Source organism: Chlorocebus sabaeus, chromosome 10 (genome assembly GCF_047675955.1).
Source record: "Chlorocebus sabaeus isolate Y175 chromosome 10, mChlSab1.0.hap1, whole genome shotgun sequence".
Taxonomy (NCBI): domain Eukaryota; kingdom Metazoa; phylum Chordata; class Mammalia; order Primates; family Cercopithecidae; genus Chlorocebus; species Chlorocebus sabaeus.
Window position 1 is genome coordinate 33,025,169 of NC_132913.1, and position 144,179 is coordinate 33,169,347.

The 144,179-nt window shown below is 36.3% G+C and overlaps 1 pseudogene; it reads right to left on the bottom strand.

The window, feature by feature from the left end:
- Positions 1-88,815: 88,815 nt before the first annotated feature.
- LOC103217043 (methionine aminopeptidase 2-like) lies at positions 88,816-90,312 on the bottom strand (annotated as a pseudogene).
- Between the last annotated feature and the right edge of the window lie 53,867 nt (positions 90,313-144,179).

Genomic DNA, 144,179 nt, shown 5'->3' on the forward strand with positions numbered 1-144,179 from the left:
TTGGTGTTTCTTTCTCTCAGAAGTAGAAATTGCCAGAGATAAATTTATAGGTTTTCAATTTATTAACGAACCATAACAATTACTTCAGGCTATTAATTATTTGACCACAGTATAATTTGTATGACTTAGATTCAAAATCCAAAACAATATTTCTAAAGCATTAGTAAGTTTTTATTGTCAGTGAGTTTCTTGAGATCAGAGGCTGTATATTTTTCCCTTGTAAATTTCCGGGGCCTACCATGATATCCTGAACAATATAGAAAATGCAACATTTATGATTATTAAGTCAATGTATAGCAGTGACAACTTTTTCTACTGCAAAGTGTAATGGTATTTTGGAATTCAGCTTAAATCTAAAAGCAGCAATTAGTCATAGGAAAGACCTTATGTATACATTTAAGGTTCTTTCCAAAATAATTTCTTTTCTTTCCACGGTTTAATGTATATTTATTTTTTCTAGCTTGGTTTGAACTCAGAGCAATGGTTGTAGCTCTCACTGTTTTATTTTGCCCACAGTGAGTAATTTCTAATGCAGCATAACTTTGACAGAAGTGTAATGAGGATGAATATTAACAGGGACCTAAAGAATCCAGCTGAATGGAGAAGTCATTCCCATGAGAGGGCAGCTTCTTTCAGTTCCTCTTCATTTCCTTCCTCACTCCTGCCTGGGTATTTCCTTAGATGATACCTTTTATGTGTATCACAAACTCAAACTGGCCAGCCAAAAATTCATTTACTGCAATTATTTTGCCTTCTCAGGCAGCACCATAGAACAATAACAACAACAACAACAACCAAAAAAAGAAAAAGAAAAACACTTCTCTATCAGTTTTACGTGGCATGGAACATTTTTAAGAAAGAAAGAGGAAGGAAAATCCCAAGTAGTAAACGAATACAACATTAAAAACTACATTTTTTTTTTCTTTAGGGAAATCAAACCTGTGGAAGAACATCACTGAAACCTTCAAACAGAATGCCTCTGGTGCAGTTAGAAACAGTGAGAACTTCAAAATTCATTCATCTGTATCATATTTTTAAACTGATACAAAATCTAACACCAATTCTTATTGGATCTCTGACATCACAAGAAGGATAAATGATTTTTTAACAATAATTAAATGTAGACACCACTGTGTCTAGCATAGTGCTAAAAACAGAAGGTGGTATGTAAATTGCTATTGAATAAACAGATAAAGACCCAGCTTTGAAGAAGTTTATGGAGAGAAAAGAGAAGCAAACATGTTTATGATTTTAGGTCTCATTGGGAACATGAAAGAAAAGAAAATGTGTCAATCAAGATAAATCAGTACAGCATGAGTCTTTCTTCCTCATAGATTTCCCTTCTGTCTTTCCAAAACTTCTGTTTTAGTAACATGTTTAGAACTTTTGTCAACAGAATGTAAGGTGAGGACTGTCATGGTAGGAACAAGGTATGACAAAGTTTCTGAGAATGTGCCTTTTAGCATCACTTATTTGGGAAGTCTCCTCACTTTTTTCTCTAATATGTATACTTGGGAAATGCTCTTGAACTATGCTTCACATTGTAGGCTATTGATAACATAATTAATCATTCTTGTTTCTTTTCTTTTTTTTTTTTTTTTTTTTTTTTTTTTTGAGACAGAGTTTTGTTCTTGTTGCCCAGGATGGAGGGCAATGGTGCAATTTTGGCTTATCACAACCTCTGCCTCAAGCGATTCTCCTGTCTCAGCTTCCCAAGTAGCTGGGATTACCGGCACCTGCCACAATACCCAGCTCTGTATGTGTGTGTGTGTGTGTGTGTGTGTGTGTGTGTGTGTATTTTTAGCAAAGACAGGGTTTCACCATGTTGGCCAGGCTGGTCTCGAACTCCTGGCCTCAAGTGATCTGCCCGTCTCAGCCTCCCAAAGTGCTGGGATTACAGGCGTGAGCCACCATGCCTGGCCCGTAATTAATCATTCTTATCTGAGCATCTCAAATATTATTTTTGAAGATTCAGCCATGTCATTAACTAGTGCCTTCTTCCAAAATGAGAATCATACGGAACTCCAACCATTATATTTAGCTTTGTTGTACATTTCTTATCTCCCCTGGGAGCATGAAGAAATGGTGATTGCATGAGACGATCTGGTTCAGACTTTCCAGCACAGATTAAGCACTCTAGGAGAACATGACTCCTTGAATGAGAGCAGTTACTTAACTGCTCTCCCCATCCAGCAAGTGATGTACCACAAAATTGAAAAATAATGTAAGCTGACATCACAGAACGCTTATTGCGTATCAGGCTCTTTGCTAAATTCTTAGTGCAAATGTTCTCATTTAACCTCAAGAAACTCATACCACAACCTAAAAAGAATACACTAGCATTATCCTCATTTTACTCATGAGGACGCTGAGGCTAAGTAAGAGCTAGTAAGTTTCAGAGACAATTTCAAACACAGGCCTCCTGTGTGATTCCAGAGCATAAACTCTTCTAAATACTGTACCTTCTCTCTTATCTCTCCACCTACACCTCACAATGCTGCCACTCCATGAGATCCTGCAGTTTATTTTTCTTTTCCTTCATTATTACAAGTCTCCTAACTTGTTACTCTTCTCTGTCTCTCCTTTCTAGAACTAAGGCACTCTCCTTGATCTTCCTAAAATGCAAACACAGTCAATTCACTCTCCTCCTTAAAATCTCGTTATGAATCCCTATTGTCCACAGTCCACAGAGGAAATGTCAAACTCTTTATCATTCTATTCAAGGATGCTTGAGTCATACCATGGCTAGAATTTCTGAGCAATGCTGCTGCTTGTGGTTTCTTAACCCCAGCCTCTCATATTAGTGTTCTGAGTCTCTGATGAATATAGCTGTCTACAGGCAGGCACACACTTGAGCTTCAAATGGCCTGAGATCTCTAATACCTACAAGTACTGATGTTGCAGAGTATCCAGACAGATTATTTTTTCTCCTAAGTTGTAACATGAGAGACATGGAGATAGAGAGAGATGCAGACTGGTGAATGACACAGAAATCCAAAGACCTATATAGAAAGAATTGAGTAGAAGCCATGAAAGACAAGGGAGTATATCACAAATGAGGGCATCTATGAGTGGGAAGAATAATACAATCAGCAGTTTCTTGCTACAAGACAAAATGCAAAGGCATAGAGAAGTGGAATCCTAAAAGAATAGCAAGCTATAAAGTCAGCTCTCATATCTTGAATGTCGTTCAGTGACCCGTAGGTCCTGACATGCATCTGGGTGACATAGTTTTCCATGCTCTCTGATATCTCTTTGTGTCCATTTCTTTCTTTCTTTCTTTCTTTCTTTCTTTCTTTCTTTCTTTCTTTCTTTCTTTCTTTCTTTCTTTCTTTCTTTCTTTCTTTCTTTTTTTGTTTTTTGTTTTTTTGTTTGTTGTTGTTGTTGTTGTTGTTGTTTTTTGAGACAGAATCTCACTCTATCACCCAGGCTGGAGTGCAATGGCACAATCTCGGCTCACTGCAACATCTGCCTCCTGGTTCAAATAATTCTCCTGCCTCAGCTTCTCGAGTAGCTGGATTATAGGCACCAACCACCATGCCAGGCTAAATTTTTGTATTTTTAGTAGAGATGGGGTTTCACTATGTTAGCAAGGCTGGTCGTGAACTCCTACCTGGGTCTCTCAAAGTGCTGGAATTACAGGCATGAACCATCACACCCAGCCTATTAATGTATTCTTTTTTCTTTCTTTCCTTTTTTTTTTTTTTTTTTTGAGACGAAGTTTCCTTCTTGTTGCCAAGGCTGGTGTCCAATGGCGTGATCTCAGCTCACTGCAACCTCTGCCTCCCAGGTTCAAGCGATTCTCCTGTCTCAGCCTCCCAAATAGCTGGGATTACAGACGTGCACCATCACGCCTGGCTAATTTTGTATTTTTAGTAGAGACAGAATTTCTCCATGTTGGTCAGGCTGGTCTTGATCTCGCAACCTCAGGTGATCCACCCACCTTAGTGTCCCAAAGTGCTGGAATTACAGGTGTGGGCCACCCTGCCCGGCCCATGTATTCTTAATAGAAACTATAATTACCTAATACTTTTGCTGGGATTTGTATAATAAATAATTATGTTAATATATTGGACTTATGCCTAACTGTACAGACTTAACCATGGCTACTCTCCTCAGTCACCAATGTTCCACTTTTACCTTGAGAATTTGCGTGAACACACTATGCTGGCTTGTGATTTCTTTTGTTCAACTGTCCATTACACTCCATTCATCTTTGAAAAATTGTTCAAACATTTATTCCTCCTCTTGTCATCACCTGATATACTTAGGTGTTCTTCCTGTTGTGTTCCAGAAATACACCTGACATTGTCTCTGGACTGTGAACACTTCTGGAATAAGAACTATGTCTTCTTCATACATTTATATTTAGAAACCAATGCATTTCTTACATAATGGATGCTTAATCAATATTTGATGAAGGAAGGCAAGCAGGCAAACAAAGAAGAAGGAAGGAAAAGAGAAGGAAGGAAGAAATAAAGGCAGGCAGGCAAACAGAGAGAAAGGAAAGAAGGAAGGAGGGTAGAAGAGATTAAAGGAGGGAGAAAATGATATTAGGATATGCTACACAGTTATTCTATCTATGACACATAAAAATGCCTGAATCTCAGTTCTCCTGTCCTGTTTGATTAAGCTGAAGTAAAAGAAGCAGAGCCTTAAGTATGCTCAACTATATAAAAGTAAATAGAGTATATTATAAAAGTCAAGTAAACTTCTCAAACAAAGAGAAATAGAATTAAAAGTCAGGTGCATGCTGTTATGTTTTCTGAGTCCCGCTCTGATTTAAGTTTAATCTCTGGGCTCCTGAACAAAAAATTCTGGTAACTATCCACTTAAAATTTTTCTAAGGATCTAGACTTGCAGTAAAGATACTTACTTACATAGACGTACTCTATGAGACAATGCTATTAAAAGAAAATTTACTAGTAGTTTTATGTATGCCCGAAGAAATCAATTTGCTAATTTTAGGCCTTTGCCAGGTGGACTGATGCTGATTTCCAAGATTGTCTGGCCCTATGTCTTTCTTGACATACTAGAAAGGATATTTGATGTACATACTGTGAAATGTATAGGGAAGCCATAGCCCTTGCCCTGAAGTGACTTAGGAAATAAACTTGACTATCCCCACTGCCTTTGATCTTATTAAAAGTCATGGAGGCTTATTCCTAGCACTGAGAACATAGAAACAGGCATTTGATTATGTGCACATCACATGGTGATAATATGGCCTTGCCACGAACTGAAAGCATTCTGGTCAAATTAGAACATTGATTTCAATTTATCTTTGTAAACAAGAGTTACTGCTCAACTATTCTAAAATAAAAGATAATGTTGAAATGGCCAGTGGCAGGCAGGATTGTAGCCCCCACGGTCGTCTCCTCCTTGGTGTTTCACCTGTAAGTATGTTACTAAGGTTATATAGCAAACTGAAATTTGTTAAATGAGTTAAATTGATTGAAATTAAGGTAGGAAGATTATCCTGTATTATCCAGGTAGGAATCACATGAGCCTTCAATAGAAGAGAATGTTTCTTCACTGAAGTGAAAAAAAAAAAAAAAAAAAAAAGAGGTAAAGAGATGTGGCTGAAGAAGAGACAGAAGAGATTCAAAGCATGAAAGGAGCTCAACCTATTACTGCTGACTTGATAGTTATTGGGGACACATGCCAGGGAATGCAGGTAGGTTCTAGAAGCTGGAAACAAAATCTGTATATTTAACAAAGACACAAGGACCTCAGTCCTGCAACAGCATAGAATTGAATTCTGCCAATAATCCAAATGAGCCTGGAAATAGATTTTTCCCTAGAACCTCCAGGAAGAAAGGCAGTATTGCTGACACTTTGACTTTGGCTTTGTGGGACTGGAAGCAGAGAATCCCATAGGTCTAATGGACCTCTGAAAATAAACAGGTGGTGTTTTAAGCTGGAAGGTTTGCAGTAATTTATTATGGCATCCATGGAAAACACAAATAGGACTACATACATTTTAGTAAGTTATAGTCAATAGTCTGTTACCACAGGTCAAATCTACCAAATGCCCTACCAAATATCTTTTCCAATATTTTAAATTTAGAGGTTAAATGATCTATGCACATTTACACAAGTTTTGTTTTAAAATTTTGTTACTGTGTGTTGTTTCTAAATATCTAAGGCAGGCATTTGGTTACATGTGTTTGAAAAATTTTCCAAGTTCATATCACCATGGCCATGCTCTGTGGCTTAAAATTTAGTGATATAACTGCCCTCTGTACTCTATGTTTTCTTCTTTGAAGGAGAATCTTAGCTTTTTATAGAACCCATTCATGGTACATCTCCAAGTAGAGGTCATTGATCATCAATTCAGATACTTGTCATCATCAGACTCCTTATTTTCTCACACTGATACCAAAAACACTATCATCATGTATTCTTGATAAAGTGTATGTATCTGTCCATGATATGTAATTTAACAGTTGCCCTCCAAGTAACTTATGATAGAGAATTCCTTCAAATTTCTTGTGGATCAATAATTACAAAATGTGGAGTGAAGGAAATATTATCTGTCAAAAATCAGTTGATAGATACACAAATTATTCATTCTTCTGGATATTCCAAAAATCAATCTTTTGATTTATTCATTCATTAATCAATATGTTCTCTATTGAGCATCTATAATGAGGTCAAACACTGTTTTGAGCATTTGAGACTTGTCAATAAACAAAACACACAAATTTTTGCCCTCATGGAGTATACAATCTGGAAAATAAATGAGGTAAAAAGCAACATCAGTTAATGCTAAGTATTCTGGAAACCAATAAAACATGGTAAGAGAAAAAGCTGTTGTCAGGGGAGGTGAACACTCAATTATGGGCTTTCTGAAAACGTAGCTTTGGATCAGAGATCTATAGAGAAGTCATGATATTTTCTAGGGGAAGAATGTGCCACGTAGAGAGAATAATTAAGTGCAAAGGCCATGAGGTGACATTGTGCTTGGCATGTGCAAGAAACGGCAAAGAAGTCACCATTGCAATCACAAGATGAGCTTAGGGATAAGGTTGCAGAAAACAGGGAAGTCGCTATTACATAGGGCTATGTAAGCCATGGGGGAAAAAAGCCTGTTTTTTACTGAAAATTGAGTAAGAAGGCAAATGAAAGTTTTAGGAAAGGTAATGAAATGATCAGAGTTATTTACTAAATGAATCACCTTGACTAATAGGCAGAGAATAGATACAATGATTGAAAAGTAGAAATGTTCTTGAAGAGAGACAATGCTACCTCGGTCCCAGGATGTGACAATGACAGCAGTGAGAAGTGGTCCAATGTAAGACATCTTGAAGAAAGGGCTAACAGAAATTATCAATGTGCAATATGAAAAAAATGAGGCATAAAGGATAACTCTAAAGTTTGGGGACTTAATAACTGAAGTAATGGAGTTACAGTTTATTTGGAAAGGTGAGCTTGGGGAAGAAGCAGATTTGGGGGATAAAAGTATATTTTATTTTTGTTAAATTAAGTTTGAGATGTCTATTGAGCATCTCAATGGAAATGTTGAGTCTGGAGCTCAAGGGAGAAGCCTGTGATAGATACATTTTAGTGTCATCCATATAAAGATGATATTTAACATCTGCAGTCTGAATGAGACCACCAAAGGGATTAGAAAATAGAGAGGGGGAGTTTCAAGGGCTGAGTCCTTTGAAGAGTATCTAGCAATCAGTCCGAGAATGGAGTGATTATATCGTAAGCATGTTGAGACTATGTCGAGTTGTTCTTAGGAACTTGAGCTGGAGAATTATACTATTGGTGGACATTGGTTAAATTTTCTGCCCTTTTTTTGAGGCCTCATGAAAGAAAGTTCTTTCTCGTCCTAGAACTATGTATAATTATGTTCCTCCTGAAAAACTATTTTATTACATTATGACACTACAAATTTTAAAATAGTTTGTAACCTTTTTTTTACAGTGTTTCTGAGAGCGTGGAGTCTAATTGGTTAGACTAGCAAATGTAAAGTCCCTTAGGGAACAAGTTTTATGTACTAACCTCACCTGTGCCTCTTATCTTTCCTACTGTTATTTTACCTTTGTTCTATTCCCTAAACACACTTAATCTTTAATTTTACTTTATTATGTTGCAATTTTACATACTTATATAAGTTACTGTATCTCATTTCTGGAATTAATACAAGCATTAAGAGGTTTATAGACAGTAGAGGATAGACAGATGATAGATAATACATAGATTAGATAGATTGGTAGATAGATACATTGATTGATAAGCGATTGATAGTTTTAAACACAGTAAGAGTCACATATTTTGGTTTCAGTGGCATTTTGAAGGAAGTGTGCTGTTGGGCAGTGTCTTGTGATAGAATGTCAACAGGTCTGTATCTGACTGATAAAGAAACTCAGTTGGTCTCTATTCTGTGCATCTTATCAAGACAAATTCAAGTTACAGAACGTAGCCCTCTTTCCTACACTATTCTCCACTTGCATTTATTTTCCCTACACATATTGAAATCTGAAAACTAGGCTGAAATAAACATTAGAGAAGTTTCTATAGTGAGTTTAGCTTCCCTTGAGCCATGTGCAAATGAGCTTATTTTATACACATATATTTATATAAAATCTGCTCTCATAATACACATTGGTCAAAATGCCTTTGTCTGCTTTAAAAAAATAATGTGTGCACTCCACCAAAAAAGTTCTAACAGCTATTTTTCACTGTATGTTCAAACAAACAAAGGCGACAAAAAGAGAAACTAAAGATTATTTTTAATGATAACAAGTCAAAACTTCACCTCAGAATTACACATGCACATTGAATTCTGCACATGTCCAGTGGAAGCTCTCACTTAAAATCAAATTATTTTTCAAACTAATGCTATGAAGACTTAAACTGGGAGAATCTGAGATCTGGCCCCTTTTATAATACTTTGAAGTACAGCTGGGAAGTTAGGATTTCTAGAAACCTATCTTTGATTTCCACTAAGTTTATTGCATCACCGATTTCAATTTCACCTCCATTGTGCATCCATTAAACCATTAAAAAGTTCTTGCAAGGGGTGGGATTGGGAGAAGTGGGATTGGGATTATACCTAAGTCTTCACTGTGGGAAAATTCCTGAGTGCCTCATACGCTGTTGATATTCAAAGGTAGCTGTTGATCAGTTATCTGACAGGTAGAGAATAATGCAGATTGCCAAAAACTACAGTAACCTTTTCGGAAATGTCTTAAGGTTGAACATTTTTATTCCTTGGTCAGGTAAATAAGGTCACCATTACATTCATAGAGGATGCTTGAGTCTGGGCCTCCTGTTAAGGAGAAATAATATACTCTTAGGACAACTGCCACACTACACAAACCCCTTGCTATCTGCAAACAGCTTGGGGAAAATATTTCATTAGGTCTGACATGAACTAGGCACCTCTTTTATGATACTTTCTTGGCAGAGAGAACCAGCCTCAACAAACCAGCTTCTTTCCAGTCACACTGCATACACATCCACCACCTCTGGCCTTATTTTTAAACCCTATGATGATAATAATTTTAAGGACTGGGAATTATAAAGGCTTACTTGGCAGTCTTTTCCTATTGTGAATGATAAATCAAACTTGGGGTGCTTGCCAGCAAAAAGTTCTTTCTTATCTCAGTAAATAAGGGAGGGTGGACCTGATAAAGGCAAGGCAATTTGGTAAGAATATTGTGAGAGGGGCAACGGGTGGGCTTTGATACGGTTTTATTGCCTGCCTCATTTTAGTTTTTGGCTCACACACATTTGTCCACAAGCAGTGTCAGTTGGCTTTTTCCTTTCGCAGCAGATTTTCTTACCTTGTAAGTAGAAACCTATGTTAACCCTCTGCCAGTGAAAATAAGAGAAGCATTTTCTAAGCATATTTCTAATCAGCCATTCCTCTCAATAAGTGGATCTGTAAGACTGCAAACATAAAACAATGTTTTCTAGTCACCCCGATTTCCTAAGTGTGTAAATCCCCACGTCTCTTCCCCTTTACAGCGTGCTCTCACTAGCATGCTACTAGTTTGCATTCTAAAATGCCACCTGTTGAAAATAAAAGTCTCATGATATTTGCAAATTTTTGTTCATCCTGGTTTAACTTTACATAGCAGTCTAATTTCACCGTGCTTAGCAATTACTTTTATTAGTTACTCCACCCAACAATCATATGATGTCAGAAACCTCATCTGTTTCTGTCTTTATCTCTCCCTCTCATTCATTTCTTTCTCTTTCTCTTTTCATACTAACACGCAGGCACCCAGTTATTATCACTCATATTGTTTTAGTAGATCTCTACATGTGTCTCAAAATACTCCATATAACTCAGAATAGCAAGTATTTGACAAGATAGTTATCATCCCTCTGAACAGGCAAGAGCAGCTGAGACATAGAGATATTTCTCTGATTAGAGAGTTGTTGTTTTAGAAACAAGTTACATAAAAAGTCCGACTGCTTCTAGTTGTATCTGTGCAACTTTGAGCAACTCAGTTCCTTCATTGGTTAACATCAGGGCAGTGGATGAGGTCCACAGTGTCTGTCAGGGATATCGTTGTACAGTTCTATTTCCTTCAGGGCACATGTGAAATAAGTGAGGTATCTGCATGTAGACACAGCTTCTCAGTCCCAAAACAGTGTCCCTCCTGTAGATCACACATTTTCTGATAATAACCTGAGGGGAAGAGGTGCAAGGTTGCCTGTTTCCTGAAATCCTGCTTTGCATACTCAAGACACGTACTTTATTATAAAGTTAACTTTGCTCCCAAAAAAAATTTTCCCTAAGTTTTTCAAGATTGATTGTTTCCTGTTATTGTTGGAGGTTTGCCTTCTATGGTCATTTGGTAAATAAATAGCTTTATAGGGAAAAACAAATGGCCTTGTTTTGTTTTTCTACTGCAGGGTTTATGTGTTAAATTTCAGCTACATCGTGTACTCACAGCTTAGTGCTTCAGATAGTTATGGGGAACTAGGAATTCTTAAAGGGGTAGGACAGGATGTCCTTTTCTATCGCTCAGTGAGTCATGGAGGATGAATGCCGTTTCAGGGGTTCTGTAGTTGTGATTTCAGTCAAGTTCCAGTGGCTTTCAACCACTTCTCTAAAGCTGAATGAAGAAGCAGCCACAGGGACTGTGTGAATTATGCTAAGATGCATTCCCGTTAAGTGCTGAAGTGGCCTTTACAGTGAATCCTTAAACTTTACAATGCCAGCAAAACTTGGAGTATATAGGGACCAGACTATCTAGAGACAGGGCAGAACCCCTACATATACCCTCCTCCATACTCAGGCAGCAGTTTAAGACGTTTGCATTTAACTCCATTCGTCTTTCATTGAGCATCTCTGCCTCCTGGTCAGCAAAACTCTGTGTCTTTGGAAAGTCAGCCCTCACTCAGAGCATGCTCCCTTTTCAGGCATTGTGACAAGATTGTGTTTCGGTTCCAAAGGGTTAATCCCAAAGTGAATTCTTTGCATGTGTAATTCAATACTTCATAACTGCTGAAAATTGGAGTCCACATAATTTATTTTCTTTGGTCGGGCACATTTGCCTCATGCTTGGCCGGGGCTGACTTCAGAGAGACACACCTAAAACTCTCAAGTGTCCCAAGTGGCCCATGTCAGTTGTACAGAGAGATTGTGGTACTTGGATAGAGCCCAAGGATTAGGTGTTCCTGAGAAGGTTTTTTTGGCCCTACAAAGCCTTAGCATGTCATGGGAATAGGCTGCACTCCCTTTTCCCCCTTGAAGGCCACATATCAACGGGGTATCTAACCACTCAGAGACAGGCTCTACACAAAGGTATACATTAAAATAAATAGAACATGCAAGCAGAAAGAACTGAAAGAGAGGGAGGAATTGCTAAGTGGAGACAGGAAACAATTGCTTCATTGTTGAGGCAGTGATCTTAGAATTGCAGAGCACAGCTCCATCTACAGGACAGTTTGTAAATTTGGATCTTTTGGCTTAAAACCCGAGACAGAACTTTACATGCAGTTTTTAATCCAGCTCACTTTGCATGAGCTTCACCTCACTGACGAAAATCTTACAGTTTTACTAAAAAATAATTGTCCCTCTTTGATGAGAGGGATTCAGAGAGCGACACAGAGATAAGAAGTGAGGGGAATGCAGCTCAAGGGTGCTTTCATTTAGCTCCTTTTCTTATTTTGGCAGTAAATATTCTTGTCCTCGCAATACTCATTTAATCTCTTTCTTTCCTTTTCAACAACTTCCTCTCATTTGGTTTCCTCTCATTATTCCTTCATTTGGGAGGGGGTGTGTGTATTTTCACCATTCAAACAAAATAAAAAGCTGTGCTTGTTTGAACACCATTTTTGTGCTGGCTGGCAAGCATGCGACTTTAAAGAAGGTTCAGGTTTTTAGGTTGAAAGGAACTGAAAAACTTTAAAGTAATAATTAAAGCCAACTCTCTACGTGCACATTCCCTCCCCTCCTTTTATTTTAAAAACCTTGCCTGCCAACGCAGTGGCTGCTGTCTTAATGCTATTTCAACAGGAGACCTGGGTTTCAGGACAAGATCCAGGCCATAGGGGAGACTTGATGGCTCGGGGAATTAGTAATGGGATTTGGAGCCCTTCATTTCTAGGTCACTGGTTTGAATAGAGCCCAGGTCAGTAATGACTGAAAGTTGTTACCACCCGATGCCTGCTCTTCCCGAGCTGATCTGAGCTTGCCTGCCACTCCATCCCTGAGTGCCTGTGGCCCGTCTGCACTAATGGCATTCATTGACAAGTTGGCTAACTTAGGCCTTAAATGTGAGGCAGCCCGGTTTCTGCCATGTGCAGACACGGGGTCCACACTCTGCTTCAGCTGCCTCTTCAGGGAATAATGCAGAGAGAGACAGAGTTACAAAGCTATTTTGCCTTTCTGATTACTCTGGGACCTAGCTAACCTATCCCCACTCACCTTAGGTCTCTGAGGCATTATATCTTCAGCCATTTAAAGGTAAGATCCAGGGAGAAGAAGTCACAGGCCTCAGAAGATCAAGTTTTCAAATACTCCAAATGTATGCATTCTGAGAAGACTGATTTAAAAGATCTGAATTAGGAGCTGCTGCTCCTGCTGTTTCTAGTACCAGATAATCACGGCCCTTTTAAAATAATGCTTGCTGGACCCCAAACCTGTGCTTACAAAATTTAGAAAGAAAGCAGATGTTTCCAGAACTTATATTAGTAAAGTGTTTGAAAAAAATAATTACTGCTTTATTTCTTTTTGTTTGTTTGTTTATAAGAGGAGAAATGCTTGCTGTAAAAGGATGGAGATAGAGAAGGAAGGATTGTGGAAACTCAAGAACAATGTACTACATTGGCAGTTCCTGTGACCTGCTACGCACAGTCTCTATGTGCAGAGGCCAGTCTCTATGTGCAGAGTCGAACTTGCTCTGGAGCTGTGGTTAAAGAGGGGGAGGAGCTGGGGTGGGGACTAGGTGCCTCCGAAAAGGATCTGAGGTCTTTCACATAGCTGCCTGTCAGTCCCTGGGCCAGGGGCTGCAACCTACACATGCTTAGCTCTGTCTCTCTAGCAGTACCAACACTCCTTCCCTAAAGGCAGGTGAAGCCCCTTCCCAATAAAAAATTACATATATATCATCAATTAAGAAATACAATTATATAAAGACCCATTTGTATCAGTCTTATATTTAGATTTCCTTTTCAGGCAAGTGGGTTTTTAACAGAATTGATCTTCAGTAATAAACCAATTACAGGTGCTTACCACATTGCTAAGATACTGGATGAGAAGGTTTAACTATAGAGTTTGGTTAAAGTGGGTAATGGAAAACACAGCACTCTGCTTCCATTTGTTTCTGATTTACTGCTTCCAGCTCTACTTTCATTCCTCTTAGATATCTTGGATTTTTGTTTACTTGGTTTTTGTTTTCATTTTTGTGTTTTCATTTCATTTCTGAGACTATTTGTCTGCTTTTTACCTTTGCATTCTCTTATTTTGTTTAGGAAGCACAGTCTTCCGCATTTTTTTGCTGGAAATATGGAAAAGCACTATGGCTAATGGAAGGACTTGATGCCAGTGATCTGACCCTTCAGCTAAGCCATCAAGCTCCACTCTTCTCTCTGATGGCAGTGGACCCAGCCCACGGCACCGCCCCACTTCAGAAGGGACCCAGCCCATGGTATTGCCCCCACTTCCAGCATCACCTGCAGGGCCTGAGCCAGTGTTCTTTGTGTGCCATCCATTTTCTGCCTTTCCTTAGATGAATCCAAATAGTAATTGATTTTGTTATTCTGAGAATCCTAGAATCCTGGTGTTGGATGAAGGCTTACAGATCAGCCACTTCACAAATTTCTCCCATCATGAAGAACTGAGTATTGCTTGAACATGTTTTGAAGAAGCACTCTTTCCTCTTCTAGGCTTTCTATTCCATGTTTGTTTATTGTCTCACACCACTCAAGAAACGGGGCGACAGTGGTAAACAAAATTGCCGCTGCAGAGCTTGGAATTGAGTACAGAAGAAGAATTACCACATAATTGCAAAGATGTTAAAAGTTCATCAGCATTGTTCACTACCCTCTTTCCTAGGCTGAATCTGAATCAAACCCACATGTCGTGAACACCCACTCATGTCTTCATCTGCCTGCTGAAACTTCCAGGTGGTATTCTTTTATATGATGGCTCCTGGGCACAGTAATTGAGTTCTTGCCCATTTCAGGGGTTTTATTTCTTTAACTCCCACAGTCCTGAGACCTTGACGGGAGTTGACTACTCCATAAATGCCTCCTCCATCAGGAATGTCAGCTTTGGTCATTGTAGCTGGACTTTGGACCTAGCTGAAGTTGCAGAGGCTACTGGCACGCAGATTAGTCCTTTAATATGTTGAAGAATAGATGAGAGACATTTTGCAAGATTTCAAATGAGAAAAAAATAATGTGAACTACCTGCCACTATGACTGTTTCCGTATGAAAAACTTTAGTAAGGAACATGAGAGCTAAAAGTTGTAAACTTTATGATGGAATCGTTTTACATAATACTTTTGTTAACACTATGAAGGCACAAAAAATTACACCAAAACTCATAAAAGTGATTACAAATAGGGAGAAGAGGGGCCATAGGTAGAAAAAATAAAATTATAATGTGCAAATGTTATATTGCTTTTATTTTGTACCACTGAATGCATTAACTATTCACAATTCCATGAATTTTTTTAAATTATGTTGATTATCACCATATAAAATTGGTTTAAAAAAACAAAAATAGGAAAAATAACAAGAGAAAAAGATTTTTTTTTCAGTCTTGAATTTTGAGAGTCATGAAAATATCTGCCAAAGAGTTTAGCAGAAATTTTAAGCTTTGATTCTTGTATTCAACCCAAATCCCTCCCCTGGGCAAACAAAATTACACAGTTTGTAGCCAAAAAAAACCATAAAGAAAATAAAAATAAAAACAAAGCAAAATAGAAAAATTTCTGAGTCTGCAAGCGGAGACTTCAGGCTCCAGTGTCTTCAGACCTACTATCTTGAACTAAAGGCATAGCTCTTCCAAAGGAACAGGCTTATAGGGAAAAGATTTTGTACCAAAATCTTCATGTGTTCACCTTTGACTTGGCATAGAATTGAAGATCTAGAATTACAATTCTGCAAGACTTTTTTTTCAGTTTTTTTTAATAACATCAGATGTTCAGAGCTGAATGTGTGAGAAATGGAATATTCTGTACATATTGTAGAAGCTAATTAAAAGATGCTGATGTTACACAGTCCTGAGATCTATTCCTACCTTTGTCACATACAAAGCACTTCGCTTAACTTCTTTAAGCCTTAGTTTATTTATAAAATAAAGATGATAATACATATTAATATACCTGATATATACATATATACATATATATATATACACATATATATGTATATATCACGGTTTTTTGTTTGTTTGTTTGTTTTTGTTTGTTTGTTTTTTGACAGAGTTTTGCTATTGTTTTCCAGGCTGGAATGCAGCAGCGAGGTCTCGGCTTGCTGTAACCTCTGCCTCCCGGGTTCAAGTGATTCTCTTGCCTCAGCCTCCTGAGTAGCTGAGATTACAGGTGCCCATAACCACAGCTGGCTAATTTTTTGTATTTTTAGTATAGACAGGGTGTCATCATGTTGGCCAGGCTGGTCTCGAACTCTGGACTTCAGGTGATCCGCATGCATTGGCCTCCCAAAGTGCTGCAATTACATGGTTATTAAGTTAATAAAAATGACATATTTTAGGTTCTTAGCAAAGTGGTTATCACATACTGAGCGCTCAATACATGTTGGCTATTATTTTGAGGTTACTACTTAGAATCTAGTAGCAGTCTTGTTCTAATAGTTCTTGCTATCTCAGGTTATAACTCTTTTATGTAGTCAGGCTGTGTTCTTTTCCCCTGCTCAGTGTCTATTGCCTGGCTTGAAGTAGCAGCGTAACCATTCAACCACTCTCTGTATGTAGGATTCTGTGGTGTTGACCCCAACACCCTATTCCAGATGTGTCCTCCAAACCAGAACTGCCAAATTAGCATAGTCCAATCCTCTGACAATAATAATTAGGCCAAGGCTGAGCATCAGACCAAAGTCTGGCCAATAGGATTTAATTATATGGCTTTGCTTTTAGAACTTTTGTCTGTTTATGTTTTTATTGGACTTTCTATTGATTCTTAAAACTTTAAGTCTGATGTTGCTGGTTACCACCCAGTATTCCTCTTAGATGGGGGTTACTATTGTCCCCATCCAAGGCATACTCTTGCTCTCCTGCCATGCCCTTTCCTAAGGAGCAAAGGAGACATGACTACCAGAAGCACACCCCTGCCTTGGTTCGAAAATACTAGAATTTTCTGCCAAACAGTTGTCAGTTTCCAGGGCCCATATTTTTAAGGCTCCATATTCAGGGAGAGGGGAAGGACTTCAAGGCAGGCATCCCTATTTTAAGGCTCCATATTCAGGGAGAGGGGAAGGACTTCAAGGCAGGCATCCCTATTTTACGCAAGCCTAAAATACACATTTGCAAGCCTTGAAAGCGTTTGGAGAATGCTTAGGGCAACTATTTGCAGTCAGTGTGCCTACAAGTGAAACCAATGATCAGACAAGCAATCAAGGGACTGAGACAGAGTCTTGATGAATTTCTTGGAGTTCTAGATCCAGCTGTGTGAGAAGCAAGACTGACCCTTGGATTTTCGAGCTCCTGAGTCAATAGGTTAGTTTGAACATGTTTGCTCTCATTTGTAACTCAGAGAGTTATGTTTGAGACACTTTTCCTTATTACCCCATCCTGAATTGACCTTCCTTTATCTGTAATCATAGCACCACTTATAATATTCAGAACTGTATTATATTCTCTAAGTATTTAATGCAGGATCATTTTTCTTTCTCAAGATTTCCAAAATTTCCAAAGGATGTTTACAAACTGTGCAAAAGGATGGAGTTTGGACTCACTCTGATATGACTAAATGTGATATGACCTTGAATAAGTTAGTTAACTTCTCTGATAGTTTCTTCATCTTTAAAATGGAAATAAGGCTACTCAAAGTTGTAGGATGGCTTAAGGGATCTCATATAATCAGCCTTGTACACAATAGTCATTCAATAAACACCTTGATCATTTCCTTGAGGGCTATGGCTGTAGGAGGTAAGAAACCCAAATTAACTAATTTAAGTAAGGTGTATTTTTAATTTAAATATATATTTATTTTAAACATTTTTGTGGGTACATAGTAAGGTGTATAAAATATGATACAAAAAGGGTCTTCTAAAATATCATTAATATAATATCTCATGGAGAAAGACATAGATAGGCAAGGGTTAGCTGGTAGCAGGGACACAAAAACCAAACTATTTTTTTTTCAGCTCTCCTCCCTATTCCATGTTTGGCTTTGTCACATTCTCAGTATACAGTGAGGTACAAGGCTTCCAACAGACCCTAGGTTTGTTTGCATCTGCTTCATTCAAGAGTGCATCTAAACTGAGCTAGAAAGTTTTTATTCTTATATCAAATTTTTAGGAAGTAATCTGATTTCTTTAACTTGGACCAATAAAATGTGGCTAGGCAAGAGGCTAAAAATTGTATTAACTTGGTACCTTCAGCGGTAACAAAAGGTTGAAGTGAGGGGAGGAGAATTTCCAAAAGATACAGCACTGGTACCACAAAAAAGGGAGATTAGACTAGGAAAACATGTGACATTAGACTATAGCAATAGTTTTTAAGAAAATATTCTGATTTTCCTACATTTCTAACAAAATACTAAGTACATGTTAGTGTACCATAAACACATGACTAAATATTTTGTGTTTTGAAACTCAAAAATGAATGTACAGAGGGGCTGAGTGGTTTCTTCACCACCACACAGCAGGGGAAATAAATCAGCAATGAGACTTGACCTCTTAGTCCCTTAATATGATCCCAAGAATCTTTAATTCAAGTATTTATCAAGGCTTCTTCTTTTAAAGTGACCATGTCAATCTTTAGTAGATGGCTGTTATAAAGTTGATATGGACACATTATGTATGAAAAATGGTTAGCTCAACATTTGCAGTGACTGATTTCCATGCATTAATAATCTGACCACTTAATTAAAATATAATGCCCGAAGGTCCCAATCCACAACACACAATGACCTAGAGAATGTCCTGTCATTGAGAAGTGGGAAAGGGATAAGAGAGAAGTAACTCAGTGACAGATTGGTCACCTTTGTATCTTTGCATGACTTACTATAACTAAAGCCTAACTATGTCTGAGCCCAGAACTCCCACCTAGTGGGCTTTCTAGCTCTGTGTACGGTGTTTGGATTTTGTTCATTCCTTTGAGCTCCAAGACTGTGAGTGTACCACAATACAACAGAAACGTGCAAACTCCAGTGGAAGTCACTGCACTTCTTTGGCTCCTGAAAATACACCATCATTGTGATGTCCCAGAAACAGCCACACTCTGAAGGCTGTTTCCTTGGCCAGTGTAAGCCAGAGACTCTACTGCATAAGTGGGACATGCTAGCTCAGAAACTTATAATGTAAAGTTTTCATGTTCAGCTCACTCTTAGTTTACACAAACCCTTATCAAAAGAGCATTCTAAATTGGAATTAGTTAGTGATCCAGGTCTCTAAAGCCCAGGACTGGAAGAGAAGATTTCTTAATTACACCAGCAGGGGCTTGGTTTCTATTCTTAGTGCATCTGGGTAATGTGGTTATGTTCACGATGCGTCTAGTTTCTGCACTGCCAGGGATAGCCTTCAGTTCATTCTGTGTTAGGGTGCACAAATGGACGGTCTCTGAGTTTGCTCTTTTTCCTAGATAGAGGTAATTCAGGATTCCCAAAAGCAACATATCAATGTAGTTCTTATTGTGCTGTGTCTCAGGCCAATACTATTGAAGTTTATGTAAAACATAAAATTGTTAAAACAACAGATAATTTGATAGGAATTTTGAGTTATCTGCATTTCCTGTTCAGTGTATCTCACTACACAGCCCTCACTGAAAGTAGATAAGATTGAAACTTCCAGGCTACCTTGAGGGAGAAGTAAGGTTACTGTTCAGAGAGTATCTATGCTGCAGGTTTCTGCTAGTAGGCAATCTATGCAACGCAAAAGCTCGGGGTTTCTTTCTTTGTCAATAGAGCACCATCTATGTGCTTCTGTTTCCGAGAGGAAGACTAAGTGTCAGGAATCAGTTTCCAACAATCTCTCTTTCTCTGCCTGAAAGTTGAATTATTTGTTCTGAATTATGGTAAATTTTTATACCAACTTATGTCCTTGTGATATTGTTTGATTCATAACTTTTGGCTACCTTCAAAGTTCTGAAAAGTATAATAAAACACAGCTTAGGGAGAAAATACAGATTTCTTTTTAACAGAAATAGTTGGTGAATTAAATCAAGTGCCCAAATGCTTTTAATTGCTATACTTTTTATTTAAAATTATACAATAGTCTACCATGAGGTAAAAAATAAATAGCTTTGTGTCATAAAATTAATAGACACTACTCAGAAAGTTGGGTTTAATACCAAGGCGTTTATTTTCGATCATTAAAAATCTACTTCAGATGGCAACATTCTTTTGTACAAAAATTTAACAGAAAATCATTTACATTCTTCTCCGTTTTATGTTTATCGAGGAAAATGATGCCATAAGTTCTTATAAAACAGAACAAGCCAAAAACTTTTATTTTAACTAATCCTGATGAATTTTGTCAAAGTAAGATTTAAGGCAAGAAGTTTGCTTCTTGGCAGGAAAATTCTGGAAGGGAAAAGTGGCTGAAACTTTGCATGGTTGCATTTGTTTCTGGTCAAGCTGCCTTATCACAATTCAAACTTTCATGCTGGGAAACTGCTCTTTCTTTGGTACCTTTGCTGCCAGAATTCAACTCTAACAACAAAAGTTTATAAACAATGAAAATTCCAGCTGGTTGACATCAGCGTCACGAAGCTTTCTCTTCACACTGATACAAATATTTACCCTGAGCTCTGGCAAGGCTTTCCTTGCCCATGTCACCCTTAATCATACATTTTTCCTTGATTGAGTTATGCTTTCCAGTACGTGATTTGCTCTGGTTTACTTTTTAACACATCCCAGAGGCTTCGTCAAAATCAACTCTGGGCAGGCCATGTCATTTGGTAGCTGCCAAACATGTTATTGAGAAGAAACTTGGCAAATATCAAACCAGTCCTTTCTAACTGCTCTAATAAATGTGTTTGTTCTTTTTGACCACCATTTACTTTTTAGGTCCCTCATATCCATAAAGCTATGAGCCAAGAAAGTAAGCAGAGATGCACTCAATTCCCTTTAATCTATTCCCTTGAGATAACGCACCAATTTCTCTTCCAGGCACCTTATTGCAAAGAAGTTGAAAACTTAAAAGGTTTCATCAATGACTCTTCATTTCCTTCAAGAAGACACAAGGGTTATTTTCAAAAGGTTTAAACAACAGATTGATGTACTCTGTTACTGTAATGAAGTCCACTAAAACAAATATTTGCCACACCAAAGTGACTAGTGGAGGGATTAGCACAAAATATTGCAAATATTTCTACAAAGCTTCCCTTGCCAAAATAAAACATTAGGGTCTCTGCCCTAGGTGCTTGCAAAATCATTGTGAAGTGCATCAATAATGCAGAATTTGGGGAAATTTTTCTCTCAGTATTGAAATATTTGTCTAAACAGGTGATGATGTGCTACCTGTTAAAAATATAAATAAATATCTCAGTTGCACTAGTTTATACTTATATTGCATTTATGTTTTAGAAAAATCTGGTCATTATACAAAAGCTATATGGACCATATGTCATAGTACTAACTCTTTTGAAAATAACATGTAGTAAGCTTTGAGAGCTAAACAACTCTTTCTTTTGCCTATACTGGCTTAAAAATTAATCTCAAAAATGAAATGGAACTCCCACCTCCAAGGCATTCATCATTCTTGTTGTTATTGTTGTTGTTTCCCTTGTAGTCCTCAGGGAATGCATGTGAGCAAGCACACACACACACACATGCACACACACACACACATTCCTTATACATACAGTATACTTAGAGGGTCCTGTTCTTTCTCTTTGCCAATCTACAGGTTCATCTATGTTGAGATATGTACTTTCCAGAGCATATTGAAATGCAGTGATTTGTAACAAAACTTACCTTCTGTGATTATTAATACATAAACATATCTGAAGACCATAGTAAATAATTATTATAAACTAAGGTGTGGCCAACACATTTGAGAAAACAGGAATTTAGTAAGATATTCTCTTCAGTTCCATGGAAGAAGTTGTAGCAATTTTTTGTCAATGGAATCCCATTATTAGTTCTTTTGTATCATGAGAAGTAAATGTAGCATAGAGACGTGAAAGAAATAAGCTCTGAATAGACCTGAAGGAGTTAGAGCAGCTTTGCAAATTCCTAACCTGATCAGTTCCCAAGAAAGCAAGGAAAGAAATACCAAGTACCAGTCTTGACGCTAATTTTGTGGAAACCAGAGTGAATGGTAGAATTTATTAACCCTACTTTACAGGCCATGGGAAGAAGACCCTGGAAATTTCTCTAACTTGCTCCTGGTAATTTAACTGGTAAATGGAGATTAGAGGTTTGAACCTAGTTAGGTTTGACAAATAGACTTGTGTTTTTTACCTCATTTGGAGTGCCCCAATGGAGTGACCCAGAGGCCAGATTTGGCCAAGTGTGCACTCACCTGACCTAAGGCACTGGGGAATTTAACAAATGGGTAGCCAGTTAGGGACTAACCTCACATATCTATAGAGAATCATTATAATGCTCAAATTGTGGAAATTTTCTTGGAAATAAAGTTAAAAATGGGGTGCTCTTTGTTTTCCCTCTGTACCCTATGGGACTCCAGAGTTCTGCAGAGGGAGGTTAGGAGCTCCTACTGAGGCTAACACGTGGCCAAAGAGGTAGCACTGAGACCCCACCCCTACTATTGTAAAAAGGTCCACTCTTATCTTTTTGACACATTAGGATTTTATTTATATAGAGGTTTATATTATTAAAAAATAATGTTTTAAACCCCAAAATTTTTATGACTCAGATCTTTGAGCATATTAAAAATATTTGAGAAATAATTTGATCCAGACAATAATTTACATGAAGTTGCAATTTCTGCATGACATGCAAAGGCCCTTAAAGTCAAGACATCAAGTCACTGATGAGACTAGTGCTCAATATAACCTAATGTATGCTCAATTTTTCAAATAGTAAGAATGTATGAATTACTAATTATATACCTTTATGCTCCAGTTAATGTAATAGAAAATAACGTGTATAAGTTTGCTTTCATATACATCATTGAGATTGCTTATTCAAGGGGCTGTATTAATGATTCAAAGGGCAGGGCAGTCTTTTATTCATTTGAATTTTTCTAGATTATATGCAAGTTATAGCTGATAAGAGGGAAGTTCTTCATTTAATTTTAACCTAACAAAGTCTATCGTGAAGCAGAAAATACTGTTTTTGAGATTTCAGTTCTTTTCAGAATTGTTCAGGGCATTGCTTATATTATGAGACTATATCTGGTTAGAGCCATTGAACTAGAATTTCCAGGAGTAGGGAGCAGAAAACTGTACTGTAAAATCATGCCCAGGAGGTCTTGACTAATCAATCAGATTTGAAACCACTGATGTGCCCTATTTGATTTTCAGATGTGAAAGGCTTACTTCTTTCCAAGGAGATGATTTTATTTTTATATAAAGCTTCCTAATTTTTAAGGATATCATACCTTAGGTCCAGCTTGGTCATGATGTTTTCCAGACATAAAGTGAAGTGCAGCTGGGAGACAGAAGCAGGATCTGCGGCAGGCCTCCACTGACACAGAGCCCATATGAATGGCACGACAACCAGTCAGTCCGACATGTCTGGGGGCTCTCCTTCTCCTCTTACTCATCCTCACATGACGATGTCTCACTCATCTTTATATCCCCAGTCCTTAGCACAGTACCTGGCACATTTTAGATGTGTGTGTTGTTTATAAAAAATAATCAATGAGGACATCATTCAACTTCAGTGGTAAGAAACTCTCATCAAGAGTTCAGTTTTTGTTCCCTTTTTGTTTAACCCAACTGCTTCTTAATTTTCAGAAATTGTTTTATCTCTCTTTTTTTTTTAGGTTCCACAATAGCATTTGGCTTTATTTTCCTAACTCTAATTCAATATCTTCCTATAGTTTCCATTTCTCAGATTCCCTTTGTGATCTTCTCTCACAGGCACAGCCAATCAATCATCCATCCTCTCCTCAACCTTCCAGAAGACTGTGAGTCCTGAGGGCATAGAAGCTCTCCTGATGTTGCTCCCAGACCGTGACCCATGCTGGCAAAGCTTCTGCTCCCATGTGGCTGCATGTTTCATAAGGAGAGCTACTAAAATGCAGGAAAGCACAAAGTCTTAATTGCTTGCTAGTGGGCACTCAGCCAACACGCTGTTAGCAGAATGAAATCCAATCTTAGAGAAAAAGTGCTGAACCTCGGCTCTGGATCGCCCAAGCCCCATATGGATTGCGTGTGTTTTGGGAGAAGATTTGGATATGGCAGTCTTTTTTTTTTTTTTTTTTCCACTCTTTTGAATGGGAATGTCTATCTATGGGTTACTAGAACCTTTTATTATTAATGTAATAATCCCAGCTGCAAAACAACATTAAGAGGGAGCACTGCACCTCTTCCCCCCACTTATGACACGGACAATTAATACACTCATTTTTTGTGCTTCTCTGAAAATACTACTTTCAATGCAATTCCCAACCAAATTGTTACTTTGAAGAATTCCTACATAGTCATTCTGAAACTATCCCTACCTTGTTCTGTTGTTTGCTATTTGGTCTTTGATAATTAATCTCCCTAAACCTCAGTTGACTTATCTTTATAATGGGAAAAATAAAAATGCTTTCCTGACAGGAATGCTGTGAAGACTCAGTGAGATTCAAAGCTCTTGGCAGTGTGTGGCACAAACAAAAATGTTCAATATATGTTAACTCCTAATTTTATTGCTAAAAATAATAGTCTAATAACTTTCTCACTGTGAAAAATCTCAATATATAGCATAAAATATTTGGCCCCACACATTTTCGTGTTTGGGGTTTTGACAGGTTTTCTTTGATCTATCACATTCAGGATTATATTTTGATATATTTCTATAGTATTCATTTTTTCTAAAATGATTAAAAACCTCTCCTCACATAAACATTACATGAGACAAAAAAAACAAGCAAGCAATATGTAGAGAAATATCAGTTACTACATTTCTTCTGTAAATTTTAATATGAATGCCATGCACCAAAACATGAGCTCTGGATCTCTGTCTAAATCCTAGAATGCTGAAAATCTCCCATCAGAGTTAGATGATGATGACAGAGTTGAACATGAATTTAATTTGGTCCAAAGTACTTCAGAGAATGTGACTTTCAAACTAATTACTAAAACTTAAGGGTGTTAGGATAAGATTGCAACCTACTTTAAGAAAAAAAAAAAAACTTATTTGAGACAGAGTCTTGCTCTGGCACCCGGTCTGGAGTGCAGTGGAAGGATCGTGGCTCATTGCAACCTGGAAATCTTGGACTCATGGAATCCTCCCACCGCAGCCTACCAGTAGCTGGGATCACAGGCACGCACCACTAAGCCTCGCTAATTTTTTGCAGAGACAGGGTTTTTCCATATTGCCCAGGCTGGTCTTGAACTCCTGAGCTCAAGTGATCTGCCTGAGTCAGCCTCCCAAAGTGTCGGGATTACAGGTGGGAGCTGCCAGGCCCAGCCAAGTTTGCAACCTACTTTGAATAACAGTCCATCCCTGAAGTTTGTAATAATTATTTGTCACACTGTCTGTAAAGGATTGTTCCCAATGATATGGAGCCAAACTCATCAATACCAAACCTGTCAATCCTCTCTCCTAGAAGTTTTAGAATGTTATGCAAATGGGATATCTTTTGCCTCACCTTAATATCCCAGAATTCCCTAAGGAGCATGACGATTATCCTCTTCATGGGATATACTTTTTTATTTTTTATAATACTGAATTAAAACTCCAAAGAAGCAATGTCACTGGTTTCTGTGGTCAGTTTCTATAATATTAATCTGTTAGTTGATGTAGCAGTTTTTAGCACAGAGAGATCTCATCCCAGAACTCTCATTAATATCAGATACTCATTCACATAAGTACTACATCCAACATTAAAAATTACCTTTGTCATTTTCTTGGTAAACAATAAGAGCTAGATTTGATGAAAAAGACATCATCCATATGGTAATTTGATATCTTCAAAAATCAGGGTAGGCCATTTAAATTGCTAAGTTCAATAAAGTGCCATTAAAGACATCTTATTCCCCTGCTCCCCAACCAATTCTGCACCCCAGGAAAGGGTTACCAAGAAATCCTGAATGCTGTGTCTTGTTTAACTTTGAATCAGATATGGCTCCATTTATTTCTTCAAAAAAATGTAAGAATTAATTAATATTAATCTATAATCACATTGATGGAAAAATTAATGGAAATTTTAATAAAAATATAACCTTAACAGGATTTGAAGTTGTCCTTTAGAATATAAAGCTAACACTTTATCCACCAAGCAACGAATCCTCTGGTACCAGTTGATGAAATTGTAAAAATTAACTGCAGGATGGTTCTTCTTTTGTTCCCTATGTATCAAAAGTTTTGAGAATTACAAAGAAAAAGGCATTAAAAATTAAAGTAAATTTAGAAATTTACAATGCCTATTCCACATCTCTATTTCTTTAGAACATATATTTTTGGGGGGAGTTGATGTGGTTGTTTATTGAAACAGACTTTATTTTCTTTCTTAATCTATCAACACTTTGCTTTGTGTTTTTACACTTATAGTTTCAGAAAAGACTTGATAAACTTACATGAATAGGTCAATTTTTTTAAACTATTCAAGTCAGGAGAAATATACAATGACAAATAGGTATTTGGCACATTAAATGTTTTTGCTCAAGGAAAAATGTATATATGCAGAAAATTAGTGCAATATTAAAACCACAATTACCAATGTTAAGCATGCATTTTCTGAAATATCAATAGTCTCATTCCTTTTCTCTGTTCACTATATACTATGTAATATTTAGCAAGGCAACTTATGCATAGTGCTAGGAGCTTATAGAAAAATGAAAGTTTGATCTTTTAAAATATTTGTTGAATGTTTATAACATTACATACTATGCAAAGTACATAATTACATATACTATTATTTTTGTCATTGTACTTGTTTAGTGCTTATCAATATTTCAATGTCAGTATGGGATGTTGAAAGCTATTTTTCTTGGCATTATATTAACCAGAAATCCTTGTCAGAGGACACTTCTTCATAGCTATTCTTCATAACTATGGAATAAAGATAACTTAGCTTTATAGTGATAACCCTAAAGCAAACAAAATATTCTGAAATCCCTTTTAAATTATCAAAGTAAAAAAATTAAATAATATGAGAAAAAAATGTAGTACTAAGTAGACTTTTATTATATTCTACTAATTTGAAAATGGATAATTCATATATTTATGGTTACTCCTTGCAAAGCAGAATTTTTGATTAACTAAAACGATGAATCCCTGACTACACCTAATGACAGAATTGACGGTCTTAGCATGATAATTAGACCCACTGGTGGACACTCACAAAGATGAAGAAGCACGGATGCTGACTTCTTTTCTGTTTATTATTGCAATTCGAGTCATGTTTATAACCAGTGATGTGGTAAATAATCTTGTCCCTTTCTTTCTTCCAACTACTTGATTTCCTGGAACCAGCCTCTTTATTCCAAAAGGATAAGATGAGAAAAGTAACTTTAAAAAACACTGACACCAGGAGGGAGCAGCTTTTGTCATGAAGTACTCCTTAGTTGAGATACTTTTCTTTAACACTGGGCAAAAACTATCTCAAAGCTCAGACCTGCAGGAGCCTATGACCTAATGGGGACTTGCAGAAGCCAATTCCCCTCCTTAACAAAAGACTTGAGGTCTTTGTCTGAAATATGTCTCCTTATATCAGTATTATTTAACTCTTAATGTTTCCCATCTTATTTTCCTGCTGACTACATAAGATGTATAAAATAATATTGTAGATGCAAAATGCTTACCCACTATAGCTGTGCCAGCAAATTAAAACAAACATAAATGAAACACACGATGAGAAAAAATACATACCTTGTATCTGAAAATGAATACAAACTGATATATATAAGGACAAACAATAATTGGTTCAAAGAGTATGTGTACTTTCAAGACTTCATTCCTTTATAACAGTAATTCCCATTTGAAAGGTGTTTTTCTGTTGTCACAAATCTGAGAGGCAGGTACTAGCTCGTAGTCTGTAGAGGCTACTAATGCAGCAAAATATCCTGCAATGCACAGGACAGCCCCTGTAACAAAGAATGATCCACCATAGAAAGATCAATATTACTGAGGCCAAGAAATCCTGCTTCATATCCAGTGAAATTGGGCTAAATCCCGTTTAATGTGACTAATCTCCAATTCTCTGTTTAACTTATTTGTCTACTAAATTCAGATAAAAACATATGTATATATACATATATAAACACACAAAATACAACACATGTCTTCAAAAATGAAAGAGTTTATGTACTACTTATTTTGAGTGTAATATTGCTGTGCCTAAGAGCACACAAATACACCAGAAACAGTTGTTCCATGTTCTCCACTGTCAGCACTCTACCACAGATACCCCATCTGGTGCAGTCTGATATGGATAATAATGGTGGAGTGTTCTTGCTGTCTTGACTGTAGTCATTACTGTGATGTTATTTTAGGACTAAGTAGTGTTTGCCCATTGGACCATAAAAGTGTGTCATGTAAATACAGGTTTTAGAACACACAATAGTCTGTCCATGTGTAGAAATATGCAGAAAAAAAGCCTCATAAAATGCCTTTTAATAGTATTTGTTGAGCTTGTAAAGTAATTCCTTTTCAAAGTTAAATCACTTGGAAAAAAGGGGGCTTCTCTTTTCAAAGACCCCGTAAGTAATTATACTGCATTATACATCATTCATATGTCAATGTAAATTTTGTTGTTAAATGGAAGGAGTTTTGAATGACATGGTACCAAGCAAATGTCCGACATTAACCAAACCTTTTATTTATTTATTTACTCTCACCTGAGTTGCTCTTTGAAATTGAATTGGGGGTAGAGGGTTAGTATTTATGTAGCCAGCAACCGTATATTTGACACTTTATCCTAGAATTAAATTCTGAACAGCAAAATATCTCACGGAAAAGAAATTCCAAATGAAAATAACATTCACAAAAGACATCCTTAACAGTGAAGCCAGTTTCTCAGTAGATATTTTGTCTATATCGACAGCAAAAAATAAAATAAAATAAAACGGATACTATTAAAGGTCACAGCAGTATTTTAAAATCTTCTATACTTTGAATCCTACCTAGAAGTGTGTGATTATATTATAGGATGTTTGAAATCTATGTTTGATTGACTTTTTTTTTCATTACCTGTAATAATGATGAATATTTTCCCCAAATCAACTTCTGATAATCTCAGAGAATGAAATTTATAGTTACATATAAGGGAATTGTCCAAATTGGATGAAGCAACTTGATGCTACACAGAGCGATCAGAGTTACTAAAATGGTGAGTGGACTGTAGATGCTTAGATACTTCTCAAAACAAATCACCTTCACAGTCTGAATAAAAATCTCACAAAATGGACTTTATTTTCATCATAGTATTCAAAGACATTTTAAGATTGAGAAGCGACTCCAGATAATTACTGAAATTTTATTCTTTCAAAAATAAAGTGGCCAAATATTCTTAAATGTTCATTAAACTCAGCTATTATTTGATTCCGATATTTGAAGAAATGTGTGAAGATTTTAGATAGATAGAAATATTTTTTCTTTCCTTTTCAGATTTTTCTGCATCATTTAAAAGATAGCTGAATCCACTTCCGTAAGAGTCAAGTTTACATTTAACTTCATCAACCGATGTTTAGGTCAAATCAGCAACTACATCAAAATCATTACTCAATTTTATTCTGTAGGTGTTTAAATAGAAAAGAAAAATTGATTTGAATATGACTTTATCTGACTACAGTGACATAGTCCTAGTTACAAGAAATACTGGCCAGTTTCAAGAGCTTCTGTAATATGCATATTTTTTAAAAAATTTATGTTGTCACACAAGAAAAGATTGTGGAAGAAAATGTGACCAAATCATTTTTAGGGACCTACTCAACAATATGAGTGTTTACATGCCTCCAAATGGATCTTTTTGCATTAAAAAAAGTACCAATCAGTGAGAGCTGAGATTGTGGATTCTAAAACAAGACTGTCTAATTAAATTCCAGTCTACAACTTATTGCTGTGCATTTTTAGACAAGTTCAGTAACCATCTGTGATTTGATTTTCTCATCTCTGAAATGGTTATAATAATAGTACCTCCTTCATAGGGTGGTTGCAAGGATTAAATAAGTTAATATATATAAAGGCTTTCGAACAGTGCCTGGCATATAGCACCACTATATGAGTTCATTGTTTGAAAATATTCCTAACTTTTTTTCTTCATTTGGGGGAGAAATGCATAATCCTTGAATAGAAATGTAATTTGCTCATGTGTACTTGTTATGTGGACCAGAGTCAGTGACCATCAGCAATGTGGGATTTAGCTATAAATGTATTTCCTCTAAGTCAATGAAAACAAAAGCCTTTGCTAAGAGACCTGGATAATTAAATTTAATGCTCAAATCATAGTGAAGTTTTCCAAAATAAGCCTTAAGTAACCTTAAGTTTTACTTCCTAGGATTTCTATGTGATAGGTTTGGTTTGAACGTATAATAATATAAACAAGTGCAAGGGAACATAAGAGAAAAAAAACACAAATGATTTTCAGTTTACAAAGTTCCACTCAAGGTATAAGACCATACATGAATACTAGACTTGTATATATTTGTTTCTATGTGATTTAATATACCAAATACACTTTCTTTTCCATCAACACCTTTCCTTGTCTAATAGTGCTTTACCACAGATTAGATGTCAATTGGTCTGGCCATAAAATCATTTGAACAATATCGTCTCAATTTTGTCTGATGTGCCTGGGTAAGACCTAATACCTAATAATGAATGGATCTCTCATAACAGCTGAGATCCTTTTAGGATTTGATTAGAGTTAAGCTGCAAAATCTCTAGATATCAAATAGCATCCTAACAGTCAGAACCTAACAGACCCATCTTTAGCATGACCTACAACTTTATCTTAAGCCATTTCCTCTTTTTCTTTCTGTTCTCCAGCCACACTGGCCACTCTTTAGTTTCTCAAATGAACTAATTTCCTTCTTTCCACAGAGATTTAAAACAAATACCGTTTCAACTGCCTCGAACTTTTTTCCTCCATCTATTCAACCACTCAACATGTCTCCACTGGGACGTAGTTTGAGTTGCCTTTTTTTTTTTTTTTTTTTTTTTTTTTTACACTTTAAAAAAGATTGTCTTCTTACTACGTTGTCTTACGCTTTCCTATACTTTTTTGTGTAGCATTAATTCAATCTTGTAGTTTATCATTTCTTTCAAATCTTCTTCCCTAGCATATCCTAACTTCCATGGGGACCTAGACCTTTGTATTTCTCATTTCTGCATGCCATTGAAATAACACTGATGCGCTCACCTCAACAAAATGCGTATTGACATCCTTGTCTTCTCTTCTAAGTTCCTGACTGATTTCATATTGTCTGCTCAACAGTTCTACTGAACATGGCTCAGACTGAACTCTTGACCTGCTCAATCCCACCTAGTTTATCCTCTACTCTCCCTGTCTATTACAAAGGGTCCCTCCATCTACCTATTGATCAAACCAGAAACCATCTGGAAGCCATCTTTGATACCTCTCTTTTTCTCACCCTCCAATTCTAAACCATCACTAGGTCTTGTCTTCTTTATCATTAACTGTATGTAAGTATGTCCACATCTCTTTCCCTCCACAACTGCCACATGTATTATTCAGAGGCCTGCCAGGAAAGAGTAACCTGCTCAAAGTAAGCAATGTGAAGAGGGAGTTTAATAAAAACATATTTAAAAGATACGATTAGGTTTGAGGAAAACAAAAAGAAATACTTCAAGATCTTAGGGCTAGGAGCAACAGAGAACTGTAACAATTTAGGCTAAAGGGACAATGGAGGGGAACAGTTACTGGAAATTAGACAGGATAGCGTGATGGTAAGAACTGTCTGAGATAAGGCGTTGCCTTTGAGAGCCGGACTAGAAAAGTCGAAACGAGAAGGGAGCAGGGGGAATAAATACGCCAACTCATTCTACTGCCACTCTCCTTTCTTAGGCTGGTATCTCCTACTAGCTCAACAAAATTGGAAGTTGAAAGACAAAAGAGCAGTTTTTATGCCGTTCATGATTGTCAGCATTTTGGAGTCTGATTACCTTGACTACTGTAGTTGCCTCGTAACTGGATTTCCAGCTTTCTCTCTCACCAAAACCAATCCTTAAATCCATTCTGTACACAGTAGCCACAGTTCCCTTCTTAGGATGAAATCTGTCTTAAGCTCTTATGATTAAAGTGTCTCGATTATTATTTATTTCTGTATATTCCAAACACCCCGTTTTAAAATTGTAAAACTTTTATTGCAAAAATAAATTTTCTTAACTTTTTTCCTTACTAGACTGAGCTCTGTGAAGGCAGGCATCATCTATGATCATCTCTGAGTCCCCTATCAATGTGACTAGAACAAGTACTAAATAAATATTGGATGAATTAATGAATTTCAGAAGATAGATTTATAGTTTTAAAAGCTTCCCAGGTAATTCTAATGGCCTAGATTTTCAAAAGCGTTATTGGAATGATTAATCTTCAAATGCCCTAGATTATGGAAAAAAAAAAAAGAATTAAGATAATTAATCCTAAATCATAGAATTCAGTTATTGTATGTTAATTAAGAACTCAAGATGTGTTCATAAAATGTGTTGCTTTGCCCAAGGCTGACTGCGTCTTTTTTTTTTTTTTTGTCCCGAGTTTTTTAATCCTTTTAGATATCAAATTTAACCTTGATTAGGCCAACTAAGTATGTCTTCCTTTTTAAAGCTCAAACATGAACAACTTTATGGTGAACCTATTTACATCTAATCTTGCATTTGAGTAGAGGAAACATTTCCCAAGGAAGTGCTTTAATGCATTTTCATTATTGGATACTGTAGAAGAACAAATTCTTTTCTACAATTTAAACATTTACTATTTTATATATTTAAGCAATTCTATAGAAATGAGGTCATTTTCATTGAGTATTTTAAAGTTAAATTGCTTTTTCTTTGGCTCATAGGCCTTTGAGATTCCACATACCTGGCTCTGATCTTTCACTGTTTCATTTCTGATAAATTTTCTTTAATATCTTATCTCCATTTCATTTGAAATAAGGCCAATATTTTCTTATCTGTACTTAGATGTTTATATACATTTGATGTGCATCTGCCTGTTGCGGCACTGAAGTAATTCCATTTCTGTGACACATTCTTTTTTTTTTTCTTAACACCACTTTTGCCAAACAATTCTCCTATTTTAAAATCTCCTATTTTATAGATAAGTAATTAAACAATAATAAATTATTCAGCTAAATACTATACCATTTGGGGGCATAAATAACTCTTATGATCTCTTAAGTATTTTTGATGCAATTTTTCAATAAACTGATATGACAATTAAGAATATGTATATGTATGCATGTCTGTAAAGATATTTATGTATATGGATAAAGATAAAAATGACTATATCTTTATTTCATTCCTTCGTTTTAAAATAAAATGTCAGTATAATTTCTAATTTACTGAAAATGACTGGGTAAAAAGCAATTTGTTAGGGGAATTCCTCTTGAGCATATAATATTGAAAAGGCACTAGCTCTAACACGTAATCTACAGTATTTCCATGAGCAGGTTACCCTTCCTTGTGTTTGCTATGTATTAACATCCATCCTATATTAATCCTATGTATTAGCATTCATAATGCAATATTTCTATAATTGTTCTTGGCAAAGTTAAAGGTTACAAATCATAAGATGAATATGAAGCTGTAATAGCATGTCTCAGTAAATTTATAAAACCTGGGGTATTTCTCGACAGATTCTCCAATAAGTGAGTTCTATAATTAAATAAATGCCACCAAGGTTTTCAGAAAAGTTATAATTCCCAAATCTTGATTCCTAGTTATTCATTTTCTACCTCCTCCCAAATGCAACCAATATTGATTTCTGTTTCTGCCCCATTTATTTCACTGTCTTTATACTAAAGGTTTCTAATTGAGTTGAAGCATATCCACCTAGTTTTCCCAAAATGATTGAATTTTCCCACAAAGGCAAGGCAATGTCTTATGTCCTTTGCATCTTTCATAAATCCTGGCGTATTTCTAGATATGAATAAATATTCAATAATTATATGCTTTTTTACTCCAAATATTTAGCAATCTCAACTGATTATTAAGAAATATTACACAGTTAATTTAGCAATGCTGGAGTTGAAAAACTAAAAGCAAAACTCTGGCATTTCATTAAGGAAAAAATTTAAGAATCATTTATTTAGAAAAACTATTTTGCCAGGTCTTCACTTGGTGTTAGATGTGATCAACATATCCTGATTGCTAATGGGAGTAATAAGATTATTACCCTGACTTCAGAAATAAATGGAAGTAGAACCCTGAAGGCAGGTGCAGCAGGAAAGTTTGGGTAAAAGATAAGCACTCAATCTTGTCCTACCCACCAGTGGGGTGCAGGTAACGATGAAGGAGAAAGTCAATAGCCTCTAATAAAACACCAAAACTCTACCTTTACTTTCTTACCTTTACTTTCACTTGTGTTATCATAGACTTAATTATAATTTTAAATCAACAAATACACATTTATTAAGTATTGCTAAATTAGGACACTGTGCTAAAATTGTATGGGGTGTACATTTTCCCCTCAATTTTAGATCCTTTTGGATCTACAGATACTTGGAGAAGCAATTGCTTTTATCTTCAACTTGATCTTGATAATGACTGAGCAGTGGCAATTGATTATCTGAAGACATATCTATCTACATAGCCTTTCATTGTAAAATCCCCTTTGTAGTCTTAGGTAATCTGCTGTGTTTTAAAATGAATCTAAATATTAGGTCCTGGGGGAAGATCAACATTTAGAATAAAATGCTAAAATATAGTGGCTATGTTAATACTTATTAATACTCATTTATCTACAAATCTTAAAAAGAAAAGATTTTCCAATAATTATAAGATGTTATAGTGTTAATATACATTTCAATAAGATATTTAAAGGCAATGCTAGAACAGTCAAGGACCTGCTCTTAAGCTTGAGAGAAACCTACAAAGGAATGCTGACATGGGAGCATTATTTTATCAAGCAGTATTTTATTTTATGTGACGTGGAAGCATTATTTTATCAAGAAAATGTTATTATATTTTTAGACATTAGAGCACGTTTCATTGCAGATTCTCAGGAAGTTCCACAGATACTTGTAGTATGTGGTGGTAGAATATTACCTGTGTAAAATATCCTGAGTTATCAAATTAAGGAAGTGATTTAAATAAGCAAGGTTTCCTCTGTTTCTTTTTTCTGCTTGCTTCTATCTAGAAATCATAGCAAAGTCTGAAGCTTTGAATAACAGGCACTCATGTTTGAAAATTGCAAACTCAATGAAGAAATTGGAAGAAATTTAAAACTATATGCTCAATTATGTTTAGGTGCTTGTTAAAGATTTGTAGTCTGGGAGAGTCACACCTTAAGCAATCTCATGGATTTTACTGAACAGTCTTGGTGAAAGCACTACATTCCTTATTATGATATATTTCTGAAAATTAGAAAAATCTTTCTGAGTCAGCAAAGAATTAGTATTATCCAAGCAGCCTGGAATTCTACAAGTTTGGGCATAAATAAGTCAAGATAACCTTTAACTTCACCTGTTATTTTGCCTCCCTTCTTTTCTCCTATTATATTTCATATTATAATATTTCCCAAAGTGTAGCAAGCTCACTACTAATTGTTCATGTGATGAGTTTGGACAAGGCATGGGTAGATTTTATTATTTAAAATATTTAAATAGTTGCACATTTACTTTAACATGCATTATATGAAAATGAATCTATGCATGAAAATACCTCAAATATTGCTTGGGAATAAAGGGAATATATAGGTAATGCGGTGGTAAAAATGTGAAGACCGGACACGGATGTCTAAAATTTAGGAGACGCGGACCATGGTGCTCATCATCCTCATTCTTCTTACAGACATGTAATCCCATTCTGAGCGCAAGTAGACATATCACCCCTTGAAAGGTTCTAGTATTTCCATAAAGATATCGTCAACCATTTCCACATGATGCTGTATCCCAGTGACTTTTTACTACATCATCGGATCTGATGCAACTGCTATGTGGGAGTAGAAAATAACTCTAGTGAAATATTTTGTCTTTTATCCTTTTATTGGTGGAAAGTGTCACTTCTTTCTAAAGCATGTCTCTTTACCTATTTTATGTAGTTCTTCTTTTCTACCATCATCTTGAGCTTTCATTTTTCTATATTAATTAATCAAAAGTGCAAGACAGAGGGATTTTTTTATCATATTAATTTACATCCATCCATTTCTCCTATCACCTGCTGGATCTAATGAAGAACTTGCAGTGTCAGTGGGTAAATTTACCCTCTCCTATAACATGATACTTTTTGCTTGGAGAAACTCCTGTATGAAGAACTTACAGACTGTCTACTATCACCATAATGCCATGCAACAACTCCAGTGGAAAAAGCTATAAGGAACTGGGAATGCATAAAAGTACACACTTTCTAAAACCTAGGCTTTTGAAGTATTTTGATATACAAACCTGATATCAAGACTTATTCTGAATCTTCTTTCTTATTTCTCTAAAGTATAAGACATCACCTATCATGCTGTCAATTTCAAAAGCCTACTTTCCTCGATCTTGTGATGTTCTACCTTATTGATTTCCTTTTCGTTTTCTCAAAAATTGCATTCTTTTTTACTGATTCATCTGTCTCTTACTGTTTCTATGAATGACATTTGTACAAGTTAGCATAGTTGACCTATCTCTATTCTCTATCACATATTCATTAGCATGTAGTGAATATCAGCTCAACATTTGAGACAGGAGTATGAAGATAGTACCCAAATAGAGCTATTACCCACTGCAGAGTCTGCAAAACATAACATGTGACTAGCGTGACCTTTTCCACTAGCTTGGAGTACAGGATCACATTATATATTGTTTTCTGATTAATTATATGTGTTCATATATATGCATATTTAGTAGGAACTACAGTTAATGCATATCTTGGTTAACTGCCCTGCCAAACAGCAGGGAAAAGAGAGAGGAAAGAGTAGAAAGGGAAAGGAAGGGAAGGAAGGGGAGGGGAGAAGAGGAAAAGGAGAACTAAGGTTTTGCTTTTTAACGCTGTCTTAACATCAACATTCGATTTCAAACCACAGTAGCAGAGGTACTGTCACAAGCCCAGTCCCTACTTAGACCAATGTGTGCTGCTAAAGTTAAAATTAAAACTAATATTAGTTTATACTGAAAAATTAATCACACACTCAAAAGCATTATCACAAAGCAAGAGTCTCAAGGTTTTCTGCTTCATTCCCAATATGAAAAGCCATATTCTGTTTTTTAAGCCCAGGAGACCACTTTTGACTTTGACTTCTCATATGATTCTTTCTTCTCTAAGGACTTAGTATACTTTCCAAAAATGTGTAATTCAATTTGGAGTGTTATAGTTAATTAGAGAAGTTCAGCAAGCATTGGATCTCAACAAAAATGGGCTAGGGTATTCATTCATTCTCTCCCAAAATGTTCAGAGACCACTATGCAAATCTCCAAAAAAAAGTTTATGAATAGCACAGGAGATTGGTAGAGGCAAGCCATGCCACCATGAAGGATTCTACTAGCTACTCTTCTGAGATAATGGAAACCATCCAAATGTTGAGGGAAAAAGGTATCAAAGAATTGTTGTTCCAATGTAATGGCTCATGTTTGCTTAGTATCTCTTAGAAACTTCTTTTGGAAAAAAAAAAAAAAAAAAACAAGTCCCATTTACTGGGTACCCTATTAGAATTTCTACATTTAGTAAACAATGGTAGTCTAATAGGGTAAGTATTGTTATTTCAACCTCTTGTCCCAGAGATTTCTTCCATTGAGATAATAAACTTTGATTGAGAAAACATTTCACAAAACAACACTACAATAAACCAAGAAAACCAATAATAGATAAACTGCTCATTTGTAAATTTAAGATGGATTAGGGGATGAAGGTGGGAGGTGAAAGAAGACCAAGTTTGGGGAGAAGCAGAGTGAGCCATGCATCCTGGCAGGAGGGTAGAGCCTGTTGTAAGATGTTGCCAGTTTAGAGTCTCCAATCATGGAGGAAACTGGGTGATTTTAAGAACAGGAGTATCTAATTATTCAGCCTTAACTCGTTTGCAATTCTCTCACATAAATGCCCCCTGCAATCCTCATTCTTAAAGAAAAGCCTCCTAAGTCAGCATTTTGTGTCAATAGAATTTTGAAGAATAACTCAGTTTAGGTACTCCCTGAGGCAAAGCCCAAGTGGAAAAGTAACTTGTGTCCAGGTAGTTAATTTATTTTAGATAAATAAATTCTGATTCTAAGATGCAGAGAAAATTTTAAAAGGTAGGAGGAAAACAGAGGAAGGGTGAATCGTTGAGATCTCTACTGTATACACTAAGTCCTTCATTCCTTCATGGTCTCACAGAAATGTGCAGGATGGTACGAAAAGACAGGAGCCTGGAGCACTGTGCCCACAGGTTCCTGTTTCCCTTTGGTTGAGGGTCATCTTAGAAGTGTTAGCTCTTCTCTATTTATAGATGACACTTGTGTCCAGGTCAGTGAGCCCCCACATAGCCAAAGAAGATATTGCGACAGAATGCAGAAAGACACTGTGGGTGCCTAAGATGGGATGATCTTAGGTCTGGGGTGAAGCTGAATGGTCTACCATTCAGTGGCTAAAATCTGATGTGGACTCAGGACACGTGATGTGAACCACAGAAGTAAGCTAGAAAAAGTAGTCATTATCGTGTGATACGATATGGAATAAAAGTCTAGGGATCAGGTGATGAAATGAATTAGTTCAGAAAAGTCCAAAGCTCAAAGCCAGATGTGTCTAGAGGAAATGAGAACATCACCACAATACCCTAAAATCTATGGAGAGTTTCAGTGAGATACTGGGTCTTCCCTCCATGTCCAGCATGGTGAGTCATTGTAAATAGTATTTCCTAGGAGAGATTCAAGTAAAAATTCAGAGGAGACTCTTGTCAGACAACTCACACTTGAAAAAAAAGCAGTATTCTCTGCTTGAAACAGAAGAAAAGGTGAATTGGAACAATGATATTACTAAATTGATAACATCTCACTGATAAATCTGAGTTCTGTAAAGGTAAACTGAGGCTGGAGCCGAACCGGGAATGAAGACACAAGGCAAATGGCAGTGAGAATAGCCTTTATTAGGACTCATGGGCGGTTCCTCGGTCCAAAGGTGCGGCCGAGGAAGTCATGCTGAGGGAAAAGGGTAGGGACATTTTATAGCTTGAGCGATGGGGAAGTTGGTTGTGAAAACAAGTCCTGGAAGGTCTTGAAACTGCAATGTCACGAGGAAGGGGTCTTTGGAAACTGTTTAACTGAAACTGCTGTTTACGAACTTGTGAAATGCAGATGAGCTGCGGGTCATGGGGGTGTGTGGTTGCCCAACCAGAACTCTGACGCGTGTAAGTCTGCGGGTGTGTACAAGGGTGAAGGGAGTCTTCAACAAAAGACCTGCTACGCCGGGTAACGCCTCCATGTTGGGTCTAGATTCCTGCCTAACAAGTTCTAAGACCTTTTTTTGACTCTCCTCTTATACGACTGCCACTGCATAACTCATTAAGGCACAGTATAGGCAGTTCACACCTGACAGTTACTGTTTTTCTTAAATAATAATAAATAGCTATTACTGTGTATTTTACCAAGTGTTGTCACTCTTCTAAGTGCCTTGCATGAGTTAACTTCTCCCAGCAATCCTGAGGTTGGTACTGTTGTAACCACCTCATGGACACTTCCTGCCACTGCACAAATAAAGACCATGGCATTGCAGTAAAGAATTTAATTGACACGAGGCCACACAGGAGACGGAGTTATTACTCAAATTAATCTCATCAACAGCTTATAGGTTAGGAGTTTTTCAAAGATAGCTTGGGGAAAGGAGTGGGGGTGACTATGAAATGGGTACTTTCTTCTGATTGGTTGGGTTAGAGATGAAATCATTGAGGGTTAAAGCTGTCCTCTTGAGCCGAGTTGCTACTGGGGCTATCAGTGTTAGACATGCAAAAAAACCAGAAGAGATATCTCAAAAGTCCAATCTCCAATAGTGGTTATCTGTAGGAGTGATTGCAGAAGTTTCATATTTTATGACAGTTCTACTCCTTAAAAGAATTCATGCTCTTCTCCTCCCCCTAGCTTGGTGGTCTCTCATTAGCTTTATAAAAGCTGTTGAGTTTAGGGGAAGGGCTATTGTCATTTAAACTATAATCTAAATATCTTCCAAAGTTAGTTCCCGCTGTAAGCCCAGAAATAATTAAGGCAGCTTGAAAGCTAAAGGAAAGAATTGTGGTAGGTTAGACTGGATCTCCCCCACTGACAAAATTATCTCACTAATATAATTTTTGTGAAGGGAGTTTCACTGTTATTATTTCCATTTTTTTTAGATACACAAATTAAGGCAAATGAGGTTAAGAGTCTTCCCTAAATTCTCCAACCAGTAAGTGGCAAAGCTGGGATTCAGACCTAAATTCTGGGGTGCAATCAAACCTCTAAAACAAAGCACATTATGACACTTGGGAAAGCTCAGACACAAAGTTCTTAGAAATCAAGATCCAGAATACTGTCTACAATATTAGCTTATTATAGTGTTACCATGCTTTTAAAAGAAATACCTTCATAATTTTTGTTTCCTAGTCATAATATTGACCTTTAAAATGATCTACTATGTTCCATCAGAAATATATATGCAAAATCCACTTTATTTTAGATTTTATTCATTTTTTAAAAATTTAACAATACAAAAAATTAGGTCAGGCACCTTTGTTAATTAGCTCTGTTTCATTAAAATCATGACCTCTAGTTGAAAATGCCTTCACTCTTGTGTGTTAAATTTATATGGATGGCCCATAAACAGTCCCTAATTAGTCACATGTGTATTCAGATGTGGGCTCATGTGTTATAAACTAACACTGAAGTGTATAAGGAACTGTCAGTCAGATCAAAAGTCAACTGAAAATCATCCCGTTTGCAAAGCTGAGAGTCTGTCACAGTTAGTTAGTCATAAATGTTTAAAACAGCAACCAAACTTTTATTCTAATTGAGCATGAGTTGAAAGGCTACCCACTTTGATGTCTTTGCTTTTATCATTTGTATATAGCTAAAAAACTACTATTATGCCTTAAAAAAAAAAAAAAAAAAAAAAAAAAAAAAACCCTTGGAGTGGTAGACATTACTTGGTTCTGAAAATATACAGGTAGATCAATCTATAATTGCAGAGCCTTTGTACGGTTTCCAGTGATGCCTATAATCTTTCACGTGCAAGTGTTCAAAAGTAAGATTCTTTCCTCCTTTTTCTCTATTTGATCTCCTTCTCCACAGATTTGTGATTCAAGACATAAGGAACACATTTTTGTAATGATATTTTGGGAGCCATCATTTAAAGTATAGTATTCATCTTACCCTAGTTGTTCAACGTTGAAGAGGGATATATAATTTTATATTTTTAATTAATATTTCACAATTTATTAGTAAAATTCAGTTGTATTAAGGGTACCATTTGAAAGATTCATGTGTGGAGACTGGGAAATGAAGGAACTATGAAGGATCCTACAGCAATACCTCTGTCTATATGTCAGTGATCTCAAAGTACCAGTCCTGTACACATTTCTATTCACTTAATTTAGAATTTTCATGTAAGTCCCATATTCAGGACCATTACCTTATAATTTTCTCTCCAACAATATTATTAGTTAGGCTGGCTTATGCTCAAAACACTCCCTAGATTATCGGCAGAACCATAAAATGGGTGTCCTGCATTTTACTCCTCATGTTATAAAACCCCAAATGATTTATTATTTTTGTTCAAAGAATCCATTATTATTTAAAGATATTTAGATAATAAGAAAGGAATGTATATTTACTTATGTAGTTATCATTTCTAGTTCTGCTTCCTTTTTTGTGTAAATCTGGATTTTCATCTACTCTCATTTTCCTGAGTCTGAAGGATTTAATTTACTGTTTCTTGTAGGGCTGGTGATAAATTCCCTCAGGCATAAAAATAAAAATATGTTTTGCCTTCATTTTTGGAAAATATTTCTTGCCAGCTATAGAATCCTGGATTGACATTTTTTTTTGTCAAAAAACAAAGTAAGTTTTAGACAAGAAATCTAATATATATCTATATATATCTCTATTTATATAGAGATATATATATTAATCTTTGTTTCCTTGAACAGATCATGTCCTTTTCTTCTGGATTTTTTCAGGGTTGCTCCTAATACAGGTTTTGAGAAATTTTGTCATGATATACCTTAGTATAGTTTTTATTTTTTTTTATTTTTTATGGGTGTTTTGAGCTTCTTGAATTTGTGAGTTTATAGTTTTCATTAAATCTGGAGGTTTTGGGTGTGATTTCTTTAGATACATTTTCTTCAGAAACAACAATTACTCCTATGTTAGGGTCAATTGAAATTGTTCTGCTGCTCACTAATGATCTTTCTATCTCTTAAAATTACCTTTTATCTCCCTGTGTTTCATTTTAGATACTTTCTTGCTGCTAAGTCTTCAAGTTCACTAGTATTTCTCCTGCAATGTCCAGCCTTTTAAATCCCACTCAGTGTTTTTTGTTTGTTTGCTTGGTTTTGTTTTTCATATCAGACATTGTAGTTTCACCATTAGAGTTTCATTCTGGATCTTTTCATATTTTTCTCTGCTCTATAAACTCTTTGCACGTAAGAAATAGAGTTGTAATAACTGGATTTTTGTTCCCTTCCTTGTTTTGTAATAATTGTTTTTTTGTTTTTGTTTTTTTTAATGTCATTCCTATTATTTGTATCTGTGTTCATTCTGGGTCTGTTTCAATTGACTGATAATTTTCCTCATTACAGGTCACATTTTCTTGTCGTTTTGCATGCTTGTTAATCTTTCATTCAATGCCAAACATTGGGACTTTTGTCTCTTTGGATGCTATCTATTCTTCTTTCTTTTAAATCTTGAGCTTTGTTCTGGGATGCAATTTAGGCCCAGAAGTGTTCACTCAGGAATAATCATTCCTCAGTAATGAGGGAAGACCTTCCTGAGGACACTGTCCAATGCTCTGTGAATTAAGAGTCTTTCTGGTATATTTTGTAGGAACAAGCATCGTTCCTGGCCCTGTGTGCACACCAGGTTGTCTTTCCTCTAATCGTTTTGAATGATTCTCCAGCCTTCAGTAGTTTCCCACATGCATGTGCTGATTGGTACACTGCTGAATTCTGAAGGAAGACTGTGCATATGTGCAGGGTTCTCCTGTGCCACTTTCTCCTTCAGGTATTCTGTCTCATGATGTCTAATGGCCTTGGTTTCCCTGGGTTCCCAGCTCTATCTACTCAACTCAGCAATCTCTCTGGGCTCCATCTCAGTTCCCTCTCTTCGTGCTGTGGCCAGGTAACCACTGAGGCAATAACCTAGGGGCAAACTTAGGGCTCACCTTGTTTGTTTTCCACCTCTCAGGTATTCATAACATGATATTACCTTCATAACCTGATATCCTAAGTCTTGAAAGCTACTGTTTATTTTGTCTGAATTTTGTTGTCATTGCTTTTGTTATGTTTCCAGTGGGAAGATAATTCAGTTCCTGTTACTCCATCTTGGCCAGAGAGATTACTTTTTGAGAATGAAAAACATATAAATGTATTCAGCACCTACTACATCTTAGACACAAATTTAAATTCTTTACAAATATTATAACTTAATGCTAACCCACTGAATCCATAAAATAATTCTTGAAGTAAGTATTATTACTCCCTAGTGGCAGACATGGTTGGTTACCTGTCCAGTAGCATTACTATCTTTTTCATTGATAACAAAAACTCAGATTAGTTCCGAGGACATTCTGTCCCTGATGTATAAGTCTAAAGAAAGGACATCCACTCCTGATTAAATTTGTACCTTCACTCTTCTCCTAGAATCTCTACAGCACATATTTCAGTATCTTAGAAAAGACAGGATAATTCCTTCTAAGATTTTTTTTGTTGTTGGATGGAATAAAATTTCTAAGGAAGTAAATTTCAGGAAACAGAAATGGCTTTTGATGGTCTTTAAAGCAGTCTTTAACAGTAGTCCCATCAAAAACATTTCAATTATTTCTTAAGAATTGTCTGTGAATGACGTATACAAGTTGCTTTCTTTTTTCCTAACATACGTAATCAATTATTGCCTTCCTCTATTTTTTGTCTTTTAAAAATGTTTTATAAAACAATACTTGTTATCAAAAGATTATGTACTGGAGCTGTCCGAATAGGAACAGCTCCATTCTGAAGCTCCCAGCGTGATCAATGTAGAAGACAGGTGATTTCTGCATTTCTGACTGAGGTACTTGGTTAATCTCATTGGGACTGGTTGGAAAGTGGGTGCAGTCCATGGAGGGCGAGCTGAAGCAGGGCTGGGCATCACCTCACTCAGGAAGCACAAGAGGTAGGGGAATTTCCCTTTTCTAGCCAAGGGAAGCTGTGATAGACTGTACTAGGAAAATCGGGACACTGTCACCTAAACACTGCACTTTTCCAATGGTCTCAGAAAATGGCACACCAGGAGATTACATCCTGTGCCTGGGTCAGTGGGTCCCACGACCACGGAGCCTTGCTTACTGCTAGTCCAAGATTCAACTGCAAGGTGGCAAGGCTGGCTGGGGGAGGGCGTCTGCCATTGCTGAGGATTTAGTAGGTAAACAAAGCGGCCAGGATGCTCGAAATGAGTGGAGCCCACTGCAGCTCAGCAAGGCCCACCTGCCTCTGTAAACTCCACCTCTGGGGGCAGAGCATAGCTGAACAAAAGGCAGCAGAAGCTTCTGCAGACTTAAATGTCCCTGTCTGACAGCTCTGAAGAGAGCAGTGGTTCTCCCAGCATGGTGTTTGAGCTCTGAGAATGAACAGACATCCTCCTCAAGTGGGCCCCGGACCCCCATGTAGCCTAATTTGGAGACACCTCCCAGTAGGGACTGACTGACACTTCATACAGTCAGATGCCCTTCTGAGATGACCCTTCCAGAGGAAGGATCAGGCAACAATATTTGCTGTTCTGCAATATTTGTTGTTCTGCAGCCTCTGCTGGTGATACCCAGACAAACAGGGTCTGGAGTGGACTTCCAGCAAATGCCACCAGACCTGCAGCTGAGGGTCCTGACTGTTAGAAGGAAAACTAACAAACAGAAAGGAATAGCATCAACATCAACTAAAAGGACATCGACACCAAACCCCATTTGTATGTCACCATCATCAAAGACCAAAGGTAGATAAAACAAAAAAGATGGGGAGAAACCAGAGCAGAAAAGCTGAAAATTCTGAAAACCAGAGTGCCCCTTCTCCTCTAAAGGATTGTAGCTCCACACCACGAATGGAACAAAGCAGGACAGAGAATGACTTTGATGAGGTGACAGAAGTAGGCTTCAGAAATAACAAATAACAAAATTCTCCAAGCTAAAAGAGGATGCTTGAACCCATTGCAAGGAAGCTAAAAACCTTGAAAAAGGATTAAATAAATGACTAACTAGAATAAACAGTGTAGAGAAGACCTTAAATGACCTGAAGGAGCGGAAAACCATGGCACGAGAACTATGTGATGGATGCACAAGCTTCAGTTGCCAATTCGATCAAGTGGAAGAAAGCGTATCAGTGATTGAAAATCAAATGAATGAAATGAAGTGAGAAGAGAAGTTAAGAGGAAAAAAGTAAAAAGAAACTAACAAAGCCTCCAAGAAATATGAGACTCTGTGAAAAGACCAAATCTATGTTTGATTGGTGTACCTGAAAGTGATGGGGAGAATGGAATCAAGCTGAAAAACACTCTTCAGGATATTATCCAGGAGAACTTCCCCTGAGTAGCAAGGCAGGCCAACATTCAATTTCAGGAAATATAGAGAGTACCACAAAGATACTCCTTAGGAACAGCAACCCCAAGACATATAATTGTCAGATTCACCAAGGTTGAAATAAAGGGAAAAATGCTAAGGGCAGCCAGAAAGAAAGAGTGGGTTACCCACAAAGGGAAGCCAATCAGACTAACAGCAGATCTCTTGGCAGAAACACTACAAGCCAGAAGAGAGTGGGGGCCAATATTCAACATTGTTAAAGAAAAGCATTTTCAACCCAGAATTTCATATCCAGCCAAACTAAGCTTCATAAGTGAAGGAGAAATAAAATCCTTTACAGACAAGCAAATGTGGAGAGAGTTTGTCACCACCAGGCCTGCTCTACAAGAACTCCTGAAGGAAGCACTAAACATGGAAAGGAAAAACTGGTACCAGCAACCATAAAAACATGCCAAATTGTAAAGACCATCAATGCCAGGAAGAAACTGCATCAACTAACGAGCTAAATAACCAGTTAACACCATAATGACAGGATCAAGTTCACACATAACAATATTAACCTTAAATGTAAATGGACTAAATGCTTCAATTAAAAGGCACAGACTGGCACATCACATTTATTCCAAAATTGACCTTGTAGTCGGAAGTAAAGCACTCCTCAGAAAATGTAAAAGAACAAAAATCACAACAAACTGTCTCTCATATCACAGTGCAATCAAATTAGAATTCAGAATTAAGAAATTCACTCAAAACCATACAACTACATGGAAACTGAACAACCTGCTCCTAAATGACTACTGGGTAAATAATTAAATGGAGGCAGAAATAATGATGTTCTTTGAAACCAATGAGAAAAAAGACACAACATACCAGAATCTCTGGGACACATTTAAAGCATTGTGTAGAGGGAAATTTATAGCACTGAAAGCCCACAAGAGAAAGTAGGAAAGATCTAAAATCAACATCCTAACATCACAATTAAAAGAACTAGAGAAGCAAGAGCAAACACATTCAAAAACTAGCAGAAGGCAAGAAATAACTAAGATCAGAGCAGAACTGAAGGAGATAGAGACACAAAAAACCCTTCAAAAAATCAGTGAATCAAGGAGCTGGTTTTTTGAAAAGACCAACAAAATTGGTATACTACAAGCAAGACTAATAAGGAAGAAAAGAGAGAAGACTCAAATAGATGCAATAAAAATGATAAAGGGCATATCACCACCGATCCCACAGAAATACAAACTACCATCAGAGAATACTATAAACTCCTCTATGCAAATAATCCAGAAAACCTAGAAGAAATGGATAAATTCCTGGACACCTACACCCTCCCAAGACAAAACCAGGAAGAAGTTGAATCACTGAATAGTCCAATAACAGGCTCTGAAATTGAGGCAATAATAGCCTGCCAAACAAAAATATCCAGGACCAGATGGATTCTAAGCTGAATTCTACCAGAGGTACAAGGAGGAGCTGGTGCCATTCCTTCTGAAACTATTTCAATCAATAGCAAAAGAGGGAACCCTCCCTAACTCATTTTATGAGACCAGCATCATCCTGATACCAAAGCCTGGCAGAGACACAACAAAAAAAGAGAATTTGTGACCAATATCCCTGATGAACATCAATGCAAAAATCCTCAATAAAATACTGGCAAACAGAAATCAGCAGCATATCAAAAAGCTTACCAACCAAGATCAAGTTGGTTTCATCCCTGGGATGCAAGATTGGTTCAACAAATGCAAATCAATAAATGTAATCCATCACATAAACAGAAACAAAGACAAAACCCACAAGATTATCTCAATAGATGCGGAAAAGGCCTTCAACAAAATTCAGCAGCCCTTCATGCTAGAAACTCTCAATAAACTAGATATTGATGGGATGTATCTCAAAATAACAATGTGCTATGTATGACAAACCCACAGTGAATATCATACTGAATGGGCAAAAAGTGGAAGCATGCCCTCTGAAAACTGGCACATGACAGGGATGCCCTCTCTCAACACTCCTATTCCACATAGTGTTGGAAGTTCTGGCCAGGGCAATCAGGCAGGAGAAAGAAATAAAGGGTATTCAATTAGGAAAAGACGAAGTCAAATTGTCCCTGTTTGCAGATGACATCAGTGTATAGTTAGAAAACCCCAACGTCTCAGCCCAAAATCTCCTTAAGCTGATAAGCAACTTCAGCAAAGTCTCAGGATACAAAATCAATATGCAAAAATCACCAAAATTCTTATACACCAATAACAGACAAGCAGAGAGCCAAATCATGAGTGAACTCCCATTCACAATTGCTACAAAGAGAATAAAATACCTAGGAATCCAACTTACAAGGGATGTGAAGGACCTCTTCAAGGAGAACTACAAACCACTGCTCAATGAAATAAAAGAGGACACAAACAAATGGAAAAACATTCCATGCTCATGGATAGAAAGAATCAATATTGTGAAAATAACCATACTGCCCAAGGTAATTTATAGATTCAATGCCATCCCCATCAAGCTACCAAAGACTTTCTTCACAGAATTGGAAAAGTTCATATGGAACCATAAAAGAGCCCACATTGCCAGAACAATCCTAAGCCAAAAGAACAAAGCTGGAGGCATCAGGCTACCTGACTTCAAACTATACTACAAGGCTACAGTAACCAAAACAGCATGGTACTGGTACCAAAACAGATATATAGATGAATGGAACAGAACAGAGGCCTGAGAAGTAACACCACACATCTACAACCATCTGATATTTGACAAACCTGATAAAAATAGGAAATGGGGAAAGGATTCCCTATTTAATAAATGGTGCTGAGTAAACTGGCTAGTCATATGTAGAAAGCTGAAACTGGATCCCTTCCTTACACCTTATACAAAAATTAATTCAAGACAGATTAAAGACTTAAGTGTTAGACCTAAAACCATAAAAACCCTAGAAGAAAACCTAGGCAATACTGTTCAGGACACAGGCATGGGCAAGGACTTCATGACATCAAAAGCAATGGCAACAAAAGCCAAAATAGAGAAATGGGATCTAATTAAAATAAAGAGCTTCTACACAGCAAAAGAAACTACCATCAGAGTGAACAGGCAACCTACAGAATGGAGAAAATTTTTGTAATCTACCCATCTGACAAAGAGCTAATATCCAGAATCTACCAAGAGCTTAAACAAATTTACAAGAAAAAATGAAACAACCCCATCAAAAAGTGAGTGAAGAATATGAACAGACACTTTTCAAAAGAAGACATTTATGCAACCAACAGGCACATGAAATAATGCTCACCATCACTGGTCATCAGAGAAATGCAAATCAAAACCACAATGAGATATCATCTCACATTGGTTAGAACGGCAATCATTAAAAAGTCAGGAAAGAACAGGTGCTGGAGAGGATGTGGAGAAATAGGAATGCTTTTACCCTGTTGGTGGGAGTGCAAACTAGTTCAACCACTGTGGAAGACAGTGTGGTGATTCCTTAAGGATCTAGAACTAGAAATACCATTTGACCAAGTGTCCCATTACTGGATATATACCCAAAGGATTATAAATCATGCTACTATAAAGACACATGCACACGTATGTTTATTGTCGCACTATTCACAATAGCAAAGACTTGGAACCAACCCAAATGTCCATCAATGATAGACTGGATTAAGAACATGTGGCACATATACACCATGGAATACTATGCAGCCGTAAAAAAGGGATGAGATCATATCCTTTGTAGTAACATGGATGAATTGGAAACCATTATTCTGAGCAAACTATCGCATGTTCTCACTCAGAGGTGGGAACTGAACAATGAGAACACTTGGACACAGGGCGGGGAACATCACACACTGTCATGGAGTGGAGGTATGGGGGAGGGATAGCATTAGGAGAAATACTTAATGTAAATGACATGTTAATAGGTGCAGCAAACGAACACGGCACATGTGTACATATGTAACAAACCTGCGCATTGTGCACAGGTACCCTAGAGCTTAAAGTATAATAACAAAGATATGTATTTTTTAAAAAGATGATGTATTGAGGGATTATAAAACATTAAAAAGGATAAGTAGCTTTAGAGAAGGAACTACTTCAGTTCTATAAAATCTCTTCCCAGCCAATCCCATACTTGATTAATATAACTCATAACTACACAAACTTTAAAATAATAGCAAATTATACCTTGAAACTTGCACCACCCCAATATCTATTAAAGAATAAAAGTGGAGAAACAGAGGCAGTAAGAAAATTATGAAAAATTACAGCTGTTTATGGTTGAGGATATTTTTCTGGTTTCCTCTTTGAAACACATCTATCACAAAGAAATCTAGAATAGACACAGAGCATCTAGAGGAAAAAAAAGACTGTGAAAAAATATATAAAAAGATAATTTGTTATGACAATTAAACTTATGGATAATGTTTCAACCAAAACCTTAAAGTCATAAAATGTAAGTAATAGTTTAAGAATGTTACTCACCAAAGTTTTTGCGTGATTTAAGTCCCCGGCATAAACATATTTGTTGAAAGCTTTAATACTAGGATTATATGTGTTGTATTTAAGTAAAATACACAGAGAAAATGATATATAATTCATGAAAAGAATTCATAACTGCAATTAAAATTGCCCCTAAAAGAAACTGTATTTTTAGAAGTTAAATTTTAGCTAGATACAGCACAGTTTTATTGCATTTGGGATTAAACTGAAAGACTATAGCCTGTGAAGTAATATAGAGGCAAACAATAAGATGAGAAAAATGAATAAATAAAGTTATTCATAGATTATTTATTATGAATCTATGATATTTATAAATGTTGGCCTCCACCCCTCTCCGTCTATACAATGGCGCACCATGATCTAGAGTGGTTTGGAGGTGACCACATTATTCCACTTTCCTCCAACTTCCAAAGGTGGTTGCATTACCTAAGCAAGATAAATCAATTTTCTTTCTAGAATGTTTAATTTTAGTGTCACTAGAGGAGAGAGATTCTCATGTGTCTCTCATTTACCAAAGTAGGATATATGTAGGGAGACTTGCACTTTTTTACTCTACAATTGTGTTATGGCTAATCGTCCTGTGGAAAGGATGAAATAATGTGGTAACAAAATGAAAAAGGAGAAAGGGAGAAAGAAGAAGAAAAATATCAGAACATAAATAATTTTAGCAGTATTGAATCTCTGGTTCCTGGTTCTGAGATTCTTAAGGTTTCCCCAGTGTTGTGTTTGATTTGGAGACCTGCCTCATCATTTCTACTTTATATGAGTAATTATTATTCATTCTTACTTTATTTGACTTAAACCAGCCTAGTGTAAGTTGAATCTCCATTACTTAAACTAAAGGAATTCTGGGAAAGGGAAAGCATTAGCTGAGTTGATTATTTTGTGATGCAATAGCATGAAACTTTCTACTTTACATTTAGGAATTAGAGTTTAATAGTAAGCTGTGTATGAAATCATACTATGGACCAAGTCAATTCCAAGTGCCTAAATTCTAACCTACTCATTTTATTTTACATATTCCTCTGAAATCTGAACATTGAGTGAAATATAAAATATTTGAAAAATAAAGGGATATGAGACGTAAGAAAAAAATGTTTAAAGAAAGAGTAAAAGAAAACTGTGTATCGATGTTGCAGAGTGTGATGGTTAGGATCAAGGACATACTTTTTGTGAAGATGATGAACTTAATTGTCTTAGTCTCCTACATAAACAGGTCAATTCTACTGCCCACGAGAGGCCCTATCAATCTATTTACATGGTCATAGGATTTAAACATTTTTCAGAATTAAGATATTTCGTCCTCATTATAATTAGTTAAAACTACCTGCATTTTCCACTTGTTTCCTTCATCATATCTCCTTTTATGTAGGCTGGTGTCAGAATGGCCACAGGACCATCAACATTTTTGGAATCTGACTAAGGATAAGTTGTGTCCCAGTTACACTTGTTTTGTATTTATTAGGTGTAGTGCTGTGACTTACAGCCACTGTTATGTACAGTTACATTATTGCTAGCTCTCTTGCTATGGGAATGCCTTCGCAGGATATTTCTGCCATCCACCTTATCAACACTCTCAGTATCATGACGTGGAACAGGAGAACCCAAGATTGTACTGCAACCTGAATGTGTCCTACAACACTGATCAACAGAGACATACGGGCGGGGGAGAGAAAATAGGGTTGAAATGCCTGGAGCCAAAAGGTGCTCTGTGGAAAACAAATGACAACAATCCTAAAATTTGATACAAAATAACAATAAGTTGTGAAGCTCAAAGTGAATTATAAAATTGTTATTAAAAATCAATTCTATCAACCATTCTTAAGGAAAGATCTAATTATCTTTTAATACTGGTATAGAACATATAAAATATTTAAAAAATTAAATATTTTGTTTCACTGGATTTTGTGGGTTTGTTTCATGCGTCAGGTTTTTGTTTTCTAATTTGTAATCTGTTAGACATTATTTTCTCATTCCAGCTAATTATCTACTTTCATAACTAATTTTGATTTGTAATTGGTATTCTGACCCTTAAAAGACTTGTCCAAATAATATAATCTTCAGGCCCCACAAAATCTTGTTTTTTTGCAGTCTCTACCCAAGTAGTGTCAGGACCTAAGATGGAGGTTGGCTTGTGGGTTCATGTGGACACTGAACAAAAGAAAAATGATCATGCTTAACTGTGGATAAATCTTGTGAGTGAAAAAGAAAGAAACAAACAAGCAAACAAACAAAAACTATTGTGAAAAGCAACTTTGAGGCCAACCAGGGCCAGTTCGTCTAGTAACGGGCAATAGTATTATACGCCAAAATGAGTAATGCCAGCGAGAATGACAAATGTGGAGAGCTGACTAGAGATCCAGAGATGCCTCCCTTCCCCTTGTTTTCTATAATAGCAAAAGCTCCAGACGCTTTTGTGACCTAACTTAAAAGGAACAACTGCTTCCCGAAAAAGAATGCTGTGAGATTTCTCACTGTCTTTGGAGATAGGGTATCAGTAAAGTATTTGATTTAAAAAAATAAAGAATAGTTGGAAAAAAGAAGAAGAAGAAGAAGAAGAAGAAGAAGAAGAAGAAGAAGAAGAAGAAGAAGAAGAAGAAGAAGAAGAAGAAGAAGAAGAAGAAGAAGACATTACTAAAATAGAAGAGATTGCCAGGCTCTGTTACAAATGCTTTAACAACAACAAAAAAATGAACATAAAGCATCAATAGGAAACGCATACATGTTAAAAGAGAACTAAAGAGGCAACCTTGGGAACTTTGAAATAATATTACATACGCTTCTCTCTTTTGTCCAACTAGTTATACAATATGAGCTCAATGCTAGTTGTCTTTTTTCCTACAGTATAAAACATCTTTCAAGCAATTTCTGTAATTAGAGTTTAATCCCCCAATTTTTATTATTCTTTGACTCTTAAATATAATAAATAGAACTTATATGTAATGTATAAATATATATATGTATTTTAAGTTCAGATGCTCAGAATTTACAAATTTCACTCACACCAATTTTTTATCTTCTAGTATAATACAAGCAACTCCTCTTTAAGTAAGCCAGATATTAGAAAATTGGGTTTATAATACATGTATATAAAATACAGACACAAGCAGAATTTTTTCTACACATTTAACATAAAAAACATTACCACATAAAGTCATACACAGGTGATTTAATCACATCTCAAAAACATTATTTCAAGGTGGCTCTTGTATTTGTTAACTTCGTCACAAATGAAATTCCATGTAACATATGAATTATGCTTCGTAATAATAATTACTTCTTTCTAAAGTGAAGTCAGTTTTATACTAGATAATTATTTTAAAACGTCAGCATGTGCTGTGGGTAGTTTATTCTGAAAATAATATATAATGGTTAAGAGAAGATCAAAGTCATGTGGTCAGTTATTTTATCTCTCTGTGCCTTGCTTTGGTGCTATGTAAAAGGGTGCTCTATAAATATTAGATATGGTAATGTATGTAACACTTGATGCATAATAATATCTCATCAAATGTTATTTTCTCTTCCTTATTCTACTACTATATACTAGAGTAGTCCCTATTGGAATATGGTAGTTGGTAGAGAACAAGAAGAGATGGTTGAAATAGAAATAGAAGTGTTATTGTCGAACTTTGTTTCTAAATGTTTTATATACTGAAGTTTTTCATAGTAATTTACTAATTAAAAAAATGAGTTCCTCTACTGAAACTGTATTTGAGAACCTCTCATTCTGGTCTGACGTTGCTTCACCTGTGAGATTCCCAGCTCTTACTCAAATCATCTGTCATGATAGAGACAGATTCTCTTAACTTCCCACTCAAGCCACTTTCTCATCATCAATTATAGTGCATCATAGGAATTAACCTTAAATGCCCTTTCTTAATCTTTCAACTGGCATATATAATATAACAAAGAAGTAACTCCCAAGAGGCACCCAAATATGTTCCAAGGACAATGGGTCAGTGTTAGAAGAGCGGGGAAATTTTTAGTCCTGTATGGGTTTGGGTATTGCTCACTCAGATTGTCCCCTGGCTCTGTTGGCCTCGTGCCTGGCTCCCAGGGAAGTAGGGGGAAGATTGCAAAGACTGACTAAAAGCTGAAAGAGCTCTTTCATTAGAATCTCTAAAAGATTTTGGAAGCCCAAGGCAATAGGACTTTGCAACCTCTGTCCTACTGAGATTAGGGGAACAGGGGTGAGTAGAAGGGTGGGGTCTCTATTCAGGCTTTCTATTGAGCATGAAAATGTCACAGTGTCTGAGAAGTGGATCAGCTGACAACTGGAATCCAGAAAAATTGGAAATAGTATTTCATTGTGGTCAGTCTTGGAGATTTCTTTGCAGCAATGATGATTTGGGATAAAATGGAGAGTATAGTTGGCAGATCAGGATGGGAGACCTTACAATGGTTTTGATATCACTGGAAAGATCCATACTGGGAGAAAATGGGAATGACAGTAACTGAGAGGACAACTTCCCGAGCACAGTACTGTGCTGTCTTACTGTGAGCACAGTAAGACAATCCTGGACCAGTTTTGGCAAGGTACTATGTTATAAAAAATCTGAGATTCACTAAAGGCCCCAGCAACTTGAACTATATAGGCACTGTGAGAAAAAGAATAAGATATCATGAATATTCAAAAGCAAAAGCTTTAGTAGATTTTCGCAGAGACTGGAGGGAGTTACAAGGATACTGGGTCTCTGGTAACTGTAAAGACCTCAGTTCAGTCATCTTCATAGTAGGGCTTCACAGTTTAAATTAGTGTCTACTTTCTAAAGAATTTCTTATTTCTATCACACTATTAAATAGTTTCTCTGATACAGTAGCTTATAGTTTGTTAAAAGCTCAGTCTTCTTATCAGACAAACTGGGGTTTGAGTCTTAGAACTTGGGCTAAGCACTTCACTTCTGTAAGCTTCTATTTCTTCTTTTCTACAGATAAAATAAAAATTTTACCTACCTCATAGGATTTTTGTAAAGATCAAATGAAGGAGAGGACATAGTCAGTACTCAATCAATGTCAGTTAAGAATAATTTTCTATCAGTACTTTGTAACTATATCTATGTTTAACCTGTGCTTCACTGGATCCTTTCTAATCCATTTGTGTTGTGATCTTTCCATTTGTTGCTTATTCATGAGTGCCATGATGATTATTTATGTATATATATGTATATTCATTTATGTGTGTATATATATGTATATTCATTTTGTACCTTTAAGAGAGATTCTGATTGGTCTGAATAATCTTTTTCGAGACTCAGTCACTTGTTTCTGAATCTGTTGGGTCATTTTCCTAAATTCATGTAATTAGATATAGGAGTGATTAAGCAAATATATTTATATATTATCATAGCTTACCTTTATGCTCAGCAAGACATCCAAATGACATATATATACTAGGTCCTTACTTTGTATTAAGAAAGATATTGAGTTCAAAAATTTAGCTCTGAGCATTAAATACAGAGTTTCATTCTCTAGACTCCCAGAACCATTTGGATGACATTTATTTTATTTTTATTTTTTAGTTTTTTTCAATACAAGGTCTTATTCTATGTCACCCAGACTGGAGTGCAGTTGTGTGATCATAGCTCACTGCAGCCTTGAACTCCTGGGCTCAAGTGAATCCCCTACCTCGGCCTACCAAAGTGCTGGGATTACAGGCGTGAGTTACTGTACCTGGCCTGGAAGAAATGTTTTTATGGACTACAGCTTCCATAGGTCAGGTGGGCATACATATATAAAAGTAACCTTTAGTGTTGTTATATTTATCTTATAACCCGCGGGCATCTATGGCCTGGGAAAACATGGGTTTCACTTTTTAAGACTGAGAAAGAGAGAATTTTAAAAAAAGAAAGCCTATGTTTGGAAGATCAACGTGGGAACGCAGAAAGACCTGGTTAAAACCTTTGCAGGAATGGGAACTTGTACCAAATGAGGCAGAAGACCTGTGGCTCTAGAGAAATCTTGCAATGAAATTGAAACTTGTGATGGATAAAGCTGCAGAATTGTGCTGCTACTTTGATGCATATAGAAAGTCTTTAAAACAGCTTTAGCGTCCAAGAAATAAGGAAAAGAATGTATTTTGTTATTTACTCCACCCTTCCTTCCCCTCAGGTAACCAGGGCCTTTCTACAACTTTCAGTTTGCCAGAATTAACCAGTGGAATTAACCATCCAGCCCTCCTGGTTACTCAAGCTCTCAACTTTCCCATCCATCCACTCTCCTCTGAAATATGACCACAGCAGGCACATTAGTTAACTTTCAGTTTGGAAATGATCTATAGACTTATTCCATTATAATGAGAATGATGAGTAAGATTGTTCTAAACTGGTACTGAATTTAAAGAGAAGAAAATAAATTATTTGAAGGAATGAAACCTTAATGGTATTATATTCTGAAATGGAGAGTGAGAAGGTTGAGAGATATTTATAGTGTTGCATGGACCTTACATATGGCACTTAAATCACAAGTAAGCCTTGCTCATTCTCCAATGTGTGAGAATGATTCTTAATTCTTTGTTTATTTAAGTACTGCACATTAAGCAGGAATATATCCCATTAGTTAGACCATGCATTATGGGTGGCGAAGCTATAGCCATACCACCCTAAAGAACAAAATTCAAGAACAAAGTTTTCATGCACTCTAAACGTATTTGCCAGATAATTAGAAAATGGTCCACTGCGTCAAAGACCTCCTATATAATACACAGTTAAGTGATTATCTTGGAGCTTACTTTGGAGTATTATTACCTTTGAGAAAGCATTGTTATTGGGCACTTTTTTCTAGCAGACATTAATGCGTATAATTAAAAACATACAATTTATAATTCAACCTCTCTGCAGGACATCTATGAAACCATTTATGGGTTGTTTTTTCTTGTCCTTCTAGGTGTTGCTGACTGTGGGTTCATAGTAATGAGAAGAAAGTTATTTTTAGGCTGGCATAAGTGTTTTGGTTGCTCTAAACTAAAAAGCCTTATTTAGAGTTTGTATACACTATTACGGTACATTGTGTTTTATACAAAGCTAATTGCTTTCCCAAGTTTTGCCATTATCCTTTTTTTTTCCCCCTCTAATAAGCCTTTTCCCACTAAAGAAATGAAAATGGAGTAGATTTATATTGCTGGTTGCAAAAAAACAAAATGTTCAAAGAGAAACAATATATTGAAAACATTTTTCCACCGCTGCCACCCCAGTTTAAAGGGATTTTGCATCTCATCTATTTAGAAAATAAGAGATAAAATATAGGTGTTCTATATATGCTCATATAATCAATGAAATGACCCAAATGATCATTATCTGCCACATATTTGCAGAGACAGTGGATGAGACAAATTTTAGTGTAACTCTTCTGCTCATAAGTATTCCAATATCCAAAATAATTGTTAAGTATTCTTATTAAGCACTTACCTATGCCCTCATCTCTGTTGGTTGTTGAACAAAGCAACATTAATACCCCATGAACATTGTACTTAGCAGCTTACTATCTAAAATAGTAAAATGAGAGGCCATCGGTTCAGTAGTTGCTTGAAGTCTTGCCATCAAGTTTCAAGCCCAATTTATCCTGACAAATGAATAATAAGTTGATTATAAAACCCAAACCACTGTCCCCAGGCCATTGAACATTTGATAGTATACGGAGATGTAGTTCTAAATAGCCAATTCAGGATATGATTGGACTAGCCATTCAGATCTGAATATGTGGTGATTTATTTGAACATGAAGCTTTCTTATGTTTGGCCATAAGAGGATGAGAACTATCTCAGTCATAAGTCAGGAACATAAATTTCTACTGGACTGAGTTCAAGCACTTTCGGGTGAGTGGAGGAGCCAAGCGCAGGCAATCAAGTGTGTGCATATGGGAAGAGGGGAGCAAACAAGATAAAAGGAGGATTAGGAAATGTGTTCCTGCTGCCCAACATTGGCCCTTCATCAATCTCCTGAGTACTAATTCATTTTGAAAGATTATTCATTATGTGGTTTTGGAGTTTCCTTTTAGGTCTGTAACTTCAAAATGATGAGCCAGATGTTAGAGTGAGTGAGGCTGGACCTGGAGAGAGGTAAAGTAGCCAGAGTGGGCCTTTGTAAACATATGCCCCCTCTCACCTCTTCCTCTCCATGGCTACTACACAGCCATGGGCAGGTAACTCTGTGCTGTCATTTCCTCCTGTCCGAGACTCTCATTGGGTACTTTGCCATGGTCTCCATCTCAGTCTGTACCTCAGGTAGTCCCAGGAGACTCCAGGGGTAATGACTAAGCCGGGTCAGTCCACCCACCCATGCTCCAAGACCAGTCATGCATTGCCTGCCAAAGTATCTTTATGCCTCCAGTAAGAAGAAAACAAGATTCTGTTTCCTGTCATCTCATCCCAGCCCTATCTGATACGCAGTAAAGTGCCTGGATTTAAATTATTAAAGAAAGGGAAGGGGGAGAGGCTCAAGGAAATTAGGAGAAAGTGTATTTGAAGGAAGGAAAGTAAGTCTCCACCTGCTTTACTATCTTTATAAAATATATTTTAAAGAACATAAGAGTATTCCACAAACATAATGATCAAGGACAAATGAGAGAACTAGCTGTGTGAGAGCTCTAGTACTTGAATCTTTTTACTCTTCAACCCACTCTTCTTTCCTAAGTTAATATGTACTATTTGTTCAGTTAAAATATATATATTTTTATTCAAACACCTAAATATGAGCCCAGTACCAGAAAAGCCCATTTATTTGCTCTTTACATATAGTAGTCCCTCCTTATCCAAGGGAATATATTCCAAGACCCCACAGTAGATGCTCGAATTTAATAACTAGTACAGAACACTACATATACTATGTGTTTGTCCTATGCATTCATATCTATGATAAAGATATCTATTTAATTTATAAATTAGGAACAATAAGAGATTAACAACAATAACTTTAATAAAATAGAACAATTATAAAAGTATACTATAAGAAAAAGGCAAAATAAAGGTTAGTGGAACTCAAGCATCAAGATACCATTAAGATCAGCCTGATCACTGAGTTGATGACTAAGTGACTAAGGGGCTAGGAGCATAGACACCTGGAATACATTGGACAGGAGGATGATTCACATCCTGGGCAGGACGGAGCAAGATGATATGAGATGTTATTATACTATTCAGGACAGTATTTAAAACTTATTTAAAACTTATGAATTGTTTATTTCTGAGATTTTCTATTTAATATTTTCAGACATTAGTTGGCTGAGGATGACTGGAACCATGGAAAGAGAAACTGCTGATAAGGGTGGAATAATGTATTTAGGGCACTGATCTTATTTCTTAAAATTATCAGTGCAAGAGAGTAGAAGGGAGTCTTGAGGGAAGAAGTTTTCACTTGATATTAGTGAAGGCAGAACTTTTGTCCCCATGATCTTTTCTCTCCTGGTTATGTCACACTATATGGAAAAATGACTTTTGCAGATGTAATTACAGTTACTAATCTGCTGATGTTAAGATAGGAATCTTTTCCAATGTGGGCCCAGTTTAATCACATAAGCCCTTAAAAGCAAAGAACTTTCTTTGGCTGGAGACAAGAGATATAGCAGAACAGAAAGTCAGAGACTCAAAACATTTATGACTCACCTTTGCTGTCTTGGGATGGAAAGGACAGCATGACAAGGAACACAGGTGGCTTTAAGGAGCTGAGAGATGCTGCTACAGCATAGCCAGCCAGGAAATGGGAACTGCAGCCTCCCAACCACTAGAAATTGTGTTGTACTTATCAGCGGATTCCTCCACCTCCTCCCCAACAGCCTCCAGATAAAAGACCAGGCAGGCTGACACTTTATCTTCGACCTGGTGAGATCTGAAACAAAGGAATCAGTGGAGCCCACTCAGGCTTGTGAGCTACAAGAACTGTGAAAAAGTAAATCTGTTATATTAAGCTTCAAAGTTTGCAGTAGTTTTTTATGTCACTGATAAGAAAGTAATAATACACACGTAATAAATCGTTTCTCCAGAAAACACACACATGTGCATGCACACACACACACACACACACAATGACTATGAATGCCACACCACTCTGCTGTTTATATTTTACAGTCAAGTGTTCACAATAAGAAAAATTAAGGTTTGGAGCGATAGCTCACACCTGTAATTCCAGCACTTTGGGAGAAAAAGGCAGGTGAATTGATTGAGCCCAGGAGTTCAAGGACAGACTATGCAATGTAGTGAGACCTTGTCTCTACAAAGAATACAAGAATTTGCCAGGTGTGGTGGCATTCCCCTATAGTCCCAGCTACCCATGAATCTGAGGTGTGAGGATTGCTTGAGCCCAGGAGGTGGAGGTTGCAGTGAGCCATGATTGCACCACTGCACTCCAGCCTGGGCTGAGACCCTGTCTCAGGAAAAAAAAAAAAAAAAAAAAAAAAAAAAAAGAAGAAAAAGAAAGAGCAGAAAAAACAAAATGAAAAGAAGAAAGAGAGAGAAAGAAAGAAAGAAAGAAAGAAAGAAAGAAAGAAAGAAAGAAAGAAAGAAAGAAAGAAAGAGAAAGAAAAAGGAAAATCAGAGGACAGCCTTTAAAAACTCATCTCACTTTTAATCTGAGCAGAGAAAGTAGTGGCAGCAAATTTCTTTTTTCCCCATCATTAAGTAGAGTAATAAAGTACACTTCTAAGCATTTTGTGAGAATTAAATGTAATTTTCTTAGCACATTTTCAATGCTCCATATGTGATAGTCTCTCTTCTCCTCCTTCCACTCCCCAACTGAGGCTGTCACTTGGTTTTATTGTACCTGTATATTTACAGGGCTATAAATCCAAAAAAAAAAAAACTCTTTAATATAAACCAGGAACTGGAAAACTTGGCAGTGAATCAGTATCCTCTGAGATGCTTGTTAAATATAGACTCTTCCAACCCACACCACACCTACTGAATGTGAATCTCCAGGGGTGGTCTTCCAGGTATGTGAGTTTCTAACATGTTCCCAAGGTGAGTCGCATGCAGGGCACACTGAAGAGTCATGCAGCTCGGATATGGCCAGACTTGATCGAGTGGAGTTATCAATGCTGAGTTATGTGAATCTGCCAGATGGGTAATGTGGCCCCACATCATGGCTGAGGGCAGAATCGTTGCTCCTTCTGGCAGCCAGGTAGGCTGCTCCATCTGCTCTTCATAGATTCCGCCAGTGAGCTAAAGGAAGACAAAGGAACTTTGTTCTTTCTACCTCTTAGTTTAGAAGGTTAGATAGGAGGGCATTACTATAAAAGAAGAAGAAGAAAAGATAGTGCCATGGTGGGACTATTCGAAATCATACCCAGAGCTGCTGAGTTGATAGCTGTCCTTGTAATTCAGCCGTGGTTGAAGTTGGAAAACCTGTCGGGTTTGTGGGAACCAGCCTCTGGTAGCAACTGTGACCGTTATTTTTCTCTTTTATGGTGTTTCCTTTTAAACTATGTTTGAGATCTTTGTTGTAGACGTATACCCTGTGGCACCAGCCTGGTGTGTGGAGACATCAGTGAGACACAGCACATAAAAGGATATAGTGTAAGTGTGACGAATCGTAATGACAAGGCTGAGTTGGAGGTAACTTGTGAATGATAAAGTGAATTGAAAACTCCCTTCCTGTGACAGTGCAAAGGGGAAATGGGGGCAACCTGAGGATTTGGACTGTGTTCTTTTCCCTGGAAAGTGTGGCCACACACACTATGTGCCACTGCGTCCTGATCAAACGTCCAAGGTCTGCATTCACTCTGTCCAAAATAAATATCATCTGCCATCAAGTGCACACATTATTAGCAACAGGCTACATGAGTTAATCATTCATGAAGGTGGGGAATTTGGCATTGATCCAACGTTGAGCAATGTGTGAGTAAGATGAAAGAGCCTTGCCTAGGTATTCAGAAGAAAGACCAGTGCAAACACGGCCATGCAATCAACAAAGCAATGCAGTTATTAAAGCCCTCCCATGGTGAATAAATACAAAATCACCAATGACAGCTTTGGAAAAAATACTTTCCCCTGTAGTGACCTCTTTGTACCCCTCCTGTGTTTGACTTAAGAAACAAAATTTTAGTTTATAAAAATAAAAGAAAAAAATCAAGTCATATCCCAAACATCAAACAAAACTAATTCAAGTAACACACTGACTTTTACTTCTGGCTTGTGCTTGACGTGAAGAAATGGTCGTGGCTGCTTTTTGGTATCTTTTCAACTGGCCTTCCTTAACGGGACTTCCAGGATGATGTTAATTCAGAAAAGAGTTACAAAAATAAAGGTGGTTTGAAGAAAAAAAGTAAGACCATGGTTCAAATACAATGGATTCTTCCACGATGTGCTTTGTTGTCACTGTCAGTTGTATCATTGTCTAGAGCATCGCTTATGAGTCAGGTACCAAGAACATGAACTAACTGACTGTATGACACAGTTAGTTCTTTTGTTTTACAGTTGGAAACATACTGCTGTATCCCTCTCCTTATCTTGTACAAATTTAACTTGATTGGTTCCTTTCTGCTACACAAATAAAAAGAGAAAAAGATTCTTTCAGAATTGTCAAACTTGCTGATAAAATATTTCAGAATAATGAAAAAATAGCATATTGAGCTATATTAGATGTACAGTGTTCATTGAGCCACAGAGGGCATTACAGTGTTCCACAATGATTGGAGAACAGTGGTGAGCACAGCCCTGGATCCCGCAGTCACCACAGTCAAGGTAGGAATCCTCCAGACTCTGGCACTCAGAAGTTGTATTTCCCTGTTATCTCTGATGCCTAGATGCTCTCTGATGTGATGATTTTCTCAGCTGGAACTCTGATGTTTTCTCAGTAGCTGGTGGTGACTTTGGTTGTAGTCAAGTATGGCATCAAGAACTACTTCTGAATGCCTGTTCAGGGGAAACTTGTCAATTCAGCACCATGCTACCCACCTTTTATTTTTTTTAAGACCACAGCATTGTTTGAATGTTGAATGAAATATCTCATGGAATGTATTGATCCTTTCGATTACTCTTTCCATTTGTAATGTTGGCCCCTATACCGCTCATATCAGTCAAAATTATACACACACACACACGTATACATATACAATATATACATACATAGATGTATGTTTGTATATATGTGTGTACACACACACACACACACACATATATATATATATATGTGGAGAGAGAGAGATTGATTTTTAAGTAATTGACTGATACGATTGTGGGGTGGCAAGTCAGGCAAGAGTTCATGTTGCAGTCTTGAGGAAGAATTTCCTTTTCTCTAGGAAACCTTGATTTTTGCTCTTAAGCTTCAACTAACTGGATGAGTCTACCCCATATTGTATAGGGTAATCTCCTTTATTTAAATAAATTGATAGTAGATGTTAACTATACCTACATATTATTTTCATAGCAACACTAGCTTAGTGTTTGATTAAGTCACTGGGTGTTACAGCCTAACCAAGTTGACACATTAAATTAATCATCACAGTCTCCATCTATGGAGAAAAAAGCTCCACCACTTTGGTCGAATTCTTAAGAAATCTGCTTTATAATCTTACCCAGCAATATGGATAGAACTATGAACCACTTTCTATCTTTAGCTCTCTTCTTTAGAGAGCATTCCTGATTGAGAGTAATGACTTTTAACTTTTTTCTTTTTCATGACTTCTCCTTTGAGAATTGTTGAAAACTATGGGGACTTCTTTAGGGGAAGAAAAAATTCACATATATAAATGTAATATTTCAAGTGTTTCCTTTAGTAGACCTTGTACCTCAGTTTACAAACCTTTGCTCTAGATTAAGGACTGGAGAAACAAAACAATTTCTACTTTATTTTGAAGTTGATTTTCTTTTCCTCCTCACTATGTACATGGCTCAATCACATATCCTTGCAAGTTGAATTAAAGTTAATTGAAAAATAAATAAGGTCAGTTGAAGCAACAAGAAAAGCTTATACTGTATCATTGTGGATAATTTAAGACATGAGGAAGTCAATTACTTTAAAAGAAAATACTGACTCGAAAAGTTATTTTTACCCCCAAGGCTCGTAGGAAACTTTTCTTAATAATTGTAACCTCAACAAACGAGAATCTTATTTTAATATACTGTAAGGAGTATATAATTTTAAAAAGGTTCCCTTTAAAATCCAGAACAGTAAGCTATATCTGGATTATGGAATCACCAGAAACTTCAGTTGGTCACCATGCTTTGCTTGAGAGTGCAGACATATTGCTATCAGTTGGGTTATTATGAATTATTTGCATTATTTGAATTATTATTGTGGAGATAAAATCAGTCTTTGCATGATACCTTTACAAACTCAATTTATAATGAATTAAAGATAAAATCTTAAGTATGTATTAGAGAATCTTCCACCTAAATTCAAGAGTGGTTTTATGTCAATAATAATGGTTTTAATAATTGTAGTGCCATTCACTGTAAGGTGCTTTAAGAAGAAAATATTGTTTTTAAAAGTTAACTTTGTGTAGACACTATATAAATACAATATTGTGTCTAATAGCTCTAGTCTTCCATCAGAAACATAGGAAATTTAATTAATTGACAGGTGGTAGTCTGTATTTTTGAATTATTTATTTATTAAGAGCTGTGTGTCAGAAAATTTAAAAACATTATGTCGTAAGTTCTTGTAAAGTAGGTACTCCTATTCCCATTTTAAAAAGTTATACTGAGACTTGGCAGACTTAAGAACCTATTTCGTGTCACTTCTATGATACAAAATTAAAGTAGAATTTGATTCCAGGTGTGTTTGACTTTTAGCCTCCTGCTTAAACCTCGCATTTGGTGTCAAGTTGTAGCAGATGATCCCTAGAGTCTATTTCAGTCCTATTACCCCGTGACTTTAGAAAGACTAGAACTGAGAAATGAATGGTTTCGAGTCTTTTTAGTTTTTGTTATAAAGTCAAAAAACCATCTGGTAAATAAGCAAGTAGCTCTTTGGTTTTGAAAATTGAGTGCTGAAAATGCTAAGGTTAACAAGAGGGAAGCTAGAAATGGGTCTCAATACAGAGGCTGAGAAAACTAGTATACGCATGTAAAGATTTCTTGGCAAATAACCTATACAGGCATTTAGAGTAAAGACAAAATATTCAAGTTACTTGAAAAGACAGAGGGTCAGTGAAGATATTCAGGGAACAGGATGAAGTAATTACAGCTGGGAAATAGAGAAATGAGCTCAGGCTCTTTCTTGTTTTAGATATAAGAAAAGAAGGGAAGCAGAGAATAGCAACAATTTCTGTGGTTCACATGGCCAATCCATTACTCTTCCCAACTTCGCTCCTAATTTCATTCACATTCTCATGATTTCTTCCAAACACTTGGCTGATTACAGTAGAAATGACACATATTTCTTTGAACTCTGAGCACACTCTTATTAAATATAGTCCCTTAACAATAATTGTTTTAGTTTTTGTTGGAAAAATTATAGCTATACAAGTTAGCCAATTACTATATCTGATAATAGTCAAGATTGACCAGCAGGTAAAAGTGCTAAACTACAGCCGTATTAAATATTTGGCTTCATATTTATTTGTTATACAAATTATAACATGGTTCCCAAAGCTTTGTTTAGACTAAGAGATACTAATTGGAGCTGATTGTTAGAGGCCTAAAAAATATTATAAACTTACCTGAACCTCCTGTTAATGCAATGTTTATTGGGCTTATACAATAAAATAAATTAATTTAGATGATAAAAATTTGGAATTTGAGGTAATCCACTCAGAGTCTGGACTAAGTGGATTTCATATGTATTAGGAAGGAGTGTGCTTTCTGAGTCAACTAATAAAGTGAATATTATATTGGGGAACATTAAAATATTCAATGCAGAATGAAAGCTATTTTCAAGCATCTTCTAGAACAGTATTTCTGTACCAGAAGATGGGAGTAATTTTGCCCCCAGGGGACATTTGAAAATGCTGGAAACATTTTTTTGGTTTTCACAAGTATTATATTTTTGGGGGGTGCTACTGGCATCCACTAGGTAGAAGCCAGAGATGCTGCTAAACATCCTATAACACACAGGATAACCCCTCGACACCAAAGTATTATTCAACCCAAAAAGCCATTAGTGCTGAGGCTGGGAAACCTCTGAAAGCACCCATTTATCTTATATCAGTATGTTTATTATAAACTATGCTTATCCAATCACTAAAGTAGACCCCCTAAAACTTCTGCTAGGAGGTTCTTTGTAGATCTCGATTAGTTATTGCCTTAGAAGTCATTAATGAATCTATCCATTATTCTTTTAGTATATTAAGACTCTAATGGAAGACGTGGGTGTTAGTTTATGGGAGCATACAGAAGTCATTCCCATATCATCAACTCTAACATGGCAACCAAAAATATGTAAGAATGACTAAGTAAATTATTTTGAAACACGTGTATTTTCACATAATTCACAAATTTAAACTTGTCTTTTCCTGCTTAGACTACATGTAATCTAAATGAAAATTTGATTCCTTTTTTTTTTTTTTTGATTTACACAAATATCTGTCTTGAATTTGAAATAGTTGCATATATTTGAGAAAACAACTTTTAATAAAATTGAATAGTCTTATAGTTGGGTTTAAAATAATTATATGTTATGTAGCATATACTATTAGAAAATGAATGCACCTTAATTATAGAACCACAGTTATTATGATCATTTTTGCTATTTATTATTTAGTAACCTGATTACATTGTCTAAACTCATCGTACACATTTCCAAAATGTACTTTGTGTTAAGTTACAAAATAAAAATTGAACAAAGAAAACAACATGTTTAGACAAAGGAGAAAAGAAGTCTGTAAGTAATTTTGTTAAGGCCTCCAAAAGCTGCTAGACCCTAGGACAGCTTTGCATTAATTAATATAGCTTTGCTTTAATGATATACATTTGTAATTATGCACTCTTAGGTATCTAAAAAATTTAATGTGTTTCAAATGAAAAAAATCCTGGCCTCACAACACTCTATATAAAATAATATTTACTTCTATTTATTATAAGTAAATATGAAAGCAAGCCAAGATAAGCATTCTAAAATCGGAGGGCAAATACAGCCTTTTACCCTTGCCTTTCAAAATTTTTTTCAAATGTCTCCTAGAAAGAAACAATTATTTTGTTACTATTAATGAAAGTTAAAAACAAACAAACAAAAAACAAAACAAAACAACAACAAAGAACCCACCACCAAGGCAAATTTTCTCCTACAGGGCAGAGCCAGTGATCAGAAGGCAAAACAGCAGCACAACCTAGGTTATCTAATCACTTCTACCACATAATCAGTGGCATTTTAGTCCCTACTAAAAACCCCTTCCTCCCCATGTGTTTGAATATCTAGAATGGATTTTTGTTTGTAAACTAAATTTAAGGTAATGAATGGAGATTACGAACTAGAACACCTAGTCGTTGATATATCTACCTTTGGTCTACAAAGAACCTTAAGACAGAGTAGGAAGACATAAAAGTAAACAAAAAGATAAAAATAATCAAGTTAAGATCAGTACTTAACCCTTCACAGCCTTTCTTCTGCATGCTCTTGCTCAGTATAATAATAAAACATAGGACTTTTTGACCTAATTCTGCTACTGGCTTTCTGAGTGAACTTAGAAAATCACTTAACTACTTACTACCAGTTTCCTGTGTGCAGTGATAGCATCTGTACCATATGTCTTGTTTCTTCAAAGTGGAACATCATTTATCAGCCAGAGAAAGATTAAGCAAACGGCACATTCAATGCTTGCCCAACATGCAGTACTGCATGTGGTTTTTCACAAACACCAAGCTGTGTTCTCTAGAGTTCTAATGAGTATAGCCATGTTCTGCCTTAGTCAAAATGACTATATGGCATATTTGGTTCTTATCTGAGGAATGTCAGCCAGATTTTGGAGTAGGTGAAATTTGTTGAATTTTGTGCAGCATGCTTTAGAGGTAGATACATGTACAAAATGGATGTCTTACCTGAGAACCTTACAAATAAATGATAGCTTTTCAAGTGAATTCATTAGCTGAACTCCTGAAATTCTTTGAACTTTACATGTCATTTATAATAACATTTACAAAACCATTATTTTCAGTTCTCCAAGTTTGTGACTTTTCTTTAGAGGTGCCTATCTTCTCACACACAGATGGCTACTGGCTTGCAATGTATCAGCAATATGAACTTAAGGAAAGTAAAAGGTTATCTCACTGGAAGTCCGTATCTGCTCAGGAGGATAATTAGAAGGACAGACAACAATAAAGTCTCACATTGCTCACCAAATTTGTATGAGTAGCATACTTAGCTTCATACCCACATTTGAGGATAATATATGACTTGAGAAGTCTCCTCTCATAACACTAGGGCTAAAACCAAGAAGGAAGTACCTTTAAAAAGAATAAACTTCAGTTTTCAATGTATTATCCTGTTTGTCTAAGTCTCTTCACAAAGTGCCTACCAATGTGGCCATATTTGTCTCCAAATTCTAAGGCTCTGGTTTCCATTTTCTCTGAATCCCAGCAAACACTCCTTCCTACTGAGCATCCCTACCAACTTGTGAGAGGTATGTAGTATAATAAAGAGTTTGATCTTGGTCCTGATTCCTACCATGGAGCTTCTAAAACTCTTGAAATTTCCCAAATGATAGAAATGTCTTTGGTATTCATGAACTTTCTTATTCATGATGACACTTGAGTAAGCTAATGAAGTGACTCATGTTGAGCCCTTAGGAAAATCAGATTTAGAGCAGGTCACCAGAAAGATCCATCATGCAATTCCAGAGGTGGGATTTTTTTGTTACCACAACCTCCTTAGAGGGGAGGGAGCCTGGATAGTAAGTTCAATCACGTGGCAATTTATTTAACCAGTCATGTCTCTGTAATAAAAACCCAAGACAAACTTTGGACATGGAAGCTCAGTGGTGCATTTTGATTGAATTTGTGAAGACATTCATATGCCAGGAGAGGGACGCACCCAGATTCCACAAAGAGAAGGCATGGAACCTCTGCATTCAGGCCCCTCCAAGATTTGCCCTATATGTCACTTCACTTGGTTATTCCTAAATTGTATCCTTTGCTGTGTTCTGTGAATCATTCTAGTGCATTGTAAAACTTGAGGGAGTCATGGGAACACCTAACTTGCCATCTGCAGTCTTGTGAAGGATGAGCCTATGGCTTATGGGGTCTGCGCTAACTCCAGATAGCTAGTGCCAGAATTGAATTGCAGTATACCAGTTGGGGTTACAACAGCATGAGTGCTCTTGGGATTGTCACATGAACATTAAGAATAGATGAATGACCTGGTACATCTCTTGTACTTCTTCAGCCTCTCCCCTCTCCCTACGGCTTCTGGTGCTAGGAACATTCCAAAGATACCGCCCTTCTTGGAGATGCTGAGCTGTGCTGCCTGTTTGGGTTTAAGGGAGGACATACTGCTCTCCCCTTTGCTACTCGGTCCCAAGAACAGAACAGGTTCTCTTTAACAATGCGGACTTTTCCGAATGCTTAAGACTGATGGAGGGGTAGTGCAAGCCAGAGGATCTAAGAATGTTCTTATCTTCTGGACTGTTACCTAATGGCAAGGCCAATGGAAATGCCCTCAAGCAAGCTTGCTCTTCCATTGATCAAGCTCCAATCCTATGAGGTTCCAGAAAGATAGGAAGATTTCCTGCACATTGCAGTATGAAGTTTGCCTCTCAAGTACTTATTTCTTACATGGATAGATCTTTTCTTAAAATGATTGGTAGTGGGACTCTTCACTCATTTCCTGCAGAGTGGTAAGGTGATACAGCCCCAGAAACATACAAAAAATTAGAATAGATATCTGGGTTCATCAGTCTAGATTTCCAAAGCAGAACATTCATTGCTCACTCAGGGCTGAACTGGGCCAATCTTAACCCAGATCTTTCTTTCCTATATCCTTCTTTCAGTTTCTGGTAAATTTCAGACCTTCAAGTTTCAAACAAGAATACAACAGAATAAGCAATATCCTATAGAATAAGCAATATCCTATAGGCTCAGATTAGTCTAAATTCAGAGCAAAGAAACATTTTAAAGTTACAAAGCCTGCAGAAGCTCTGCTAAACCTATATCCAATTCTCATTATCAAATAGAACGTTTACCTTCTTCAGATGAACATCTGTATTCGGTTCGGTGGTCACTTTAGGGTTTTTTCTCAAGGACAATGTGCTGGTATTCTCTTCTTAGTTGTGTAAGTAAAAGTTCCACTCAAGTGCTTTTCTCAGAACAAAATAATTCTTTCCCAAAGCTGAATTAAATTCTCACTCTGGGAAGTTTAAACTGCTTTCAGTATTGTTTAAATGATATTTGGTCTACTTGTTACATATATATTAATACAAACATGGTTCAATAAACTGTGATCTAAGGAACATATTATAAGGAGCAACAACCAAATTACTGAATATGTCATCAAAATACATTGTAATACATTGTGGTCATATGTATAAACATGATATATTTTACCCAATACAGCTGGATTATACCTAAATTTAAATATCCCTAGCCCCTTAGATATTCTGCTTCCTATGCAGAAAAAATTGTTCCCACGCTCCAGGCTCGAAAAAAAAAAAAAAAAAAAAAAAAAACACCACCATCTGGATTTAAGACCGTTAATGCAGAAATAAGAGTTTGTTTTAAAATTGATCTTACCTCACAAAAAGAATAAACTTTAAAATTGCTCAATTTCCCTTTATTTATAGGTAAAAAATGGACAACAATTTTACCTTTTAAACTCTCATATATTTTTATTAGTTGTTTATTTAACCAAGCACAGCAGCATTTCAATAACGTGCATCTAAAATTTTACTGTTCATTTGCTTGCAACTGCAGACCCTGGAGGTTCTACATACCTGGCCCTGATCTTTTTCCACTTCATTTCTGATAAATAATTCTCGTCTATCTTTTCTGCCATCTCATTTGAAGCAAGGCCAATATTTTCTTATCTGCTTTCAGATGTTTGTGTACATTTGATACGCATCTGCCTGTCCCTAGCATTAAAGTAATCGTATCTCTCCAGCATATTTTTTACCTAACGATAATCTCACCAAACAACATTAATATACACATTCTGATGTACAGATATTATTAATAAAAAATAACCTGCTAGTTCCTTTGTTCTTATTTGGTTAGGAACCAGGATATCTCCCATGCTATGAATTCCATGTAACTTCAGTGACTATTATTTCAAAAAATTGTTTTATTCTTCAGTGAGAAAATTAGCAACAATGTTCCTTCCTATCTGGGAAGGAAGTAACAAGATAGTATTTAGGCTTTGAGGGGAGAAATTTTTACTTCCTTTCCACCCACTTCCAAGTTCTCTTGTTCTCACGGTCAGACGGTGAGCCTGATTCTCAGTCAGAGTGGCAACATGGCTGATAGCAAAAGAATGTTTCTGTGATTCAGCAGTGGCTTACACTAGGCTACATCTGTGGCAGTGGTGGGGCCCTTGAGGGAAAGGAAGAATGACCGCTCATGGTGGGGCCAGTTCCACCTCAGGACACCTAAGTTGTCCCTGCCTTCAGGGTAAGGCTCTGCCTGGGTGAGTCTCAGGTGTACTGCACTTGGGCAGAGAGGGGAACATTTGCAACAAGTAGGGAGACCAAATATGTGATGCTACCATTGACAAGAGCCTGCTGTCCCTCCAGCCACACTGCCTTATCCTCCTCCCCCATAACAGTCCCCAACACAGGAGTCCACCAGGCTGATGGACCAGTCCTTATTGAAAATACTAACAGAGCCAAATGGAACGTGGGCACCTCTGCTCATTTTTAAAACAAGCTATTTTATGTCACTCACTATCTTTGGCAATAAGCCAGAAAAGAAAAAAAGTATTACAAAAGTACATGGAGTGTTTTTATTGTATTTGTGATTCAAACAAACTCATACAATTCTAAAAGTCCCTCAAGAAAAAAGAGTTCACCTCTTTAAGGGGTTCAACTAAGTTTAGAAAAGAATATGGTCTCATGATTTTTTCTGAAGAAAATATTCATCTCCTTTGAGTTCTATCAACTCTATCTGTGTATATATATACATAAATATAGATGTATATCTCTATTTATCTGTGTATATATATAAATATGGATGGGTACATATAATATATAAAAAGTATATATACATATATCTATTATATATTTTTATATTTCTCCTCAACTTATCAAAGTTTAGAAACCTGCATCCTTTTGCATCTTTCACTTTGAATAAATACATGCATACATGTTCCATACTAATGATTCTCCTTTCAATTGTCACACTATGGGATAATTGCTGGCTATTTTTTCTCTAAATTATCAGTGCAATTGCACTTTCTCCTTTCAGAGAACCTGTCAATAATTTCCTAAATGTATGTGATAGTTGTGTTTCCGTATGACATGATTTGCTGTGAGACAGGAAAGAAGAGCTGCAGCCCATCCCTTTTAGTCTTCGCCAAAATGATGAAAAGAACCGCTTTCAGTTTTGCCTTGGGTCCTTGAATTTTTGCAACTTCTCTAATCATTTCTTATAAGGATTTTCACGACTTCAGTGAGATTTGGGGCAAAATAACAATCCTGAAAGCTGTGCACAGTATCGGCCTCCCTTTGAAAATCCTAACTGCAAATGTCTCTGTCCAGCTAGTGAACCCCAGGAAGTATGAGGATATGAGGCAGCTTCTTATCAGAGAAATGAGTGGGAGAGCATTTCCTTCTAGTGGCTGTGACAGCAGTGGTAATTCTGGGCGAAAAGGCCATAATGATAACATCCACAAAATGGCACACTGTTCTCTGAAATGCAAAATGAACATTCCCAAAAATGAAAAGACAACCAGCTGCAAACACCACAAACAAAACATACGAATTCACAAAACCATGGAGTTGTTTTTTTACTTGTCTTTTTTTTTTTTTCCTCCAATGCTTGAAAGAACAGTGTCAGAAAGAAGAAACAGGCAGTTTAAATTATGTTTCTTTTCTTTCTCTTCCTTAACAATTCTGTGAGAGAGCTACAAGAGGAAAGGCAACTTCTATTGCACAAGCCCTGGTTTTGTAAGAGAGGAGAAGTTGATGAATTAGCAGATAAGATTCTAAAAAGCGAAAATCAAGAGGAATAATTGAGATCTAGCTAATCCAGAGGCCATGAACATAAGTACAGGGATGCAGACATCCAGATGTTTTCCGTGAGTGAGGGGAAGGAAAGACCTACAATAGTTTGAAGAAAACAAGAGAACATATAGGAAGGTTATGAAAGGTATGTCTATCCAGGAAGGAGCTAGGGAAGACACAGGAGAGTTCCTTGCAGTTGACTGATTCCAAATAAGCCACTCACACATGAAGCATCGTGTCCAGGTTTGCTTTCTACTTCTAGGTCAGCCATGACCAGCGGTGAACCATCAATCACTCCCACTCAGAAAATGAAGTGTGAGTGATTGATTGTTCAAGGCTGAATTAGCCCTGCCTGATTCACAGGAAATCTTAATGGAATTTGGGAGCCCTGAACTGGAAACTTGGGTTTTGGCCTGGAAACAGACCCTAAACCTTGGGGCTAAGTCCAGGTGTGCCCTAGTCAATCCAAATCCACAACTTTGGGAGGAAAGCATTTGGATACCGTTTCACATATTGTCTGTTTTATTTTATTTTGAACACTTTTAAGATTTTCTTTCTGAAAAATATGATATAAATAATATGGCCTTTTCTTGTTATTTCTGGAGCATATTCTATTAATATTTTCACTAAGAATGTATGTACTTCTCTACCCCAATCTTAATAATAATTAGTCTCTATTTTAAGTGTCTATTTTTAGAAAATAGTTCTATTCACAGAAATATGATATAGAAAAATACACTTTTCAACAAATACACATTGAGCTGTGATGAAGTGTTCAGCACTTTGCTAGATGTTTATGCAGTCAATCCTAATTCAAACATGCTGAGGACTTCTTGCTCATTGCCAGACATAAATTTTCTTACCTATTCACAAATAATGAAAACATTATTTCTCACCTTGAGAACATTAACATTGCATTGACAAGAATCAATAAAAGAAAATAGATGGGTTTATTCCTTTAAGTAGTAGGAAACGGAAACTCATATCTCATTTTCATATAACATTATATAATAGCCAACAGAATATTGAGTATCAAACATTATTTATGTGTGTTAGTCACGCAACCACACACACACGACCTAAAAGAATGAACAATCCCAGGGTAATAATATTATACCATACAGCTGGTATAAACAAGAATATTGTTATTTCTGATATGTTGCTTCAAAACTATTCAGACCTGCACTGCTGTGAGCAATCACCATCTGTATTTAAAAATGAAACTAGATCCTTTCTTGATTTTAATTATCTTATAATGCACAGGAGTACCTTTAATGTGCTGATATACCACAAGATAATAGACATTTCAACAGACTCCTTTTCCCCTCCTAGATGATTTCCACCTCTCTTTATTATTATTTTTAACTCTGAAGCACATTTATTTTTGCTGAAATAGTAAATAGTTTAAACACAAGTTTGGTTTTTCAGACTTGCTCTCTCAGTTAGGAAGAGGAAATGCTTGACATTTCTTAAACAGGACAATGGTGACAAGCTATATATGGCCTAAGCATGACAATCACTCCTCTCCTCTTGAACCTCTGACCCTTGAGGTTTACAGACCAGCTTGAGCTTGAATCTGAACTCTCTCAAGACCTGGTAAGAACATTTATTTTTAGTGGAGAGCCCCCTCATTCTTGGAATTCCTCCTTTCTCCAAGTCTAACAGAATCTCAGTTTAAGCCTCTGAGGAAATGGTCGGGAAATGTTTGAGAGCAGAATCTTAGTTGCTTGCGGGTTACACTCTTTTTATTAGCAGTGGAGGTCCCTCCTTTGGTATTCATTCTATTTAGGTATAACATTACATTCATTTTAGCACACACTTTAAACAGAGAAATAATAAAGTAATAGATGACAAGCAATTTATCTGATGCAGATTACAGTCTGCACAGACAGCAAGCCCAGTCCAAACTCTACAGCACTTAGGGTTAGCCCAAATTTGCCATGCCTCTAACTAGGTTGTCCGAGGTTGCTCCTTGAGGAGTCAAATCTGGGACTGAAGAAGTATGAAATGTTTCCCTATCAAGCAGACAGGCTTTGACACAGCCAAAACACAATAATAAGTCTCCCTTCTTCTTATTATTATTATTATTATTTTTGAGACGGAGTCTCGCTCTGTCACCCGGGTTGGAGTACAGTGGGGCGATCTCGGCTCACTGCAAGCTCCGCCTCCCTGGTTCACGCCATTCTACCTCAGTCTCCCGAGTAGCTGGGACTACAGGCGCCCGCCACCACGCCCGACTAATTTCTTTTTTTTTTTTTCTTTTTTTTTTTTGTATTTTTAGTAGAGACGGGGTTTCACCATGTTTCACCATGATGGTCTCGATCTCCTGACCTCGTGATCCGCCCGCCTCGGCCTCCCAAAGTACTGGGATTGCAGGTATGAGCTACCGCGCCCAGCCTCCCTTACTTCTAAGTATATTCAGCATTCATTTTGGTGCTTCATGAGGACAGTGTATTTAATAAAAAATAAGTTTGGGGACCAAATTACTAAGCATACATTGATGTGACAGGAAGCTTGTTTAGGAGAAATAATGTGCGTACGGAGTGCCTGAGCATGTCTTCAGGTCTGATTTAGTTGGAAAGAAAAGAAAGCCCTGTATTCCAGGAGTTGGCAGCTGCATGGGGCGTGATTTAAGGTTCCCTGAGCATCAAATCACTTGCATCTCTGCCTGGCTTTTCCACCTGAAATGCTTGCCATTTGTTTAATTAAAAGTTTCTTTATATATATTACAATACAGAGCTCTGAAGGAAGACAACATACTCACTTTGTTCTTCCATTCACCTTGATAATTTGAATTCATACTAACTAGCCAAGAGACCTGAGAGCGGGGTACCACAGTGAAGACTCAGAAGTCAAGTGCACGTTGTTGGTGGAAGGGTAAGGAAGTTTCACGGCATGTGCTTCTGTCAGAAAACACAGCAGTCATCATACCCAGAAGAAAGGTATTGAAATGTAAATGAAAGCAATAGGTAGAACAACTTTTTCTAGAACCATAAAATACCATATTTTAAAAATTTACACGTTAGATATGAAACTTAGACCAATTTTTTTTTTTTTTTTTTTTTTTTTTTGGCTAGGATCTAGTTATTCTCATTTTGTTTCTGTGATTATCACCTGGTCCAATTATCCCTATTTTGTTTCTCATTAAACCCCCAATTGCATGGTGAGACTACAGATGCAGGAACGATCTGTTTACCTATCACACTTCCGCTCAATGAGTCCACCGTATTTCTGTCCTAAATCCTATCCTAAAGATGATGTTTACCTTACGTTTTTCAGTGATATTCTCCTGTTCCACGGGTTGCCTCTGCGATTCACAGCGTAGGAGGTGATTGGGTGACATTTTTATAAAAAATAAATAGATAAGGCTGAGAAGGTTGTACAATTGTAGGACAAGCTAGAATATTTGGGAGCTGGAAAATGGTGATTTTAGAGACATCCCCCCACATTTATTTCTACTTTCACAGATTTTGTCTGCCAAATAATTATATTAATGTAAAGAACTGTGGAATGAGAGCAGAGATATAACTAGAAAACTAGTACCTTTGAAACAATTTAATTGTAAAGACAAGGAAGCTCACCAAAATAATGTCTATGGTGTCCAGTGAAGTACTGATACAGCATTTGTGATGAAAGACTTTCTGTTTCCAGGCAAAATATGATTATAAAGCATCTCTTTTAATTTTTATTTTTCAATGTTTGTGGAAGCTCAAGTCCAGATTTGAGAGTGACTTCATCTTGGGAACAGTTTCATCTGGGTTCATCAGTGATTAAGGACCAGTTAGTTTAAAAGTAGGGTCAGAAGCCGTGAATCCTAGGGAATATGAGGTGCAAACTTAGTAGAAAAGATGTTCTCTCTGAGCTATGTTTAAAATCATACAGTGGAAGACTGTGATGCCTGGATTATGAATAAATGTCAGAGAGAAAGAATCCTACCACAAACACCCTCAAACATATTTTGCTATATCAAATGCCAAAGTTAATGTCCCAAGACAGTATGCTAAATGAATTCTATCTGAACACTAGTGGTGTGGGTTCCTGACCCAGTATGAGAGAGAGAGAGAGAGAGAGAGAGAGAGAGAGAGAGAGAGAGAGAGAGAGAGAGAGAAAGAAGAAGGAGGAGGAAGAGAAGGAGAAAGATAAAGAGCAAAATAAGGAGAAAAGAGGAAATAAAATAGAGGCAGTTAGTACCTTTTAATTAAGAGATCAGATTTTCTGTGTCCATGTGTCACCACTTAAGAGCATACGATGACCATTTAAAAGAGTACTCAATTGTGATGAGACAGATGCAACAGGGATATGTGGCATGCACAAGACAGCATGGTGTCATGAAAATGAAAAAAATGGTGGCCGGTGTTGTGACTCATTCACATTATAAAAGGAATAAAACCCTTGGTGTATTAGCACCCTAGAGGCCATTTCACTTTTTCTTATTATTATGAGACAAGACCTTTATTTGTAGCTGGGCAGCAGCACCTCTTTGTGGTTACAGCACCGTGGACTTAATGGCATGCTTACAGAATTCTACTTTCAATCAGTTCTATAAATACAGCCATGGGTTGGAGTATATGTAGCTCTTATAAACACATATGTGATCATCTTTATTATCAATCCACATCTTATTTTCCCCTTTCTTTAGACTTTAGCTTGATGACAGTGATGGATATGAATTCCAAAGTGTTAGTTTCCTAATATTTTTTCTTAGCCTAAAATAAATATATCTTAAGTACTTTCCTCCTTAGGCAATGTGTTTCTCATTTGCTGTGACACTAAGTGTATAGGTATGGCTGACCGCTAACCTGACATGTGCCTGTCACCAGGGACTGCTGGTTCTTTCATCTTCTTAATGGACATTTCTCCACAGATGTCTGTGGCCTACCTGACTATAATCCTTTAAATTTTAATTCACTTTACATTTAGCCTGGTCATAAATACCATTTAGGTACCAATACTCTGCTTTATGGAATCCCTAAGGTAGTGCTTTTATTTTAATGAGGCCATTTGCAACTTAAGAGCAAAAAAAAATTCCATCTTTGATTGAATATATTTGTCAGTTTTATTCCCGATTGGCATTTTCATGGGAAAACTTGGATAAAACTAAGGGATGGCTGCTTACCAAGTGGGATAAAAGTTTCAGTATGTTTCTACTTTCAAAATTAACTGAATAAATAGTCTTTGAAATTCATTTTGAAAACATTAAAGTAAATCATGGCTATAATCAAAAGTAAAATTCAGAATTAAGTTAGGTTACAAATGAAATTTCCACTAGCATTTTCTTTTCTACTTGAAAGGAAAAAATAAAGTGAGACCCCAGTTAATAAACTATCCAGGTAACTAATGGGCCAGCAAAAAAATACGTGGAAGTGAATATAGTAGAATTCGTGCAAATCGTGGCTCATGATAAATTTTGTGATTTTATTGTCCCATTTTTACTTCAGTGCTAGTATTTTTACAAGTAGCACAGTATCCACGCCCCTCCCTCCCAAGCTCCACAGCATTTGGGAGCAGGTAAATTGCCACTGATTTTTTAGTTGATTTCCAGTTTGGTATGAAAGACATTTTTTTCAAAAATCTCTAAGGATGATATGCATAGTTTTCTCCGATCACGATTCTGACTCTCTGCTCTAGTCCACATGCTATCCTGAGTGTTATTTACAGATGCCCTCTATATTCATAGAAACTAATTTCTATGCATATGACATCATAAATATTGTATTAGAATTTTGCTCTGCATAAGTTAATGATAATTGTGTAGTTTTATTTGGGGATGGGGACAATAGACAAATGTTTAATTTGAAAAACAACAATATTGAAATATTTCCTCAATATGGAAATAAAACCCTGACCATTTAAAATGCTGTAATAAGTACATTATTTTTTGGTTATGAGTTTAATAACCCTTTTCTCGTTTGGAAAAATAAAAGTGCAGCTTGCTGCCAGTGATTATTTAATTTTACATAAACACATTCTTTGAGGCTGAAGTAAATCTGACTGATTTTCAACGTGAAAATAAAATATAAAAACTGTTTTGGAGTTGTTTCTAAACAGAACATCAGAATTATATGAATCATCACAATTCTCTATTTCGCAAAATTCGGATTTGTCAAATAAATCCTTGCCTAACAACTGTTCGAGAATGATGTTAACATCATGCATAGGAATGTCAAGACTTCTAGGCTTTGACATTTTCAGTGATTAAGAATTAGTATATTTTGTAAATGGAAATACTAACACTAAAAACAGAATACTATAAATAGAATGATGTATTTTGTTTCCAAAGTCGATATCCTAGAGCGATGCAAAGATAATAATAAAAGTGACATATTTCATGGCAAATTTATCTGAGGGTAAATGCTGCAACCCCAAGCACTGCCAGTGAGTGGCGAGTATTCTTGGTGCAAATGGGGAAAGGGTTTTAATTGTCAGATTTTGTTTTCCATCTATGGTTTACAATATTCCTTAGATATAATCATGGCAGTTATTTTCTTAAATAAGATGAATGGTAGTTCACCATTTAAAACAACAGAATAATGTTTTTACAAAGGGTTTCACTTTCTTCTTTGATTTAATCATTTCATCCAATTTTAAAACGTCGTAATTATTTGACAAATATAAAAACTAAGGTGAAGGAAGATTACATAAATTTTAAATATCACATAGTAAGATATGAAACTGGATTTGAAATCCATATAACCTAATACCATAAAAATCCTAGAGGAAAACCTAGGTAGTACCATTCAGGACATAGGCATGGGCAAAGACTTCATGTCTAAAACACCAAAAGCAACGGCAGCAAAAGCCAAAATTGACAAATGGGATCTCATTAAACTAAAGAGCTTCTGCACAGCAAAAGAAACTACCATCAGAGCGAACAGGCAACCTCCAGAATGGGAGAAAATTTTTGCAATCTACTCATCTGACAAAGGGCTAATATCCAGAACCTACAAAGAACTCAAACAAATTTACAAGAAAAAAACAAACAACCCCATCCAAAAGTGGGCAAAGGATATGAACAGACATTTCTCAAAAGAAGACATTCATACAGCCAACAGACACATGAAAAAATGCTCATCATCACTGGCCATCAGAGAAATGAAAATCAAAACCACAATGAGATACCATCTCACACCAGTTAGAATGGCGATCATTCAAAAGTCAGGAAACAACAGGTGCTGGAGAGGATGTGGAGAAATAGGAACACTTTTACACTGTTGGTGGGATTGTAAACTAGTTCAACCATTATGGAAAACAGTATGGCGATTCCTCAAGGATCTAGAACTAGATGTACCATATGACCCAGCCATCCCATTACTGGATATATACCCAAAGGATTATAAATTATGCTGCTATAAAGACACATGCACACGTATGTTTATTGCAGCACTATTCATAATAGCAAAGACTTGGAATCAACCCAAATGTCCATCAGTGACAGATTGGATTAAGAAAATGTGGCACATATACACCATGGAATACTATGCAGCCATAAAAAAGGATGAGTTTGTGTCCTTTGTAGGGACATGGATGCAGCTGGAAACCATCATTCTTAGCAAACTATCACAAGAACAGAAAACCAAACACCGCATGTTCTCACTCATAGGTGGGAACTGAACAATGAGATCACTTGGACTCGGGAAGGGGAACATCACACACCGGGGCCTATCATGGGGAGGGGGGAGGGGGGAGGGATTGCATTGGGAGTTATACCTGATGTAAATGACGAGTTGATGGGTGCAGCACACCAACATGGCACAAGTATACATATGTAACAAACCTGCACGTTATGCACATGTACCCTACAACTTAAAGTATAATAATAATAAATAAATTAAAAAAAAAGAAATCCATATAAATCAGAATTCTAACATTTTAAATTTAGTCGTATATACTGCCTCTGCACTGTCTGCAAAGTATATTTTTTGTTTTAGTTTTTTTAAAAAATATTTAAGATAAGCTAGTATCTTAATAGAACTAAGCCAAGACCAAGTGTGCAAGTTGACATTCTAACATATCCCTAGTAATCTTTTTTCCAAAGGCACTGTATCTTTCAGAGAAAACCTATACCAGATGAAGTTGAGAAACAAGAGTGAACATTTTAGCTATTGCCTATGCAATTTGTTTCCAGATTTGAATATTTTCATCCTTAAAAATCATTTGCATGAATGAAACTCAACAAAAAAAATGTGAATTGTTAGTCTAAATCATATTTTATACCAAAGTGGGCTTTTATAAAAGAAAATGGCATCACTATTGTCTTCTAATATACGGTGACACAAATGTTTCGACATTATGAGAAGAATCTTTAGTATTTTACTGTTTTATCAAGTAAGTAAAGTACTCAAGAGATTTTGCGTGCATTGAGAAATAAGTCAATTTGTCATGGTCATCCAGGATGTCAATTACAAGCTATACATGGTAAATTTATGAGGAGATAAAGAAAGTTCTATAAAAATAAACATATCCATAAGTTATTTTTAGATTTGGGAATACTGATACTCAAAAACCTATTTCCTATTCACTGTTACCTTCTTGCTTTTCCTTTCTTCTTCCTCTCCCTCGTTTCCTTTCCTCCATCCCTTCCTACCTCCCTCTCTCTCCCTCCCTTCCTCCCTCATCCCTTCGTTTACTTCCTTTCTTTTTTCCTTCTTACCTCCCTCCCTCCCTTCCTTCCTTCTTTCTTCCCTCCCTTCCCTCCTTCCTTCCCTCCCTTCCTTCCTTCTTTCCTCCCTTTCTTCCTCCCTTTCTTCCTTCTTTCTTCCCTTCCTTTTTTCCTCCCTTCCTTCTTTCCTTCCTTCCTTCCTTCTTTTCTTCCTTCGTTCCTTCTTTCCTACCTCCCTCCACTCTCTCCCTCCCTCCTATCTTCCTTCCTTCCTTTCTCCTTCCCTCCCTTCCCTTCTTCATTCCTTCCTTCCTTCCTCCATCCCCTCCTTCCCTTTCTTCTTTCATCCCTTCCTTCCTTCCTTCCTTTCTCCCTCTCTTTCCTTCTTTCTTCCTTCCCCCTCCTTCCTTTCTGCCTCCCTCCATCCCCTTCCTTCCTGCTTTCCTGCCTTCCTGCCTTCCTTCCTTTCATCATTCCGTCCTCCCTCCCTCCCTCCCTCCCTTCCCTCCTCCCTTCCTTTCTTTCTCCCTTCCTCCCTTTCTTCCTTGTGCTAGCAGTTAGGATTTAATCTAACTACCTCTAATGTTAGAAAAACAAACAAACAAGAAAGGGTGGTGCCAAGACTCTTTGAAAGGCTTATATTTTTAATGAGTAAAAATACAAGCAAATATTTTTTAAAGATCCAAGAGTCCTTTTCTTCTTAGAGTCTGAATAAAATCTTAGATCATAATTTTGTATAGTCAAAAGGCTTGGTTAATATATTGAAGACTCAGCATATTCTTAGATACCTTTAAAAATAAGTGTTCCTTTTTCTTAAATTAAAGGCAAAAGGTTTGATGTGTACTTATTTTCCACAAAATGTATAGTAAGAAGAATATTAAATATTTACTGAACGTATACTATTTGCCAAGCCTTGTGCTAAATGCTTTTTTTAAATTGTCTCATTGATGCCTTGCAACTGTCATGATTGACAATATTATTTCTACATCATGCTTAATGTAGATGCCTTATTATTAAGATATAGAGAAATTAAATTACAACAATTACCTGTGTTTCCATTAAATTGCAAAGCCAAGACTATATCTCATGTTTCTATGTCTTATTTCAATAGTCCAAACTCGTGTATAGTCATGACTCCATACAAATTTTCCTAAGTAAAAGGAAGTTCTGGGCTCTACTCTCACCATTGCCATACCTGCCTCTTGATATCTGTTAGTTACTCAGGAGAAACCAGGCATCAATTGATGTATTTCTTATTTCTTAGTAGATATCTCAAAAACAACATTTCCAACATTTTATGGATTAAACGCTAAGCTATTAATATGTGTGTGGTTTCAAAAAAAAAAAATCCTTTACTTCTCATTGTCTTTCCCATTCCAGTTGCTATGCAGAAACTCTTACACTTGGCTCTTCCTTCTCTTTTACACTATGTATCCAATCCATCAAGAAATACTGTTAACAGTACCTTTGAAACCCATGCATAACCCAGCTACTTTTCATCAACTAGACCACAGCCTGAGATCTAACACACCATCTTCTCTCACTCAAATGACTACAATCACTGCCTAAATCATTCTTGTTGCTCCTTGTCCCCTTCAATCTATTCATACAGCAGCCAGAAAGATTGTTTTGAAACCTGACACACCGTGCACTTCTCTTTTCAACATCTTCCCCTGCTTTCTGTATCACACAGAAAAAACCCTCATATCCTTACTCTGTTCTCGAGTCTCCACATCGCAGATGCCTGCTCACTTCTGCTCAATCCACTCTACCAACACTCTGGCCTATTGCTTGGTCTTTGTGGACACCAGACAAGCTCCTGCCTCAGGGCCTTTGCACTTTCTGCTTCCCCTGTCTGGAAAGCTCTTCCTCTGGGACCCATATGACTGGCTCTATTATTTTCTCTGTTGCGTTAGGTAAATGTCGCCATTTCAACGAGTCCTTCTTTACCCTCATCCCTGACTCTTTCTATCCTCTTTCCTTGATTTATTTCAGGAGTTGGCGAACTTTGACTAGCAGGCCAAATCTTGACTGCTGCCTATTTTTATAAATAAAGTTTTGTTGGAACACAGCCACTTTCATTTATTTACATTTAGTCTATGCTTGCTTCTGTGCTACAAAGACAGAGGTGAGTAGTTGTGACATGGACCGTGTAGCCCCCAAAGCCTAAAATATTTACTAGTTATTGCTATTGAAAATTTTGCCAACATCTGGATTTTTTATTGCTATGTAGCATATGGTGCATTTCATTTGTTTATCTCATTATTGTCTGTCTCTTTTTACTTGAATATAAACTCCTCCAGTACAGGAGTTTTCAACATTGTTTATTGTGGTACTCCCAGCACCTAGAACAATGTGTGGAGAGCATATAGGGTGTTCAATAAATATTTGTGAATGCAGGAAGACATTTGCTGACTGACATATTTTGACCTATACACTCATCTCATGTCTCTTAAAGATGTCAGTGTTCTCTATAGCAACTCTCTGAGACACCTTAATCTAAAAAAGAAAATTTCATCTTGCTAATGAGAATAATATTTATGGTGATGCAGTGATTGTCAGCTATCAGCTTTGGATTTAGTTTAGTTCATAAAGATAACATTACTCCACAGGAATCTGGGTTTTTAAAATTATACTCATGAACACATTTAATGAGAAAATGTGCTGTGTGTAACACTGTACAACAGTGAGGATAGAAGGTATGGGATATGTTCTTGCTGTATTAATTATTGAAAAAATATTTTGAAAGAGCTCGTGAGGTCTTTAAAAATTCCTAGTTGAAACATGCACCTGAAGTGTTATGGTTTATTCAGAGGAGTTCAGAATGTAAAATCAGAAGTAGGGTTAGAGCACTAGCTGTATCATGTACCAGCTATACAAACCTGAGGTGGAGATTCTGAAAATATCCATCTTACAGGGTTATTTTGAGCATTAAATGAGATTAATATAATTTAACCTATTGTACAATAAATATTCAGTAAATGTAAGCTTCATCTGGAAACTCTGAGCTAAGTTTATTAAAAAAACAACAAATGTTATAACCTTATGGGCTACCACTACCCCAGGAAAAAATACCTGACGTGTATAAAATTGACTTTGTGCCTTTCTCACCATTGGTTCAGTGTTTGTTTTTTCCTGCATATTTCTCAACCTGGTTTCATAGAAATTTGAGGTGAGCTGACTTAAATTGGCTCATATTTTCCACTGACTAGCTGTGTAGCCTTAAGCGAGCTATTTAATATCTTTGAGATTCAATTTCTCCTCATCCTCCTTACCTAAAATGAGGATGATAATAATACGTACCTAACAGTGCTCTTATGAGGATTAAAGGATTACGTATGTAAAGTACTTAGCAGGGCATCTAGCATATTTTAAGTTCTTAAATTCCAATTCATCAAGGTTCTCCTCTGTCTCTCTTTCTAAGCCTTGCTTTCTATGGTCAGTCAATCATGTAGGGTGTGGTTATGCTACATAATTTTCAGGTTTCCTTGAAAATTTATCAAAAAAATCTACTAAAGAATATTGCAGAATTTGTAATACTCTATGTCCAGGACATTTACATTTTGTTGGAGTTTTGAAATCACCTTCCTCCTCCTACACACACACACATACACGTACACACACACACACACACGAAAACTTAAAGAAATTTGTCTTTGGTAATAAGCTCAAGACTTCCTTTCCCCCCAAAAAAAACAACAAAAACAAACAAGGGCAGAAAATCTTTTTTTAATCTTTCAAATGATGCCATGTAGATACTATGTAATTATCCTAGTTTTGACATAGTTGTCCCCTTTGAATATATCTGTACTAACATCCTGTCTTGCCGCTAGTATCAATTCAGTCTATAGATTTTTTGGAAGGGAGGGGAGAAAAAATGTCTAGGTTTCTTTTGTTTTATTCTCTGAACTGGAAAAGTAGTTGTGTTACTGTAAAAATCTGACATGCAGCTCAAGAAGAAAAAGGTGTCCGTTCCCATAACTCTACTCTGAGCTCTTACAGTCAGTGTAAGTCTGCCTTTTTCAGCATTGAAATTCGCTTTTTTTTTTTCTATTTGTTTTCTTTGCTGCTGCTGTATACAGGCAGAGTGAGTAAAACTCTTCCCACACTGCATCTGAAAGTTCTTTCCTGCCATACCTAGCCACTTAAACAAGCACCACTTCTCTTTTTATTGGTTTATCACTTGCTCATTATTTTACCTTTATCTACATTCTTCTGCATTTCTTCGGTGTCTTTGATCAGGCTGTACTCTGACCTATTTCTAGCTTGAAAAAGTTTTATTCACGGACTTTTCCCACCTTTCCTAACCTTTCTCAGAGTCAGTTATTTTTCCAAAGGGTCAACAGCTACGGAATTCCCTATGCTAACGTCAAATAGTGACCTCTTTAAATAAACATTGCTAAAAGGAGTTGTTTGAAGACGATTGTGTGGTCTAAATAAAGCTGGGCTTAGTCAACCTTGTGAAGCAGTTGCAGTTTATCTTTCTCTTCCTTCTCTTCTATAAGAATATGACTATCCTATATTTCATTGTCCTAGGGCTTGGCTTTAGCTAGTTGACATCAATGCTTAAAAGTTGAGTTAATACGGGTCTTCATAGTCTTCATTCCCCACTCTCTCTCTCTCTCATTACTAGCATTTTCACTTACCTTATTTTAAGAATTGAAAAATATTTTTAAAAATATATCTTTGAAATTGAGATAAATCTTAGAGTTGATGAGATGCCACAGTTAAATTGGTAATATATTTTTTCTTTAACTGTACATATAATAGTGACAGGTTTTATAATTGATGACATCTCTTAGATTCAGTGAAGTCAGAAATAAGTAAGTCCTAGAAAGCACAAGACATTGATTGGTGGGAGTCAATCCCTAACAGTGGAATTTCAGGCACAATTGAATCATAATGGGAGTGTTAATTTTGGCCAGGGAGTAACAACCTTACTTTCTCCAGACTCTGTTCTGCAGGTGACGGCTGACTCCAGCTATAAACCAGCTGGCCCTAACTCCAAAAGAAGCAACTCAGAATTTAACTGATGCAAGCAGCTTGCATTGCAGGGATGGAAAGGCTGACATTATTTCCATAGGAAAAGTTTCTGCTATTTAGGAATATGCTAAAATAGTTTAAAGGAATGTAAATGAAGAGGAAGAATGAGTATAGAGTGTGTTCCAGGGGGACTCGCTTTGCTTAGTTTAGCAACAGGTCAGCAGGATTTGTAAAATCTTTTAAATGAAAAGCTATACAGAGCTTTTACACTTATTCCTAGCATTAATTCTTTCTTCCTTATGACTATTGCATGAAGTTTCTCTTCATAAAGCAGAAGTGTGACACTTTGTCAATGTAAATGGGATAAAATAACATGCACAATCTGTTCAGTTTTTTGTCATTAAACTACTTGATTTAATCATCATATAGCCTGTGTCCTCTATTTCTTTTGTAGTTATTCATTCATGACTTGGAAATCTAGGAGAAATATTTCCACTTGTGCAAAAATGACACTGCTATGTCTTGTATCTGACATGGGTTTAACTGACCATGTACCTTTAGAAATCGTTGGGCTCTAGGGAATACATGCTTGCAATAGGAAGAATTTGCCACTAGAGTGTAATCTTGCAAATTAGCAGCAGAACAGAAGCCCACTTCTCTTCCCAGTGAATTCTGTAGTAGGAAGACAAAAATAAAGTTATTTTTTTCTAAAATTATAACCATATATTTCTACCAAAATATAAGTAATTTATATTATCCTATTAGTCAATTATTGTATTGCTATAAAGAAATAACTGAGACTGGGTAATTTATAAAGAAAAGAGGTTTATTTGGCTCACAGTCCTGCTGGCTATACAGGAAGCATAGGACCAGCATCTGCATCTGGTGAGGGCCTCAGGAAGCTTCTAATTATGGCAGAAGGTGAAGGGGGGTACGGTTATGTCACATGGTGAGAGTGGGAGCAAGGGAGAGAAGAGGAAGTTCCAGGTCCTTATAAATAACCAGATCTCATGTGAACTCATAGAGTGAGAACACACTCATTTCCATGAGGACAGTAGCAAATTATTCATGAGGGATCCACCATCATGACCAAACACGTCCCACTAGGCCCCACCTCCAACATCGACAATCACATTTCAACATGAGATTTGGAGGGGACAAATATCTAAACCATATCAATTATTAAAGTTTAATTATTTAAAATCATGAATCAAAATTAGAATATTGGTTAAACTGTAGGCTGTTACTTTCCAGACAATGATAAAATATTTATGAATGCTATCTTAGAGAGGAGGTCAACATTCTCTGAATTTTTAAATCTTCTCCAATTATTTCTGCCGAGGTTGATTGATGGACCACATTTGGATATGATTAGACTTGATGATGTTTATGGTTCCTCTGATTTTTTTTCAGATCTGAAAATATCTTTATTTTTTTAGAAAATAGATTCCAGGCAGGTTAAAAAGTAACAATAAAGGGTATGAATGCAGAATTGTAGTCATTCAAAGCATTCGAGAAATATGGGAGTATAAATATCTGGAAACCATCTCTTAGTTTTCAAAACAAAAGGTGTAAGTCATTCCTAACTAATTTGAGCTTTATAGCATTTTCCCAGATATGAAGGGGAAAAGCAGTTAACATTTGAAAGTCCTGAAAGTTTTTTATTTGGTTCATTACATTAGACTGTTTACCTTTGATCAAATTCGTTCTTTTTTACTATTTTATTTTTATTTTTTTTGAAATGGAGTCTTGCTCTGTCAGCCAGGCTGTAGTTCAGTGGTGCAATCTTAGCTTTCTGCAACCTCTGCCTCCTGGGTTAAAGAGATACTCGTGCCTCAGTCTCCCGAGTAGCTGGGACTACAGGCGTATGCCATGACGTCCTGCTAATTTTTGTATTTTTAGTGGAGATGGGGTTTCGCCATGTTGACCAGGCTGGTCTCAAACACCTGACCTCAGGTGATCCACCTGACTTGGCCTCCCAAAGTGCTAGGATTACAGGTGTGAGCCACTGTGCATGGCCTAATTTCTTCTTTTTAAAACACAGATAAAAATATTATACAAGTCCAGTGTTAAAATAGACAACATGTTGCAAATTAATTCTGCTACGTATTCCAAAAAAGCTTAGAAAATAAAGGTGTTAAGGTTGCTTTGGAATATGTTTAATAGTCATCTCCTCTGCTGACAGCTTCTTTACATGTTGGATGCAACAGTATGGTATGTTCAAATTGCACTGTGTATGATCCTTCAGTGTCACACAATAGTAGATACAATTTCCAAGTCACAGATTCTTCGGAGCCATCAAGAATTTCCTTTCTCCCAAGCAATCCAGCCATCTGTGGCAGAGGGTGAGGGTGCCAAAATTTTCATTGATGACATTTGACAATTGTTTTGTTCTTGGAAACCTTATTGGTACATGTCCAACATCAAAATTTTTCATGTAATGTGAACATCCCATATCATCGTGAAATCTTTTCCTATACTATCAAAGGTTTCCATTGCACACACTTCCTTTCCTCCATTCTTGTTGCCTCTCCTCCTTTCGCAATGGACACTGTTTTCCTGGAATGTATTCTATATTTCCCAATTGAATGTCCATTTAGATTATGGATTGATTTCACTTGTTATGTCTTCCCATCTATTTCAACTTCATAGGACTCCACAACTTTTTGGATGGCCTCACCAACATCACACAGATGAACATCTATTCCAGCACACTTCATTCCAGTACTAGTAGCATCTTTTACAGATTTTAATAATGTATCATAATTGGGATTAAAAGTGACAGTAAGACCACAGTCAATAGTCAATATTCCTACCACTTATACCGATTCCAAAATCTATTTTACAGATGTCATCCTACTGTGTTAGTGTTGGGTCACCATCAATGGTAGTATAATGGTAAGCACAATTATTGAGAGAACATCCAGCAGGAAATGCCAGGCCTGCATTTAATCCATTCTCTTTTATTAGATTGTGTGAACAGTTTTCCAACTTTTCACAGATTTCTATCATCCCAGGCTTGATCCAGCTCATTACATATTTTCTAAGTTGTTGATGTGCTTCTGCAGCTTCTCAAAAATTATTCCAAATATCTTCACTAGCCTGATATAACACTTTCTTTTCTTCACTCATAATTCTCCATCCATCTTGTGTGGGTGGGTATTCACATTTTTGTCCTTTAGGAAATACACTATTAGGATACAGTCACATATTGGAACTGAGGGAGGGTCTGTTTGAATTTTGGTTCTCTCTTGTTCTCTTCTTCTTCTTCTTCTTCTTCTTCTTCTTCTTCTTCTTCTTCTTCTTCTTCTTCTTCTTCTTCTTCTTCTTCTTCTTCTTCCTCCTCCTCCTAGTTGCTCCATCTCCATTACCCTCTCCATCTTCATCATCATCATCTCTTTCTTTCTCTTCCAACGCTTGTCTTTCCAATTGTCTCATTCCTTCATCCACTGAGACTCTTAATACTTTATCAGTTTCCTGCTCCCCTGCTGCAGCCCCTTTACTCTTCCTTTTCTTCCATCTGTTTTTCTTGGCTGCTTCCTCAGCTGTAGAGGCAGCTTCCTCCTCCCTGTTGTCTGGATCCAGGTTGCCATTCAGGTGACTCCCAGAGTAGTCAGGTGGCTCCCGAAGGTTGCTGCCTCCTCCATGCCTGCCATGTTGCCTGAAAGGTTCCTCTGAATTTTAAGGGTAAATGTTTTCTAATCACTTGAATTTAATATTGTCTCTAAATGTATCCTCTATATTCTAAGATTTGATGCAATGTACAAAGAACCTCTTGCTTGAATCAGAAACATTCCAGTACCTTTCACTTAACTTTGAAAATCAATGTTAGCCTATTATGCAAGTTTTAGTGACAGTATATCTTTCTATGAACAAACCAGAACTTAACCCTTCTGTCTGTGAATTCGAAGTTATGGTTGTTCATGCTAAAGAAAAGCAAGGTGCTAGAATAACAATTTAAAACCCCCTTTTAGTTAAATTCTCTCTGTTTACTTAATATTTTTCTCTAACAACAGACTCACGGAACTAAATCCCTAAGTTGTTGTTGAAATCTTTTTTTTAAAAAAACACATAACACTTTGTATTAATCATAGTTACACAAACAGTATAGTATTTTCTACACATGCAGTCTAAACCTTAAGTTGATTGGACAAGACCTTTGAGAAACACTTAGCTGAGTCACAATTATTTACAGGAACCTAAACCTAAGAAGAGTTGAACCCATTTTTTAAAAATTTGTATTAGCATCACCAAATATTTCTTTCTGGGTGGTCCAGGATCACATTTTCTCCTCAGGTACGTTAGCTGTTCGACGTTGGCTAACACCAAAGAGCATCTAGGGCCAAGTGGAAGAATTAAGTAATACATAAAAGAAATAAGTGGTTTCCAAAATTTGCCAAAACCACCATCTATGCCTTGTCTTAACATATGTCTGTCTTCTCTGTGCACTACTGATTTCACCCACGCTTAAGGCTATTTTAATCTCTTGCCTTCTCAGACTACCATGGTCTTCACATTTGTAGCTTGTCCCCTCTCTTTTAGATTCCATTTGATCTTGTTGTGTAGGAAACCTAAGTTAGTAATGTAAACCAGAAGATTCAGGTAAAATCTCACTAGCTAGTCAGCCACTGCATTTAAAAAGTTTATGCTTTCAGTTATGGCATTCTGTTGCTTTCACTTACAAATTCTGCAACAATTCCTAGAGATTTTCAAATTTATCAAAAAAAATACCCAATGATTAGTCAACAGTGTGAATCATGAACAGCATTCTTTATTAAAACTAAAATGAGCCAGGTATGGTGGCTTATATCCATAATCCCAACACTTTGAAAGGCTGAGGTGAGCAGATCTCTTGAGCTCAGGAATTCAAGACAAGCCTGGAAAACATGGTGAAAATCCATCTCTACAAAAAATATAAAAATTAGCTGGGCATGGTGGCATGTGCCTGTAGTCCCAGCTACTCAGGATGCTGAGGTGGGAGGATCACGTGAGCTCAGGGAAAATAGCAGTGAGCTGAGATCGTACCACTGCACTCCAGTCTGGGTGATAAGAACCAGGATCTGATTCAAAATTAAAAATTAAAAAAAAAAACTAAATTTACAGAAATTACAGTTTAAGTGATATATATAGCACTATAAAGATAAAAAGAATTCATTTGAATGTCACCTTATGGGACTTATAAACTAATTCAATATATTTTTAAAAGAGTTCTCATATTCATTTGTATTTGATCACTAATTTCACAACATACAAAGAAGACTATTGATTCATCAAGAATCTAAGGCCTTTGGGCACAATTTTTAATTCTTCTCAAAATATTTTCTTCTCAAGTCTTAATGACATCCGGTTTCTGCTCCAGGATATGGCAAGCTAGAAGGAGTATTGCTTCTACACTTATGGAAACAAAAAGGCTAGAAAAATTGTAAACCCACAACTTTTCTTGGACCCATTCAAAAGTTGAGATTACAAAGCAATCAATTAACCAGAAAACTGGGGAGAGATGGGTGCCTATAGGGAGAGACAGGATATATGCATTTGCTTTGCTAAGGTGGATGTCACCTGGACACCACTAAGAGTTCAGAATAACTGATAAATTGGAGGCAGAGTGCCAAGTGCAGACTGGTAGAGAGGGTGAAGCCTCTGAGGTCCACAGATATGGGAGAAGGAGACTCCCACACACCAGCAGCCTTTTTATCCATGAAGCCCAGTAGGTGTTAACAGGAAGGTATGGGAGTGAGGGGATCAGAGAAGTGAATCTGGAGACAACTTCTTTTATGTAGGACTGGTGGACAGGAAGAACAGGCATGATAAATGAGCTGGAGGTATGGGGGTGAGAGGATCGGAAAGGTGAGTCAAGAGACAGCTTCTTTTATTTAGGACTGGTGGACAGGAAAAGCAGGCATGAAAAATGAGCTGGAGGTAATGATTCTGTATGGAACCAAAGCTTTAATCTACAGGAAAGACAATAAAACCCATTGGTCATAGGCCACTAATATAAGCCTATGGCACCTGACAAAGAGAACAAGAAAAACAAAAAGGAGCAGAAATATGTTCTTAGCAAGAACTATAGCTGGAAAAAGAGCAGTAACATTTTGAGGGCCAAATCACTGAGACCCAGGGATTTTTCCCAACTTAACTACCCACCACCAAGCTAAAAAGCACCAAGTAAGGTGATAATGGAATACTGCTTGTTAAGTTGCAAGTGACAGATAAACTCTGTGGTAAGCACGAAAGGGAAGGCTAATGGGGAAGGTGGAGTAGAGATTGAGAAAAAAGATTTTGGAAAGCCAGCCGCCATTCCAAGCACACAGTATATTGCTAGAGGAATTTGAAGACTGTGATCTACTAAAGACAAACATAGCAAGGACAATTTCAACACTGAACAACTCCTGGCTAGTTAACACAATCTTATATACGAAAAAGATATGCTTATTTAAAAGCCTAAACTCTAAGTACTTGAGTCTATGCTCTCCTATACAAAATACATGGTTTTCTACAAAAAAATTATGAAGAATACGGAAAATCAACACACGCACGCACACACACACACACCACAATGTAATCAACAGAACCACCAGATTCAGATATGGTACAGATGTTGAAACCATCTGACTGAGAATTTCAAATTACTATGATTAATATATTATACACTCTAAAGGAAAAGATGGACACATTTAATGTTATATAGCCAGTTTTATCAAAAAGAAGGAAAGCAAAAGGAAGAAACAAATGAAAATGGTAGAAATGCACAGCATAGTAATAAAGCATGTATTTGATTGACTTATTAGTAGACTTGACAGAGTGAAAAAAATATTCAGTGAACTTGAACATAGGTCAATAGGAATTGCTTCAACTGAAACACAGAAAAAAAGTGGGAAAAATAAACACAAACAATAAACAGAGAAAAAAGCATCCATGAGCTGTCAGACAAAATCAAGTAATCTAACAATTGCCTAACTAGGATTCTAGAAGGAGAATCAGGAGAGAATGGAGCAGAGAAACATTTGAAAAAAATAATGGGGCCGGGCGCGGTGGCCCACGCCTGTAATCCCAGCACTTTGGGAGGCTGAGGCAGGCGGATCACAAGGTCAGCAGATTGAGACCATCCTGGCTAACACGGTGACACCCCATTTCTACTAAAAAATACAAAAGCTTAGCCGGGCATGGTGGCGGGCGCCTGTAGTCCCAGCTATTCAGGAGGCTCAGTCAGCAGAATGGTGTGAACCCGGGAGGCGGAGCTTGCACTGAGCCGAGATCGCCACTGCACTCCAGCCTGGGCAACAGAGCAAGACTCCATCTCAAAAAAAAAAAAAAAAAAAAAGACCAAGAATTTCTGACATTAATAATAGACACCAAAGCATAGATGCAGGAAACTCAAAGAACATCAAACAGAGTAAATACTCCCCTTAAGGAATGAGACCTGGTGGGACAGGGTGGTGAACACACATATGTGTATCGTATTATATTAATGCTGCAAACAAAAGACAAAAAGAAAACCCTTAACACAACCTGAGAGGGAAAAAAGACAAATTACAGGGAAACGAATATATTATAGCTGATTTCTCATCAAACACTGGGAAAAAAAAATACTGTCTTTCCATAATTCTTTACCCAGTAAAAATATATTTTGAAAATGAAGTATAAATATGGGCTTTGTAAGACAAACAAAATCAGATAATTCGAGAAGATCTACACAGCAAGAAATGTTAAAAGAAATTCAACGGGCAGAAGGAATGCGATATCAGATTGAAATGTGAATCTTCTAAGAAAATGAAGAGTACTGGTAAAGAATAAATGAAAATAAATTAATTTTAAAATTTGCTCTAAAAGATAACTTAATGCCTAAAGAAAAATACAAGCAACATATTGTCTTTATGGAGTGTCTAAAAGAAAATGTATGATCTCAATAGCTCAAAGAATGGGGGAAGAATTGGATATACACAGTTATGAGGTCCTTAAACTACTTATCAAATAGTATATGATTTTATTTAAAATAAGATTCTGATTAATTGAAAGTATATATCAAAAGCACAGATCACTGGACTGTGAAAAAGTATAAATAATTTAATAATGGAGATAAAAATTGGTTATCATGAAATGTATTATTAACACAAGATAAATCAGAAAAAGAGGGAAAAAATAGCAAAAACAGATAGAACAAATAAAACACCATGTGGCAAAATGATAGATCCTTATCTCCTAGGATTTTTATTGTATTTTCCTCTGGAGTCACTCTGAAAAGTCTTAATTCATATATATAAATAGAATGATTTGTGAATAATCCTACTGGGAAGCAAGAGCATTTATAATATAGGTATGCTGTGTTTTCTCTGCAGGAAACTTATGGATTTTTTTATACAAAGCTTGTGGCTTTATCTTTACAAAAACAAATGCGTGAATACAATCATTAATTCATCAAGTATTCGTTGAGCATTTTATTTATTTATTTATTTATTTTTTTATTTATTTTCTGAGATGGAGTCTCGCTTTGTTGCCCAGGCTGGAGTACAGTGGTGCAATCTCGGCTCACTGCAACCTCTGCCTCCCAGGATCAAGCGATTCTCCTGCCTCAGCCTCCTGAATAGCTGGGATTACAGGTGCCCACAACCATGCCAAACTAAGTTTTGTTTTGTTTTTTTTTTTTAGTAAAGATAGGGTTTCACCAGTTCGGCCAGGCTGGCCTCAAACTCCTGACGTCAGATGATCCACCCTCCTTGGCCTCCCAAAGTGCTGGGATTACAGTCCTGAGCCACCGCGCCCAGCCGATCATCTTCTTTATGCTAAGGACTGTGGGTACAATGTTGAACAAAACAGGTACAGATCTAGTACTGTTCTTCTAGTACTGGCAAACTTACAAGTTCTTGATAGGTCAGTAGCTGTTCCCTAAATTGTCTTCAAAGATCTGTCATTTTAAACAGCTTCCTTGTGATACAATAAATACATTCCTCTTAGAATATTTTATTTTCATGCTTTTTGTACTTCTAAGAATAAAATCTTTGAAATATATCTGTAGGGAAAAAATATAATGGACAATTTCTATTGTCTACTCAACATTCATTGTCTCCTTACACCTTCCTAAGAGACCTGGGATGTTCTTCAGGAACTCAGTCCTCCTTCATACTACCTGTGTGATTCAGGGAAGACTGATTCTGTTTCTAACTCAGATACCACCCTTGATCAAACTAAATTATTAATAATAATCTAATCCCCATTCCACAGTCGATCAACCCAGTGATCGATTCAGGAACTCAAATTTAATCCAGTCAGCACAGAGCATTCCAGCCTTTGGTTATTTTTATTCTGTGAGTTGACCCAAGACATGATACAGCTCAAACACACTGGAAGAGAGGCGTTTTATTCCACAAATAGAAGAGTGGCTTTTCTTCTCTCCTACTGCATGAAGACTAGGAAACGGACTGTCCTGAAGGCTACTGAAAACCATGTTTTGGCCACAAGAGAGGCCAACTGGAGAACAAAGTTATATATATACAAGAGTTGACCTGGAAGAAGCACAGGGGAACTGAGTTGGAATCCTCATTTTAATTTTCTGTCTCAGGACTTCCAGTTATGTGAGAGTCACTTAACTCAATAAATATTTATTGAGCACCTACTTTGTGTCAGATATTCTTCTACTAGGAATACAGTATGAAGAGTAGAGCTGTGTTCACAGAGCTTATGTTCATGTGAGCACAGAAAATCAGTAAGAAAATAAACATGGAATAGGTCAGATGTTAAGAAATGCTATTATTTGTTATTTTTGATTGATACTCTATAACTTTTAGTGACTCCAAATAAACATATGGGGTCATTTCCTTTAGCCTCTTTTCTCAGGAATCCTGCCCCCAAATTGCCATCCATTTCACTTTAGCAGCCCTGGACTGCTAAATGTTACGGTGATCCTGATATTCAACACATATTTCTTTTCTCTTTAGGATTACCTTTTGTCCATTGTCCCATATCTAAAACCACTTGCCTCATGCATTTTTGGTTGCAGGAAAGTCCAGTACAAATCTCATGAGCAGGAATGTAAAGAGACCTGAGTTTTCATAGTGAATAGGAGTTTAGAAAGATGAATAATTCACATATAAGGAATCATCTGTATGTAGATATGGAAAAATGAAATATATATACACATATATATTTTTTAAGTTGGCATATAATATATAGTGATCAGATTAGGGTAATTAGCATATCAATAATCTCAAACATGTATCATTTCTTTGTGTTGAGGACATTCAATATCCTCCTTCAAGCTATTTGAGTCTATCTAATACCTTGTTAACTGTAGCCATCCTACAGTATTACAGAACACTAGAATTTATTCCTCCTAGCTGTAATTTTGAATCCTTTAACAAATATCTTCCTATTCCTCCTTTGCCCGACCCTTGATGTGAGATCAACGTTTATTTTTGCTTCCACATATGAGTGAGAACATGCAGTGTTTAACTTTCTTTTCCTGGTTCATTTCACTTAACATAATGTCCTCCAGTCCCACAGTCCCATCCATGTTGCTCCAAATGATAGGAATTTTTTTTTTTTTTTTTTTTTTTTTTTTTTTTTTTTTTTTTGAGAAGGGGTCTCACTCTGTTGCTCAGGCTGAGTGCAGTGGTGCAACCATAACTCACGGGAGCCTCAAACTCCCGGGCTCAAGTGATCCACTCACCTCAGCCTACTATGTAGCTGGAACCACCAGTGTATCACCAAATCTGGCTAATTTTTTAAATTTCTTGTAGAGATGGTGTCTCGCTTTGTTGCCCAGGCTGTTCTCAAACTCCTGGCCTCAAGTGTTTTTCCTGCCTTGGCCTCTCAAATTTCTGGGATTACAGGTGTGAGCCACCACACTCTGATCTGACCTTATCTTTTTATTTATTTATTTATTTTTTTATGACTGCATAGCATTTTACTGTGTATGTGTACCACATTTTCTTTATCCATTCATCTGTTATGGGACACCTAGTCTGATTCCGTATCTTGGCTATTGTGAAGAGTGCTGCAATACACATGGGAGTGCAGATGTCTCCCTGATATAATGATTTCCTTTTCTTTGGATAAATTCCTAGTGGTGGGATTGCTGGATCATATGGTAGTTCTGTTTGTGGTTTCTGAGGAACCTCCACACTATTCATAGTGGCTGTTTCAGTTTATATTCCCATCCAACGGTGTATAAGCGTTCCCTTTTTTTCTATATCCTCACTAGCATTGGCTAGTTTTTGTCATTTTGATAATAGCTACCCTAACTAGGGAGTTAAATGTGATTTGAAAAGGAGGACAGATTGTTTCCGAGGGTTATAACTAAATACAGATGTGTCTAGAGGGAAAGGCAAAAGTTACATCATGAAGGGAGGGATAGCTAAATAAACATGTTCTTCCATATCTTCCCTTTCCTAACTTTTCCCTTATTATACTCACAGTTTCTATGGATTATTTTCCATTGCATATCCCCACTATAATATAAGGTTGCTGAGAATGAGACCATAACTGACTTGCTCATTGTTACGTTTCCAGTTTCTGGATCATAGTAGGCACTCAAAAAATGTGTCAAATTGGCTATGTCTGTGTATGGTTGTGTATAGGTTAAATGTATTTGTGTGTGTGTGAGTGTGTGTATATATATGTGTGTGTTTGTGTGTGTGTATATACATATATATATATGTGGGGTTGTTTCATGCATTAAATAACATAAAACATTACTGACGGTATGAAGGTAAAACTTAGGAACTCTTATTAGGTGGTTTATTTATGAAAGTATATTTATTCTTTCAGGAAAATAATAGATTACTAAGTGTATTTATTTATTTCATTAAAAGTTTCAAATTTTGGCCTCCACATTAAAACTATCTTGGGGCAAAAGTTCAAATGAATTGTAATTAAGCCAAATAAAAACAAGCATAAATATCCAATATATGTTATATCAGTGCAACACCCATTTTAGAAAATAGCTAGTGTAACCCCCATGGTAAGTTAGCATCCTGGAGACCATCAAAAAATAACCTTGTGAAGAAATCATAGTTTGTGAAAACAAATAGCTATGGTATGTGAAAGAAGCTTCCATTGAAAAGTAATTTTCATAATTTTTGCCTGCCATTGAAAAATTATTGTTACTTCCCTAGACAAAATATGTGGTTTTGTCATGTGTTTTCAAGCACAATATGAATGTGTGAGGGATGTTTCAAAACAGCCACCTGGAACAAACATAGTAAAATGAGCAATCAGGAAACACAGAAGCTTCAATGGAAAAAATAATACATATTTTAATTCTCCCCAAGTTTGCATTTATAAATATTTGTCAGAGGTTTTATTCACCAAAATAAATAACCAAACTTCTAAGATATCCCAGCTCACTTGAATTTAAATATGTTGTGCACACAGTTAAATTTTTACCTAGCTTCTCCAAAGTAGCACTTATAGGTTCCCTGCTGTTTTTTATGTAAAAGTATGTAGGATATTGAAATGCAGTCACCTCTCAATCAATTGCATGTGAAATACTCTTCTTGTGAATTCTACATAGCACATTTAAATTGCATAAAACTTTATCTTCCACAAATATTTATGGTGCTTTTTACAGGTTGTAAGCACTAAATACAAATTTATTGAGTAAAGGCCTCTCCCATGTATTTTGTTAAAATAAACATTATTTTATATTTTGACACAAGAAAAGTCTTGGCAAGCATTTTTTTTTCCTGAGAATTTGAGGTAAATGTGTCAAAATCACATGGACAAAATAGCTTTCCATAATAAGTTAAACTGATGAGTTTCATTCCTTGTTCCTGTAACGATATTTTCACACTGTGAGGGGACAGAAAGCAGGTTTCCGGATAAAATAATTTAGGAAGACATATTAGAGTTAGAGGTCAGTGCATGCAAGTAAAATATAATAACTTTAGCTAAATTAAGTAGATATTTTAATGGGGATGTTGGTGAGGAATTACTTACTGGCACATATGGGAATTTTATAATGCAAAGATAAGAAATACATCAAGTCCCTTTAGAAAGACTAGAGTCCGGTGTATAGTAATACATAAAAACACCATCAGAATGTAGGAAATGTTTTGTTGTGCTCTATGACTTCTCTCTCTCTCTCTCTCTTTCTCTCTCTCTCTCTCTCTTTCTCTTTCTTATCTTTTTATCTTTCTTTTTCTGCAGATTGGTTGTCTCCGCTTCTTACTATGTGTGTTAAAGTACACTATACTATGATCTCAAATTTTTATATCTCCTCTGCGCAAGAGATCCACCCCAACTGAAACTAGAATTTCTTGGTTTAATTTATAAATTCTGGCAAAAAGAATCTGATTGGCTCCTCTTGAGGCAATTTTCCACCTACATTTTGACTCCTAATGTAATGATTAATTTTGAAGTATTCTATTTACTTGCCTTATATTTAGTGATTCTATAAGACTCAGTTATGAATAACTATTTTATTTACAATTATGACATGGTTCACTACATTGCTTGCATCATCTACAGCATATCACAAATGTGTCTATCATACAACAATGTTAACTAAAAATGTTTGAGAAACTGGTAATAAATTTATGTCAACAGAGCCATGAAAGCATGAACCTTTGAGAAAGGAAGGCCTGAGTTATTCTATCAAGCAAACATCCCAAATATCGAATGAGGACAAAGATAACATTAAGTTGGTAAGTAGAAGGAGAAAGGATAAATATCAACTCTAGCATAGTGACTGAAAAAAAATCGTGCACATTTTCTTCCTTCTTCCTTCAATTAAATTGCTCCTATTTTTTATGTATTAGTGAATGATAAAATTGCAATTTAATTTTTAGAATATATGACCAGATAAGATTGTGACTGAACTAGAAAAGAAATTGATATTGACCTGTGTAAAGTATGACAAACAAGGGAACTTCATATCATTCATTTTTGGAAGCAATGAGAACATTCCCATTTAGACAGTAGATAGTTTTAGCATATTAAGCAGAAGCAAAAATACTCTTATTATTTTGTGGTATGATAGTTAATTGTGCATAAAAGTGTGAAGTGGACATTTTGAAGCATATACCTTCTAATAGAAGGTATTGCCTTAAGAATGCGGAAGCAAAATCTCTTTCCATATTTTTGCTCCCATTTAGTGTGGCAGACACTTTAACTGTTTGTGTAGTTTTTTCTTCACTAAAACAAACAAACAAAAACAAACAAAAAAAAAAACCATGGTGTCTAGAGTCAAGGGAGCAGTCAAGCAGATGCTGACTCTAACGAAACAAACCTAAGGCAAATGAAATATAAAGAATGATGGTTCCAAAGAATGGAAAGACCCTGGTTATTTGATGAAAAAGTTGAGCCACTAGGCCAATCCTGGGAGAGTGTATTTCTAGACTTCTTAAGGGAGGTAATAAAGCACAAATTATTTCTGTTATTTTGGGTTAAGAATTTTGATTCTTGAGTCCAAACCTATTCTAAGTTATACAAATAATAATTCCCCACTCAAATTGGTTTCCACATTACACTTCTAATTGATAATTACCTTATTAGTGCAACCTTCCCTGACAACCCAATGTATTTAGGAAGCCTTACCTGACACTCTCCATAGAAGCTTTATTTATTAACAGTCAGAAACTAGAAAAAAAATTTAAAAAATCAAGTGTTTTGAATTACCCAAAATTCCCCTGCCAAAATCATTAACGCTCCTTAATTACAAAGGGAAAAGCAGTACTTTCACAGTGTCTAACAGGAGCAGCCCCTTAATCAAGTGATCAAATCCTGGGACCAGTGGGCATCACATGCTTCCTGGGAAGGGCATGCTATCATTCCTGTGGAGGTCCTGCCACAAATCATGGTTTGAATGTAACAATATGAAACATCAAAGGAATGTAAATTCAATTACAAATAAACTTTCTGTTCTTCTCAAAAAGATCAAGGTCAAGATAGAGACTGAGGGAAAGAGTCTGAAGAGATATGGCAACAAACTGCAACAAGTGATCCAGAGTAGACCCTGAGCTGTGGAAAACAACAAATGCAGCACATTTTTAGGATTATTGACGCAATTTGAATACAAATTGTGGATCAGATCATAGAACTGTATGATCCTGTGTGAAGGAATTAATACATTCAATGATATTAATGTAAATAGGCACCACATCTCCAAGTTATTGTCAAATGTTTCTGAACAAACTTTTTTGAAATTACATGAAAGTAAAAGTTAAAACACCACACACACATACGCACAGACATGCTTTAGCTCAAACACCATTTTTCTTTATCTCTCAGTCTGACATAGATGTTTTGTCTCCCAAAATACCTTGTACATGCCACTACCTTAGCATCTTTCATGCTATATGATAATCATTGATTTGTCTCTTTTCCTACGGGAAACAAAACTATTCAAGGGCAGAAACTGTCATATTTGATTTTGAATCTTAGGTTATGACACACAGCTTGTTATAGTTGTGAACCTAATAAGTGCTTATTGAGTAAGCATAAATAGATATATACATTTGCAGAAATATACATTCCATGTGAAGAAGGAACATTAATTTTTATTAATAAAATAATTTGCAAATCTGCAATATGCGTTTGTTAAATCATCTAACTATAATTTAAAGTGAACCTTTGACTAATTTTAGAAGACCCAATGTTCTAAGCTAAAATACTTTTAATATTCAGACTGTTATAAATAAAAATTTGCACACCAGTGATTCCTTAGATATGTTTGGAAACAGAAAAAATGTTGTAAACGAAACAAAAAGATGGTGTACAAATCTTAGGACAGCCCACCACTCAAATATCATTGCTTCAATATCAGTGCATCACTTAGTAGGAAGAGAAAATAATTGCTTTACCTTTCTGCCTCTTTTAAAGTTTATATCTGGTCCCATCTTTGTTTTGTTTTCTCTTGTCCAGCTTTAGGCACATTATACGTAGTCGTCTTGTCCCATTAACTAATTTCTGCCAGGTTTGTCTTGTAGGAAAAGTATACTGTGCTCAAATCTTTGTGTTTTTAAAAATTGTTTACTTTAGGTTTTATAGTTTAGGTCTCTTACCACAAGAAGCAGTATGTTAGAAGAAAATTATGATTCCCCATTCCTAATTTTATCTTCCATATAGAGGAAGAATGTCTCTCTATGCTTTTCCTCCCTTTACCCCAGAAGCAGGCACTTCTGTTGAGGATTAAAGTTAGCCTACTCTAGTAGGTTCCAAGCCTATTCCTCTTGGAAACTTTTTTCCCTTCGAGGAGAAACACAGACTATCTCTACCTCCTGTGGCTGACTTTTCTCTACCAACTTTATTCTGGCTGGCCCCAGGTGAGTAATTCAACCTAAATTCAATGGTCAGTAGGTAGGTTCAAATAACTGACTCTAAATAAAGGCCTCCCATCTGGTCTCCTAGTAGATAAGGTGATACTTTGACTTCCTCTCCATTCCTTTATTTCTCTATTAGTTTTAAGAACTCTGTTGCATGAGAGGGGTGATACTTACTGGATAAATCCTTAGACTCCAACACAAGAGAATGTGACAGATGTTGTACATTTTTAGCTCTAATAAAATTTGGTGATAGAATCATCCCGACTGATCTTCTATAACTTCTCTAAACAGTATATTCTGGGTTACTTGTTAAGAATGGGCTCCTTTATAGAAAAGGAAGCTAAAGAGAGGGATGTCAGTGTCAAGGCACATCCAAGTACTAGTGTGAAGCAAATCTACCCAGGTTCTACATAAAACTAACTTTATTATGGCATTGTCAGATATTATTCTTCTTGAGATCTATAGCTGAGAAATTCTTATTTTTATCAAGATGCAAATGAGATAAAAATCCCCGAGGAGAAGCTGTACTTCCAGGCCTTCTTCAGGATTCCTAGAACTATAATATCCCACAAATAGAGTTTTCCATGGTATATTCCCAGAAAGTTTAATATGGATCACATGAAAGTAGTTGGAATACTGAGAAATACTGGGTTATACAGTATAAATCAGGCTTATCTCTTACAAACTATTATTATATAACTGAATGCTGTTAATCTCTGAGGCATGAAGATGGTATGCACTGTTCCTGTTCACTTTAGAAGTTTCCTCCTAAGAGATTTGCCTCACTTATAATTACCAGGAGTAAAGAGAGAGGCTGACTGCCTTGCTGTTTCCGGCAGGAGCACATGGCATATATATAACTTTCACTGGAGGGACTTCAGAGCCAGGGTGTGGACCTTGGCTTTGCCTAGCTAGGAGTACTATTTTATCAGTTTTCCCAGGAATGGTCAGGCTCTAGAGGACTCATTAATGTTAAATAAACTTACAGGAAATAGATTTATAAACCAGAATGCCAATTTATTCACTTACACAGAACAACACGCTGCACTATGTAACAGAATACATGCATCAGCTGGCAAGTATATGCTCCTTCCCAGTAAAAAAAAAAAAAAAAAAAAAGGTCTTCTTGGGAAATCAAAATCAGATCAGATGGTTTTTGTAGATCAAATGGTTTTTGTGGTGAGTCAAGAGGTTAAACAAAGGGAGTTGGATGATATTAGGGAATATTATGTTCACGTAGTGGTAGATGAGGTGGCCTTCTGCATTTCAGGTTTATACCTGCCGAGCAGTGAAAAACAGTATCACCAAACTGGCTGACTACCCTTTGAGTTATTGCTAAATAAGCACGGACAGATTTTAGTATTTATTTAAAAAAGAAACAATGTTTCTTATCGCTTAACATAAGATTCTGTTATTTCAATGTAATGGTTATTTCACACAATTAATTACTTTCTAGCTTATCTATCATTACTTACATTCTTGATTACTGTCTCCCTTATAAAATATTGGAAAGAAAATTTCATGGCTCTCTTACTGAATTTTAGAAGACTTATTCATCTTATCAAGACATGTAAAGTCGCTTCTTAGAGAGGGTTGCTTCTATAAATGGCTAATCTCATCTGTGTTGTGTTGAATGAGATCAGCTTCAATATTCAATGTAATGAGTATTGAAGGGTTCTTTCTACTTAAGAAGCATGATATCAAATACACACTACATAACTAAAATAATCTCTTTATTCCTGCTGTTGAGATTTTACACCAAAAATGTTTTGTTTCTTTTTAAAGGGAGTATAGCTGAGGTATACTCAATTGCAAACTCAGACCTGTTTGAAAGATGGTCATATTCAATATAGAACATACTTATAAGGCGTCTTATATGTCCAGGCATTGTGGTTGGCATGGTGACTTAAAGGTGAATACAATTCAGAATGCAATTTCAAGGCTATATTTAAGGTATTAAATATGGATCGGAACTTATTCTAAGGTTGAATAAATGACCATATAGCCTATTATCCACTCATTTCAGAGGGTATGAGAAATAAATTGGTTTACTTTAAAAAAGTTTTCCTCATGACTGGTTGATTCTTCACTTCCTACCATTAATATCTTATCCTTTTATCGTACAATGTACTTTGTCTTGGGTGCAGATTTTCCTGAAAGAATTTACCCTGCTATGGGCTATGTGAAAGTTGAAACAAAGATAATAGAAAGTGAGATCCTTGACTCCACAAGACACAGACTACAGAAACGTTGCACTAAAAGTCATGAAACACAATATTTTCTGAACCTAGCTCTCTGCCGTGTCACCTTGGATGAGTCATTTATCCTGCGTGGATTTCAATTTCCTTATCTTAATAGGATGGTTATAAATTCAAATGACCATTACTGGAGGGTAGATATCCAAGTGATTGAACTGGGCTGAAGTTAAGAGATTAAAAAGTTATGGGGGATTCTCCCCAATATTTAACCATGGGTTCTTTTCTATTTCCCTAAGCATCTCAGCTGGTTTGAGAAATAAAGGGAAAGAGTACAAGAGAAAGAAATTCTAAAACTGGGTGTCCAGGGGAGACATCACACGTCAGCAGGTTCCGTGATGCTCCCTAAGCCGTAAAAGCAGCAAGTTTTTATTAGCGATTTTCAAAAGGGGAGAAAGTGCACGAATAGGGTGTGGGTCACAGAGATCACATGCTTCACAGGGTAATAGAATATCACAAAGCAAGTGGAGGCAGGGTGAGATCACATGACCACAGGATGGGGCAAAATTAAAATTGCTAATGAAGTTTCTGGCACACATTGTCATTGACAACATCTTATCAGGAGATAGGGTTTGAGAGCAGACAAACTGTCTGACCAAAATTTATTAGGCAGGAATTTCTTCATCCTAATAAGCCTGTGAGCACTACAGGAGACCGGGGCTTATTTCATCCCTTCAGCTTTGACCATAAAAGGCTGCTGCCTCAAGGGGGCCGTCTATAGACCTACCCTCAGGGCACATTCTCTTTCTCAGGGATGTTCCTTGCTGAGAAAAAGAATTCAGCGATATTTCTCCTATTTGCCTTTGAAAGAAGAGAACTATGGCTCTGTTCTGTCCGGCTCACCAACAGTCAGACTCCAAGTCTTATCTCCCTTGTTCCCTGAAGATTGCTGTTATCCTGTTCTTTTTTCAAGGTGCCCAGATTTCATATTGTTCGAACACACATGCTCTACAAACAATTTATGCAGTTAACGCAATCATCACAGGATCCTGAGGAGACATACATCCTCCTCAATTTACGAAGATGACGGGATTAAGAGATTAAAGTAAAGACAGGTATAGGAAATCACAAGGGTATTGATTGGGAAAGTGATAAGTGTCCATGAAATCTTCACAATTTATGATCAGAGACTGCTGTAAAGACAGGCATAAGAAATTATAAAAGTATTAATTTGGGGAGCTAATAAATGTCCATGAAGCCTTCACAATTTATGTTCTTCTGCCATGGCTTCAGCCGGTCCCTGCATTCGGGGTCCCTGACTTCCCCCAACTGTCGGTGGTTGACTTAGTTGTAACACTCATCTGGTATCATATTTAGTAACATTTTCTATACTCCTGGGAGTAGGTTGGTAGGTTAAGCATAATGATGTTGTGATGGTTAATTTTATGTATGAACTTGATTCGTCATGGTGTACCCAGATTAAACATTATTTCTGGGTGTGTCTGGGAGAGTGTTTCTGGATAAGATTAACATTTGAATTTGTGGACTCATTACAACAGATTGCGCTCCCCAATGTGGGTGGGCATCATCTGATCAATTCAGGACCTGAATGGAATTAAAAAGTGGAAGGAGTAACTTGATTCTTTTTTTCTGACTCACTGGTTGAGCTGGGATATCTCATCTCATCTTCTCCAGCCCTCAAAGTGGAATTTACACCGTCAAGTCCCCTGGTTCTCAGACATTCCAATTCCAGCTGAATCATACAACTGGCTTTCCTGGTTCTCCACCTCGCAGGGAGCAGATTGTGAGACTTCTAACCTCTATAATCACAAAAACCAATTTCTCATAATAAATATCCCTCTCTCTCTCTCTCTCTCTCTCTCTCTCTCCTGTTCTGTTTCTCTGAAGAACCCTGACTAATAAAAATGGGTACTCTATATGCTTTAGGACTTTGTCCAATATTACATGGTAAAATTGTGAGAGAAATGAGAAAGGGTTAGAGAACACAAAACCAGAGAAGTTTAGATCTCAAGATACTTTAGAGGTCAGAAAGTATTTTGCCTTACATTGTAGAAGGGAGAACTAAGGCCTAGAGTAAATTACTCACTAATTTAGGTTTCTTAATTCTGGTCTGGGTGGAGACCAACAGCCTAGACTCTTACTGGGTCTCTTTTTCCAACACTCTGCTATCTCCTGTTAAGACATGGATGTAGATAATTGTAGGAAATCTAATGATTGTCTAGTTCAATCTCTTCATTTTTTTAATATTACAGCTACCAATAGCCCAGCAACAGAGCTGTAGCTACAAACAAAGTATACTCAGAAGCAGCAGGTATTTATATTTCACATATTTGATACATTTTTGTTTTTTTACTGTATGTAAGAAATGACACAAATGAAAGCAATAGTCATCAAGTCTAAATATTCTGAACAACTGTAATTTAATTTTAAATGTTCCACATGTAATATAAACTCCCAATTATGAAATATTGTGTTTAGTATGTCCAAACATTCAAGATGTGGGATGAAGACTTTAATCTTGTTTCTTCTATTCAAATTCTGATTCTATCACTGAGAAGTAATCATTAGAAGAGGGCATGCTTATGTTATTATACAATTTCATCTCTTAATAAACACACATTTATTTCTCTATTTATATGTAAAAGCATATTATGTCAGCCATATACTTCTCTTAATTCTGCTGATAGAATATACATCAAAATTCTCATAAGTTTACTGGTTTTGAGAACAACACTAATTCTTGTATGCTGTGCAAGCCATTGCTATTTCAAGCTTTTTCCATTGGTGTCTCTATTTTTTGACAAATGTACAATTTGATCATTGTTAAATGTGCTAAAATTATTTCATGAAATCTTGTATAGCTACAGGTTGTTCAGAATAGGAGATAATAATCCTTTGTTCATCATGATGGAAAGGTTCTGTGATCATGGAGATAACTATCAATATTCACATTTGTCATGGAATTATTCACCTTTGAGAGGCTACCCAAATTTTTTTCATAAGGATGTAACTGCTAAAAATATAATAGAAAAGGACAGTGATTTGCTACCAGTGAGTACTTCTGAAAGGTAATATGAAGTCCAGATGGTCATCCACCTGTGGACATAAAACAACTAAGCAAACAAGCTCCTGAGTAGTCAATATAGTCATTTTACTGAAGTAAATAAACAAGTCCTATAAAGTCTATCTCAAAATGTAACATTTGCCTTTACTTGCGTATTTTCAGCCTAGATACAGGGGTTAAATTGTTAATGCTTTACTTTCACTTCCTTAAATTTTTTTTTTGATCAAACTTTGCTTTTTCTCTCCCTGGGGAACAACAAATGGACAGCTTTCCTCTCTTGTACTCCTCCTTCCATTACCATCACAGCAGAATGCATCTGAGACTGTAATAATTCAGTGATGAAATACAAAATGTCGCAATGCCATCTCTCTTAAAGTGAACTGAGATTTTGTTATGCCATTTTAGGTGCACTAATAGCAACTCAAGTCCCATGGAGTATCCTAATGTGAATTTAATGAGCTGATAGCATATAAATGACAGTACTGTGAGGGTGAAGGTGACATAACCTTTTTCTTCCTATTTGATGTTTGTCTTTGAAAAACTACAGATCTGTTCAAAATGCACTGCATTATTACTAAGTGGCACATCACTCACCAAAGAAGCTACTATTGTTTTAGCGTTTAAGAACATTTTTTTCTCTTACTGGAACAAGCACCGAGAGCAATTTTTTAATCATTAGGATAATAAAAATCTGAATAGTCTTTTCTCTGAACAAACACAAATTATGTAGTGTTCTGGTGTCTATTTTGCCATGGGCTGATGGTCTCCAGTGACAAATATTTGAACATCACAGTCAGTGATGTAGCACTACTAAATTGGACTTTAAAATAGTAAAACTATCCTTCATGATATGAGGTATTATTTGAGGATGTTATCAAGATAGTACTTACGGAACCTTTGCCAATTACAATTGATTCCTCAGTTTAGTTCAGACTTCCAGGATGGTCCTTTGGTTGTGAAAATCCAGGTAACCAAGTTAAATTGAAAGTACCATGATCTGTCCCAGGAACATACTGCAAATGGAACAAGGGGAAAGAGTTTCCACATTTTTTAAAATAGAAGAAAATAAAAATAACTGAATATCTCTGATGGTGATCAGTGAGCATGAATATAGAAATACTTTGTAAAAGTTCAGTGGAATTTATATTCTAGAAGTACTTGGTATATATCAGAGCATGCTGATGGGTTTTGAGATGGAATGTGGGTCAAAGATTGACAAATAATGAGTAAGAATGAAAGACCTGTATACCCATGTGTCTCTAGAATGAACATCGTTGATATCCCTCTCATTTAAAAAGAAAATATACACCTCAAATATTTTTTACAACTCTTTGAAATTCTTAAGTGCATTTCCTTAATTTATCAATGAAGGAAATGGGATCAAAGGTATTGCACTACTTTCTGAAGTCTCAAGACTAGTTTGAACAACAGAGCCAAGCAAGATTAGAACACTCAACTTCTGATTCTCTGCTCATTTTTCACGGCTCCTTCAAGACATGATAAAGACATGAAATATATGTGACTTTTAGTATTTGTCATTCATGCAGGTCTAAAAAAATAACATGGAATCTGATGTGAATTGAAGTTGACATGTTAAAACTATGAGGTTAAACATCTTTTAGCAAAATCTATCACAACTCAAGAAGTCTTATACAATTAGCTCTCCAAACAGAAATATACTATGGATTGTGTTTTATGAATATAAAAATTAAGCAGCTTAAGAGTCTCGAAAGTTTGGATTTTGGCAAAGTTCAAAAATCTTTTGGTTGCCAGGTGACAAAGCAAAACATATCACATATGCCTAACAACGAACATGTACATATTTTGTCTTTCCAAGGTTTCTAGGGCTGGTCAGGCATAGTGATGCATTACTGCTGAAGGAACTTCCAGCAGGGACAAATGTTTATCTGCTTCAAAAAGCATTTTCTTAATCCTTAACAAAAACAACCCAATATTTCTCATCGTTTAATGATTGAGTAAAGGTTGATGCTACCCAAGAGAGATTGTGTTCCACTTTATATTTGTACTGTCTCAAGAACAGTGTTTACTAAATGAGAATCACTAATTATAACATGGTGGCACGTAATTAAATATATGCAAGTATTTTTTTTTTAATTCCCCCACCATGGACTGTAAAAGCATTGTAATGTTGGGTGTATCTATTGCCATTAAAATATCAAATTATTTCTGTTATTTTTAGAAATAATATTAAAGTCTGAGTATTATGTTGCATTTTACATATATTTTAAATGTATTTTCTAAGCTTAAAAAATCTCTTTGAGGCAAAAGACCAGTCAAAACATCTTTTATTATATTTAATGCTTGGCAAAAATAAAAAGGTAGACTGACGTGTTACTCACAGGCAAATTCCAAAGAGGATATTAATTACAAAATAAATCTATGCTTACTGAAGAACAATTATAACCTCTGCTCACTTAAAAGTCAACAGCTGATTTATTGGTTACTCATGGCAATGCAATTTTAGGAAAAGTGAAACAAAAGTTATATTTGACTTTTTAAAAGCACCTAGGTTTAAATTTCTATTTTTTTAATATTTAGACCAAAATGGAATTAAAATGTAGTAATACAAAGAAAAGAGTAACCATTATAAAAGATTTGAAAAAAGAGCAACGCTGGCACTTTCTTGAGTCTTCTTTTTTTTCTTACAATTATTTTAAACTGTTTTCTGTAGATATGACATTTTTCTCATGGGCCATAGCACATTTCTAGGTTCATTCTACACTCAATATGAAAAATTATCTTTAATAATTTTATAGGACAATATTTTAACAACACTATATTGATTTCAAAAAATGAATTATTAAGTGTTAAAATTTGTAAGAGTAAGCATTCTGTTAATCCCTAATAGTAATGCTGAGTATTTTACAATAGATTAATGCCCTGAAAAATATGAATCAAACTGCTGATATTCCTTAAAATCCATGTTAAGTTGGTTCTCAAGGAGATTTTCCTGATAATTTGGACCAAATGTACTGTTATGGTGCTTTGTTAGATAGATTTTATTTAAATACTTTGAACAAATGCTTATTTTGTTTTCAGAATAAAACAAATAATCCAATGCAGAGAAATGTATTCTAAAAGGTAAACATCTTCCATAATTCTACCTCATGAAAAGACCCTTTGTCAACAAGTGTATGCATATTCCTTCAATTTTTATTTTTTCTGTATACATTAAAAATTTTCTAATTTTTATGTGAAATGAGATTATACTTTTCATATTGTTCTTCAATACACTTTTCTTCACATAGCAATGTATTCAATATATCTGACTTATTTCTTAAGATAAGCTTAAGAAATTAATATATCTACATATATTCATATATCATATCTATATGATGAATTACTTTAATCAGCCTCATTGATGGACATGGGTATTTAAAAATTGGTAATATAGCACATAAAAATGCAATACACTTTTATATATGTACATATATTGTGGAGGCATTTTTACAGAATAAATTCCTGGAAGAAGCAATGCCAGGTCAAAGCATATGTAGAGATTCAATTTTGGATTTATTGTCAAGTTTCTCTCCAAAAGAGTTGTAATCACTTGTTCTCCAAGTGACAGTTTATGAAAGCAACTACAATTACATCAACTCTGGATGTTTTCAAACTTTAAAATATTGTTAATCTGAAGTTTGTTAGAATAGCAGTTTTGAAAAATGTTCAATTTATTTGTTTATTACTGAGATGAGTTACTTTTCACCTGTGCCTTGTCTGTTCATAATATTTTTCAGTGAATTCCTATTGGTATTATGCAAATTAATTTTTTTGTTGGTCTGTAGTAGCTCTTTATATAAAATGGCTATATGAGTCTGGCAATTACATATAAAGCAATTATTTCGTCCCAATATATCATTTGGGTTGTAACTTTTTTTATGAGTTGAAAATTTCCAAAATTTTTGTTTAGTCAAATGTATCAATTTTTTTTATCATATTATATTTTTATTTATTCTCTTTGACATATCCTAACCATTTCTAAGTAACAGGGATTTCAGTAAAAATTCAAGTGAGGACTATCACAGGTCAGGACCAAAATCTCAAGTGGCTGAGATGAGTATGTGTTATAGGTAACATTTCTTATACTTTAATGGGGTGGATCTCTGTTAATGTTGTACTTCTTTAACCTAAATTTTCACAAAAATAAAATAAACCTTTGTTTTCAAGAGTCTGACGGCAACACACTCAGTGAACCTGGCTGACATTATTGATCACAGAGAAAATTTCTGTGAGGAACAAAGGCAGCCACTGGTGCTTTTAACTGGATATATATTCTGGGTACTGCAGGGTGGGGTTTTGTTTGTTTGTTTTAGTGTTAACTAAGTGGAAATCCTAGTTATTATTTCACCAATTGGCCCTTGTTGACAGTCGTCTGATACCTGACCTAGTGCTGACGGCTATAGATTTATTTCTTAAAAATACCTGTGCTGTTCTGCAGGAGGATTCTGCTGCCTTTGCAAATCCCATAGAATCTCAGGCAACTTTCAAAGTAGCTCAGGACTCTGAGGAAGACAGGGAATAAAGCTTGGTGGTTCTCAGTTCGAAAGGAGATAGATTTTAATTTAATTTTAGAACCTGTGGTTAAAGCGTGGTACAAAACCTAAGAAAAAAAATCGTTTTCCTCTTTTAGACTGGAAATAGAATGTCAAGAAGTGCAAGAAAAGTCCTTTCCCACTGCAACACAATATAAAAGTGTTATACCTCTTTTCACGTCTTCTAAACGATGTATTAAGTATCTACATTATTCAAGGGATTATGCCAAGCATCGTATAAAATACAAAGAATGCAATGAAGCAAGGATTATTAGTAGTAGCAGTATTTTTTCAAGGAGATTTTTATACAACTAAACATATGGGCAAAAATAAAATCAAAAACCAAAAGCAGCAGGTAATATAAAAAGAAGACAGGTAAAGTTTGATAGAAGTTTTTAGGAAGACCATAAAAATCCTAGAGGAAAACCTAGGTAGTACCATTCAGGACATAGGCATGGGCAAAGACTTCATGTCTAAAACACCAAAAGCAACGGCAGCAAAAGCCAAAATTGACAAATGGGATCTCATCAAACTAAAGAGCTTCTGCACAGCAAAAGAAACTACCATCAGAGTGAGCAGGCAACCTACAGAATGGGAGAAAATTTTTGCAATCTACTCATCTGACAAAGGGCTAATATCCAGAACCTACAAAGAACTCAAACAAATTTACAAGAAAAAAACAAACAACCCCATCCAAAAGTGGGCAAAGGATATGAACAGACATTTCTCAAAAGAAGACATTCATACAGCCAACAGACACATGAAAAAATGCTCATCATCACTGGCCATCAGAGAAATGCAAATCAAAACCACAATGAGATACCATCTCACACCAGTTAGAATGGCAATCATTAAAAAGTCAGGAAACAACAGGTGCTGGAGAGGATGTGGAGAAATAGGAACACTTTTACACTGTTGGTGGGATTGTAAACTAGTTCAACCATTATGGAAAACAGTATGGCGATTCCTCAAGGATCTAGAACTAGATGTACCATATGACCCAGCCATCCCATTACTGGGTATATACCCAAAGGATTATAAATTATGCTGCTATAAGGACACATGCACACGTATGTTTATTGCAGCACTATTCACAATAGCAAAGACTTGGAATCAACCCAAATGTCCATCAGTGACAGATTGGATTAAGAAAATGTGGCACATATACACCATGGAATACTATGCAGCCATAAAAAAGGATGAGTTTGTGTCCTTTGTAGGGACATGGATGCAGCTGGAAACCATCATTCTTAGCAAACTATCACAAGAACAGAAAACCAAACACCGCATGTTCTCACTCGTAGGTGGGAACTGAACAATGAGATCACTTGGACTCAGGAAGGGGAACATCACACACCGGGGCCTATCATGGGGAGGGGGGAAGGGGGAGGGATTGCATTGGGAGTTATACCTGATGTAAATGACGAGTTGATGGGTGCAGCACACCAACATGGCACAAGTATACATATGTAGCAAACCTGCACGTTGTGCACATGTACCCTACAACTTGAAGTTTAATAATAATAAATAAATTAAAAAATAAAAAAATAAAAAAATAATAAAAAAAAAAGAAAAAAAAAAAGAAGTTTTTAGGAAGAAAGTCTTATTCTTATTTGTAAACATCAAACCCTTGTGTGAAAGAAGTGACAATTTCACCAAGTCTTGATGAATAAGAGATTGTTAGGTGTGAAAATATATAAGAAACAGAATCACATGGAGAGGAAAGGGTTTGAGTTAAAATAAAAATAAAAATAAAAAAACAAAAACAGAAACAAAAATACAAACAAACAAAAAACTGCTCAGTGCCAGACTCCTTTGACCTCAGACAAAACAGCATCAATAGTTAAAAGTTCCTCACCATCAGAGTTGACACAATGTCTTAATATCATTAAATTGTTCTTATCTCTTCATTCATTCACACACACACACACACACCCAAAATTTATAAAAGTTTACATAAATATATATAGATAAATGTAGGGATATATTTTTATAAATAAATTGAAATAAGTACTTATATAAATGTACATTCACTCATATTTTTTCAACTCTTGGCTACAACCATGTGTACGAAAGTATTTGAGTAAATTTCTGAAATATGAATGAGAGCTAAACCAGTTGACTTATCTGTGATGCCCAGAGTTTGATTTTTTTCTTGTGTTAGTGGCTGTTCTTATCATGCAAATAAGATGTCTGATAAAACGACAGGCTATAAGACTACATTTTTTCATATATGCTTTTATCATATATGCTATTTATTTAGAGGTTTTATGATCCCTTCTGATGCAAGTGTTTGGATAAGGGTTGGATTAGATTATGAGGGAAAAAAGAATCCACCACCTTTGATTTTCTGCTTATAGATCTGGGTGAAAGTATGTATAAAAATCAGCACTATTTTTGCTTCTGGGTTCTAATAGGCCCAACATAGCAGAATCCTCACAAGGATAGCCTGAAACACAGAAAAAAAATCAATCAAATATTTCAGCGTATGTTCTTTAAAGTACTGTGCAGGAAAGATTGTCATTTTTATCTGATAGCTGCCAGTAGCGGCCCTTCCAAGGACTGTGACCTGAAGCCTAAACAGAGTATATGAAGCTGATTCTTCTGAACAACCAAGTGATGTGCACCATCCGCTTTACATTCACAAGGTGCACAGGTTATCTCTGAGAAAAATGTGTGTATCAGAAAATGGGCATGGTTTGTCCGTATAAATCCCATGTATACAATAAAAGTCAAGGTGACACACATCAATGGAGAGTGTGTTTTCTGTTTGCCTCCAACCAAGGCCTGTCCTTCTCTGTGGTTCATTATCTGTGACCACGTCTTAGGTGTCATGAATAAGTAGATAGTAACATCCTATTAAAATGACTCATTCTGATCAATGAAATAAGTGGGAGACAAGCTTATGAAGCTCACTTCTGTGTCCCAGAGACCAAGTGTATATAGTCAGGGATATGGTTTAAATGACCTTTCAATGAGCCTTTAAGCCTGATTATTCTGTCTTTCAAATATGTAGCAATCACTATCCCACAAGAGCTAGATGGAAAGAATCTCATTCCTTAAAATCAGAATATGCCAAATATCATTGGCACTAACTTCCATTAACATTCATTTTACCTTAAAAGGAGAAACGCTAAGAGGAATGCAAATGGCTTAGATAAAAAGAACATATCTCACGTGGTTTTCTCAAGAGAGAGACAGATTGGGAAACCCTCAAGAAAACAAAACTTGAGCCATAGAAGCAAATGGTCACTGCAGCAAAACTCAATAAATTCAAGCATTGTGTATACAAGCGTATTGAGTGGCTTTGGAAACCACACCTCTGTCAGTTTATACACATGGATCTGGTCCTGCTGTTACTAGTCAGATTTTAAGCTTTGATTTATGCAGCTTGTGGTATTTGAAGTTTTACTTGACTTTGGATCCATCTTTTTTTCTTTTTTCTTTTTATTTGTTTGCAGTGACAGTATTGTGTCCAAAAATACACACCAGAATTTTATTTATATGTACTTGTAATGTCATTTTATAAATCTTACATATTTAGTATAACTTGGGTGTTCTGAATCAGTGTTAGGCTGAAACAATATGTAAGTCTGTGTAACCTGCAATTATAAGAAATATAGTTACAGGAAAGAAGTGTGGTTGTTTTTTTTGTTTGTTTGTTTGTTTGTTTGTTTGTTTCCCTCAGTCTTTTCTGGGAACTCCATATAACTTGTTTATTTACCCCACATTTGATTTATAACAAATTAAGTGAATTATCATCATTCCTCAAAATGCAATTATTCCCGCAGTTCACAGATCTAAATATGCCATAAGAAGTTCAAGTTATAAGGGACTAAGCTCTTTAGTGCTGTCCAAGTCCTTTAGTTGACAGATGAAAGAATCAACCTCAGAGAGGTTGGTTAAGTGATTTGCACAAAATAGTGTAATTTGTTAATTCTCAAGATGAATTTACTTACTCTATCTTCTGGCCCCTAATCCAGGTTTCTTTTCACTGCAATGTATGTCATGCCAAAAAACCTCAACGTTCTAAATTTAATACTTCCCTTACATTGAGGATAACAAATTTGAACATCAAGGAGCCTGAAGTACCTAACGAGCTGGTTTCTGTGGGACAGGATTGAATCTATTAATTCTACATTTTGTTTTTACCAGCCCCCTCACAATAGTCATTCATCTTAAACACCAAACCAAACAAGAGGGGAAAGAAGAAGAGGAGGGAAAGATAAAATTTTAGTTTTCCAACGGACCAGGTGCTTTAAAAGATCACAGTAGAAAATATATCTCCCCTCGTGACATTATGAAATTAGGGCAATAGTTGATCTGGGATTTGGGACTCAAATAACAGTACTGAAAACATTTTTAAATTTATTATTATTTTTATTTTACATTACATTATACTGTATCACCTTAATAGGAGATGCTTTATATTTAGGTACTAGTTGCATAATAGCTACCTTTGTAATGGATGATATTGCAGGACCAATCAAGGTCATGGCTTGCCCAGGAACCAAGGTCATTTGCATATAATCAGTTAAGTTCTTGAATGTTAATGTATTTCTTTTTAGATAACATGGAAGATCTTTTAACATTTTTGAATTGTGACACTGGAAATACATTTTGATTTTGAAGTAAGATAATGATGTATATGCATACATTCTGGTCTTCAAAGCAAATACACACTTAACTACTTAATATGTCTTTACAGGTATAATTTTCATTAAGTTCCATTTTCTGCATTATGGGATAAAATATTCAAATGCTGAGAGAAACACACCAAGTCTCTCACTGGTGGTTTTCAATATTAGCTGCTTATTAGAATTATTTTGCGAGCTTTAAAAAGTACTGATGCTTCGGGGCCACCCTCAAAGATTTTGAATTAATTAGTCTGGGGTGTTGCTTGGGTACTAGCAAATAATAATAATAATAATAAAAATCCCAGGAGATTGTAATTATAGGCAAGGTTAGGAACTACTGTCATAGATGTTTTCATGGCCATGTCTTTAGTGTTATTTGTCCCTGTCTGCTCCTGCCCAATTGACCTGGAGATATGGAAGCCTCTATAATCAGGTTCTGTGGGGATGTCCTCTGTGCCTTAAGAGAAACTGATGGGCCAGGACCAGTGGCTCACACCTATAATTACAACACTCTGGGAGACTGAGGTGGGAGAATTGCTTGAGCCAAGGAGTTTGACACCAACCTGGGCAGCATAGCAAGACTTTATCCATACAAAAAATAATAAAATAATAAATAATAAATTTAGTTGGGCATGGTGGCATGCACTTGTAGTCCCAGCTACTCCTCAGGAGGCTGAGAAGGGAGGATCACTTGAGCCTGGGAGGTCAAGGCTGCAGTGAGTCATGGTCATGCCACTGACTCCAGCCTGGGTGACAGAGTGAGACCCTGTCTCAAGAAAAATAGACAGAGAGAGAGAGAAAGAGAGAAACTGAAGGGCAGTTTATTAAAAAAGTAAGTGGGATATTGTAAAGAGAGGGCTGAGATTCTTCCCTTTTCTAAATATTCCCAGAAGTAACAGAAATGTCAGAAGTGTTTGAACCAGAGTAACTCCATCTTGAGTAGGGGGTGGGTAAAATAAGGCTGAGACCAGCTGGGCTGCATTCTCAGTAAGTTAGGCATTCTAAGTCACAAAATGAGATAGGAGGTTGGCAGAACATACAGGTCATAAAGACCTTGCTGATAAAACAGGTTGCAGTAAAGAAGCTGGTCAAAACTCACCAAAACCAAGATGGCAAGGAGAGTGACCTCTGGTTGTGCTCACTACTCATTATATGTTTATTATAATGCATTAGCATGCTAAGTGACACTCTTACCAGTGTCATGACAGTTTACAGATGCCATAGCAATGTCAGGAAGTTACCATATATTGTCTTAAAAGGGGAGAAATCTTCAGTTCCAGGAATTGCCCACCCATTTCCTGGAAAACTCATGAATAATATACTCCTTGTTTAGCATATAATCAAGAAATAACCATAAAAAATGGACAACCAGCAGCCCTCCTGCTCTACCTATGGAATAGCCATTCTTTTATTCTTTTATTCGTTTACTTTCTTTTATTTATTTATTTATTTATTTTGAGACAAAGTCTTGCTCTGTCGCCCAGGCTGGAGTGCAGTGCTGCAATCTTGGCTCACTGCAACCTCCGCCTCCCAGTCTCAAGCAATTCTCCTGCCTCAGCCTCCCAAGTAGCTGGGACCACAGCGCATGCCACCACGCCCAGTTAATTTTTTGTATTTTTAACAGAAATGGGATTTCACCGTATTAGCCAGGATAGTCTTGATCTCCTGACCTCGTGATCCGCCCGCCTCAGCCTCTCAAAGTGCTGGGATTACAGGCGTGAGCCACCGTGCCCAGCCTATTCCTTTACCTTTTAAATAAACTTGCTTTCACTTTATGGATTCACCTCAAATTCTTTATTGTGTGAGATCCAAGAACCTTCTCTTGGGGTCTGGATCGAGACCCCTTTCCGGTAATAGAAATACAGCAAAAGTATCCTCTCTCCAGAGGTCTAAAAAAATTTAGATAAAAAAATTATTATGCAACCATCCTTGAGATAAAATGGCAAAGGAACAGTCAAGCTTCCCTAGCTTAGGATGCATAGTCTGTTCACCACCCTTCCAACCCCTTTAGCTTTATTTATTTACTTGAATGGGCATGATGGCCTCAGAGCTCCATTTGCTTCTATGCTCAGCATCCCAGTACTCTCAGGAACTATGCTAAATACATTAAAAGTCAGCCACACCCAAGGCTAATTGATGTCTCTTTTCCATGAAAGTTTCAGCTCCATTTCTGTGGTTTGGTGTCATAGGGATCCTTTCATTTCTCATCTTTTAGGAGTCATTCACACTAGAATGAGGGTAGAAGAATTCAATGTCTTTCACTACTGTTCATCTCCTCACTTTCTTTTCTTTGTCTTTTTCTCTCTTAGTCAAGGAGTTGTTTTCATTTGGAAACTTCAATGTCTATGGTGTGTGCTCTGACCTTCTAAGGTACATTCCTGTATAGCCCTGTGTCACCATCACAAGATACTCTCATTTGTATTTTTCCATTTGCAATTTCATATTCATGCACTGTCTTGGCCCTGAAAAGTTGAAGCCATATTTCTGACAATTCAGGAAAGTAACTTACTAACTGCATGGTGTGCTGGATGCATTGTCTTCACCACTGGGCTTTTTGTTTGCTTTAAGCATCTAATTGGTTAGAGGAATCATCTGTAAAGTTTATTAAAAATACAGTCTTACCTTAGACCCACTTGGGACCAGGGACCGGGAGTTCACATTGTACAAAGCCCCATGTTCAGTGGCCTAGTGAACGAGACTTGGTTTTCAGAGCCATGTAGTTCAAAACTCAGCTGATTACCTTGCTAAGCCTCAGTTTTTTTTTTTTTATTATTACATCTCAAAATAGAGATTAATATGGAGGAATTTGTAAAGATAAAATGAAATTGTCTATATAATGAGCACAGTACAAAGTAAGAACTCAATTATTTTCTTTCTCCTTTCCTTACAGCTTGTAATTAATCACAGTATTTATAGATATGTATAAACAAGAACAGTCCAGTTTGAAACCCAATTTTTTTTGTTACTTTTTTATTCTTCCTTCTTCAGAATATGTCTCCACTTTCCAAAGCTGCAAGACAAAAAAAGAATCATTGAGTTTCCTGTACTAAGATTATAATTCACATTCAATTTGTAGCCATCTAGTCAAAAAAGTGCAAAATCACCTCTTGGTCTTCTCTGCTTTGCCCTATCTTTCTCCAAATGGAAGGGAATGTGCTGTGCTCACCCATTTCACTGAAATTCACCCGAGGGAGAGAAATTTCCCTTGCCTTTGTCGTTAGAAACCTGTTGCTTTTTTATTCTCTATAGATGCACTGGTTCCATGACTTCACTTTTACTAGGGTCAATTGGGTTTACATTCAGATTGCATTACAAAGCTGTGAATGGTAACACGGATAAAGGAGAAAGCGACAGTCATCAGGCTCTTTTGAACTCAAATTTGCGTGAAGGAAAAAAATAAGAAACAATATTTCTAGACAGAAGGTATCGTAGAGTGAGATGTGGAGACTATCTATGTCTATTTCACCCAAGAACTCGCCTTCGGATTTGCACAACCATAACAATTGACCTCTCAGTTGAGTATTTTTGAAATATTTTACCAAGAGGACTATAACCAGTGTATCTAATAGTTTGGTAGTCATATCTTGAGTAACTAGTTGATTCGTTGCCATGCCTGAAGACTTGGACTTCTGCTTTAAAACACAGTTACACTCATCACTGACAAGTTCAGCTGAGTAGAATTAATCTGGAAAAAATATATATATAAATCTTTTCTCTTTCCTTTACAAAGGATAAACCAGAAAGCTCAAGAAATCAATGAGTAATGGGAGGCATTTACAAAATAAAAACTAATTAGAGGCAAAATGTGACTCTGAGAGATAATAGAGTAATTGGAAAGTACTTGTTAAGGTAGGCAGGCTACTGTAGAACGGCAAATAAATATGAACCTCTACAAAACAAATGTTAACCAGAGATAGAATAATTTCTATCCTTCTGAAAAAACAAAGGAGTTATTTTGAGATAACAATTCAGAGAGGGAAAGCAGAAAACCATTCCTGGACAAGGCAGGTATAGAGCTAAAAATCTGACATAGTAACTAGCTTCCCCACTTTTCTATCCTCTGCCAAGTCCTTTTGACTTTCTTTTTTCTTTTCTTTCCTCACATATTTTTCCTATCAAGTCTGCCTTGGACCTAGTTTTCTTTTTCCTTTCCCAACCAAGTGATCTAACTGCATTTTCAAGTTTGATTATCTGTGTCAAGTTATGTCATAACTAGTAATAATCCACAGTCAGGATGCATGTGTAGGTTGTATTATTATATACTGTTAACCATCTCAGGAAGTATATGTAATGACTCCTGGATTATAAAGATTTTGTATTTACCACCACTCCAATGTGTCCACAGTTATCTTTTGGTTACAAAGTTCCTGTCCCTCTCCAAGTCGCTGCCAATACCTCTGCTCTCTCAGTGAAGTCAGAGCTTCTGCCATTCATCTTTTCAATCTCCATAGAAATTTATTTTTAAATAGCTATGGAATTAAGATATGATACCAGCTTATAGCCTCCAATCTCACTTTGAATAAAGTCCCCAAATCTTTAGCATGTCCTTCCTACCTTGGTTCTTTATAATCTCCCCACTTACCCTCATTCCTCTTCAGCCACACTAGTCTACTTGCTCTTCCAGAAATACGCCGAGTTCACTCCCTCCTCAGGCCCTGGCACTTGTTTTGCTCTATGCTTTGAAACTCTTGCCTAATACGTTGTTTAGATGTCTCATTAAACATCCTCTCTAAATGGCCCTCTCAGACCACCTTATCTGAAACAGCACCACAGTCACTTTTATCATCTCACTCTGTTCTCGTTTCTTTCTTGATTCCTATCAATCTGACATCCAATTTGTTTTATTTGTTGACATTTTATTTTTACTCCCTCCATGGTGAGCATGTAAGCTCTTTGAAAGTAGGGACCCTGATAGTTTTCTTCATGTCTCTTTCTCTATATTTATAACGGTGCTTGGAATATGGTAGGGTTCAGAATATAGACTGAATGGATAAATGCATGAATAAATGAATGAAACACTTTCTACTGCATTCTGAGATGTTTGGGAGCAGTGAACAAACAGCACATAAAATAAACTACCTTGGCCACTGCTGTGACTCATGCCTGTAATCCCAGCACTTTGGAAGGCAGAGGCGGGTGGATCAGGAGGTCAGGAGTTCGAGACCAGCCTGGCCAACATGGTGAAACCCAATCTCTACTAAAAATACACAAATCGGTTGGGCGTGGTGGTGGGCACCTGTAATCCCAGTTACTCAAGGAGCTGAGGCAGGAGAATCATTTGAACCCAGGAGGCGGAGGTTGCAGAGCAGAGATCATGCCATTGCACTCCAGTCTGGGCGACAGGGCAAGACTCTGTCTCAAATAAACAAGCAAACAAACAAACAAACTCCCTTATATCTGACCGATATTTAACATAATTCTATAAAAGAGAACGAACGAACAAATGAATGAATACAATAGCTATTTGATTAACTAGAAATTGTTTTGTTGTTTTTTTTTTTTTTTTTTTGAGATGGAGTTTCACTCTTGTTGCCCAGGTTGGAGTGCAGTGGCACCATCTCAGCTCAAGACAACATCCGCCTCCTGGGTTTAAGCATTTTTCCTGCCTCAACCTCCGAAATAGCTGGCATTACAGGCATGTGCCACCGCGCCCTGCTAAGTTTGCATTTTTAGTAGAGATGAAGTTTCTCCATGTTGGTCAGGCTGGTCTCGAACTCCCAACCTCAGGTGATCCACCCGCCTTGGCCTCCAAAAGTGCTGGGATTACAGGCATGAGCCACTGCACTGGCCTAACTAGAAATTCTTATTCTCTATGTGCAATTTAGTGTATTCGAGAGATTTTCTGTAAGTGTTAGTAACACAGAGGAACAATGAGGGAGTACCATTGCTGAGGTTTCTGGATTACAAATAAGATTTTTAATTTCTACATTATAATTTTTTTACAGAAACAGCCAACAGATATGCATGTAGCAGCCTGAAGAATGACCAATACCGTTGCAAGTAAGGGGCAATGACAGCTGTGTTTCATGAGCCCTGGAATTTCTACTAAATTATGTGATATTCTGGGCTTTTCCATTTCTTTGGGGTGAAGTTAGTCGAATCCTGATCCAATCTTACTTTTGGAAAGTTTGTTATTTTTCAGTCAGACAAGCCATATATTATCATTACATACCAATAAGATATTTGTATGTTCTATTATATTCTAAACATTTTAGAATTATAGGAGTCATTAGGTCATGCAACATTTGCTATATTTCTTTATAATCTCAATCCTGTTTATTGAAATAAAGTATGATTGCATATGTATTGCTAATGGGAGTTTGTCCTTGTTGAAAAATAATGATACATTTAAACTTTTTGCTTGAAATTTTGTACTAAAGAAAAGTTTAAGGATATCTTGTTCATTATTCTACAGAATGACTAATACCTAAAGACAAAAGAAAAAAATAACTTTGAGGGGAAGACATTTGGTATTACAAAAGCCTTTTGATATTTGATTCTGAAATCACTAGTTGTCTGAGCCAAAAAAAAAAAAGGTTGGGGAGTGTGGAAATCCAATCTTGTATACTAAGATTCAGTTCAAAGCTAACAGCTTACTACTCTAAATTGCCTTTAAATTCACTAATATTCTTGAGACTGATTTTATGAGCGTGTTAGTTTGCAGTAATTCATGTGGTGTTTATACTACCAATATGTACCCTACTTGATCTCTGACTCTTCCAGAAACTACTCCCAATAGATTATCCATACGTTACATATTCATGGTTATCAGTGCATCATTTGGACTTGATGGATTTCTCTTTCTTAGCCATTTAAAATTGTAAGGCAGTGTTTATAGACTCTGGACACTCTGAATGAGGAAACACATTCCATTAACTGTAATCAGAATAATACTTTTTGTCAGGTGTTACTGTTTGTCACTGACCTCATCTTTATAGGCCAGTTCATTGCATGGTCTGAATTTCAACTCCAGTGTCATGCTTGCTATTTGCAAAATGCTGTGAAGAACTTCTCTTCTTGCCTGTGGACAGCAAAGTTAAACTAAAATAAGAAACTTGACAAAGATTTCAAGAAGCAAGATGATGTGAGTATGTGTGTGTGCAAGTGTATGTATGTATTTTGAGATCTAAAGATAACCAGAACCCTTCAAACATAAATCAAGGAGTGAATGATTTGCATGGCAAACCAACATTTAGATTACAGAAAAGAAACATGTCAGTATTTTCATTTGTCTCATTCAAATAGGATCTCTTAGGAGCTGTATTAGAGCACAATTTGTTCAAATATATATGTTTTATGATTTGTTGTATTTACAAATTCTAGTTAAAATATTTAGTTTGTACCCATGTAGACTGGATTATTTCTGTGAATTTGGGCTCCACTTATATGACTTTTCCTTTTTTGTGGGACAGTTAGCTGATTAGATTTCTAACATACCTTTCATTTTCATTTTCTCTTACCTCTTGGGTTTATCTCCACCTCTTACATTTTAATGTATCAGCAAGCATAATTATTTAAGTTTGAAGTTCAAATAAATGTAAAGTTTAAATGTTTATCATGTTTTCCTTTATAAAGCTTCTTTTTCAATGTTTTAAAAATGTCCCTGAAAGGTTAAAGGATTTGGGTTAGTGTCACATGACTGGTTATTGATAAATATAGAACTTTGGACCTGGAAGGATGCATGAGATTGAGCATAAGCTGCAACACTTGTTATTAAACTACTATATTTGATATATACTGTTTTATTTAACAAAAACAATAATATGATATTGATTTTATAGCTTTTTCATATGTATTTCTAAAACATCCACCAAGCAAACACTAAGGTCTAATTCTCAAACCACATATATGTTATTTTCAGCTGTGGTTAGAGATCCAAATATGAAAATGGGGCAGTAAGACCCACAGTAGATGTCATAAAGAAATCTAATAGAATTAGTCTTAGCTATTCTGTCTTTTGTAATAACTTGAGATGGCAATTATTTTTGCCTTGCATCAAGTTGCTACAATTCAAGTATTATTGAATTGCAATATACGTTTAAATAAAAATGGTAAATCTTCAAGCTTATTACAAGGGTAGTATATTATAGAATTGAACTAGATGCTAATACATAACAGCTTTTGCTTTATATGCCATATGATTTATACTTACATCTCAGAAATGAATTCCACAATCATCTTATATTAATCAAGACTCAAAAAGTGTCCTAAATCTCCCAATAATTTTCCTCTTTTTGAAAATGGATAGGTATATTGGGAAGATTGTAGGGTTCACAGTCTTTTCTTGCTTTTCACAAAAATCTTGCTTTTCAATAAGCAACGAAAGCTTAAAAAGAGGGAAATATAACAAAAATTAAAACAAGCCAGATAAAAAACAAGGCAAGAAAAAAAGAAAAGCATAGTTGTTTGGCGTATCTGGCACCTGATGATAAAGGGAAGTGATCCTAAAAAGTTTTGAGGAAACAATTGTGCAATATTAGAATTTTAAAAATCAAAACAATCTTGAATAAGTACACAATCCATCGTGTAGTCTTTATTTTCCCCTGAAGAAATATGGTGAATGGGATTAGCTTTCCTAAATAAACTAATCCTATTTCAGGGAAATGTCGTTTTCCATGTGAAAACACCTGCACACTTCTAACTCTTCTGCCTGAAAGTTTTCTCACTGTGTGCTGTGTTTACTTGTTCCTCAGTGGGGTTTGCTGATGCTAATGGACTCACAGCAGTGCATCCTACTTCAGTTATTACAGGTCTAATTCAGTCATTAACATTTCATTAATGGACGGGCCTCCTAGCTGCCTGTGAGGCTGTGCAGATATTGATGAGCCTCTGCTAAAAGAAACAAGTCTTTAAGGTGGACTGCTGCTTTAGACACGGAGTGTCTTAGTGAAGTTTTGCTGGGAGAAGCGTGAATTGTTTTCTTAGGGTTTAGCTAAGTCCCAGGTTAAGACACAATGGAGAATGACAAGAGTTTTGTCCCTTACCTTCAGGGATTCCATAGCATTTAACACATTGAGCACACATTTTATTTTAGAATGAGTGGTTAACTAATAATGTCGTCCAAAACAAAGCACTGTGCATGTGCCCCGTGTAAGAAATCAGAAATCATTTTCCCAGAGCAATTTAAATGTTGCTGTTTTTTGTTACAGGAAGTGCAAACTTGAAGAAGTAGCTTAATGAAGATGTCATTTAATGTCTAGTTTCCCAGTATCCACTGTCACCGTAGTAAAGCATCCTGAGCTTAATGCCTTCAGTCACTTTTTATACTTTCTCTCCTCTATCGACTCCAATCAGGCTTCAAACCTCAATTGCCAGGGAAACTAGTGATTTCTATGTTGCTAAACCAGATGGTCATTTAAGCTGGCATTGGTTACTTGATCTTTCAGCAGCATTTAATACAGAACCAACCCTTATTTGTTTCCGTGGGCTCCATCATCCCACACTCTCTTAACATTTTACCTGCTACTTTTTGCAGCCTTCTTTGCTAGTTTTCTCTCTTCTGCTCAACAATGACAGGTTGACACGCACCTCCTGTTCAATTCCTCAGTGACTTAGTCCAACCCAATGGCTTTAATACCATTTCTGTGCATAAGATTTTCAAATCTAAGCTTTTTGCCCCAACTTCATTTTGCAGTCCGAGGAAAGTTGAGAAGTGGTTTCCATTCTAGCTTCTTCACTAATTTTCTGTTACATTAAGTCAAAGAACTTCCCTTAACTTCTACTTTCTTTTCTATAAAATAAAGTTGTTGAACTATATGATCTCTAAGGTCTCTTCAAGCTCTAAAATTCTGTGACTAGGAATCTGAGCTCTGTATAAACAGGACAATCAGATCTAAGAGTATGAACTGTATCCCCAGCTCTCCTATTAAACAAATTGTTATCTTCCTGTGCAACTGAGAATTGAAATATATTGTATCATACCAATTTCTAATGCAAGTACTTTGTGAAAATTACTAATTTGATACCACAATTATGCTTGCAATGTAAGATTATTAAGCACAGCCATATTGCTTATAACTGTACATGGAACTTATATTGTTGCAATAAAGTGTGTTTAAATTCCATTACATAACCTTATTGTATTCTTTGATAGCATCCACAATTTTAATAGGAAAAAAATAAGCAGGCAATCAAAAGATTGTAACTGTAAATTCTATTCTGATGCTTAAAAGGAGTAACTAGTGAGTTTCCTATAAGCACCTTTAGACTGTGTTTATGGTCAGTATATTCTAAGCATAGCAACAACCATAAGTATGATTAGGGTTGGGTCTGGGTCACTTCAAAATACTTTGAATAAGATTATTCATAAAAATATACTCTGTGAGAATGTAGATTCTGCTTCATAAATAGGACTTTCATATTTTTGTTTGTTTTGCATGATATTTTAAGACACTTTAAATTTCAGTTTTCTAGGATTATGCTGTTGAGTTATAGGAAAAATATAAAAGCATGAACTTAATTTATTTGATAAAGCTAAATATGAGGAAAGTAAAGACTTTACAAAATTATACAAAGAGGCAATCCAGAGTAAATTGGTTAATGTGTTTCCCACAGAAAATTTTAACAGTGTTAAGGATGTAAATGGTGCTCATTTAACACAGGAGAAAATATGTATATAATTTCTAGACTAAATGGCCAAAGTTTTATTTAAACTTTTTAAAGATTTTTTTAACCTTTTTTAAAAATTTAATAATAACAAAGATATAAATTGAAAAATGATGAGCAGAATAAACAGAGCTAAAGAGTGTGATGAAATGTTATAACTCTCTTCTTTGTAGTTGTCCCTCTGACTTCATTTTGATGTTCTCATCATTTAAAAGCTTTTATTCCTTTAAAATAATAGAATTCCAAATTCCCAGTCTCCAAAGGAATAAATGTACCCCATTTCAAAAATAGGAATACCTCAGTTCAGCTTTTAGTTTTATTCTGTATATAGAGAAACCCCTGTAAAAGAAAATTAATTAGAAATTATGTTAAATGTGTTTATAATTAAAATCATAGTCATCTCAGCAAAGAAAAAAATTATAGATTATTTCCTCAATAAAATACTAATAAATAGTCATATGAATCAATGCACAACACAAATCTGTAATATTTGATTTTTTCTGTCAACTCATAATTTTAATTAATTTTTACTTATTTACTTAAAATATAATACCTTCCCACAGTTTTCTTTCCTCTGACAGGATCTTGTAATGAACCTTCAAAGCAGTCAAGAATGCTCTGTCATGCATGTGTTTTGACAAGTATCTAAATCCAGTATGTGTCCAAGGCCTATTTTACTAGTACTATGAAGAGAATATGAAAGTGAATCACAAGGAAATTTCAGTTTCCTAAATCAGTTCAATCTGATGCAATATGGTCAACTCTCTCCTATGATAATTTATTTACAACTCTTAATTTTCAATAATTATATGAAGAACCATAATCCATCTCTCAGTTTCTTTTGCTCAAGAGCTGGTAGCCGTGTCTCCATCATACATTTAGCTTTTTTTGTGTAGATGCCCTAAATTTGTCTAGCTGCCTCAGATTCTCCTATTGTCAATGCCATTCTAAAATTCTGGAGAAGGAAACATTACTGTGCTGTCACTTTGTAAGGCATTTCTTGCTATTTGTAGAACATATGAGAAAAATTGTTGAACACATATTTACTAACCTTTCTACTACTGATCCTCTACTTCAGAAATGTAGGTTTTTATGATCTACAGAAGCAATTGGTCTTACATTTGATCTCCACATACCTTTTCAGATAAATAGCATCAGTTCCCTGTCATTCATGATATGATTCAGCCAGATTGTACTACTGGCTATGTCTGTCAAGAATGTGACATATTCTCTCCCTCTGCCCGGTCATGTAATGGCAGTTAACTCAGCAACTCTTCTTGAATACTCGTGTCTAGTTGACAAGCTCTTACTTGTTACTTTTCCCTCTACCATCTTTTCTCTCTGTGATTCCAAAGCATTAGTTACACCCTCTATATTATGTAAAACATTGCATTAAGATTATTTATTTGTATATGTACTATGTACTTCCCTGAACAAACTAAAAACACAATTTAAGATGAAGGATGAAGGAAGGATTTTTTTTCCCTTTGATGCCTCTACTGCCAAGAATATTACTTGGTTTGTATTTGGAGTTTGGATATACAAGTTGCTTGTCATGAGAATTTCCTTATTTATTGATTAGATTGTGGACTTAGTGACTATTTAGTGCTATAGATGGAATTGTGTCTCCCAGCCCCAACCTGAAAAACTCATGTGTTTAAGACATGATCACCAATGGGATGGCATTGGAGATGGGGGCTAATTAGGTTGAGATGAGGTTCATGAGGGTGGGAACCTGATGTTGGGATTAGTGACCTTTAAGAAGAGACATTAGAGAGGTGGCTCTTTTCCTCTTTTTGCACACTGTGGGAGGACACAAGGAAAAGGTGGCTATCTGCAAGTCAGGAAGAAGGCTGTCACCAGAGCCCAAATATGCTGCCACCCTGATCTTAAACTTCAACAGTTCAGAAATATGAGAAAATACCTATCTGTGGTTTAAGGCACCTAGTGTGTGGCACTTTATTACGGCAGTCTACCCCCACATTTTCCTATTAAAATCTAGTATTTCACTAACTAAAGCTGACTGTCAGGAAACATACCAAATTTTGGGTAGCCAATGAAACACTACTGTTTTTTTCAATTGTATAATTGAAACTATTCATATCTTTAATTTCTCTAATTTATTTCCCCCACTTTTATAGATTTTCCCACTATAAACCTTTACTTGTATATAAAATATAATAGAGATGCCAAGATAGATTCAACCACTAATGGTTTTGGCATCAATATTGTAAGGGGTGGTGGTTCACAGTTGGAGAAATGATTAGTCTAAATTTCTCTCCTGTTACCTATAAGGAAGTCAGTGGGGGTTTACTGGGTGGTCCAGTGTTATTTCCACTTGGAAAGAAAATTATTCTTATCTTCTATGGACAATTAACTTATGCCTGAAGAATGTGAGTTGATTTACCTTCACCATATTCACTTTGCAGCACTGAAGATGTTATTAGTGGTCATAAAATTACTTAATTCTGTCTGTGCAGATTATTTAATTAAATGATCCTTGGAGCCAGAAATGCTGCAGGTTAACTATATGCTGTGTGAGAAAATATTTCTTTTTATTTGGTCTACATTTATTGCCCTTTAAATTCAATAAGGGTCCCTCTGCTCTCATATTTCACACTTGGGTGAGTAGGAGGGAGTGGTCAACTGTCATTTGACTCTGAAGGTCGAACTCAGCTCTTCACATACAACTGGTCTCTTCCCAAAATACAAATCTCATTTATTTTGTATTTTAAAATACAGACTTTCTCTTCTCCCTTATCCCACTTATTTTTAATATTTTCCTCACGTTTCCCTAGCGATATCACAGGTTTAAGTAAATGTCTTCCTAAAAACATTGGGAAATAATCATCCAGGAAGAGCGGCAATCCCTGGAGCTATGAAATAGATTCCACACAGGAAGTAGACATGATACCTTGTTAATCACCTCAGCTGTGCCTGGAGTGAGTCAGAGGGAACAGGTGGAGTCATCAGGTGTTAGGATTTCCTGTTTGATTCCCACATGGGTGTTTCTCCAGATTCACTCTGCGTGGCCTGTGAGTTCTGTCCAGTTAAAAATTCTTGCCTAGCATATAATACAATACTTGCCTTACGTTTGTTCTCAAAACTGATTAAACAAACAACAGAAAAATGAAGAGCAGAGGGAAAGAATGTTCATTAAATAGCCTTCCTATTTAAGAAATAATTGAGCATTTATATTTGACATAGAAGAAGTCATGTTCATAGGATACTAGAGCAGAAATGTGGGCTGTGTTCATTTAAAATTCTGACTAGTCTTTTGAAATCATATTTATTCATTTGTTAGGCTTTTTGAGATCTGAAGAAATAATCCATGAACTTATCTCAATGGATTATATGAAAAGATTAGACTGGAAAAGTTATCACATGGAAGAAAATTCCAATGAATAAAAGAAACAACAGCCGGAATCTATCCCTGCAAAAGGCAGTGCTCTACCAGAAGAGTGGTAATCTTATTTAATACGGCTCAGTAGCTAAAAATCCCATATTATGGAGCTAAGCAGTGTTGGTTGAAGAGTCTAGCCCTACCTAATATATTGGGCAAATCACTTATCGTTTCTCAGTTTACAATTTAAATGTGTTGATTTTACTATTACTTACTGTGTAGGATTGTGAGGATGATAATGTTAATATTAATAATGTTCTTAATATGGCATCTGGCACAAACCAAAACCTATTCCCCCTTGATGTTCCAAATGATGTTGCTTTCAAAGATGAAGAGTATAAATCTTTTGAGATGTTGTGTTAGTTATCTATTGCTGCTTAACAAATATCTCACATTTTTATATAAATGTTAAGTGTTTTATATAACAATGACTTGTTTATTCTTACATATGTATTAGTGGGTTGGGGATTCTGCTTATCACTGCTGGGCTTCATTGGGACCTTCTGGACTCCCACATATATCTGTGATTAGCTGTTTTGTAGTATAGGGGCTGGGTGATCTAGGGGGTTGTTGGATTGGATAAGTTGACACTGTGCCACCTGGTCTCTCATCCTCCATATGCTACTTCAGGCTTGATCTGATAGGGCAGGCTTCCAAGGGAGTAAGTAAAAATGTACAATACAAACAATTTTTTTAGGCCTTTGCTTGTGTGAAGTCTGCTAACAACCTTTTGACTAAAGCAAATCACATGTCTATGTGCCATTGATGCGATAGGCAAATAGACACCAACCCTTTTAATAGGAATTGCAAAGATACAGAGCAAAGTGTATGGATAAAGGAATAGGTAATGTATTCGGGTCATCAAGCCTATCCATTTGCCACAACTATATGCTCAATATCTAGGATTATGTTAAAAAATGCAATTCATTGAACTAGTTCAATACTGTCCTTCAACAACTCTCAGATTTCATTTTACTTCCCAGCCATGAACATGCATTTATAAACTCTGTTAGGTTTGGAATCTTGAGAAGAAAGAGAAGTAGAGAACAAAGGAAAAATGTATGAGGGATTCGTATGAGTTGTAAAACAAAACAGTTTTTTAATCTTGTTCAGAAGTAAAGTGGTGGAATTATCTAGGAAAAAAGAATTTCTGTCATATCACTTTTACACACCACCCTAATAATATATATACCAGAAGCAGTAAACCTCATAAAAACATAACAGTCACTTAATCATTTACCAAGACTGCCTCTTTGCATTATCCCATCTCATTAAAATTTTCAATATTGCTTTTCATAGTACCTTTGTGATTTAAAAATGAGTCTAACTTCTGGTATCTCACATGGTCAGAAGGCCACAATACTGTACTTGGTTTACCAATTACAATAATAAGTGAATAAATGGAAGTATGGATGAATGGTTTTGTGGGATTCTGGAATGGTTATTTAAGTCATTTATATTTGGGTTTATTCCGCTATAATATTTCTGATTTAAAACTCCAGGAGGCTGTGGGATTATTAGGAAAGTTTACATTTAGTTTTGATCTTTTACACGAATTTTTACTCACAGTTTCTTGCTTTATTTTACTTTTATTTTTTAAGTTTTATATTTGTTCTATTATTATGGTTTCACTCTCTAATTACACCTTTTCCAGTTGTGCTCAAACTAACATTCTACCCTCCCCTCTCTGTGGAGTGTGTCAGACTTTACCATATTGACTGTGAGGCGTCATCTACTTGCACAGAAACAAGGAGGAATCTGTTGGATTCTCTTTGAGCTGCACCTACAAACATATTGAGCAAGTTGTTTAGCAGCAGGTTTCAGTCTTTAACTCTCCCATTCAGAAGCAATAACATCACATTTTGAAGATAAAGGGTTTAATTTCCAAAGACTTTTATGATTCCCAGTCTTCTTGGCTACGGATTTACATGAAACTCCCTTCTTATGACTTAGAACATAACTTTCAGCAAAATCGAAGTGTAGAAGAATAAAACGTTTAAAGATAAAAATAAGCAAAGAAATATGTATGTGAAGGTACATATACCTTCACATATATGGTTTTAGGAGAAGAGAGGAGATGTTAGGATAACACTGAAGTTTATTAAAATCCTCATTTTGAATTAGTGCCAAACTCCTTGGTTGAAATTACAGTCAATGTTGTTACCTATTTTAAGGGAAGAACAATCTGGAAAAAGTGAGGGTTCAGTAACTAAATTGGAATTTTGTCCCCTTGGCTTCCCAGTACTTAAACTTAGAGAAGTAAGAGTCTGTTTTTAAAGCTATTGTTCCAAATAAAATCTTTTCTGTCCTCCTAAGAGTGTCTATTTTTACTATACTACTGTTTTTATTGTAATGCACTCACATTTTGTACTCTATAACATAGTATTTTTGCCCATTGAAAAATAAAAGAAAATATTCTCATTCTAGGCTCAGCTAGAATGTGTTTAGAGATTATATCCAAACCTGGCACACACTTAGCACTAACAGTTTCCTTTTTTCATCTGAATTCTCCTGGGAGAAACGTAAATGGCAATGGCTACAGCAGCAGTTGGAGCTAATGTACTGATGGCTACGGGAACCGTTACAACAGAGAGCCCCTCAGCTAGAACATTCCATTCAAAGGCCATTTCTGGAGAAAAATGGGCATTTCAGGGAAGACAATTATTAGACAGAAACTGGATTATAGCCACTGTAAAAACAAAGAAGAAAATATGCTAGTTAAATGATGTTGTGTCTTTCCTTCCAAAAACTTGATACAGCTATATTAATTTGTGTGTGTGCCTGTATTTGTGTAAGCATGTATATTTACAAAGAGTACACATAGACATATGTTGAAAACGAATGCATTTCTATACATAGATAGTCCCTGTAAGTCTTTTTCCTCATCCGTAAAAAAAAAAGGAAATTTAAAGTATCTATCCAAAGTAATTGTGTAAATTAAATGCATTAATACTTGAATCTGATAAACTAACTCTAGAACAGTACCTATCAGTTTCTGACATATAGCAAATGCTCAATAAATATTCATTGTTATATTTTTATTGTTAATATCATTATATTTAAATATGTTTGGAATTAACAAAATTAACATCTGATTTATGATTTTATAATTAATTCAAATTTGCAATCTCTTGAGTACTACTTTCACTTTATTTAAAACAGGATTTGGTAAAGTAAAACATACTGGAAAATAGGTCCACATCTTGAAAAATGTGTAAACGAAGTTTTATTTCTACTGCGTAGCAATAATGATAATAATATCTAGATCATTATGCTGTTTTTGTTATGTTTTTTTTAAATTCATAATTGTATTTAAGAGACACAGGAAAAAAATCTTTTGACTCATTTTGAATGCTTTCACATCTGATACTATAAAGCCATAATAATTCTCATAAGTTCATCCAGAAGTTATAAAATTGACAACTTTATGATTGTTGCATTCATCCATTTTATTTTATTTTATTTATTTATTTATTTATTTATTATTTTTTTATTTTTAGACGGAGTCTTGCTGTCTCGCTGTTTTGCCCAGGCTGGAGTGCAGTGGCTGGATCTCAGCTCATTGCAAGCTCCACGTCCCGGGTTCACGCCATTCTCCTGCCTCAGCCTCCCGAGTAGCTGGGACTACCGGCGCCCACCACCACAACCGGCTAATTTTGTTTTTGTATGTTTAGTAGAGACGGAGTTTCACCGTGTTAGCCCGGATGGTCTCGATCTCCTGACCTTGTAATCCACCCGCCTCGGCCTCCCAAAGTGCTGGGATTACAGGCGTGAGCCATCACTCCCGGCCGCATTCATCCATTTTAAAAGCATTTCAATAATAACTCAATAAAGAATACCAAAAGTTTTGACAGATGTCAGTTGAATACTAGTGACATTAACAGTAAAAGAGAAGAGAGCTCACTAATTACTCGGAATGAGAAGAGAGCTAAGGGGACTGTTATGCAGAAGAAATCAAACAGGAAATAATTGTGATTTATTTCATAGACTCGTAATACAAAGGGAGCTGATCAGAAAGTAGGCTAGAAGAATTTTGTGGCAGATCTTTAAAAGATCAACATTTCCTCAAAGTAAACATCTTCTAGAGATCTGTATGAAAGATAATGCCATAAAAAAACAAAAGACTAACCTTCAAATTGTACAGTAACTTTTTATTTACTCAAACAGCAAATTTGTAATAATCAGGTAATAATTTAATAAAATAAAATAAAACAAATTTGTATTTACCTGAAAATCTTTCCCTTGAAATGTATGCCTATAATTAGCCATGCATTTGTTAGTCTGAATTTCCAAAATATCTTTAATTTACCTGAACATTCTCCCAGAGGTTGACAAAGTTTAAATTTTTCTATCATACACAAACATAGTATTATCATACTCAAAATAATAGATGAGTTTAAAAAAAAAAAAAAAAACTATGGCTATAATATTTATATGTTCTTCCCTGTACTTAGAGCTCCCTTCAGTGTGTTTGGGTTATCTTGCCCCTTTCCCTTACCACAACATTATAGAAAATATTTCTTTATGAGAGAAAAGGCTCATCTCTTACATATGAGTAGAAAATAAACAAAAATATTATTTCATTTTCTGCTAGATTTACTTGGAAGTATGTTCCAGCCACTATGGCTGCATAGTAAATTATCCTAAAACATGTGGTCTAAGACAACCACTTATACTCTCGGTCAGAAATTATACAGAGCAGAGCACGAATGGCTGTTTTTCTCTACTGCATGATGATGTCTGAAGCCTTAGCAGGAAAACTGGGAGAATCAGTGCTGAAAGAATCATCTGGAAGTTCACTCCCTCAGTCAAATTGCTGATGGGCGGTCCATGCTGGCTGTCAGTTACGGGGCTCATTTCCTCTCTGTACGGGAGTCTCTCGGTATGTGCGAAGTTGAGTTCCAAGGATGAGGATCCTGAAGAGAGTAAGAAAGGGAAAAGCCAGATTGCCCTTGAGGACCAGTCCTTGGAAGTCACGTGGCATCACTTACAGCATTCTGTTGTTGTGTCAACCGCAAAGCCCTGACCATTTTCAAAGGGAGAGGAAATAGACTCGACTTTTTGAAGAGGAGTGGCAAGGTACTAGAAAAGTATGTTGGACTGAAAATATTGCTGTGGCTACTTTTGAGAAATACTATCTGCCACTGAGAACTTAGGTATTTAGGAAGAATGTGACAGTGGGTAATTCTTTATATGCAATGTCAGATTCTTACTGTTTGTAAAGCTAGGGCCCAAACAAGCCCCATCTTCTGATATAGATATAACTCAACAAACACTAAGTACCTTTCAAGAACGAGACATTATGCTGTATAATTTAGGAAATACAAATAACTTATTATTTAAGAATGCAAAAAGCATATATGTGAATAGGCACAATACAAAATGTTGAATTTTGGTGAGGTTGGGAGACAGAAAGATTACTGCCAGGGAATCTGAAAGTTTTACCTTGATATGAATCTTGACGTGTAAGTAGGATTGATCGAGTAGAGAGAAGAAAGAACATTTCTGCTAAAGAAAAGAACTTGAGGAATGGTTGCACGGTGAGGTAAAAAGGTATATTGAGATGATTCATTAGTCTAATATTAGAAGTGGAGAGGAAATGGTTACAAGGTGGCATGGTAAGGGGAGTCAAAAAAACAACTAGAATATTTGGATTGGATCATGGAGGCTGTCACTGTCTAGAGGCAAGGGAGCAATTTAGAATTAGTTTTGAGCAGGAAAATTATAATCAGAATTATACTTTAGGAAGGATCCTCTTCTAGAACTACAAAGCTAGGGAAGATAAAGGAAGTGACAGAGAGGCAATAGGGAAAATATCTTCAAACATAAGACAGGGAGCAGTAAGAGCCTGGGTTAGAATAGATCCAGAGGTTACCAAAGAACATTTTGACATAAGGGCTTTCCTAAGGTAGAAATGACTGGACAGAATGTATAATAGGCAAATGATTGTGTATTAAATGTAGTGAAGAGACAACACCCTATTTTAAAACCAGGAACACCTGGAGGCTGATGAAGGCAATAATAGAACAGAAAACATGAATGGATATGGAGGTGGTTTTTAGGTATGTGGCGGTTATAAGGAGTTTACAGTATCGGTGCATAGTTTCCAGAAGATAGGTGGAAATCTAGAGCTTAGAAAAGCCTGAACTATAGGTGAAATAATATTAAGCAATCATTCATGAACTAAACTACCTGGTAAAAGAGAAAGGAAACAGAGAAAGTGTTCACAGCTGAATCTTACCGGACTCATTGAGTGGTATGAAGGAAGAGAAAGAGAAGTCAGTAAATAGGCAGCCAAGAGGGGATCCAGGAACAACACAGACAAAAAGAAAGAAGAGCACCTTTTCAACATTGAAGGAATCCATGATGTCAAGTGTCAGAGATTACTGTCTGCAAGAATGGAGAAGGGCTGAAAAGATTTTATGCAACACTTCAACAGCAGTGGTCCTTTCCCAGGAATGATTTTGCATCTCCCCCTGGGATATTTGGAAATCTCTGGAGACATTTTTAATTTTTATGACTGGAGGTACCACTGACAGTAAGTGGATAGAGGTAAGCATCCACAAAGTACAGGATACATCCACAACAAAACATCATCTGCCCCAAGATTTTAATAGTGCCGTGGTAGAGAAATGCTGCTCCAGCTCCTAATGAGCACAGTTGACTGTAAAAGTAAGATTTCCATCTTTTTTTCAAATTCTGTATCACTTTTCAAAATTAGAAAGGGCGGGTCCTCAGAATGCCACAATTTTTATAGTACCTCATAATTTCAAAAATGGGCCCAAGACTCATTTTTCCTTTTAAGGCTAAGTAGTAGCAACAGATCCTATATGTTTCCAACAGTAAATGTCAGGTCTACTTAAGAATCATGAACTGGCTCTATTTACCTTGCCTAATTCAATATGGATTTTTCAATGTGCAGCTTGAAAGCTGGCCTGCTGTAGGCTTGTATGTTACAGGTTAATGTTCATTTTAAATGCATTAAAAATTACTTAAATACATCTTAAAGCCTTTTGCTAAGGTCTATGAATGAAATATAAAGAATTCAGCAAAATGTGTGTTTGTTTTCAACTTTGCTCTCTAAGGAAGTTATATTTTTAGAGTAGCAAGAAAATAAAAGATGTTTGTGGGAAAAAATTCCTTGTGGGAGAACCTGACATTCTGATAACAGTGATATTTTTACCCAAATGCACACCTTAAAAATAATTTCAGACAGGTGTGGTTCTTCTCTCAACAGTGATCAATTTTTAAAGGACCAAATATCACTTGTTTCATCTTCACATGAAGCAAACGTCTTAAATTTACTACCTACACAATCAAATATCTTTCAGAGGATGTTGATTTATTTATGTAAAAAGCAAGATAGTACAAAGTGGCATTGGGGAATTATTTCCCTTCTGCCCTGGGCCTTTGAATCATAGGCTACATCATGCTGCTCAGCTGTTGACTCTGGACAGAGTCCAGAACAGCACAGTCCTGTGGAAGATGCCAGAAAGATGCACCTCCCTATAGCAAATGAAGTAAGAATTATCTTCTCTACAAACTCCAGAGGATAGCAGAATGATTTGTATTGCAGTTGATATGCAGAACATTCGTCTTTAATTTTCGTTGTTGGTCAGGCGCCCTTTTAGTTCACAAGATGGCATATTGCTCTTCTAGGAAGTAAAAGGAAGAAAAGCTCTTAGAGAATGCTTGTGCCCATCTTTGCTGACTGGCTCCTAACATATTTAAGCACACAATGATTACTTCTTCAATCAGCATTGCTTAGTTGTCCTTGTGGAGAGAGAGGGTCCAGGATGATAGCAAAAGAAAGACAAAATTAATTTCTTCTGCCAAGGCACTTGGCATGCCAGAAATAAACCACTATTCTGCCTGTCCTTTTAGGAGCATCTTGTTAGTTGAGACTACCCAGGTAATAAAATCAGTGTGTGCCTCGTTTTCTGTGGTGAGAGCAGCAGCGTGCTTCCATTTCCAGAACTTGCTCATGGTTTTGACAGTCAGTGGAGTTGTTGTTTGCTGTATTCATGTCCTAGGGCTAGGGAAGTTGCCAGGTATTGCAGCTGTGCAGAAGTACGGAGGCTCATTTTACAGAAGAGACTTCTCATGGAATTCTGTAGAAATTTCATAATGGAGAAATGGTTGGCACTTTGGGAAGAAGAATTTGTTTTAAATTTTCTTGGCAGAGCTCCTCCATGACAATAAAGTTCTCAGAAAGCAGTGCCTACTAGGGCTCAAGTCATTCCAGAGCCCAATCCTTTGAAAGGTAATCATAGCCATTTTATTAAGATGTGCACTTCTCCCCAATTTGGGTGATCTGACCAGGAATGGGTGAATTTATTGTTTAGCTCACTTTAATGAAGTCCATTGAAGAGTAAAATATCCAATTACTGGTTTGCAAGCAAATTCAAGTAGTTACTGGTTTACAAGTAAATTCGAGGAGTCCATCAACCATGGTTGAACCATGCTGGATTCATTTATGAAGGATGAATTATGCATTAAGTTTAGACCATCAAAAGAAACAATGTAAAGTCAAGTATAATATAAGGAGAGATATTTTGGGAGGCATTTATAAAAATGAGTTATGTAAACACTAAGTCAGAATAGAATAATATTCCGATAAGCCAATTTTATTGCTGGTGATTATGGGGTCATATGAAGATTGAAATTGAAGACAGTTTTGTGATAAGAAATGCAACAATGTAGAATCAATCTCTCCTGGAGTTTTGGGATCTGGTTTACTTTTTGGGATTTACCACTCTTTATGATCTTTTTTAGCTATGACATGAGAAAAAATATCCTTGCGTATGTGAAACATTTTTACACCTTGACTAAGATCTCGAGCTCACATCATACAAGGGAGTGGGTCTATACAGTCATGTGGTATATGTGTTCAATAAATGGTAGTGATTCAAGCCCTTATTAATTTCTTTTCATAGAGCAAGAACAACATGAACAAGCTTGTGTTCAATAAAGCTTTCACTATTAATGTTTATTACTAAATTAATTTCTACTGTGACTCCCATTCACATACTCCTCCTCATTCCCTAATCTCAAGCAAATTTTAAAAAGGAATTTCTTTGTTTGATATGAAATTGATTATTCATACATGTATAAATTATACATCAGATAACATATATAGCCATAGTCTTACTTTCCTAATGTTTAAGACACCTGTAAACTAAAGGACATTTGTAATATTTGCTTTTTGTTTAAATAATTTATAATATAAGATATTGACGTGATTACTGAATTGTATTCTAGAAACTCCGAGTACCCACAATAAAGCCAGAAATGGAAAAGTTAGAGAAAGATTATGGGCAGAAATTTGAAGCAAACCAATGACTATGAAAAGACAGTCTTTACCTCTTTCATTTTCCCTTAATCAAAATTCTTTCATAACTACAGCTAATTTCAAGATTCTCATTAAAGAGATATCTAATGAGAAGAAACCTGGGAAAGATATTATCAATGATCGATTCCCGAAGTCCACTTTAAACCCAGCAGCCTTCCTCTCTTCTAGTGTAAAGTGCAGCATTCCCTAATGGCCAAGGAGGTTAAGATCCAAAAATCCAAGTGGGGGTTTGGGATTTAAAAATCATTTTCTCCTTTATAACACTGACGGATTATTAGGATCTACTATCTTCTATGTACTGTGCCCCAGCACTGGGGATATAAGGGTAAGTCAGATACAATTCTTGCCCTCAAGGAATTCATGATCATCTCAGAGAGACAGAAACATCAACAGATGGATAATATTTTATTTAGCAGAATTCCTGGAGTGATAGGGAAGGCAGGCCAGCATGGCAGGACAACTTCCAGAAGAGAAGTCAGAGTGATGAAATAAACTGTCCTGGTCCTCCAGTATCTATATGTTCATAAATTGGGTGGGGCACATAGTAGGAAGGTAGGTTACAGAAGGAATTGAGGTAGGACAGCTCAGTATGATGTTGAAGACTGAGGAAGTCATACAATGTGTTTCTCTTTGGAGCTCCTTATACCTTCAGAAAAGGTCCTAAACTTACGGGAAGCTGAGTATGCTTGAATTTCTATGGGAAGACATGGATCCCTGAGGCTACATTTGGAAGCTGGGTGTGATGCACAGGGAATGATGCAGCCTGCAGGGGGCTGTGGAATGGAGCAGAACCTCTGGTAGGGGAACAGGATCCATTAGGGTATCATGTGCTCAGAACCCTGATAAAGAAAATACAAAATGCCATTGGACTGCAATAAAAAACACTGTAAGTGGGGAGGGGATCAATCTCAGAGAAGCTTTGTGGAATGAAAAAGGGATGAGATGAATCTTAAAGACAAGGAGCTTTTAAGAATAGATTAGGCATTCTAAGCAGAAAAGTAGAAAGAGGGAAATCAACAGCATGGGATGATTGGATAATTACCATTTGTTTTCAGCAGGGAGAATTTTGGAGATAGGATCTAGATTATAGGAGGCCTTGTGTACATTGTCAGGGAGCTTGAACTCTATCTCTCAGGCTGTATAAGACAGGCTGGATGCTTTTAAACAAGGGATTGATTTGTTTTTGTAGTGGGCTTGGGCTTGCAGTTCAGTCCACAAAACTTGTGTACGCCTCAATATGCCTGAAGCCTAGGTCTGGTGATGGTACATCAATCAAGTGCAGCAAACAAACATCATGATTTCAACAAATCTCATCATCCCCCAAAGGCCTCAATAAGTTCCTGTCATCAAAGTCATTCCAGCAGCTGTGTTGTGTAAACAATGTGTCTATGGCAAAATAATCTGGAGTTCAACAGTAATCCTTCCCACTCTGCAGTAGGATGGGAGCATTCAATGCACTGTTCTCCTCTACCCCAGCACATTTTTGGTAGTAGAAATAGGAGTAGTTCCAACAGTTTAAGACATGGCTACAGTCAATCAGGGGCTGGTGGATTTGGATGGTTCTAAATAAGGATATCAGAAGTGAGTTGCAAGATGCAGGCTTTTCTGCCAGTGGTTCCCCTGTGCATTCAAAAAAAAAAGTTGTGTGAAAATCAAAAGAATTGGAGTATATTCTCTCCTATATACTAGTACTGCTTGAAGCACAGCCATTGGTTTATTCCTGGGGTTACATATGTTCCTGTGAACATTCTTTTGCATTTATATTTTTCTTATTAGTATTAAGAAAACTGATAACTAAAAGTCACATTATTTTGTGATATCTTTCCTCGCCCATCCTAAGGGTCATGACAGTACTCATATAGCAAAACACAGATTAACAAGAGAAAAGCACAACACATTTATTTAATCAAAGTTTTATGTGACACAAGGGGCTTCAGAAAAGTGTTTATTTTTGTGTTTACATTCCATAAAGAATGAACAGCTGTGTAGAAACGTGATTGGACCAAAGAATATGACCTAATGGTAATAGATTAAGGGAGGGTTCTTAGCTAACACCTGACTTCAGACGCTTCTTGGACTCTCTGTGTAGCATTCCTTCCCCTTAGATGTGGGGCAGGACCCCTTTGAAAAAAAGTGCCTTATAAACTACTTTCAGAAAAGGTAGGTCAGAGAAGTTCTTTACAGCCAGCTCTGACACAGAAAAGCAAGGGAAGGTCAGAGTAATTATCTTGCTTCTGATGATTCAGTCCTTCAGTTCAAAGTACTTTGAGGCAGCATTTTCTGAGCCCCTACACTCACATTTTACTTATATTTGGCTTCCTTAACATTACAGTGTTATATTCTGAGAGCTTTAAAAAAAAAAAAAGTGTGTGTGTGTTTGTGTGTGTGTGTGTGTGTAGTTTCACTTTTCTAGAGAATAGCAAGGCAGGGCCCATGGAAAGAAAGGGATCTTGCACAGAGAAAGCTGCTAAGAAGATGACTGGCTACAGAGTGGACTGATAGGGAGGAGTCAAGATGAAGGAGGGGTAGTGGCTGTCTTGGTGTGACTTCCATTCAAACTCCCTTTTCACGCTCATTGTCATGAGCTTTATGCCAGCATTCAAGGATTTCATCTAATATGTATTCTCAGTTCTACTATAGAGCTTTCTGTATAGCTGCACTCAATACATTTTAAAATGAAAATAAACAGATTGAACTTGCTTTGAGATGAAAGCCAAAGGAGGAGGGGAGGGCAGATGGAGGGAATTTACAGGCAAGAGTTATTTAAGACCAATAAGAGGGCAGATGAGCTGGTTGTTTTCCATTTGCTCCCCCAGATTCATTCTTGGCCTTCTTTTGCCCTGCTCTGTGACTAGAAGTTGCTTTTATGGACTGCCCACAGGTTTTTGTTGTTTTAGTTGTTGTTATTGTTGTTCTGTGCTTTCAGTGATTTGAGATGAATGGCAGATACACAGGCATGAGGGACTGAAAGAGAAACGTAGGTTATTTATTTTTTGCTGGTGTCAGGGAGAGTGTTCTTCCATGGCCCCTTCTGTCTTTAGACTCCAGTAACACCATCCCCTCCCTTTTCTTCTCCAGGCTTAGAAGTAGTAATGGCATCCTATAGTTCAAATATATCAAGTGCCTCAAACGTCTCTAGCTGGTTGCCTTCATTCTGGACTTTCTATTAAATTGCTCTGAATGTACTATATTGCCTTACTCTGTTTATGTGCTGCAATAACAAAATACTTCAGACCGGGTAATTTATTAAGAATAGAAATTCATTTTCTCATGGTTCTGGAACCTGGGAAATCTGCTATCAAGGTGGTGGCAACTTCAGTTGTTGGATGAGGGCTGCGCTCTGCTTCCAAGATGGTGCCTTATGGCTGCATCTTCTGGAGGGAAAAATACAGTATTCTCACAGGGCAGAAGCTGGAAAAGCAGCTTGCCTTATC